The sequence below is a fragment of the Pinus tabuliformis genome, chromosome Q (assembly GCF_031772625.1).
Source record: "Pinus tabuliformis cultivar Carrire ecotype Pingquan chromosome Q, CPIR1, whole genome shotgun sequence".
NCBI classification, from domain to species: domain Eukaryota; kingdom Viridiplantae; phylum Streptophyta; class Pinopsida; order Pinales; family Pinaceae; genus Pinus; species Pinus tabuliformis.
In genome coordinates this window covers 224,231,540-224,375,718 of record NC_142296.1, presented here as the reverse complement: position 1 = coordinate 224,375,718, position 144,179 = coordinate 224,231,540, and the positions used below count along the sequence as shown (strand labels likewise).

The 144,179-nt window shown below is 38.9% G+C and overlaps 1 protein-coding gene across 4 annotated transcripts; it reads left to right on the top strand.

Moving 5' to 3' along the window:
* Nucleotides 1-32,219: 32,219 nt before the first annotated feature.
* On the top strand, nucleotides 32,220-88,975 carry LOC149219004 (28 kDa ribonucleoprotein, chloroplastic-like). 4 transcript variants are annotated; one of them, XM_089384218.1, is made up of 7 exons: nucleotides 32,220-32,797; nucleotides 33,086-33,187; nucleotides 33,297-33,581; nucleotides 34,238-34,288; nucleotides 87,978-88,092; nucleotides 88,225-88,263; nucleotides 88,779-88,975. In XM_089384218.1, the coding sequence occupies exons 1-6, from the start codon at nucleotides 32,309-32,311 to the stop codon at nucleotides 88,227-88,229; spliced, it is 1,047 nt and encodes a 348-aa protein (XP_089240344.1). In that variant the 5' UTR covers nucleotides 32,220-32,308; the 3' UTR covers nucleotides 88,230-88,263; nucleotides 88,779-88,975. The 4 variants fall into 4 exon arrangements, with proteins under 4 accessions (XP_089240344.1, XP_089240343.1, XP_089240345.1 ...); XM_089384217.1 differs by having other exon boundaries at nucleotides 87,978-88,099; XM_089384219.1 differs by lacking the exons at nucleotides 87,978-88,092; nucleotides 88,225-88,263 and having other exon boundaries at nucleotides 32,221-32,797.
* The last annotated feature ends 55,204 nt before the right edge of the window (nucleotides 88,976-144,179 follow it).

Genomic DNA, 144,179 nt, shown 5'->3' with positions numbered 1-144,179 from the left:
TGATTTAGAAACAAATTCTAAAATAAAAGCAACAACCAAGTAACTCAAGTGTGATACCCCTCTTTTCAAAAAAATTCATTCAAAGACAAACTTGCAAAAACTTAGAAATAACAAATCCCTTTTCTTTGCTCTCAAAAGCAATAATAATCTTCCAAGACCTAAGAAATAAGCCAACAACATCCAGAGATGGGTTATAAACTCAAAAAGAAGTTACTACACTGAGAACGAGACCTTACAAAGAAAATAAGATGAAATTTTTTACTTCGAGGAGATATACATTAGTGTTTCTTCAACAAGTAGCATACATAAGTGTTATAGCTCAAAAGCCAACCCTTAAGGTCTAAGAGAAGAAAAACAATATCTAATAATACACAAAAATCACAAGGAAAAAATGGAAACAGATACCTTTTTTATCGCAAGAATTGGTGTATGTTGGTGTAGCCAGCTTGAAATGAAGACTTCCCATAAGTCTTGGCTCCTACTCCCTTCTTTAATCCTACACATACAAACAAAAAAAAAAAAATCCCATCTCCCTGTAATAATAATATTAGTGCACGAACATTAAATCAATCATGAAATACACAATAGAGATACATGAAATATATATGGGACAAGCTTTTCATTACTCTTGAATCGATAATATACTCGAGTACATCGATGAGAACTCTTGCAACACCTACCTTGGTAAATATCCTAACCTATGTACTCACTGGTATTGTGACCTATTTGTACATGCTTATCTTAGAGAAATTCCTCCAACATTTCGGCATGCACTTTTGTTCCTCCCCTATGACTTATGGAGAGATTTGCTTATATATATTTTCCTTATGATTAGCCACACTGAACCTAGACATATTTTTACCATATCTTAGGTTATGATTAAACATGAACAAATCAATCATGACTTTATCAATATCCATTTAGAAGTTTCATTATGTTTCTCCATCTTAGTGGTAGAATGGAATTGTTAGGATTTGTTTCTCCTGAATACACTGATATGGAGCATTGCTAGGTTTTTTGTTTCTCCTTCAGAACTACATAAAATCGTTGAAGGCTCAAAAACCAATTTTAAGGAGTGTTCCACTAAGAACATGTTGACACACTAACTTGGCAAGTGTTGTTCTTCTTCTCTTAGACCTTACGGGGTGGCCTTTTAAGCCATAATAATATTCAATTGCTAAGAGAGAAAATAATGTATACATGAAAGTTTTTCTCAATAAAGGTACATATGTAAATCAACTATAATAAAATAACTTGAAAATAACTTAAATATGTATTCTAAAGAGTATGAAACTAATATAAAAGACTAAAAATAAATGAATTTAAGTTTCTCTCAATCAACAAGCAAGCAAAATAACCCTTGGAGAAAAACTTCACTTAATTTTCACTAGTGAAGTGGCTAATTCTATTGAAAGAAATATTATCCAATGGCTAGGGTTAAGGTCACACATAATGAAAGACTTATAAATAATGCGTTCAAACCAAATATAGAAATAGTGCATACATTTTTGTAACTAATTAGTTGGTTATTGGAGTAAATACATATATAACTAATGGTTCAAGGAGGTCATACATAGGAAGTCCTTATTTTGATGTCTTATTCCAAACTCCACTTAAAAACCTATAAAAACAAAAGAACATGCTACAAGTAAAAAAGATACAAGAAAATATCATGACTACCTTAACTAATTGAAACCAAACAATTAGTATCATACTAACTCTTCATAATTGAATATAATGAAATGCATTGGAAATATGTAGTTAGGGGAGGGAAATAAATGAGTTTTATGTTGATGTAAATGAATAATTATCAAATGAAAGATAATACTTGGTTCTATTCATCAGTACCAACCAGAATCAATACCTAAGTTCCTCCTCCTATTCAATTGAAGAAATGTTCCTCTCAATCCTTACGCAACACATGGAATGGAAGGGTTATTTTTCTCCTATGAAATATGGGAATAGATATGAATTAGAGAAAATAGGGTTTCCTAAAGTGGGAGTTTCCTTAAAATCTTAGGGATGATTTTTTTGCAAAGTCTAACACAAGTTTTCCAACATAAGGGTTCTTTTATTCTCCTCCAACCTAGGCTTGCTTTTATATTACTAGATGATGATTGAGGTAGTCGTTATAGCTCAAAAATTAACACCCTTGGGTTCACTAGTGAAGATGCAGAAATTTCTCTATGGAAGAGTTTAAAAAGCCATACTTTGTGACTTTAACGCTCCCCTCACACTAGTAGGCAAAATTGCTAGCTTCAACAACACTCCAAATGGCTTGGCAAGGAAAACTAGAAGTCCAACAATGCACCAGTTGCACTAAAAAAGGGAAAAAAGTGAGAATGTGAATGGATAAGCACAAATAGGGTCAAAGTTGATCACTATATATGGATAAGGATGAAATTACCATAAATGGTCAACAAAGTTTCTACGTTAAATGTGATCACTCCTCAAAGATATCTATAAAAGAGTTTTCATCCATATAACAAAGGGATAAAATTCTTGTATAATTAAGTTTTGTCGAAACTTAGACATAAGGGCTTCCTTGCAATAATCCATTATGATCAAGTTCATTTCAACAGTGAGTTGTTGTGAGAGGGATACCAAGGATACAAACTACAAAGGACCCATTACAATGGTATAATATAAACAATTGACATTTCCCCGACTAAATTGATGTCTCCTTGTTTGATTTATGTATATGAGTTTTATTTCAATTATGTGCTAATGCTAATAGGTACTACAAGGAGTTGGACTCGGTAAATTTATTTTCTTTGTATAATTTTATAGTGTAGGAAGACTAGGAGAAAATATCTTTGAAGGGCTTTCAAGTTGGATGCAACAAACATTTGCTTCTCTCAATAGAAGGTGCACCTTATTCCTACCCATTTATATTTCCTCTATTTTCATGTGCATGTGTGTGGATCTAATTGAGTATCAACCCTACTATCTAGAAAATCCCTATGTATTCTTGTTGGTGTAAAACAATATACTCTTGTAGATGAAATATCTCCATAAACAGAATTAGTGATTTCGTTGGAGAAGTCCTAGTGGGTCCTTTTCATATTTTTTTTTAGTGTTTAACAATATTTGTTTACTTGTATCACTCTTGTGCAGTCATTAGGAGTCATATAAAAACTTGTATTTGAAGCCCCTATGCCTAAAGACTCCAGATATAGGTTTTACCATTTCATTTCCCCTTTGCATTTCTAACCAAAGCATTGTTCATCCTAGAAACACCTTGGTTTTTCTTGTGACAAAGCATTGTTAGATCTTCATTGCTCAATTTATTTTGTGACTGGGCATTGAGACCTCCAATCAAAGCTTTTGATAGGGTTTACCCTACAAATTCTTCAGTTTCCTTATATGCTTTTGTGCCTAATTGTCGTTTCCCTTTAGATATGTATTGTTATGTCTTCTTTTCTATATAAAACCCTTAGATCTGCCTCAAATAGGTGGATTTGTCTTCCTTGTTAGGGTTTTGAATCCTATTGGTTTTTATTCCCAATAGAGACAATAGGGTTTAGATATCTCTCTACCACCATTATCTTATAACTCTTCACCTCTTTGTTTGCTTGTGAGTGTGAGTAAAATCATAGAATACTTTCTTAGAATGCATGCTTGCTTGTTATTAGGGTTTTGGTTTTAAGTGTGTTTTCCTTGTGTTTCCTTTAGTTTATTTGTGTTGTTTGATTTGTTTGTGATTCTCATTTGTGTTATATGTCTGAACAATAAACAAGAGGTTTGTAAGGACTATCTTCCTACTTGCATTTGAAAATATCTAACATTCCCATAAATAGGTTTCATTGAAAGACAAGAGATTACATGAGCATTTTATGCAAAACTTTCTTTGAACACAAGTAATCACACCATACAAGTTGCACACCATTTATCCTTGAATTGAAAAAAAAACATTAAAATTATTGATAACTAAAATCAATTTAACATCTTTTCTTTTCTCTAGTAGGACACCCAGAGTAGCTTACAATCTAGGGCCTTGGAATAGGTTGGTGAGGTAAACTCTCCAAGGCCACTAAAGCAAACATAGAATATAGAGCTAGGGAGAGGAAATCCATTTAAAATTTCATGTTGCCTGGGAGGCCCTTCTAACAGAAGGGTCAATCATGATGTCACACTAGAGCTAGTGGATTGACCTACCACAATTCACTTGGTCATGGTGGCGTTGGTCCGCGCGTGCTTGAGGGATCTCCTTAGGGATGCTTCAAGCTCGATAACCTATTTTTGCATGTAGATATGAATGATGATTGTTCCCCCAAGTCAAGTAGTTGTGCATGGTAACCTCACTGACCATAATATTAGGAGCCTTAAATGAGTCACGGTGAGGGGAACATCCTTAGTGTACCCATGGAAGAAGTTTATTAGTACTCACTCAATTATGTTGAAGGCTGCCCACACATAATTAAGGGTATTTGCACCAAGAATAAGAGCCATTAAGTAGGATGCCAGTGTAGCTATCCCAACCATATCTTCATAGTTGACTTGGGCATTGATTAACCAAGCTCCAACTATGGGAATATCCCTTTGATCTCTTGGTTTACATGCTTTCTCATTAGATTTGATAGGTGTGTGTTGTTTGGTTGTGTCTAGTGGCCTTAGTATATTTATTTTACACCTTCATATAGATATTTTCTGCCACCGTGGAAAATTTTATCTTGCATCGTTATCGTCACCTTGAGGGCCTTTCTCCCCATGAGGAGGGTCTTCTTACCTGTAGACATAAACTTAACCATTCCACCACCATAGGAACACCTTTTTCAAGGGTCACTTTGTGTGATACTCAAGGGATTGAATCTTTCATTCATAGAGTGGTTAACCAAAATCTTCCACCATATCCTCATTCCACTGTCACTCATACCTCATCACCCATATATTTAGCTGGAGGTGTAGACAATTATGGATCTTCTCACATTCCTTTCCCAAATTCCATTTCAAATAGTACCACTTCCATGAGAACTTAGTGCATCCACACCTATTGTTATTGATTGTCTCCCAAATGGTACATTGATCTAGAAAGTGTTGCTTATGATAACTTCATGTCTTTAGCCCAGTCCTTTGTTAACCATTATCAACTTCCTAATGGGTATGAAAATAGAACCCAACATATTAACTAACTTCCATCATGACACCTCCACCCACAATGTTTGATCATATTCATGAATGGAGAAGGAGACAAATCTTATTCCAAATCGAGTACCCTAATTATTTGTTGCATGAGTTATTTACCAGGTCCCTCTTTCCTAGGATTGTTCAAGATGTTGATAAGTTATAAACCCAAACCGAGGAACAAGCCATCATGTATGCCGATAATTCATACTTGATCTATTCTCAAGAAGGTATGCTATATGAGATCATTCCTAATGCTCCTCGGTCAGAAGCTGATGCATCAAATCACAATCTTAGAACCAATGTCAATGGTGTAGTAGGGTCCATTGACTAACTAGCCACTTAGATGGGTCAAATGAATATCTCTTCTAGTGCCCTGGCTACTAAGTCTACGACTCGACTCTTGGTTTTCTTAATCAAACCTATGAGTTGAAACATTTTTATTCCACATGTATGAAGAATCCTCGGCAACTAGGAGGTAAAAAGAAGAAAAATAAGTCTAATAAACCTTTGAATACTGCACAAGGGCACATCAAACCCAAGGGACCGTTGGGGTGGCACAAAAGAGAAAAAGAAAACGAATAATTTCTCTTACAAGATTTGTGGGGAAGACCACCTTACTCATGAACTTCCGCAAATGGATGAGATCCATTGGTATTTCTCACAACAACCCATTGCTTGTCAACCTATTATTTTGGCTGCTCCATTTTTGTTCCAACAACAACACATGGTTGTGAAGCCTCCACCTCCTCAACAAGGGGGAAGGGTAGTGGTGGGGGGGGGGGGGGGGTGGGGGTTGTTCTTCTCAAAATGACTCATCATCCGTGAAAAATATCTTAATGGTGGAACACCCCATAAACATCATGACTAGAGCGCATACCTATGAGAATCCTACGAGTGGTACTTCCACATCAGAACCTATGAATCCTACTTCGCTCGATGGTCTTCTTGACTTTGATAAACCATCATTGAACACTGTGTTTCTCCTCATAAAGTTGTACTTTGTAAGACTGTTCATAATCCTAATGCAAGGGTCGATCACAACTACATTATAATCTAAGCTCTATCCTAAGCCCTTGCTCCTATGTTTGCACTCATAGTTTGCAAAGTTTCCCAATGCAATGGAAGGAAATATTAACTATTATTGGTGGAGTGGATCCCTCATATTTGAATCTTATAACCTTCGATTCGTCCTCATGGAAATACCATATTCCACATCATTTGGACTTCCATATAATGGTCCATGTCTTTGGACTAGGTGTTCATCAAACAGTCTTGGACGAGGGGGCGTCTACCTATATCATGTCATCAAAGTGTTGAAACTATCTAATATCATTGACTTTATCTCCACCCAATCCTGCATTAAATGTCTTTGATACAAATACCTTGCAACCTCAAAGGGTTTTTCCTGAATTACCTATCAATATTGAGGGAAAAATGATCTAAATTGACGTTGAGGTCATCGATACATTATTAGACTCTAAATTCTTGCTTGAGCAAGGATGGTTTTATGCCATGACCACTATTTATTCATTCGTCTTTTGCATCATGGTGTTCCCCCCATCAAGGTAAAATAGTCATTATCAACTAGTTGACCTTTTACAAGCCTAACTTGTGTTTCCACAATAGTCATTCAATTCCATTTGTAGTAGATTCTTCTTCTACTACTGAAAGAATTTGAGCAGGGATGTTCAAAGACTCTTCATCAATGGGCACTCTTCTCTTGCTTCTTCCAAAACTATCGTAGTCAACCAACACTATTAGCATGACCACGTCCAAAACTTATGATTACAATGGGTTTGATGATCCTTGGATAATCCCTTCTCCTACATACATTGACATGTATGGTGATCAAATGCATTTTATCCCCGCTGAGTTGGCCTATCAATCTATTGAAATGGTGATTGTTGAACCTGAGCCAATTTCTTCCCATGATGTTGAACTTAATTCTTACTCCTCACTCGCATAGTCTATCAATATTTCAAGTTCCTATGAATTCCTTGATACTACGATGCAATCTAATGAAGCCATCTTGGAAACCATGATTATCTTTGATCCACCTTGGAAGAATCTCATCATCGATCATCTTTCCTCCCTTGTTTGTAACACTTGAATAATAACTTTCACAACCTCATTTAATCACAAAATGTCAACTAGGTGTGAGATCCCATCATGACACGTGATGTGTTTTCTAAAGGAATCTTTTCGAATATTTCACCTGTCATACCCATTTATATTTTTGGGAAACTTGGGGTCATGAAAAACATGATGATTTGATTAGATTTCACTCTGAATGAGATATCTACTTATAGCACTCTTTACAAATAATTTTGTGATGTTTTTGCTTCGTCCTATGAATAAATGTTTGGCATCAGCTTATAGAGCATGACATCATCTATTTGATTCCCTTGACAGAATGGGTTTCCAACATAGTTTTTGTAACCAAGAAACATGGTACTATTTATGTATGTGTTGACTATATAGATCTGAATCACACCTATCCAAGAGATAATGAATATGATAGGAATACTCTCCAGGAACCCTCCAAAGAGATCTATATAAAAATGTACTATGCCTAGATATCTAAGCTTGGTGCCCTGTACATATGTAATTAGTGTGCTTTTACTTTTTTATGCATGTGTCTCACATTTTGTTCTATCACTTACCATGTTTGGTACTCAGTTTGCATATGTTTGTATCCCCTTCTATCTACATAGGATATGTTGTATGTGCCAATCATAGTTCTTGGAACATTTATTCCACGTCCTAGGTACTCTTTTCACCCACTGAATAACTTTTGAGTTTAGGGGGCATCTTTCTAGGCCTTCCAATAACAACGTAGCAGAATATAGCGCTATCATTGAACTCTTACCTAAGGCCATAGCTCTAGGCATCCATAAGTTGGTGGTTAATATAGAATCTCATCTCATGTTATTATAATTGAATCGTGTCTATCATGTTTGACATATTATGTTATTTCCTTGTTATCTCAAGGTTTATTTCATTTGCATGAAAATTCATTTGATTATATCATTTATAAACGTGTCCCTAGGAGTTAAATGCATTGGTTGAGTCATTGGCTAACTATGTATTGGAATATAATATATCACATATTTAACACCAAGATAATTGAACATGCATGTACATAAAACACATGGGATAGAATGCATCACCATCAAGACATCCATAAGTACAAAACTGAAACCTTGCTATATGTCGAACTTAGTTTTCATGCATCATCCAAAACACATAAAATGGTAAAGTGCCAAAATTGGGCTCACAAGCCCAAGATCTTAAGGTCATAAATAATACACTAATGCCCCCAAAAATACCTTGAAGGGAGCATACATAGTCATATACAAGTATCCTACATCTAATTATCATCATAGTCTCTGTGTGCCTAGTGTAACAGATCCATCCTAGCCACCTGACAGAGAAGTTAACCATCCTACTCGACACATGTACAGTGTGATGTTTCATGTGCCATGTTGGGCATGGAATCCACCCAAGGCATGTTTTGGGGCCAAAGCCCATGTTTTGACCAAATCTTGTTGTAAAGCTCCGCGAATTGCGGGCATGGGGCGCGAAAGTATGATAGAGTCACAGGGTTTTCCACCCTAGTTTTGTAATGTAATGTCTGCTGGATAGACCTACCCATGGTTCGCGGACCATGGGATTGTATAAATAGAGTGAGGCTCTAAGTGTAAAAGGGGAGAAAAGAGGGAAGTAGGAAAAAGTCTAAGTGATTGAGTCACAAGTTGAAGTGTGCCTTTGGGTCGTAGAGTAGGAGAAGGCTGTGCAATTGAGTGCGCAAAGGCCTAATAGTCCATAGTTGAGTGTGCGGACCCCTGCAGCTGAGTGTGTAGGGCAAGTTGAGTATGTAACCAAGGAAGGAATTAATAAAGAGAAGTTTAGTCATAATTCTATGTATATGTTCTTGGGTTAATGCATGTTTGATATAATTTTCAAATATATTGTTTATTTATTGCGCGCACCTGTATGAATGGTTTACGTTGTTAAGTATAACTTAAAGCACACAAGTAGGCTAAGATAATCAAATAACATTGGAATACTAGTAAGGTCTTTGGTAATAACGCAGAGCACGACGTTCAACCCCTGGGTAGGGTTGTGCGAAGGCAATATATCAAGGTGCGAGGTACAGGAAAGTGCACGAAGAAACCTGCGGAGCGCGGCTTTCAACCCCTAGGTAGGGTTGTGCGAAGGCAGTATATCAAGTTGTGAGGTACGGGAAAGTGCGTGAAGCAACCTGCACACAAGGTCAAACCGCAGACCACTTGAACTCATCAGACATCTCCAGGGTGCGAAAACCTGGTTCTAGCACCCTCCCATACTACATCAAGTGAGACCTTAGTCTGCGCTCTACGGATTGTTGCCGAAATGGCCAGTAGTACTAGGATTTGTTTAGCTAAATTAACTCTGAACCTGGGTCAGGCCCTAATAAGACAACAAATGGTTCCGTTGCCGGGACCGGGATCTGCATAGAGATGTCTGATGTCGTATCACTGGAATCCGACAAAGAAAGGAATTGAAGAGTGGTTGGACAGAAAGATCCATGAGTTCGTGGCGCGGGAAAATAGGAATCCATGATTATCGAAGGAAGACTGGTTAGATTGCTACTTATACACGGAAATCCATGAAATTTTCTTTGCATCCTTCCCCTCTAAGTTGTACGAGCAAATTACGAAGCTAGCAGACAGTCAAGGAAGGTTTAGGCTCAACAAACCTATTGTGTGGACTCCAGAGTTGATGCGCAGACTGGAAGCATCGGAAGATAAGATCACACATGTTGTCGATCACTGGCTCGATCGAATTATAGGAGGATTTATCACCGAGTTCAAGGTAGATACTTCAGCCAGCTATAGTGAGGTGGAATGACGCTTCCTCAAAGGACCGTGAGTTAAGTACGCTAAATCTTTGAACACTTGGATTAAAATGCTACTGTGTGAAAAGCATGTTATGTGAATAAACTGATGTTTGGGGCTACGCGAAGTGGGAGGATCTATAGAAACAAAGGTAGCGCAGAACTAGAAACTAGCCCCTTGATTCAACCTCCACGAAAAAGCAAGGAAGAGCTCGCGAAGGTTCCACCAAGAAGTGCGATCAGTTTGACAAAGCAACAAATTCCATGCATACCACTCCCACCTACACCACCACCAGTTTCACCATCTTCACCCACACCACCTCTGCCACCACCACTATTCAATATGGCAAGTGCGATAAAGTTGTCGGTGTTCAAAGGAGTAGGAAATGAAGATCTAGACCAATTTTGGTTCGTGGTAAGGGCTGTATGGGAAGCGCAGGGAGTCACGGATGACAATATAAAGAAAGCAGAACTGGTTAGCGCTCTGCAGGATCGCGCACTGACTTGGTAAATTAAGAATTCCAATGACAATCTGAACGCAGAGATCGCAGATATCCAAGCTGTGTTAAACAAGGAATTTAGCAGGCTAAAATCAGAGACACAGTCGATCATTGGATTTAAGGAAATCGTGATGCTTCCAGGCGAGACCCCCGGGAGTTGGATCAGGGACTGAAGTGTACAATTCGTCAAGCCAATATGACCTTGACAGATGGGAAACGCCACGCATGGTTTGTAGCATCGTTAATGCCGCATCTAAGGAACGGGTTGTCACAGCAGAAGCTAACCACTCAGGCCAAGGCCTTGGAGATCATGATGAGACTGCACGAGACCCTGATATAAGATCTTAACCTGGGAGTTCAAGAGATCCATGCGCAATTGAAAAACTTGTGCCTTGAGATGTAGAGTTTGAAACAAGACTTTGCGCAAATGTAGAAGGGAGAACATGTGGATCCATTCCTCACGAAGCTGGAGGAAACCCATGATGAGTTGTCGATTATGGGGTATACTCCTTAGGATTCAGAGTTAGTGAGACTAGCTCTAAATTCTATCTTGGATGAATGGCAAGTCTTTGTCCATAGTATCTTAGGTAGAGTAGCATTGCCAAATTGGGACGAGATGTGGGCAGCTCTGAAACAAGAAGAGATGAGGAGAGACCTAGTCAAGGTCAAACTTGACAGAAGCAACAACGACAGTGGGTCGAAGTCCAAAGTAGAGGAGGAGGATAACGCAACCCTTGCATCAAAGGGACAATAGGGGCAAAAAATATGAAAGAAGGACACCTCTAAGGTGAAATGTGTTAGATGTGGTGAAATGGGCCACTATGCATCCTCGTGTCCTTTGAAGAAAATGGACAAGGATGAGAAGCATGATCCTAAGGTTGTAGCTGCAAATATTGAACAAGAAGAGGAGTTCGCCATGACAGCCAAGATACCTCCAAGAGGGAGGTGGGCTGATATAGAATTGTAGTTTAATAGAGCTACAGATGGGAGGGATCCTTGAGGAGCCCGTCTCTTGGATCATCACCTTGCTACAGGAGCCCATGATCAATAGTAGCAGGATGGAGGATTTTTCAGTTGATGCCATGGAGTGTTGATTCAACAGATGCAATAGTTAGTAGCACCAGAACATGAGCAATGCAGAGCAGAGAGGCAACAGTGCATGGAGGAACAATGCAGAGCTTCAGTAGCGCAGTGGCTTTAGAAGACAGTGTGGGACTAGCAGCAGTCAAGCTTTCATCACCGAGGTGTATCCACTGGATACTTGTCCAGTCTTGGGTGTTTTCAGTTGCTTCTCTCAACAACTGAATTGCAGTATGGATGCAGTGTTGGCAGTGGTAGTGCTAGCAGCATAGCAGATGTAACATTTGAGAGGAGTTGTAGCATTGGCAGTGGCAACAATACAGTAGCAGCAACATCGTAGTATTTGGTGGAGAGCATGTCAGACATTAGCATCGCAAAGGATGATGCTTCAGAGTCAGAGCTGTATGCAGTAGCAGTGTATTGCTAGAGCACATTCCTCGCTAATAGGGAGTGTTGATTTGGGGTAGCATTGGATATGCTCTAAGCCTCAAATTTTGCAGGGAGGCTTGGGAACATGTTTTCCAAAGAACCCAGAAAGTGTTTTGGGAAATCCACCCATAAGTGATTTTATTAAAATAATTAATATTTTTAATGGGGTTCCTAAGTCTAAACTTAGGAAAATTAAAATATTAATGGTTATTAATCTGATCATGGGTGAAGCTTCTAGAAAAAGACACGGATCAAGCCAAAAAGATTTGAGCCTTTGATTAAGATTTAATTCAGGCTGTTGGTTTCCCAATAGGAAGATATAAGAAGGGGCTTGAGGGTCATTTGGAAAACATATCAAGAGATCAAGGAAATCGATTTTCTAAAGTGAGAAGTTCTGAGGAGGAAAAACATTATATACCTAGGGGGGATAATATGGGTACAAAGGGAGGTGCCCAAGGGAATAATGTAATAATGGGATGGGCCATAGTAATAAAGAAGGTGGTTAACCCGCATCATGTAAGGTACCACAAGTAGTTAGTAATAATGTAATGGGCCCTTGGTATTAATTCGATGGTATGAGGGAACCATGGTAATAACCCATGGTATTGTATGTATGAGGCCTATATAGAGGCTAGAGACTCCACATGGAGAGATGTGAAGGAATATTGTATGAACAGGCATATGGCTTGTGGAGTGTTCTCCTTCCTTAAGGAGTGAATGTATGGTGTTGCCCTACCTTAAGGGTTTGATATTAATAAAGTGAAGCATTTCTATCTATTTCTATCTTATTATTTCTGGGTATATTTGTGTTCTCATATATTTTCAGATCAGATCTATAACAAGTGGTATCATAGCTATAACAAAAAATCGATTGAGGAGATTTCTTGCAGCAGAAGGGCAGTGAGAATCCGGAAGAAGGAATTTTCAGACAGTACGAGGCAGAGGTAGGATAGTAAGACGTCCAAAGGAAGGCTGACGTTGGCCCACACAATGTTGACATAGAGGCAGCGCAGTCCTTGAGGGGAAGTCGAGTTTTCTGCTAAGGGAAGTCGAGTTTCAGTTGACGGCAGTCGGGGTGTGAGTACGAGAGGTAGAAGATCGATTTTCTTAGCTAGTAGAGGATTTGGAAGAGGGGCAGTGTAATACCTAAGAGGGGTGACACAGAAACTACAGGGAGTGATGCAGCTTTGCGCAAAAGCCACATAGAGGGTGACGCAGAGCCTCCAGTTCAACAGGATCAATCATTGATTCTCCTTGTGACAGGGTGAGATCATTTCACATGTCTTTTGTTCAGTATTCTCTTTCTATTAGATTGCTAGTTGAACATCCTAGAATTGTACTCAATTTTTCTCCTGCATAATAATAAAACCCTCAGAGTTGCTGCACTGGTTTTCCCGCATTGGGTTTTTCCGGGGACTTTTGTCCAAAAATAATGGTGTCCTATGTGTTTATATTTTCCTTGCTCAGATTCTATGTTTCAGAATCATATTTAATTTGGTGTAGGTTGCTTCAATAATTTACTTCAATATTTTAAGAAGAAATCTGAAATAAGTTTGTAATGTAATTTACAATCTAGGTGAAGTAGATTCACTTGGTTGCAATAGGATTCTTTAGATTGTTAGATATAGGAACTTTCACATGGATTTTCATGATACAGTTCCAAATTTGCAGGGTTATTAGTAGCTATGTTTACAGTTATTTAGAAATAGGAAGAACACAGACTCTTAGGTTTACAAAGCATGGTTGGTTAGACTTATTATTTTTTGTTTTTGGATGGCATATTTTGCAATTAGGTGGCCAATAGATTTGGTTTCCCTCTGGGTAGGTTGAGACCACCTAACTCCCAGACATATGGATGTAACTTGCTTTATTTCGAAAATTAATAGAAAGGTACCACCAAGCTGTTACAGGGAAAAGTGTATACACAGAACTGCTTATCCCACTAAGGTGTGATAGCTACCTTAGAAACAAACAAAGCAAAGCTACTTTCATTTTTCCTTTATGAAGTATAGATGAGAGAAGAACAAAGAAGACCAACCTCTGTCTTGCGCTAATCTCCTAGTCCGATTCCTCTCTCCCTTGATAGTCTTTCGCTACTTGTTCCCTTGCATGCCCAGCTTCACAAAGTACCTGTAAGATCACAGTAGCATAGCACTATACAAGAACATGGATCTATAATCATAAACAATCTAGGATCAGATGTAAATTGACCATACGAATGCAGCAAACATGAATGACACAAGAGTATGGAGGAAAATTTGAATAGCTTTTATTGATAAAAAAGAAAGAGCCAAGGGGAGTTACAACCAGTTGTTCTGACCCAGCATCATCCTCTCAGCAAGGAAGCCCCTCTTCACCTCATACAAAGCTTAGATCACCCAACAATCTGATGTTGTCTCAAGAAACCAACAGCAATTCCTTACAATATGCAAAATTCCAGCCTATGGATCTCTGGGATGAGGGATCCATATATAGATATCTGTAAGGGAGATGAGTCAGCTTGTGATTTGATTAGTGTCTTCCCTCTTACAGTTCTTGCTTCCACTTGGAGATTGATGATCTCTTACTCATCCTTTGTCGAATTCAGAGAGGCAAGTGTCACAGGAGAAGTTTCTGGAAGTTTCCATGCCTCTCCACCTCGCGGAATGACACTGCCATTTGTCACTTCTCGCCCATCGCACCCCATAGAAGGGATTTTTGAAATGCAACACACCCACATAGTGTGTTTAGGTGAGATGCAACGCACTTTGCCTATGGAGCAGCTGAAATGATCCTATTTTGACCAATTCTGAGCAGTTTTTCATGGAGAACTTCTGGGAGAAGCTGTAATCAGTTGAACTTGTTCCTTTAGGGGTTAGAACAACACTTTTAGGGACTTAGGAGCCCTTGGTTTATGGACATTTCATGCTTGGGGTTGTAGTGCCCAAAAATGTCTATAACAGTTGCCCCCTAAAGCATGAGGTCGTTAATCTTTTGATGTCGGGTGAAATGCTTTATTATGAGGATCTAAAGTTCTTTCAAGCTGGGAGGAGACCTGTAATAAGATATAATACAATACATTATCTTCATAATATTTTCATGATCTAGCTGAGGTGGGCATTCCCATGCTCAGCTTTATAAATTCATTTTCATGTACATAGGGCAGACAATCGTCTGAGTGTAGACTAATGATTCTGGTAGAGCCATCATCCCTTTGATTGGATGATTATCTGTGCAGCAATGATGTACATTTGGTGTCTTTATTTCCCTGAATGTATATCGCAGCCCGGATGGATGAAACTAGATTCGGGGTCTTCAATCTCGTTCGATCTTCACTCGAAGTACAAGTCGATCCATGTGAGAGATGTTCTGGAGTCGAACATGGAAAGACATCGCCTGATTACCAGCCAATGATGTGAGTTGTTAACAGGTGCAAGAGGAATCACCGATAATGATAATGACCCTCAAGGTACTACAGTACAATTCACGTGGTGTGAATAAAGGACTTGGCATCGAACACCACGCAAAATCTTTCGGTCGAAGGTCATTGATGTAAACCTGTCGCCGGAAGTGAGAAACTTGCCATTGAGGCATGCAAGCTTCAAAGTACTGAATGGGGTGTTCCTAGATCGACTTATTGGATAATGAGCTGATGTCGACAAGAAGCGATCCGTCATAGGAGGGCCTTAATGAATCCCACATCAATGACACAGAACGGAGCAAATGATTTTAATGGAGGTGAAAATGATCTGGTGATATAAGGTTCAGGGTGGCGGTCATGAAAGAACAGAGTATGAATGTATTGTAGTGGGTGAGACACAGGTGAAATCTCTGAATGACTTCTCTTGAACATATCGGCGACACTGACATGATGGATTGGTAGCATTACCCCAAATGTGGATGGTGTGATGGGACCATGGCGATGTGACCGGTGAATGAAACAACCGAACCCGACTTGGATGCAGAGTGAAAGTGTCATGTTCAAGAGCGACTTGCTACCAACAAAGTTTCTTCAAGTTTTCTTCCCAATTTTTCCCCAGCCATTGCTGACCAGTACCTCTTTATTTTTGTCAAGCTTGAGGAGGATAACATATGCTTGTTCTATAATTTGCCCTTCGGGCAAACCCATCGCTATGTTTTAAGGAGCCTAGCGATAGTAAAACTCGTTCTCTTCTATAGACAAGTTTGTCGCTATTAAGTTTTAACGAGTTTAACGACAAAGATAACTCGGTCCTTTTCAATTTTAGAGAGTCTGAAAAGGAACGTAAAGGCAACTCCAAAATTCTTTTTTCGTCATCTAATCCCTTAAGTTTGAAAAAGTATAAAACAATACAGAAGGGATGAATTTTCGATCCTTTTAACGAGCTGAACAAAACAAGCGCTCGATATTTTTGTGTAATAATCCCTCAGGTCCAAAAAGATTAAAATCTAAAGGAGGGATAGCACTTCCGGTCCCTTTAACGAGCTGGAGAGGCCAATGGCTCGGCAATCTTTTCATATTTTACGAGTCAGTTGAAAAGAGCTTAAAGGAGACTCGTCTTTTGAGGAACGAGTGATAAAAATGGGTAGCAGCTGATTCCAGGTAAGGTTTGGAATGTTCCAATCACGGCAGTGTTACAAGGATGGCTATTGAGATCACTCTTCGCAGCTGTTCCTCAAAAGGGGTAAACAATCAAATGGAGGTGAATGATCGGCCAATACAAAGTGGAGGTGATGGTGAGAACACGACCAAGGCTTTTAAAGGCTGAAGTACTACATTCACGCTGGTTATTTACTGGGGAATAGTTCATTTTTTAATGAGCTTAAACGCGGGGGGAAACATTTGCTCATGGCTTATGTTTATTTTTTAACGAGCTTGAACTATGCGCTAAAATTGCTCGATTAATCCAGTCATATAATAAGAATGTCCCATTTAAAAACGACAATTTTTAGAGTTTTGCCCCACATCCTTTCTTTATGCAAGTTAGGAAACGACCAATCCTATGAGTTTAAAGGGTTAGAGGACCTACAAATTTAAAAAAAAAAAAAATAGTCGCTCTTCGCTTGCATGCCAAAAGGTTTGCATGCCCCCAGGTATAAAATAAAGTTTCAAGGCCACCTTTTGTTCAAACTGACAAAACATTTGTTTTATCAGGAAAGGTAATCCTCTTTCAGGTTACCAAAGATTGTTCCATTCACGGTGCAAACAAATCATTTCTTTGGCGATGTCTACCGAAAATAGACAAAGGTGAGTGGAGGAGGCTACTCCAATCACGTAACTTTGACAAGAGAATCTTATTCCAGAATAACTCCCCCTTCCAATCACGGACGGGAGTACAGACCAGTCATATATTTCTCGCGGAAACCTACCCTATACCCAAAGTTTTCCTGCCGAAGCAGACCAGGGTGCATGCCCCCTGGGTTTCAGTCATGTCTCCTGAATCACTCACGCTCATCAGGTGGACGGACTGGAGATTTATGGGACATTCCTTGTGTGAAAAGACCATTTAGGGATGGTATATGACTATTTGCTCTATATGATCCGGGAAATGAAAGTTGGTCTACGAGCTTGACCACTCTTCCTTCGTGCGAAAAACACATCACTCTAAAGAGTGATGAGACAATGGCTCCCATGAAATAAATATAGTCTCGTCCAAGGAGTAGATTATAATCCAGGGGTCCTTGAACTACCATTACGTTCATTTGAATGGTTTTCCCTCTCAATGTTATGGGCACATTGGGAAGGATCCCTAACGGTCGACTGGTTCCTTTGTCAAAGCCTGTTAGATTTCTCATCTCAGGCAAAAGCGATGGCGAACCAAGCGCTTTCCAAGCAGTCGAGGAAAGGATACTCACAGAAGCCCCTTCATCTATGATGGTACCAGTCATAACCATTCTATATATTTGAGCAATAATTCGGAATGGTACACTAGCCGGTAAACGGGGTTTTCCTAGTTGATTCCAGTCGAAGGATACAACTAGGTTGCTTGGAGGTGGGACCGAATAGACGGTCGGGCATGACTCTGACGAACTTCCCTCCTGCGGTAAAGGAATGGGTAAATTGCCCCCATGTTCATCGGAGTCTGTGCTTACGAAAAGAATTTGGACGGTGTCATCTTTATTCTCTTCTGTGATTGTATCATCTGAAGACGGAACCTCTGAAGGCAAGACCGGGTCAACTGCCGCCTCGACCTTTTGACTTTCGTCTGGTGTGGATTCAGATGGTTTTTCTTCGATGATAGAAACTTCGGCCGACCACCTGGGCGGGTCAGCCGGATTCTCAACTAGTGACGGACTCGGCAAGAGTTTTTTATATCCAGGAGGAAGTCGTAATGGTGAAACCGGACGATCATCCAAAACTCTTTTAGCCTCGTCTAAGAAGGGACAACAGTGGACGGCATGATCACCTTCGCACAGTTTACAAGGAAATCTGTATTTTCCTTTTTGTCCTGGGGCTTCACTTTCACTAGTTGACAGTGTGTTTTCAACATGATCATCAGAGGTTGATGACACCGGGTTGCGCAAACGAGGAGATCAGTCCCTTAAGATCAGAGGGATGCAAGGACAATCTCTATGATAGTGGTCTCCTTTGCAAATGACACATGGCAATTTAGGCCTGGTCGGTGCAGTGTGTGGATTTTCGCTAGACAACGCTTGGTTGCCCCCTTTCGCTTTTGGCTCCTTCTTCTTCTTCTCTTTCTTTCTTCTTCTCAGGTACTTGATTTTTGGCTTTACCAGCCCCATCAAGCGAAGAAGAAGGAGGAGAGGAAGAATTGGAGGAAGTAGAAGGTTGGTGGGTAACTCTGGATTCGTCTAGTTGCTGACTCGATTGTTCAGGAATTGTGGTGTTCTAAACGATAGAGGTTGAGAAGAGCCATACGGGCAAGCCGATTGTCAGTCCTGGAAGCGACAATGTGGCCATATGGGGTGCACCAACATCTCCCCAAGAGGAGAAGGGACTAGGATTTCCTCCAAGGGGAACTCCTTGGTTGGTGGACTCCATTTTCTCAACCTAAGATCAACGTAGGAAAGGGTGATGATTATTTCGTTTAAAATAAATTTTAGACGCTTTGACACAACTTGTTTTTTCAATTTTTAAGAGTCGAGAAAAAACAAAAGATGACTCTAGTCACCTTCGATTTTTAAGGAGCCTGAAGTGACAAGTGCTCAGATGGACCTTTTCCGTTAAGGAGTCTGAAAAGGAACGAAAGGGACTGCTCTAGAAATCTAGGTAGAGGGATTACCAAACCAATCGCAAAACTGCAGAATACTTTTTACGGTATGGCAGTCAATCTTCCCGAATGTTGTGTTCAGTTCATTGCGATCGATAGGGCAGTAGACACGGCTTCCTATGGATAAAGGATTAAGCCTATTGGGGTCTCCCAAAATATACTCGACGGTACGTGGGAGCACAAGTCTGTACTGGCACTTATCGTCTCAAAGTGGAGGAATCACCCAACCATCAGTGAGAACAACAGTTACCAGGCTTTACGATGCCGGAATACATCTCTAGCCTAGACTTATAAATGTTGTGCTTTAGGTTCCAAAGCGTTGTTAGATTCATTGAATTTATTTTATAGTTGATCTTGTTTCTGAAGTTTTCCTTTCGGGTTCACCACGAGATGTAGTATAATTCCTAAAATGAAATCTAAGATGATAAACAATCTTTTTATCTTCTTTGTGCAATGAAAATCCTAGCTACTAAGGAAAGAAAGACAGAATTCTTTCACAAAGAGCAAAGAGCACACTCTAAATGCACTTTCCTAAATCAAACCAATCAGACAGTCTAAATACAAATGCACATGCATGTATTTGTTTTCGGCTTTCTTAGTATGTGAATGGTAAAAAGAAAGCTAATGCACAAATCTGAATTACTTTTCAAGCAACAATTACTAACAAGTTTCTTTTCGAAATCAGAAATGGAGACAATCACAACACTTTACGATTTGGAAATGAATACTTGCTTTCGACACTAGAAAAATTACAAATTCAGACCAAATACAATAGTAGCAGGATAATCGACTATCTACAGCAACCAAACTCTTTCCTATGCCTAAAAACGACACTTGCGACACTTTCAAATCAAAGGACGACAGTACGATTACGTTACTTTTGCAAAGGAGAACTGAAAATGACCCAACAAACACACAAAAACATTTACAGTTCTTTTGTACAAAGGAGGCGGAATAACAGCAAAGAAAAGGAGTTTCAAACAGAGATATACTGATCACAGGCAACAAAATTCATGAATAGAACTTGAAAGAATGAACTATAGAAACCAAAACTGTACAATGCCTAGTCTGATCAGCGCACCTGTAACACAGGGAATTTGAAATGCAGCGCACCTACTACACTCGGGAAGTGCGCTGAATTTCAGATTCTCAGAACAGTACCTGCGCTGGGCTAGAGACGAGACTTTGCTTGGGTTCCGGGTCACAGTTTGCAGTTCAGTTCATGGGTTTTGGCCGAGCAAATGGTAATCATTAATGCAACAATCAGGGGTAGATCTAAGGAGGATCTAAGAGCTATCACAAAGGGCAATCAGAGAGTTCGTAAATCAGTTGTTTAATTTATAAACAAATCCTGGAGATTGACTGAAGCGGCATTTATCTACTTTGCATTTGCATAGCAAATGCAGTTCGAAAGCTACCTGGCTCGACTTCAGGCTTCGTCTGTAAGTTTATAAAATAGACAACAAGGAAGATAAACAAACAAACTAATTCGTCCCCAGCGGAGTCGCCATTTTGTTACAGGGAAAAGTGTCTACACAGAACTGCTTATCCCACTAAGGTGTGATAGCTACCTTAGAAACAAACAAAGCAAAGCTACTTTCGTTTTTCCTTTATGAAGTATAGATGAGAGAAGAACAAAGAAGACCAACCTCTGTCTTGCGCTAATCTCCTAGTCCGATTCCTCTCTCCCTTGATAGTATTTCGTTACTTGTTCCCTTGCATGCCCAGCTTCACAAAGTACCCGTAAGATCACAGTAGCATAGCACTATACAAGAACATGGATCTATAATCATAAACAATCTAGGATCAGATGTAAATTGACCATACAAATGCAGCAAACATGAATGACACAAGAGTGTGGAGGAAAACTTGAATAGCTTTTATTGATAAACAAGAAAGAGCCAAGGGGAGTTACAACCAGTTGTTCTGACCCAGCATCATCCTCTCAGCAAGGAAGCCCCTCTTCACCTCATACAAAGCTTAGCTCACCCAACAATCTGATGTTGTCTCAAGAAACCAACAACAATTCCTTACAATATGCAAAATTCCAACCTCTGGATCTCTGGGATGAGGGATCCATATATAGATATCTGTAAGGGAGATGAGTCAGCTTGTGATTTGATTAGTGTCTTCCCTCTGACAGTTCTTGCTTCCACTTGGAGATTGATGATCTCTTACTCATCCTTGGTCGAATTCAAAGAGACAAGTGTCATAGGAGAAGTTTCTGGAAGTTTCCATGCCTCTCCACCTCGCGGAATGACACTTCCATTTGTCACTTCTCGCCCATCGCACCCCATAGAAGGGCTTTTTGAAATGCAACGCACCCACACAGTGCGTTTAGGTGAGATGCAACGCACTTTGCCTATGGAGCAGCTGAAATGATCCTGTTTTGACCAATTCTGAGCAGTTTTTCATGGAGAACTTCTGGGAGAAGTTGTAATCAGTTGACCTTGTTCCTTTAGGGGTTAGAAAAACACTTTTAGGGACTTAGGAGCCCTTGGTTTATGGACATTTCATGCTTGGGGTTGTAGTGCCCAAAAATGTCTATAACACAAGCTTACAAAAAAAATGTATATATGTTTAACCTATTATGTTTAACCCATTATTCATCATTAAATAATAGTCCTAATGATGGATCCATGTTGGGATTTGAAACGTTGACAGAAAATGGTTTTTACTGTGGGTTCTTCGGTTACTAAGTTAGAAGTAAAGTTATAATTTAGTTAATTCATGACTTAACACACAAAACTGATAGATATCTAATAAACAATAGTTACATCAATACAAAATAGATTAGTATATATAAAGGGTTCCAACCCTTAAATCTGTTATGCGTAAGCTCACATAAGCTAAATTTCCTATATCAATTGAAAAGGCATAGATACTTTGAAACTATCTCCTTTGCTTACAAAATAACTTACATATTGTGTTGATTATTAGAAACATTGCCTTCATGATTTCAAAAGTGACTTTTCCTTCTTATGTGTTAGTCCTTTTTTGTTAATGAATTATTTCATTTTGTTACTAAACCTTTATCAAATCTCTTATTGCAACGAATAATCCCTAAGGTCTTTTTTCAATTTGTTTGCTTGTTTGAGTTGGGTCATACTTGACATTAGGGTTTGAACTTTTGTGTATGATTGATTGCTTGAGTTAGTTCATTTTGTTACTAAACTTTGCTAAGAACTCTTAAGGTGATGAATAAACCATATAATCTTTCTCATTGAAGAAATTTGGGTCATGGTACTTGTATTTAGTGTTTATTTTTTGTGTATGATTTATTGCTTTGTGTTGTTTACATGTTTATGCCATTAAATGTATTTGAAATAACATCTCTAAACTTGTTTTAGAGTAGTTAAATTAGCTTTGCTTCTTGTGAGTTAGTTCCTTATGATACTAGACATAACTAAAGTTCTTATGGCATGTAATATCCCCAATTTTGATTTTTCATTTGAGGGGATTAATGGAGTTTATTGGGGAGGTGCTAAATATATCACAATTTTGTAATCTCTGCATTGGAGACATTTACCTAGGGGGGATAGTATGGGGTACAGAGGGAGGTACCCAAGGGAATAATGTAATAATGGGATGGGCCATAGTAATAAATAAATTGGTTAACCCGTGTCATGTAAGGGACCACAAGTAGTTGCCCACGGGGCTTTGGATTGACGGTGAATGGGTGCGCTGTTAAGGCACTCCTTGCGATAGGTCACCAGTTCAAATCCTCGTGGGTACTTAGGTTAGTCTTAAACTAGAAAAGAAAAAAAAAAAAAAGGGACCACAAGTAGTTAGCAATAATGTAATAAGCCCATTGTATTAGATAGATGGTATTGAGGGAACCATGGTAATGACCCATGGTATTATATGTATTAGGCCTATATAGAGGCTAGAGACTCCCCATTAAGAGATGTGAAGGAATATTGTATGGACAAGCATATGGCTTGTGGAGTGTTCTCCTTCCTTAAGGAGTGATTGTACGGTGCTACCCTACCTTAAGGGTTCCAATCAATAAAGATGAATCATATCTATATTAGAATCTTGTTATTTCTTGGGTTTATTTCTATTATCATATATTTTTGGGTCAGATCTATTTCAAGTGATCTAATACAATGAGCTTATTACATTATTGCTAACTACTTGTGGTCCCTTACATGATATGGGTTAACCACTTTATTTATTACTATGGCCCATCCCATTATTACATTATTCCCTTGGGTACCTCCCTTTGTACCCCATACTATCCCCCCCTAGGTATACTACATGGGGCTTAGGAGAAATAGAAAAGTATAGCTCTAGTACAATGTGGGGGCCACAAGAGAAGGAAATTCGATCCAATGGAGCAATTCGCCTAGTGAGAAGAGAAAGAGAGAGGAAGGGGTGTGAATTAGTGGGAAGTGGAGACCACCAAGGGAGAAAGGGCCAACAATTATAAATAGAGCTTGGAGGCCTCCATTTAGTACTTTTGATCATTTGACAATTTAACATTAGTTCTCTTGAGATGCTTAGCCAAGACAACCGTGTTGTTTAGCATAAGGAATTCTTGAGCGGGAATTCCACCCTCATTCATGAGAACTTCGAGTGTCTCCTTAATGAGGCAATTGGAGAGCTCAGTTTAAAGTTTCCAATTGGGCACATTCACATTCATTTCCTTCAGTTGGAGCGAGTTTTCCTTGGACACAGGAGATAAATTTGTGGCTCTTGGGAGGGCCAGCGAAAAGGGAAATTTGGGCCATCCAAATAGTAGAGAATATGTCCACAAAGAGGGTTGGAGTTTCTTGTCGATTTGTAGGTATATTGGTGAGGCGTTTGGGAGAGCTAAGCTGCTCCAATTCTTAGTCTACACAAGGGCTCATTGGGCATTGTTGCGCAGTCACTTGGGCAAGGAGAATCTATGTTGTGGCTACGGAGGAATAAGGGAAAATTTGGGAGGAAGTAACCCAATGGGAAGGAGATTTTCTAGGAGATATTTGGAGCATTTTGTAGCATATTTCATCTACAACCAGCTAGAGGTCCACACACAAATTGGAGTCACTGAGGCACGTTGGACTTAGCCCAAACGCTTTCTAGGTTTTTGTGGGTTTTGTGAGATGAGGTTAGGATTAATTTTGTGGAATCTTCTTAGCACTCCCGAGGGCATAAATTCTAGTTCCACTCAGTAGTCAACAACAAAAATTACTAGAGGAGGATGCAGTTTATTATGGGACCATTTCCACCACTTGGGTCTGTGAGATTTTTTTAGGTTATTCTGGGTTCCTTGTGAGGAGGCTCCAATTAATTTCCTAGAATTTTATGAGTAGTTTAGATTCCCGAAACACCAATTCCTTTCTAGCAAGTAGTAGTAGAATTTACTGGGCCAGCGCAAAGACCTGGGAGAGTAGTTTCCAGCACTTGGACAACTCCATTTTCATCTAGGACTTAACTAGCTCGTTGTAACAAGCTCACGTTCCTCTTCTTCATTTATATGTACATTATTTTCTTAGCTAATAAATGGCTCAGCTCTTGGTACAATTTTTTGTGCAATTTGTCATTGTGTTGGTGTGTTAATTTTATGGTTACATGTTTATGCTTTATTTGTTGTTATCACTTAATATTTCCCACTAGAAATATTACAGCGCAGTGTACAAACCCCAAGGCCTTTCTCTATTTGCTTGCTCACCAAAATGAACTGGGTCTTACTTGTTTAACTTTTACGTATGCTTGATTGCTTTGTATTCTCTATTTCTTTGAAGATAATGTTTCTAATCCCATTTTGTGTAGGATGTTGCCCACCACATTGAATTGGTTGAATTGATTGAATGTTTGTTGATCACTCTATATGCACTGAACAAAGGGTTAGTGTTTTCTATCAACAAGAAGATTAATCCCCTTACAATTAATCAACTATTTTGATAACAAGAATTATTATTTGTATGAACACCTTATTAGTAGAAAAACCATGACATATTAAAGTTTTTTGTTTTTTGTTTTTATTTACTATCTCTTAGCTATTTTTTTTGTTTTTGTTTTTATTCATTACTCCCTAATGAAAGTTGATAGATTAATCTTTCTTTTAATCCAAATCTTTATCTTATGGTCACAAATGAAAGATGATCACATGTTCTAGTTGTGTTCTCCACATCAATGAATCAAATTCAAATATTAATTACCTTGCATCTCTAGATCCATGTTTACCTTTTCGCATTTACCTAATACAATTATGAAATTATCAAATAACAAATGACATCATGTAGATATGTAGGTTTATAAAAAAAAAGTCGACATGATCTTATAATACATATTTCTCCTCTACATCAACATATGAAATTTCAAATATTAATTATCTTGCATCTCTAGATCCATGTTTACCTTTTCACATTTACCTAATACAATTGTGAAAATATCATGCTAATTATTAAATAACAAATGACATCATGTAGATATGTAGGTTTATAGAACTAATGGTTGACATGATCTTATAAAACAGATTAAAGGAAACTGTATGACATCTTATGAAATGGATTATCCGAGAATCGTGATCTTATGAAATAGATTATTCTTTGATTTATTAATTATAATATTACCTAAAACAATTAATTATATCCTCATCATGTCCAATATATCACCCCGATCGGGGCGGGGAATTGAACCAGTGACTTCACATTAAGGATTGCCTTAACAGAGCACCCAATCACTATTTGTCCAAGACCGTGTGGACACCTAAAACAATTAATTTTAAAAGAAGGAAAATAATATTGATTATATATCAACCACATTAGCATTACTAATGTAATTGTGCTAGCTTATTTTTTTCCTATATAACCATATATAGAAAATAGTTTTGTTATTTATAAATATTAGCTAAAACAAAGCATTAATATACTAAATATAAAAAAACATCAAATATTTATATATAATATACCAAATATAACAAATACCCAAAAAATTGTATATTGTACCAAATAACAGGATATATTGTATCTGTTTGAGTACCAAAAAAATGTATAGCTTTTTTGCTTCTTCTTTTCTTTTCTTTTCTTCTTCTTCTTCTTCTTCTTCTTTTTTTTTTTTTTTTTTTTTTTTTTTTTTCAGAAAGAAAGAAAAGCAATATATTATATTGAGGCAATATATACATCATGTTATGTGGATAACAAAAAGAAGATCTCATGACATTGGTGACCACAACTGAGAACATATATGACATATAGCTGAGAGACATATAAAATGAGAACATTGAGCATCATATAGAATCATATGATGAAACGTATATCAACAATTTTGCCATAATGTGCTACTGATATGGATAGATGACAAAATGAAACCAAAAAGAACAAAAGGAGAGGAACCCATAGCCTCCGGCTGGAACAACCACCTGGAACTGACAGAGAAAGATCCTGGATACCCACAAAAACGAAGCTCTTTGCGCCAAACTTAACTCCAGCCTTTGACCTATCTCCAACTCTTTTTATTTTTTAATAATGTTTAATTTTTTTGGTTCACCTTTTATTTTATCATAATTACCTTTGTACAATTAAAAATGATGAGGGATCTGATGACTCGGTACAAAGTTCTAATTACATAGAGAACAAATAACAAAGCTCGAGTATCTTCAGAGTCCCCAGCTACAACTTCGACCGCAGTCTCTAAGCACTAGAAATTAGCTTGGTGATCAATCTTCTAAAGGATTCGAACCCCAACTTGATTAGAGTTGTCATTGCTTGGTATTCAAGCACAAAGCACATTCTAACGAACAATTCGTTGATTTTTTGACTGCAATAGTTTTTATTCTTTCAATTCTATAAATTGCCATCAGAGTTTTGTTTTGAACAACTCTATTGAACTATTACATAGAATGGTTGACGCAGGTCACAGATTCAAATTTTCAAGGGCTGTAGTCTCATGGTTTTTTAGATTCGTTCGTTAAAGAGTTCTCACGACTTGTTTTCAGACAAGTCTTAGCTTTTTGTTACATCTTAAAATGGAAAGCAAATCAATAGTAAATGTTAAAAATGGAAAAGAAATCTCAGGTTTTGTGGTAACAAATCATTTGGGTCAAGTCAAAATTGCTTCAACAGACAAAATAAGAAAGTGGATTTGGGTAAATGCAAAGTAATATTAGGGCATTTTAAGGCATAAGATTGCTCGCCTTAAATGGGAAAAAAGAAGAAGAAAACAGTTCCAGAGGAAGGAAATAAATAAGAGCAACAAAAATAAAGAAGATTCAACCATTTACAGTCCCACATCTACATCTCTTACTTGGTCATCAGATCTCTATGTCCAAGAATTGATGAAGGCCAGGACAAGGCTGGAGATTTTGGAAGCCAAAGAACATGAAAGGGACCACAAAATTTCAGAGACCACAATTGCAAATTGATGTTTAATGGAAGATAATAGAAATTTAAAAGAACATGTAACAATGTTACAAGAGGTTCTAAAGATAGGAAAACAAGAATGACAAAGCATGAAGACAGTGTGACAAACCATGAAAGAATCAATAACAACAAACAAGGATGTGATAATTTCTAAAGCAACTCAGGTAGATACACAAGTATCTCAGCAAACAAGCCTTTAGAAAGAGAAGACAAAAAAGAACAATATGAAAGAGAGTACAAAAGAAATCAAAGCTAGAGATGAAGACATTAATGGTTACATAAGGAGAGAGGAAAAAGAAGATGTTAGTGCTCGTAGAGCACATGAAAGAGAACACAAAGAAATAAAGGGTAGAAAAACAAACTTTATTTTCAAGGGAATAAGAGATTATGAGAAGATTGAAAGTACTCTCAATTTGACAAGAGACTTTCTCAAAGAGAAACTACATTGGAAAGGGCAAATTTGCCAAGAAAGGAGGGCAGGGAAGATATGTGAAGAGAGACTTCGACCCATAAAAGTCACCATGGTAAGCGTGCAAGACAAACACCATTTCTTGGGCAAAAAGGGACTCTTGAAAGGCTCACACTTCTTCCTAGATGGAGATTTAACCAACAAACATCAAGAGGAGAGAAGGGAAGAAGTGGAGAAAATTAGAGCAACAAGAAATGAAGGGAAAAGGGCATGGTTGTACAATGGTAAAGCAATTATTGTAGTGTTTGGGCATTAGGGAAAACAACGCAACAAACTGGCAGTGAAGAAAAAACAGAGAATTTGATAATAGGGAGGAAAACAACAAGATCAACATGGATGAGAAGGGGTGAAGACTCAAATTTGAGTCTTATGTGCCAAATTGTGTAGCAACCAAATCCCACCTAGGTCTACCTAAGTTTAGTTTGTTGGAATTGTAGAGGTTACCCTTGGAGGAGGGGATCTGGGTTAGGGCCTATTGCGGAAGGTAGATACATAATTTGTCTCACGAAAACTCATGAACATGATGGTTGCAAAACCTCTGTGTTTGACAGTTATTTGAAGTTAGTAGTTTAGAACAAGGTAGCAGAAAATGGCAAAGGGTATGGGGGATACTAGTTTCACTGAAATAAAAAGAAGGTTGTGACATTCAGTTAATGAAATAAGTTGCAAATAAACAATATTTATGGTTCAAAAAATTAGAGAATGAGAATCACCTAAGAATTGCAACATGCTATTTTTCCCCTCAAGTCTCAAAAACTTACAAAAGTAAGGGGCTAGACAACAAGGATCCGTTTGCAGCTTTAAAGAAAGATATTGTCGTGTACTCTTAGTAGGGAGAAGTTATTTTAGTGGAAGATTTCAATGCTAAAATAACAAATCATCAAGCTAGTATTCTTTGTTGCAAAGAGGATCGCAATCCTATTTGGCTCCACTGAAGAGGAGAATCCCCAATGGGTGAGGTGTTCAAAAGATGACAAAGTTAGCAATCATTTTGGACAGGAGTTGCTTACATTGTGTGGTGTTTTCAACTTAATTATTTGCAATGGTCTAGATAGATGGAAAAGGTTTGGGAACTTCAGTTGCAACACATACAATGGGGCAAGTGTCGTTGACTATGTGATTTATTCACAAAGCTTGATAGACAAGATAGATGAAGTAAAGATTGAAGAGCATATTTGGGACTTAAAATCAGACCATAACCCAATTTATATAAAGTTATCATGGTTAGAATAACGACATCATAAGAGGAAAACATAATGCTCTTGGCAATTACTATCAAGGGGCAAAATTCTTCTAACACAAGAAAATTGTACTATCTTCAAGGCAATGTTAGAAATATTAATTCAGAAGGAGAAAAATAGTTTCAAAAGCTTCAACAATCATGAGTTAACAAATATAATTCAAAGTGCACTTGAGAAGTGCAAAAGAGCCAAAAACAGGAAATAAGAATTAAATTGTTTTCGTGTAAATGTTTGGTTTGATGATGAATGCAAAATGGCAAGGGGAACCTTGAAAAACACAGGCAAGGAGAAGATGAATGTAAAGTTATATAAGCATACACTTAAAAGGAAAACAAATGAGTTCATGCAAACAAGGCGAGAAGAGTTAATATATCTAAGCAAGAATAACCCAAAGCTTTTATGGAAACAACTTCAACCAAGGAAGAAGCAAATTGAAAATAATATTACAACCAATCAATAGTTTGAATATGCAAGACAACTCTATGAGAAAGAATTAGAGGCGAAGCCTCCCCCCAGGATCAACACAACTACAAACCTCTTCACGTTACAAGAGGTGGAGATTGGAATTAAGAAGTTGAAAATAGGAAAGGCAAAGGACTTGGTTGAACTTCAAGCAGAGTATCTAAAATGGGGAATGAACACTCTTGCAACGCACATCATGTAAATATTCAACAACATCATTCAACAAGGATTCCCCAGAGACTGGACAACTAGCCTAACAATACATCTTTTTAAAAGTGGAGACATTAATAATCCTTCCAATTATATAGCCATTATGATCAATCCTTTGTTTGCAAATCTTTTCGGTAGCATGGTAGAAAATAGAATAAGTAAGTGGGCAGAAGTAAAAGAAAAGAAGGAAAGAGGACAAACGGGTCTTAGGCCGAAGCATTCTACGATGGATCATGGTATCACGTTGAGACACATTATTGAAAATGTTTGGGAGGAAAAAGAAGAAGTATTCTACTGCTTTGTTGACTTCAAAAAGGCATTTGACACAGTCCCTAGAGATAAGTTGTGGTGTAGAATGGAAGAACTTGAAATTCCTTTGCATTATTGAGCCGTTGTCCATAGACTTTATGAAGAGGTGAAAGTCAAAATTAGAACCTCAACATGTGTTTCAGAAGGCTTTAGAAGTGACATTGGTGTCAAGAAAGGTTGCCCTCTATCCCCTACTCTTTTTGGTTTATATATTGATAAACTAGAAGAGTGGCTAAATCTGCAAGGTGGAGATGATGTTTGGTTGGGGGAGTTTGTGATAAAGCTTCTTTTGTATGCTAATGATATTGTATTGATTTCTAAAGAGGCCCATGGATTGCAGATGCACCTATATGCCCTTGAGCATTTTTGTAGAGCAATGAGGATGCAAGTCAATACTAGCAAAACCACAATAATGATTTTATCTAATAAAAAGAAGCAAAGCCAACATACATTTTTATTTGAAGGCAACATTCTTGAAGAAGTAAATGAGTACAAGTACCTCGGATTGATTTCAACAACAAACTTAATTGGGAGGACTGTAGAAAGAAGATAATTTTAGGAGGGTGGAAAATATTATATGATTTTCAAAACAGATATAGAGAGGCAGAGTTATGGGATTCTAAAATGTTTGAAGTGCTTTTTGGACTCCTAGTTTGTCCAGTGATGTTATATGGGTGTGAATTGTGGGCTAGCAACACCCCCGTCCCAAAATGGAAACAAATTGAGAAAATCCAAAAATGCTTGATCATGAACAAGTTCAAAATAAAAACTTCGATATCTTATGAGATAATGTTGAGTGAAACAAGAGCAACTGCCATCAAAGCAATTGATATGATGCGACTCATAAGATAGCTAAAAAGAATTGAGCAAATGGGAGTAGGTAGATGGCCTAATGTTATCTTCAATGAAGACATGCGTGAAAGAAAGAAAACGTGGATGAGACAAAACTACACATGGATGCAAAAATTGAACATCTACCTCAATGTTTGTCCCACAAATAGCAATGAGCTAAAGAATTTTGTTATGGAGAAGTTTTGTAAAAGAGTATGGGGAAAAGAGTTGGGTAGAAAGAAGAAGTATTACATTGAGGTATTCAACCCTATGTGTAATTTACAACAAAAAGAGTACATTGGAGCTAGCATTCCGTGGTGGGCAAAGGTTCTTATTGCTCAATTAAGAACCAACTCACATCAACTTTGGTGTGAAACAAGATGATGGAAAAGGCCTAAAGAAGCTGAGGAAGAACATGTGTGTACATTTTGCAGGGCTGGGGCAATGGAATTGAAAAAACATTTCATTTTGGAATGTGATACATTCAAAGACATCAGATAAAGTTATGAGAATGTGTTAGCATCGGTTTTTTGACATTATGGTTTTAGTGAGGGGATTGTTGGAAGGTTGGGCCAACGCATCATCAATTTGAATAAGAAAATGATTAAATTGCAAAAAATAAAAAAAATAATAATCCAGTATACTAATTTAGATAAAGTTATGGGAATATATTAGCATTGGTTTTTTGACATTATCGTTTTAGTGAGGGGATTGTTGGAAGGTTAGGCCAACGCATCATCAATTTAAATAAGAAAATGATTGAATTAAAAAAAATAAAAAAATAATAGTAAACTATTTTTAATAGCAGTTGTCTATAACGCGACTTTTTGAAAGCCTTTCGGGCGGGTTTTTCCGGTCGAAATCGGCAGGAATTTATTGGAATCGCAAGTTTGATAGCTAGTTTCTGCACAATGAAAGCATCCCATGGGTTTTTAAGGGTGCTGAATCCAAATATGCAGTTAAAAAACCATTTTAACTGCAACAAATCAAGATTCAACCTCAATTTCTTCCGCCGGATTCCGTCACCAAAATCTCCAAAAAATCGCATTATAGACAACTCCTTTTTAATATCATCAACCTAATTAATCAAAACTTCTGAAATTGTTATTTTATTCTATAAAACTAAAACTAGATATATATCTTAGTCTCTTAAACAGGGCAGAGGAAGGAGAGACGAGGTTCGGGGTGTTTGAAAAGCAAGAAAAGGGACAATGAGCGTAAATTACGGTACAAATGACCTTATCCCTTTCCATTCGTACCAGAACTCTCTCCAGATATTTGTACCAGAACTCTCTCCAGAGTGACATCCCTGCTGATAAGATGGCAGCTTCTTCATGTTATTGTGCGCCAGTGAATACCCATCCCAATCGCAATCTGAATTACAGACTCAATTCTCTTCCTTCCTTGAGGATTCCATCTGTAAAAATATCAACGCTACCCCATTGTTCTGTCCAGCTGTCCCATCTCATCGCTAGCAGAAACGCGTTCAGAATCACAGCATTAACTCAAGAAGAAATTCAAACTACAGAGCAATCAGAACCCGAAGAAGAAGAAACAAATGCAGTGCAACAGCCCAAGGACAACACAGGGCAAAAACCAGAAAACGAAAAAGAGCCATCTTCCAACAGAACTAAACTCTATGTGGGCAATCTCCCTAGGAGCTGTGACAATGCATATCTTACTCATCTCTTTCAAAAGTTCGGAACTGTAGAGTCTGTAGAGGTAATTCTCATATATATATATATATATATATGTTTACTTGATGGCTATTTTCTTTTTAAGGGTTTTTAGAGACTGACCTAGTCAGGGGCTCTTTTTATAACGAAAGTTGAAAAGTGAATCTTGTTGAAAGATGCCGGGTTTTAAACTTTCTGTGGTTGAACATCTCGGTTTTAGTAGGATAGAATATTAAGAGGGATATAATTGCAATTTTTTTTTTCATATTTAATTTTTACCAGGATGGGCACCGAGGAAGTGTACACTGATTTCTAACCAACGTGTTGGCAACAGGTCGCCCGGAGTCAGGAAACCGGTGTAAGTCGAGGATTTGCTTTTGTCACAATGAGCACCGTTGTAGAAGCCAAGGCAGCCATTGAAAAACTGCAAGGCTCTGTAAGTGGCAATTTAGTTTTTGGATTGCTTTTCTTTTTTAAATCATATAGGCTTGCAGATGCATTTTAGAGATTGAATTCCAGTTGCTTGTTGTATTTTGAAAATGAAGGACTTGGGTGGACGTGATATGATTGTAAACTTTCCAGCAGCAGTGCTATCCAAGGGAAAGAAGGGTGAGGACGCATATGTTGAGACTCCATACCAATTGTATGTTGGTAACCTTGCCTGGTCAGTGAAGGAGGAGACCCTGAGAGATTTGTTTAGTGAAATTGGGAATGTCTTAGGTGCGAAAGTCGTTTATAATCGTAAAGATGGAGTGCCTCGTGCCTTTGGTTTTGTTTCTTTAGCCTCACAATCAGAAGTGGAGGCTGCCATTGCTTCATTGCACGGGAAGGTAATCGATCAGACTTTATTCTTTCATTAATTTTTATTTTTTTTGAAGTGCTTAGAGAAGCATGCCCCAACATGATCCAAAGAGTGGACTTCTTTCAGCGTAGGTGTTAAGTGTGAGAGGTATCTAATACTATATATTATGCCAAAATAACCCGGGACTTGCACGGGGCCCGATCCCCTTTGAAACTTAAACTCATGCTATATAGGTGGGGCAGACTACAGCCAGAAGGGAACACTTCGTCCACCTCATTAGTGAATCAATGGCCTGTTGGCACAGTTCTAGACTTTGACTTTTGTAGGTTGACAGGAGATGAATATATGATTCCACGCTACCAAATATTGCTCCTGTGAAGAGTCAAAAGTAATAAGAAAGATAATGAAATTATGGAAAAAGGCAACATGGTTTCAATAGTTCATTCATAACATTTACTGCATCCTGTAATAGGAAATATAGCTTACTGTTATCGTCTGCTTTCCATCATTATCTTCTGTCTGTGCTCCTTCGAAATTTTTAACATGCACTCTTTCAACTATTTAAAGTGGTTAGGCTGCTATTATGTAGAGGGACAATCTGCTTTGTCGAGCATTTTCAATTCATGATGCTAGTTGTGTCAACATGTTTCATTGAACTAAACTTCATGTTTTATGATGATGTAGGAGTTTCATGGACGAAATCTGGTGGTGAGACAAGTCAGAGCAACGAACAAAGTATTATCACATGTGCCTATTCCTAAAAAAAGTACTGCTTTTCATCAGACACTCTTTTTGTAAAGACTATATATTTAACTAGGATCTTGAGAAGATGGTGCATAGGATCATTTTATCCTTGTGATTGAAATTCACGGTTTAGTATTATACATGAGGCAAAAGGTCTGGTGTGTACTCTTTGTCGACTGCATTTATACCCTGAGAATTTTGCTTATCATATGTAGTGCAGAAGGCTTGGACTAGTAGTAGGCATTCATTTGCAACCAGAGGTAGTTACAATACTAAAACACAGCTGTTTTGAAAATATAATAGTTCTTGAGAGCAATGGCTGTGGCTTGTTGCATACCCTACCAAAATTCCTGCAAATACTTGTTTAAAAGCAACATATACCTTTCGAGAATCAAGACTTAATAATTGATTTTTTTTAAATTACATGTCATTGATGATAATTTTCATACTGGCATGCAAATTGATTATCACCTCTGCCTGTCAATCCAAAACATGATCACGGTTCAGGTTTGACGCTGCCGTTCATAAACATTTTATAAATAGGTCAAACCTTTTCACACCATCATTGAATGTTAGTCTGAAAGTGGAAGAGAAAGGATACTTATATAAGATGACCTTCAATGATACATGGAACCATAAGGCATAGCAGTCAAAATGGCAGAATTCAGCCATCAGTCTGCACTACCAAAAACAGAAGAAAGTATTTTACTCGCTCATAATTACCAAGTTGAACGATGAGAGAAGGAGCAAAACTGAAGGTGAACTCCAAACCTATGTCACACGGTTCGGGTTCGAATTCGAGTTCGGCAATGATTAAGTTTGATTTGAATTCGGAGTTTCCGATGAGGTTCGGCATTAAGTTCAACTATACATATTTTTCTATATATATATAATATAAAACTATCAAAAATCAAAATCCATCAATAAACAAATAGGAGTAAGAATTCTGATTAATAAACATACATAAATAACTTAATCATAGTAGCATCTAATTATCAATGGCATTAGTTAAATATAAACATACACCATAGTAGTTTGCAAATGTAATAAGAAATGGCATATTTTTCAATCTTCAAAATTTAAAGGAATTTCTATAATGTCAAATACTTGTAATTTCTGAAAAAATCACAAAATTAAAACAGAATCAAAATTTAAACATACAAATTACAATACAACTATATTGCAAAATCATGGAGAACATATTCAAATTTTGAAATTTAAAAAATGAAGTCAATAATGAAGTAGTGGTTCTATTGTGTTAAGTTTAGGTATGTTCTATGCTTAGAGAAATTTATTTCAATTTTCACAATTAGCTCAATATCTTTAGCAATCACATCAGCATTAAAGTAAACTGTAGATAGAACATAAACATAAATCGCAAAAGACAAGCCAAGGCAAGAGGACACAAGATGTGGTGCTAGCCAAGGAAAAACCCCAATGTGGGGAAACCCTTGATCAATTCTTCTTATATGTTCTTCAATAGTTCAGCAGAGAGAGAGAGAGAGATAGTACATTTACAACAGAAGTCAATACTTCGACTAATATATTATCTCTACATGAGATTAGTTGAAGACATGCTGCTTCAACTGATTCTCCAAGGTGACTCATTCACCTATCATGTGCTGCATCTTGTCCATATGCTACACCTCACCGTGTTGCACCATGCTGCACCCATCATCACAATACTGGACCTCATGCTGTTGTTGTCCCAGTGTATACCTAGTGCCATGACTGCACCATGTTATGCTCATGTGCTTGCTGCACCATTGCTGCTTTGTGTCCTAGCTGCATCAAGTACTATACTGCTGTCCCATACAACACTCTACTTGTAGTTGTCCATGCTTTACCATGCTACTGCTGTCCATGATTCTTCATGCTTGCAGCTGTCCCATGTTGCATCATGTTTTACCATGCATGCTATAATACCTCATCATTGCCATGCTGTCCCATTGCAGCACCTATGTCTAGCAATACTGATCATATGTATTGCTGCCCATTGTTGTTATGATTGTGTGTAGGTTAGGGCTACTACACAGTGAGGAGATGAGTCCTTTTAGGACTGCAGTTTATCTTGAAGAGCTTTCTCTCATGCCACACTGCCCTTTGAAGGTGTTGTCCACCCTTGACAGTCCTTGACACAACCTTAGCTGTGTGCTCTGGCTTGCAGCCTAGCACAACAGCTAGCTGTAGCACTCCGCCTTCCCAAATGATACCCAAACAACAACGTTTCTTTCCTCATGAACTCGGGCAAGCTGACAACACTTACCTGCACTCAAACGCATACATATACAACCCTGAATCTCTCCTCCTTGTGACTGCGGCTTCCCTGTCTTGCTGCTGTCCATGCCCACGTTGCTTCATGCTATGATAAGGTCCCTTCTGCTGTGGATGAAGTCCTTCTTATGCTGCGACTAAGGCCTTGACTCAGGGCTCCTCTTGACAACAGTTTAGGGCTTCCTCTTGACAGTGGTTTCGGGATCCCATTAGCTATGGATAAGGGCCTTCCTTTGCTGCGGTTAGAGCTCCCTTTGCTACGGATTAGAGCCTTCCCTTTGTTGCGGATTAGGGCTCCCTTTGTCGTGGATTAGAGCCTTCCCTTTGCTGCGGATTAGGGCTCCCTTTGTGGTGGATTAGAGCCTTTGCTTCACTGCGGATTAGGGCTCCCTTTGTTGTGCATTAGAACTCCAATTGACTGCAACTAGGGCTTCTTAGATCTGCGGCCAGATCTCCTCCAAGACTGCGGCTAGGGCTCTCCTAGATGACTGCGTCTAGGGCTCTTTTAGATGACCCTCTCCACTGCGTCTTCCTTGAGAGAAGACAAACCCAAAACAAGTGGAGGGAGGGAGATCATGAGAGTTGTGTTCTCAAATGATTCAAGGCACCTTTGTTTATAAAAAAACGTGGAGCACATGAGGGGTTTATTTGGTTATTGGCCGACCTTGACGAATTGTTCCATAACACAAATAAATTCATATCTCTATGAATACTTATCGGAATCGGATGATCTTTAGATCAATCATGCACCTCTCGATGAGAGGGATCTAAGAAAAATATCAGCTACCATTAATAAGATGACCCACATGGAGTTTGGCCCTAGTTGCAAATTTTAACATATTGGCATTGTTTCTAGCAATGTTTGAGGTCCCTATGAACTGAGCCATCAGCTAGGCTAATTGTTGTTGTCCTTGAGCTAACACCCGGGGTATTACTTGTTTCCTTTGAATCAACTGTTGTCCTTGTTGTTTCCCCTGCAATAACAAGTTACTCATTTCTTATTGTCCATGAATTATTGCATTCAGTAAGATAACAGGATCCTGTTCTCCTTGCTTGGTTCTATCTTCTGGAAGCATGCAAAACTCATACACACACAGCTGGCAGGATCCCCAACTCTAATATCATTGTGTTGTCCAAAGGAAAATTTTCCCTAGGGTTTGCTTCAAATAAATAGGGTTTCCAATAAAAATCATTCAATACTGAAACAAACAACACATTTAGTAGTACAGTATGACATGATCTACACCAATATCATTGTTCATTTAACAACATATAATGTGATGGTCCATCTAACACAATATTGTAGTTCAACCAATCAACAACAAGTTCAAAATTCAACAAAATGTAACCAATGAACAATTGTAGCCTATCTACCAATGATCTGAACTGTCTATACAAATCCGCAAACTGAAAGTAATACACAACTTGTTTCCTTGCAAGTTCTGACCAAAAATACAATTAACCTAGGATTACTGGACAAGCCGAATTTCCTTAGGATGTTGACCATCTGATAGAAAGGATGATCAAATTCCGCTCCAAGATCTATTGAATCCACCATCTAATTACCTCAGGAAGCTTCTTCAAAATCTGTCTCAGGAGGTTCTGGTCTTCCATAGGCTCTAAACAGTCCACCAAAAAACCTCAGGGAGATTCGATTGAAGGAATTTTGTTCATGCTCAGAACTCTCAGACTGTTTCAAAAGGATGTTGGTCTGTGTCAAGAGGACTTCGCATAAGTTCAATTGTAGAGGGGTTTTAGCCAACCTTAGAGAATTTGGGCTGTTGCCTTAGGGGATTTTCGGTTGCTTTAGAGGTTTCAACCTATTGATCTCAGAAGAATCTCAGTTGCCTTATGAGTTGATGGACACTTGACTAAACTGAGAGGGGGGGTGAATCAATTTAGTCCATTCATGGACATTAAAATTCTTTTCTTTTAACTGATTAACCGAAACATTAAGTGAGCAGCCTAGCAAATAATAACTAGCAGATTTAATATGTGAACAAGAAGTAATAAGTAAACCAAAACATCACATCAACACATAATAGCAACACATATGGACACCAGATATAAGTGGAAACCCATAAAGGGAGAAAACCATAGCTTTGTTATTGTTGTGATGCAAAGGCATGCTCTTACTCTTTTTTTCATATGATTTTATGTAGGCTCCAATCTATAGGAGGCTACTACTTTAATTTTTCTACAAGCTACAAGATGCAAGGAAGCTCCAACTCCCATAAGTTTTTTGTAAGGTACAACCCACAGGAGGCTCCTACCTCAACAGGCTCCAACTTGATCTTTATCAAGCCACAACTTGAAAGGAGACCACGATCCCCTCATACAAAATGAAAACAATACGCTGGTTTACCTAGTCTGCAACTTTGCATATCTCCATCTTTGATTCTGATTCTTCTTCTCCTTAAATATGCATCACATCTGCTCTATATGTGCCAGGTAACTAACGCATAACACCTCAATCAGCTCTCACCTTCTCTAACTCTCTAACTCCTCAACTCTCCAACCTTATACGAATTTATAAATGAACTTTGATGGCTGTAAGTATTCCACACACACAAATTTGAAATGACAAAACTTGTCTCTTTGCATTCTAAAGGTGTCTCTTCAATTCCAAGATTGTTTAAACTCTTGAATATTAAAATACATAAAAGTAATTTCATCATGTCCAAATGTGATGCATTCATATTCTAATAGCCTTGCACCACAATATTCCTCATGTCTTTGCTTTTGCCTTTGCCTTGCATCACAACTATTTTCTTGCTTTTACCTTTGCCTTGCATCTCACTCATCATATGCATACATGTTTACAATTAGCCACTACTCCATATGCACATAATTTGCCTCACTAATTAGCATCAATTAGCATATGTAAACACAAGCAGCCTTTAACCAACACCCTTCGCAGCATAACAAACATATGAAAGCAATTTTTAACAATATGTTCTCCAACAATACCTGCATCAACACAAGCAAGCCATCAACAATACATGTTCTACTGTGCATACATTAATTGTGCATATGCCATCATACTTTGTTGCTGCTTTATTCTGCAAAGCCATCAAAAGATAATAGACATGCCTTGTTGCACCTATTGTTCCTTTGCCATCACATGTTTGTATTGCATTCTCATCAAGCATCAACAACATGCAACTTAACCTCTTGCTGTCAAACATCATTGCAACATACCTACTTTGTTGCTCCTATTGTTCCTTTGCTACTCCTTTGCCATCTGATCTTTGTTACTTCTTTGCCTTGTTGTTGCTCCTTTGCCATCAATGACAACAATGCCATTAGGTGTGTCATCCTTCTGCCTCAGAGAAGTTTCGACTTGCTACAAAGAATCTGTCTAGACTTAAATGAGTTCAATTTGCCTTTACCTCAAATTTCTCCACCACGGAATTCATTGTCTTCAAATAGATGGTTTCCTTGTTTGCTAGAACAAAATAGAAAAGATAAAGACAAAAGTACTAACTACGGTGGAATCTTTCACCATCGAATTTAGTAGGAGAAATGGGGCCTTAAAACCCTCAAAGCCACAACTCAAGAAGATAGATGTATTTGATCCGCAATGTATGATGATTGATTTTATCTCAGCTCTTCTCTATTTATAGATTTCACTATGGGCTCCAAAATGTGAGGAGTTGTGGGTACAACCCCAATTTTGGGTTTTTTTGCCCTAGATGACCCAATTTTTGCACAATATTGCCCCAAAATTGGAAAAATTAGGTTTTTACTCCTTTATCAAGAATATAGCCTATGATGTTGGATAGGCTATTTCATCTTCCATTAGCCCATCAATTTGGAGAGGACATTATAGGCATAATTACTAAATGTGTTGTAATTTTCTTCTCCAAAATTAATACAAAATGTTTTTTCTATGAAAAACAAAATCAAGCAATAGACAAAATGACAATTTCAACTGCCTATATTAGAAAACCATCAAGCAGGTTATAGGATTTAGAGAAGTGTGGACACCTTCAATAGATACCAAAAATAAGGCAATTGCATAACAAATTTGAAATTAGGCAGAATAGTATGATTAACAACATTCTTATATTTATAGTTTGGAGCAATGTCACAAGGTTTGCTGAAATTGAACCTTGAGGTTCAAAATTCAGCGAACCCCCAAAAAAAATTCAGATTCATTTAGGTTCGTTGAACATGAAATCCAAACACGAAGGTCGAACTGATCGAATTCAAACCTAATCAAATTCGAACATCAAGTCCAACCTGATCGAATTTGAACCTCAAGTCGAACCTAAAGTCGAATTTGGTAAAGGAAATTGAGGTTTGTGCTTATGGATTATAACCTATGTCACACGGTTCGGGTTCGACAATGATTAAGTTCGATTCGAATTCGAATTTTCCGATGGGGTTCGGCATTAAGTTCGACTATACATATTTTTTAACATCTATATATATATATATATATACATATATATATATATATATATATATATATATATATATATATATATATATATGACATAAAATAATAGAGCGAGTACACTAACACTGAAGTTAGCTTGTGAAAATCTATCGACAACCATGGTAAATAAAGGCAAACCAGTGGCCACCGCATGAAACTAATTGGCGGGAAGCGAAACAAGAGAAAACCATGTGTTGCCCATGGTTTTTCTCATAAATCTTAAAACAACTGACAAAAACAACTTGAACTCTAACCTCGAACACCAAAAAAATTTAAAAAAATTATAAAATTCGCCTTCAGGTTCAAATTCGTTGAGGTTCAAATTTGAGGTTCGACTATGAGGTTTGCCGAACCTGAACAAATTTGAATTTTTTTTTGGGTTCCTCGAATTTTGAACCTCAAGGTTCAAATTTGGCGAACCCTGTGACATAGATTATAACTACTTGACATGATTGACTTCATTTTTTTAATTTCGAAATTTGAATATGTTCTCCATGATTTTGCAATATAGTTGTATTGTAATTTGTATGTTTAAATTTTGATTATGTTTAAATTTTGTGATTTTTTCAGAAATTACAAGTATTTGACATTATAGACATTCTTTTAAATTTTGAAGATTGAAAATATTGCCATTTCTTATTACATTTGCAAATTGCTATGGTGTATGTTTATATTTAACTAATGCCATTGATAATTAGACGCTACTATGCTTAAGTTATTTATGTATGTTTACTAATCAGAATTCTTACTCATATATGTTTATTGATTAATTTTGATTTTTGATAATTTTATATCATATCTATATATATCTATATATATAGAAAAATATGTATAGTTGAACTTAATGCCTAACCTCATCGACAACTCCGAATTCAAATCAAACTTAATCATTGCTGAACTCGAATTCGAACCCGAACTGTGACATAGGATATAAGAGAGCTAGGACATTCTTAGGGTACTCAAGGAAAACATGCATGCTGCCCATAACTGACAAAAGATGTACACAAGCCAACATCAAACATAACACGGTTTTGAGGTAGGAGACTTAGCCTTTTTGAGATTGTAGCCATATAGATGATCTACACTCAAGAAAAGCGGTGCAAAAAAACTAAAGCCAAGGTTTTATGGGCCTTACAAAGTTCTCTGAAGGATTGGCGAAGTGGCATATGAGTTGGAACTACCAAGACAAAGCATAATTCATAATGTTTTCCTTGTATCATGTCTCAAGAAGGCCGTTGAGTAGCAAGTCACTATTTCTATCGAATTGCCCCTGTTGGACGAAGAAGGGCAATTGGAGTTGATCCTAGAAGTAATCATGGTAGTACAAGAAAATAAACTAAGTGGCAGAGTAATTTCAAAATATCTTATTAGATGGAAGAATCATGGCTACTTGGAAGTAGGCAGCGGGAGTGGGGAGCGACGTTTTCAAAAGCTCCTGAGTTAGGAGCGATTTTGGGAGCGAATTTTATATAATATATATATATTTTGATGCATATATGTCAACAAAAGCATTTAAAATGATGAATTAGTGATAAAAAAACATAAAACATGGATTAAACCATATAACATCATTCATCTAGTAGTTATAATCTTCATCAACCACAAGTCCACAAATTACAAGTTCTCATTTATATAGCATGTAAGCGTCCACAAAACCAAAATAGCATCGAGTGCAATCCATCTCTAAACTGAAAATACGTCAACAAATAGACTCTATATGGCCTCTAACATCCAAAAAAATCATTCTACAACAAATACCTACATATCATCAAAATCATTTCCTCTCTTGGGATCTTTGTCATTAATATCTCTCTCTAAGCATTAACATAAGATAGAAAAAATGGAGCATGTCAAGTCATGATTTTGTTTGAGTAATGGGTACATTTTTAATAGGGTCATGATAGAGGAGTTCGACAACCAATGTCACTAACATCAAGGTACATAGAGGGAGGGCTTGGTGCTCTTGATTAAATACGAGTTCCATACTCTAGTATGTGACAAAATCCAATGGAAACATTACAATCTCCCCAATCCTGAAATCCTAAAAAACTGATAATTCCGCTGGATTTTGAGTGAGATCGAAAATTCTACTTTCTCCATATGAAATCCAATGAGGTCGGAACCACTCTCAAACCTCTTAAGTCATTTCATGGTAATGTTAAAAATTTAATTAAAATGATGAAAGTGAAAGATAAAGGAGAATGTCACTTTTACTTTAAGAACTTAATATTACTATGAATGGCATAATACTAGGTACATAAGCTTGAATATTAGGTTGCCCCACTCAAAAACTCTTGTTTCTTTGAAAAAAAATTGCATTTAGAACATCTTTGCGATTTTTTTTTGCAAAGAAAGCCAAGGAGTGAATTTTTTTTTGCGAGAGCGTGCTCTTGAAATTCACTCCCACTTGGAGGAGCGCGCTTCAGGAGAGGATTCGAGGGGGGGAGGGCTCCCCTGCAACGCTGGGAAGAATCTACTAGAAGAAGACACCACATGGGAGGGAGAACGAGTTTTACAACATCCCAATTTTCAATTGCTTGAGAGCAAGCAATTTTGGGAAGGGGGGAATGTAATGGCCTCTCCAAATTGATGGGATAATGCAGGACGAAATAACCTATCTGTCCTTGTAGGCTATAGTCTTGATAAAGGGGTAAAAACCTAAATTTTCCAATGTTGGGGCAACATTGTACAAAAGTTGGGTCAGCTGGTGCAAACAAACCCAAAATTGGGGGTTGCACCCACAACTCCTCACATTTTGTAGTCCATAGTGAAATCTATAAATAGAGAAGAGTTGAGATCAAATCAATCATCATCAATTGTGGATCAATTACATTTCTCTTCTCGAGTTGTGGCTTTGAGGGTTTTAAGACCTTGTTTCTCCTACTAATTTTGATTGTGAAAGATTCCACCCTAATTAGCAATTTTGTCTTTATCTTTTCTATTTGGCCTTGGCAAACTAAGAAACCATCTATTTGAAGACAACGAATTCTGTGGTGGAGAAATCTGAGGTAAAGGAAAATCAAACTCATCTAAGGCTACATGGAGTCTTTGTAGTAGGTTTATTACCCACCAAAAGTGGGCGATCCCATAGGAGAATTTTTCTCCTAATCATTGTTTTCTAGCCGACAGCCAACAACCCTTGACAACCACCTTGTAGCTAAATCAGTGTTGATAATATCGGTATCGGGAAAATATCGGCGAGGGTCCGGAAAATATCTTATCGGAAATATCGGCGAAAATATCGGCAAGCATAAAAAATGCATAATATATTCATTTTTTTTCAGATTTCTAAACATATAAAGCAATAACAACATGAACTAAACACATTGGCACATAAATATGAAGAAAACACTGATATATATGATGTCAAATAGAAATGATACATCAAACTTCAAAGGCGATACCAAATCCTGCTGATCCCTGATAGTGATAAATTGATAATTGTCCAATCAAGGACTCAAACAAAAATTAAAATAACATCACACATAGTGATAAATTGATAATTGTCCAATCAAGGACTCAAACAAAAATTAAAAGTCTAGAAATTAAGCATTTACAAGGCCGAAATCCTTATGTTAATGAGCAAGGTTCCGAGATCAAGTATTGAAGTCTGAAATCTATATTAAAATCTGAACAGTATCTCATTTCAGAAATCTGAGAACTTCAGGAGTCTGTACATTTTTATGGGTAATCAATTCAAGGAATAGAATATCTCATTATGGACTAAAAGAAGCCTTTTTCAAGCCCGCATAAAATTTACTTGTTGACTGATCAGGACCGAATTGTTTGAAAGCCTTATAAGCCTAGCTGAAAGGTCAAAAATTTGAAGCCACAGTCTCTTATGAAAAGGTACCAAGACTTCTGTTGAGAAAGGACAAAAATCTATGCACATATATCATATATGTATAAGAAATAGGCCTCAATAGTCACATAAAGCCGACCTGGAAGGACCATACAAAAACAAAGGTATGTGTAACTTGTTCATTTGTAAAGAACGTGATTCTTAGAAAATTAGTTGATTAACTCCTAGATAGTACATAATACATATGAAAAATCTCACTTGCTTCCGCTTGTCTAGGTCCCTAGGATTTGTAAATACTAATTTTCGATGGATCCAATGGAGTACAGGATCTCAGATACCTCTGAAATCTCGGTGGTGATTACAGTAAGTAATTACAAACTAGTAACAGTCGATTAAGATCTGTTCTGGTGAGTTGGTCATTGTAATATCCAAGGTGGTTTAGAATTTAGATATTGGTTGCCTAATATAAAATGAAACCTTAAGTGAAAATCTACATGAAAATATGGAAGCAGTCTTGTTGCTTGTGTCAAAGTGACATAACCCAGCTCAGAAAAGGAAGGCATAGAATAACTCAATCTCATAATTAATACAATGTAACCTTCTCACTGTCTCAGTGGTAAGTTGGTAACAGTCTCGAGTCTTGACATAGCTGTGACAATGAAGCTCTTGGTACAAGGAGAACACAGTCACAGTCTCGGTGAAAATCTCAGTGTAGGAAGAAAACATAGTTCTAGTCTCGGTGATGAAGATGATCTCAGGGATCCCACAGTAGCACACACAGTGAAAACATTAACAAAGTGACGGGAAAAGCAAAACACTATAACCATTTTATAACCCGATTAAACCTAACCCGCGATATTTACAGTCGTAGCGCGATATTTATGAAAATATCGCCGAAATTTCGGAAATCTCGCGAGAATTTAAAAACATGAAAATATCGCGCTATTTTCCAGCCGAAATTTCGTTTTCACCAAAATCGCGCGATATTTACGAATATCGCCGAAATATCGGCGATATTATCAACACTGAGCTAAATGATGTGCCATTTTATCTCTGCCACTTGCATCAACCATATGTTTCCTTGCCCATTTGTTAAGAGCACATGTTAGAAGGTGGGCAATCTGATCCAAAAGGTATGTTATTCATTATGCAATCGGGTGCTTATGCTTGTTTTTCATTTGGGCATTTGGCATGGATTATTGGGTGACTTGGAAAAAGGAAGGGTTTTGACCATGGTTTTGTTCCCTCACCTTAAATGGGGGGTTAATCTTCAATCCTAGTCTAGTGGGACCTCCCTTAATGACCCATGGCTTTAGGAAGGGCACTACTTGGGAAACCTTGATTGAGATAGCGTGGTCCCTTTTTCCCATTCTATACTATCACTTCCCTTCGTACATTGCAAGCCCTATACTCCACCTCCCATCTCTGGGTCCACTGGGTTCTATCACACCCCCTCCCCTTGTCCACATGTCTGGGTCGGGTCTGGAAACTTTTCCCTGGGAGGTTGATGCAGCGAAAATAAAAGTAAAATGCATATCAAGCATAAGCAAGAAACAAAAGAAAGAGAAGATTATAAAATGCAAAAGATGGTTGGGACATTAACAATAACACGTGGGCAAAAGCCAAGCATGAGCTCTACCCTTTATCATTATGGTCATTACCTGCTTCCTAGGGCCAATGTTGCCCTGCCACATTGTGGAAAGGAACCCTTGCATGTCCCAACTCCTGGTGGGTGATGAATTGCCCTACCACTAAGGGGGTAACCACTGCTACACATCATTCAAAGCATGCTCTCATTTCCTAGAGCTTCGAGCAGTAATGCAAAGAAAAATTAAGAAAAAACAAAAGGCAATAAGAGGGGTGGAAAACAAATGCTAGGGTATCTCATCCATCCATGATTGCTCCCCCTCACATTTGTACGCCCAGAATGTGGATTTCCTCATCATTGCTACCCCTTTAACCATGGAATATGGCCTTGAGACCCCTTTGCCCCAATCATTCCATCATTATTCACATGACACTTATTGATTGAAGGATGTACCAGGGACATGTCTTTACCCTTAGGCGTTGAGAACACCTAATAAGATCGTTCATTAGCCACTCCTACCTAGGGAGGTAACACTATTATGTGATCAAAGCCCCAAATTTGGTCAATTTGCTTGACTAACGAGCTTGGTCCACTTAGATGAACTAATGATTATTGTACCTAATGGTGAAGATGCAACACCGGATATTGTGCGTGATTGGCAGGTGGTTTTCTGTTAAAATTGGACAACTAGGTCCAAACTCCATGTTCTGATGCTCAGATTAAGAGGCTAATATTTTTGTTGGATTCCTCTTTCTGAGAGGTGTAAAATCCATATAAAAATAGTCTTAATCCGATGAGCAGAACTTATATTTTGAATTTATTATTCTTAATAAATTATATGTGCAAGGTCAGCCAGTTTTGTAATGTAGGCTCACATGCCCAACAGATGTGTCACACACCCTCATTGATGGATATATATACAGGAAAAGTTGGAGAGAATTTGAACACAACACAACTCACATCTTCCTCTCTCATCCTAAAAGTACGAGCTACCTGGAGGACGAATTTCAGCCACACGTGGGAAGGACGAAGAGGGTTTCTGCTGCTAGGGTTTCGCAGAAGTTTCAGGACAGCGTTGACTTTTGTAGAACTGACTTGGGTTGACTCATCTACTGGTTGGAGGGTTGTTGTGACACATGCTGGGCTGGCTGACCAAAGGAGACTTTGCTGGTTGAAGCATCCTGTTGACCGCCGAAACGAACACATACATTTTTCTTGTTTCTGATTTGTCTTCTGTAAGATCTGCTTATATGTTCTATCTGCATTTTGCTTATCTACTTGTATGATTGCTATGAGAAAAGTGAAATTGCTCTTAGCATAGAACATCTACAAAACTTTACATGGTATCAGAGCTGAGGTGAAGACAAACTCTATCTATAGCAATCATCATCGAAGAAAATGGATTCCTCTAAGCTGGAAGTCATCACTTGGAGTCATAAGCACAACCTCTTCATGTGTAGTCTCCTCCTCTCCACGTCTGGGTTTTTTGGTGAAGGAGAGAGACACCATGAATGATACGCTAGTCTTCAAGTGATGCCCTAGCTGCTGTACATTGCCCTAGCCGCAGAGATCTGAACGCAGTCAAGGGAGGCATTGTTACGCTGCACAAGAAGCCTTTATACGCTGCCTGTAGCAGCCTAAACGCAGACTTGTTCACGTAGTCAATGGAGGAAGAAGAGCCGCAGTCATCAAGCATAGAAGAATTCATAGGAGATCTGGCCGCAGTTGAAAGGAGACCTGTAGCTACCAAGCCAATACGCAGTGTGAAGGTTCACGTAGCCCTAAACTTCAGCCACGTCCCTAAACGCTGTAAAGGAGAAGACGTTATGTATGCACAGCACTATACGCTGTCATGATACGCATACGAAATTAAGGAAACTATACACACAACGTGGACATCTATACGCTCAGTTATGGACACTATACGCTGTCACCTTATACGCAGTCATGGACACTATACGTTGTCACCTTATACGCATACGCAGCAAGTCTATACGCTGTCACCTTATACGCAGTTATGGAAACTATACGTTGTCACCTTATACGCATACGCAACAAATCTATACGCTGTCATTATACGCAGCAATGGAGAATCTTTGCATAAGGGAGCCGCATCCGCAGCAAGGTATTGACTGCACCATGGTGCAGTCATGACACTCTCGGCATCCTGTAACGTTCGTTGATCTGGCAGCGTGGGATCTGGCAACATAGATCAGGAAGCGTGTATTAAATGATCTCGGCATAAGGACGCAGTCACCATGAATGAATACCCTCGACCTCCAACGATATACCTGTAGTTGATCTATTATAAAGCAGTTATACTACAGCATGGGATCCGTGTTAATGCCACGGAACTGTAGGTGACAGCGTGGTAAAATCCAACGTTGTCTATGAGAAGAAGCAGTCTTGACACCAGATCTTGGTGGTTCTTCTATAGATGTTTAAGTATATTGAATAACAGTATGAAGATAATCCAGTAACGTATCTATTGCAAACAGTGATCTGAATTACAAGAAGTGACAAGGGTAAGGATCTCGGTTGGATGAAAATCTCGAATGAAGGGACCGAGTTATCTCACACAACAGTCCTGAAATACAGTCTCGGTGAAATCTCAGTAAAGGATTTCGGTGCTATCTCAGGGACAAGGTCTTGTTACTATCTCAAGAAAAAGTCTCAGTGCTACCACAAAGGACAGTGACTTCAATTCGGTGTTGTAATTTCAGTTTCGGTGTTATTGCAGAAGGAGAGGTTCAGTGCCATTGTAGAGATAAACTCAGTGACCACAAGATTCGGTACTATTAGAGTGACCTCAGCTTGGTACCATCACATGACCACTATGAGAGGACGTTCTACTTCAACAACCTTAATGATGCATGAGATCAAGAGCAGCATGATGATGCATGATGCATATGCAGTGGTGCAGCTTGAGAACCTGATGTAGGATGATGATAGGTGAAGGAGTCACCTTGGAGGATCAGTTGAAGCAGAATGTCTTCAACTGATCTCATCGTTATATGAGATGATCTATGCTCAGATCTAGACAAGTCAAAGTGTTGACTTCTGTTGTAAATGTACACTCTCTCTCTTTCTCTGCTGCACTTTGAAGATAAAAGAAGAATTGATCAAGGGTTTCCCCACACAACTGATCTCATCCTTGGGGGGATGTTCTTACTATATGACATTTACTGATGACTTCTCTCGCAAAACCTGGATATACTTCTTGAAGAAGAAGGATGAGGCTTTCATGTGGTTCCGTACCTTCAAAGCCTCGGTGGAAAATATGACCGGAAAGAAGATCAAGATTTTGAGGACTGACAATGGCACTAAATATGAGTCAAATGAGTTCAAAGACTTTTGCAGAGAAGCTGGCATTAAGAGGGAGACTACCACTGCATATACTCCTGAGCAGAATGGTGTTGCTGAACGCAAGAATAGGACTATTGTGGAAGCTGCCCGTGACATGCTATGTGACCAGGGTCTTCCAAAGTTTCTGTGGGGAGAAGCTGCAAATACTGCTGTGTACATTCAAAACCGATGCCCTCATTCCGCTTTGGACTCCAAAACTCCCGAAGAGGTTTTCTCTGGTAAGAAACCTGATGTCTCACATTTTAGAATTTTTGGATGTCCTGTCTATTTTCATGTGCCGAAAGAAAAGAGAAGTAAGCTGGATGCTACTGGGAAGAAATGAATGTTTGTGGGCTACAGTGAGACTTCTAAGGCATATAGAGTCTATGTACCTGGTCAAAGGGAAGTAGAGATAAGCCATGATGTCACTTTTGACGAAGATGCTTCCCTGAAGAAAGTAGTAGATCTTCCTAGATCTGAAGAAAACCATGAAGAAAGACCTGGAAATCTGGAAGAACCCCAGGATGAGACTATGCCTGATGTTGAAGGGTCAATGGACCCTATTGATCCTTCCCCTTCTCTAGGAAAGAGGCCATCATGGCTCAGGGACACCCTCAAAGATGCTGAGGGTCATGCTGCCCCAAGGGGAACATTCCGAGAAAGCAAGAAGCCGTGTAGATACCAAGGGTATCTAGCTGCCATGAGTACTATTATACAATCTGAACCTGGATCTTTTGAGGAAGCCATCAAGCATCAAGTCTGGAAGGATGCTATGCATGAAGAATATGAGGCTATTATGAAGAATGATGTCTGGGATGTGGTCCCGAAACCGAAGGACAAATCTGTTGTCACCGCTAAATGGCTCTACAAGATTAAACATGGATCTGATGGGAGCGCTGAAAAGTTTAAGGCAAGATTTGTTGCCCATGGTTTCTCTCAAAAGGAAGGAATTGACTATGACGATATATTTGCACCTGTGGCTCGATATACCACCATCCGATCCATCATAGCCCTTGCTGCTACACAAGGATGGAGTCTTCATCAGATGGATGTCAAGACCGCTTTTCTGCATGGTGCAATAAAGGAAGAGGTGTATGTAGAACAACCTCTGGGATTTGAAGTTCAAGATCGAGACACTTATGTCTGTAGGTTGAAGAAAGCCCTCTATGGGTTAAAGCAAGCACCCAGAGCTTGGTATGAGAGGATGGATAGTTACTTGATGAAGCTGGGCTTCACTCGAAGCAATGCTGATCCAAACCTTTACTTTAAGGTTGAGGAAGGAAAGCCTCTCATTCTAGTGCTGTATGTGGATGACCTCTTCCTGACAGGTGATGACCCTCTCATTCATCAATGTAAGAGGGAGCTTGCTGCTGAGTTCGAGATGAAAGACCTAGGACTGATGCACTATTTCCTAGGCCTGGAGGTCTGGCAGAGACCTGGAGAGATTTTCCTTTCTCAAGGAAAGTATATTGTGAAGCTTTTGAAAAGATTTGGGATGGTGGACTGTAAGTCCGTGTCGACACCAATGGAACTCAACTTTAAGAAGTTGAGTGGCAGCGCTGCAGGGCCTATCTTGGCCAATCCTACTGAGTATCGTCAACTCATAGGAGCTTTGATGTTCTTAGTGAACACCCGTCCGGACATATGTTTTGCAGTGAATACTTTGAGTCAACAGATGGTTGAGCCTCATCATTTTCACTGGGTTGGTGCCAAGAATCTTTTGAGATATCTTCGGGGCACGATAAACCATGGGCTGAGATACACTGTCGGGAGTGTGATACTCCGGGGATATACTGATGCCGATTGGGCTGGCAGTGTGGTGGATCATAAGAGCACATCTGGATGCTGTTTCAATCTTGGTTCTGCTTCGATCTCATGGATGAGCAGGAAGCAGAAGTCGGTGGCTTTGAGCACCGCGGAGGCCGAATACATTGCTGCTAGTATGGCCTGTTGTGAAGCAGTTTGGTTGAGGAAGCTCTTTTGTGAGCTGTTCCAACATGTGCTAGATACCACTGTAATACTCTGTGATAATCAGAGTGGGATTCGTATGACTAAGAATCCTGTGTTCCACGACCGATCCAAGCATATTGATATCAGGTACCACTTTATCCGGGATATGGTACAGCGAGGCGCCGTAAGGCTCGATCATATAGGAACTGATGAGCAGGTCGCAGATATTCTCACTAAGCCCCTGGGGAAGGTCAAGTTCCTAACCTTCCGTGAGAGTCTTGGTGTCGTGGAAAGACCCTATGATGTGGGTCCTGTTGGACGATGAGCTCTGGGAGCTCTGGGGGGCTTTGGGGATAGCTTCTCGGAGCTATAAGCACTCATAATGCTTCTGCCCCACCCTTGTGATTATTGAGCTGGTTCGCCACTCATTTAATCTGTGCCCCGTATGCATCCTACCCATTGAGTTCAGGGCTCATGGGAAGTACCTCTCATTTGGCCAATGAGGTGTGGAAAAGCTAGAGACTATTAGCAAAGACTGATGGACGCATCAGAGATTGCCGTACTCTCTATCTAGGATGGCATGGTCCAACCACTTGATCTGGGATCAAGATTTGTGAGGTCTGGGACCTCTGGATTGATTATGTCAGTCGGGGAATGATGTCTTTGTGACTGACCCACTTCTGTTCTGAAATAAAGAAGCCAGCAAAGCAAGTTTCGGCGGGATGACTCACTATGTTAATTGCACTAATAGATGGAGTTCTCCCTAGTTGAGAGGGAGTGTTAAAATTGGACAACTAGGTCCAAACTCCATGTTCTGATGCTCAGATTAAGAGGCTAATATTTTTGTTGGATTCCTCTTTCTGAGAGGTGTAAAATCCATATAAAAATAGTCTTAATCCGATGAGCAGAACTTATATTTTGAATTTATTATTCTTAATAAATTATATGTGCAAGGTCAGCCAGTTTTGTAATGTAGGCTCACATGCCCAACAGATGTGTCACACACCCTCATTGATGGATATATATACAGGAAAAGTTGGAGAGAATTTGAACACAACACAACTCACATCTTCCTCTCTCATCCTAAAAGTACGAGCTACCTGGAGGACGAATTTCAGCCACACGTGGGAAGGACGAAGAGGGTTTCTGCTGCTAGGGTTTCGCAGAAGTTTCAGGACAGCGTTGACTTTTGTAGAACTGACTTGGGTTGACTCATCTATTGGTTGGAGGGTTGTTGTGACACATGCTGGGCTGGCTGACCAAAGGAGACTTTGCTGGTTGAAGCATCCTGTTGACCGCCGAAACGAACACATACATTTTTCTTGTTTCTGATTTGTCTTCTGTAAGATCTGCTTATATGTTCTATCTGCATTTTGCTTATCTACTTGTATGATTGCTGTGAGAAAAGTGAAATTGCTCTTAGCATAGAACATCTACAAAACTTTACATTTTCATTATGGGTTGGGCAACTTAATTGGGGCCCAAGTCCACCAGAGGATCATACTGACACCCACAGGTGCTGCGTTGAGAGCCATGGGTCCCCGGACACTCATAAAGCATCATTTACATTCATGGGCATTTTCAGCATCCACAGTGCTTGCACCTTGCCCAAAGTGTACACCCAAGGCGACAATGATATCCTAGCAACTTGATTTTAGATCATACGGCAAGTGAGATTAATGAGCACAACCAATTAGATTATTGAGATATATTAGTGATGGACCACTGCCTTAGAATTGAAAAATACTTTCACAACAAAGATTGATATGTCAAGTTACTGGATAGACAAACGTTGCGAGGATGATATGCAAGATTTATCCTAGATGAAATGCAAGATCTACTCTAAATGTGAGATGCAAGATCTTGGTTACTTTTAGTTACATGCCTAATCTGAATGAGAGCCTTCTCCTCAATTACTTTGAAGCTAGCCACAAACAAGGCTGTAGAGAGAAGTGTTGGGGAAGGAGGCTACGGTCTCATTAACGATACCTCCCCAGGACCTCTAACCACCCAAGTGCCTCCGTTCCTACAAGGGATTACCCACAAGAGAATTGCAAGGTCATCTGTGTTAACCGTGAATGGGGTTTTAACTTTTCAAATTGAATGAAGAAGGTGGCCCTAACTTTCTATCAACCAAGATTATGCTTGGAGATAAATTTTAATTATGCAATTCTACTCTAGGATGAGAATGCAAGAGATGAGCCAATTAGAGATGCTTTAATGAGATAACAATGAAAAATGATCCAATGACAATAAGATAAGATCACTTATAACCAGTGTGTCAAATATCACTTTGTCAATCAAGATCCAAATAGAGAAGCACCTTTATGAAACAATTATGGCTATGATAGCAAGATCTATTTATCACTTATGTGTGCTTATTAGAGTTTCTCTTTCACTTGTTAGATTACCAAGTTAGAGTAAGAGAAAATTACAAGATTGCAAGAGCACAACTACAAGTAATTTAATGAGATTGCTAATAGTGAGATTAATTAATGAAATGTAACAAAAGAGATTCAACCATGCAATGCGATTTGTAAAAGAGAAATACTTATGCAGATGAGATACAACTAGAGTCTAACCATGCACAATGAGAGAGAAGAAAGGTTAGTAACCAAACAAGGCTATCCTTGACAAGACAAGAGAGAAGCCAATGCCAATATTCAGTGTTTACCAAATACCTCAAATATGCTACTGTTAACAAAAGATTACACTGTTGTAGCTTATTTAACAATATGCAATAGTCCACTTAGATATCAATGCAAATATAGAAGAGCCAATGCACAATAGCAACCTAGATCTTAAAAGCACTTGTGCTAGATTATAAAAGTGTTACGACAACCTCAAATTAGACCTTTGCAATGATGCAATCAGCCAATCAGTCATCAATAAGCAAGATTAGTCACCAAGAATGCATTGAAACAAAAGCCAAAACACTTCAAATGATTCTTATGATTAGTATGTGTTGTTCTTAGGTGTTTTTAGGCTTTTGTGCTATGTGTTTCTCTTGTGATTAAGGTTTGCAATAAATGATTCAGTTTTGAAGCATATGGCAGTGAGCAAATATGTCAAAATGAGAAGGAGCTTTAAGGTCTTATAGGCTTGCGGCCAAGTCTCAAGAGATGATGTGCCAAGATGCAGCCCCAAATTGTAATGTTTGGCCTAGAAACAAGTGTCAAAACCCTTTCAATCCTTCACACTACTCCTGTAATCACAAAGGGTTAACAAAATAACCAAAATGCCACCATGAGATACCTTGAAAAGGCAACGAATAGGGCTAGAAAGGCCTGCGACTAGGCAAGAGAGGCAAGATTTGTGCTTGAAAGTGACCTATAGCCCAACAAAACCCTTACTCAGGCCTGCAACACAAATATTAGCCACAAATTTTCAATGTAAATCAATCTCAAGCCTGCAAACACAAGGAGATTAGTCAAAAAATTGATTGAGAAGCACTTGATCTGCCTCCAAATGACTGCAGCTAGGGTCTATTGACCCTTTAGGTCTGCGACCAAGTTAGATATGCTTCAAGACCCATGCAGCTAAGGCTTAGAGGCCTCTTTAGCCCCGTGGCTAGGGTTTTTAGGGTCTTTAAGGCCTGCTGTCAAGGTTCCAAGGCCCCAAACCCTAGCGACTACCTTGAGTAGGCTTGAAATTCAAACTTTGAGCCTTTAATCCCTTGTCAGTGAACTTGAAACAAGCAATCCGAATTAGTTTGAGTCACAAAAAATTATATGCAAACCCTCAAAAGATAAATTTTTGGATTTTGTTTTGATTTGCAATGGATACTAGCCCTCTAAGGGCTTACGACCTCCAAATATGGTTAAGCGTTGATGATCTAGAGGCTTGTAGTGATGGATCTAGGCTCCCTAGGGCTAGATCAAGGCCTAAAATCAAATTTATAAAATTCAAATTTGAAAAAATAAATCCCTCTAATTATTTACACAATAAAATGCAAAGGTTTGTGAAATAATTTACAAAGCTATTTACAATATTCACAAGTGGAAATTACAAGCTCTAAATAAGCAGATTTACTTTATTGCTCAATTCAATTTTGGAAAATAATTTTTAATATAGTGCCATGGCCAAGTTACTGCATACAAATCGTTAGATAAGCCTTTGGAAATTTAACACGATGGGCTTTTAAACCTCTTGTCTTGGGAGTTGGTTGGTCCAACCGAAGACTTCCCCTCACGCCCAAGATCTGAATATCAAATAATCTCTACACACTTGAAATGAAATTATTAGATCATAAGGGGCCAAATACACGTTAAAACCCTCAAGATCTAGAGATACCTACTAGATCGAGTGAGCTAGAACGCTTTTCTAGACCCAATACCTAACGCAAGATACCTGTGCAAATAGATAATCCAACTGTTGGCAAATGAAATAATAATTCAGAAATTATATTCAGTAGAGGATTAAAATGTAGAAAATCCTTGAAACCTTGCAACTACTAATGAGAGCAAACTGATCACAAAAGACACAAGGTTTCTATACCAAAAATTTGTGGAAAGAAAACAATGAATTGAAACACAATCACACATAGAACACAAAATATATTGTTGAAAAATGTAACTAGGTTCGGTCTTCATAATGAAATGTGTAATTTTGATTTTATGTAATTGATGTAAAGAAGAAAAGTAAAATTATTATTGTAATTCTTGTCTCATGGGTTTCATGAGCAAGGAATTTTATCTTTAGTAATGGCTCCCATTCTGAGCACTTGGGATTGGTCATAAAGTCAAATTGAGTCAATGTCATGTATGAAGGACCCTTCTTGTGCATGTTACATTTTTGTATGAATCATTCAATGTATAAGAAGGCCCTCCAAGACCAAGCAAAGACACCTCCTACATGTTAGCTCCAAGAAGAATAATAATATCTCTCAAATAGACATGTCGGCTTACCCACTCTCAAGTCGGCTTATTATGGAGCCTCCAACAACTATAAATAGGGCAGCTTGACCTCATTTTAGAGGCAGATTTTCGGTGAAGATAGAGTCTGAAATAGGAAGTGCGAAGGTCACTTGGAAGAAGCCTAATCATCAACGAAGAGAGAAGGAAGAAGAGCAAAGTTTTTGAGAGTGTTTTGGGACTGTTTTTGGGCTGATATTCACTACACGTGCGAAGGAGAAGACTATTATTGCTGCATAAAAGGCTGAAGTTTGTCTTGCTGTTCTAGAAGCCGATTCAAGAAGGATATAAGTCAGTTCATCTTGCCGAGTTGGAGGAGAAGATCATTTTGTCCAAGCGAAGAGGATTGACGGTTCAATTCACCATATATCTCTCTTGTTGGAAAATGTAACTAGGTTCGGTCTTTATTAATGTATTTGAGTCATCATGAAATGTACTTGTCAAAAGAATAAAGAAAATAATTTTTATTATTGTAACAATGACTTATTAAAGCATGGGTTTCATACTTGGGTCATCATTATATTAGTCAAAGTCTCCATTGTGGACTCCTAGGATTAATATTGAGTTTATAGAGTCATTGTATATTCAAAGAGACCCTTCCTGGGCTTTTGAATCATGTAAATATTTAGTATTGAGTCAAATATAATTTATGTATCCTCCACACCAAGTCGGCCTAAGGACATCAATTCGACTTCCCTTGAAGCCTATAAATAGAAGCAAGTCGAATTCATTTGGAGCATCTCATCTCAAGCTAGTTCGATATCTCTAAGGAAGCTGGAGAAGTGTGAAGTGGGTCTAAGGAAGCTAAAGGAAGTGCGAGTTGGGTGGAGTCTAAGGAGAAGAATAAAATCGAACTTTTGGTGCCTCTCTCTCTCTGTTTTGTGCCCTAGTTTGGAAGATCGAAGTCTTCCAGGTTTCGCTAATGCTGGAAGTTGCCTGATGTCGGAAGCTGCTACATAGTCGAAGTTGCTGGAAAAGAGGTTGAAGATTTGGGAGGCTGACTTGGTGTGGAGGGAAGATTTGGTCTTTGTCTAGGGTGAAGAGTCTCAAAGAATACTATTTTAAGGAAGAGAATTTTGATGACAAGCCCACTAAACTAGCTCATAATCAAAAGAATAAGCCTCTAAAGAGGTCTAATGATCAATAATACATGTTGTTGGGCCCTAGAAGAGGCCTAATGAAGTCCATAGGTGCCAAAATGTGAAATAGGACTCCCAAAAGTAGTGGACAAGGGGTTGGCCCCTTGTTCTCCAAATAGTAAACCTGTGGTGCTCTCCATGGCGTGGGGGGCACACAAGTGTCCTCATGGGTCTCCAAATAGATCAAATATGCTTGTAGACCATCTGCAAGGGCTCGGATGATGGTGTAACTGATGCCACATCATCGTACAGGGCTTGGGTCATCGACCAAGTGTATGATAAAACTGTGGGGCCGGATGGGCATGGTGAACCAGGTGCATCTTCCTCGTCCAATAGGTGAATCTCGAGCAATATCTGAATATCTCTGGGGATCCATGGAATGCTGTCTACTGCTGTGGAGGCCCATGGCTCTCTACACATACCCTACATATGCCAAGTAGCCCTCTGGAGGGTTAGGACCCCATATAGGGAGACCAAACCCAAAATGGAGACCATCTGCAACCTTGCATAAGATCCAATGCCTCCCCATACCTTCCAGCATATCAAGTCATTAAAGTAGTCAAGTAAAAAAATTACAAATGATGGAAAACAATTGGGCACTTCATAATGGCACACTCTTCCATAATGGGCTTTGGGATGTGCTAATGTGGCTTTGGGATGTGATAATGTCTCTAAGCCCCAAAGGAGGTTAACCAATCATCCTATTAGGTGGTTTCCGCTTCCAAAGGGAGTGATATGTCCATGGTACATCCTTCAAATGGTGGCAGCATGTGATACAATGATGGAACAGAGTAAAGGATGAAGGGGAACAACTTGTTGAAGAATCTAGGGCAATTAGAGTTAATGAGATTCTTCTAGTCATGATAACTATTTGTGAGGTGTTTTCAACTTTTTCTTATTATTCCAATCTTTACTTATTATTATTATAGTGTGTCTTCTTTAGTTCATCAAATAGCTACCAAAACAAAGAGACAAGAACACAAGATGTTGGCTTTCTGCCAGGGCCAAAACCTCTCACTCTTTGAGAGGAAACCACACAAAAATTCTTCTTATAGAGATTCCAATTGACAAATACCGAGTCCATGACCCTTGACCTGCTAGGCCACTCCAAGACCAAGACACCAATCCTCTTCTTACTGTTGAGATCATCATCATTATTACTATTTCACCGAGATCGTCATCATAGTACCACATTGGTCCTTAGTTGCACCATTGCCTACTTCATCATCATGTCAACGAGGTCTTTCTACTTGGATGTGAGTTGCACTGAGGACTTGATCATGACCTTGTCTTCATTAAGAACGAGACCATGATTGCTACCTCACTGAGATCTTGACTGTGTCTAAAATGTTGAGAATGTATAACTGTGAAGTCACCATCATGTCGAGATTGTCACTGTCTAGAATGTCAAGAATGTATGTGCTATAGTGGGATCCGAGTTCATTAAGATCAATAGTGAGGAGGAGATTGTGATTTATGGAGACTGTAATTACCTTGCACTAAGATTTGTGCCGAGGAGGAGAACCTGTAGTTACTTGCTGTCATTATCACTGAGATCACAGAGATGTCCGAGATCCTGTACCCCTCCGAAGTTCTGTACCTCTGTCCTCATCCGAAGTTGCAGAGAAGTTCGAGTTTTTGTGTTTCCTGTGGTGACCCCAGTGTGGTATTTATAGTTGTTTGACGTCCATAATTAGCTGACATGTCAGAGTGAACCGATGTGTCTCTATTTGCAAGCCGACATGACTTCTTTAGCTTATTTAATTCATTTGTAGGCCGACATGACTGTGTTTTACATCGTTTTGCTTGCTGCATTCTTCAAGAGGATTGTGCTTGTCTTGGAGGGTTGATCTAGACTCTAGGTTGACTCATATACATTACATATATGCTCAAGAAGAGCTCCTTGACTCTTTGACTTTCCTATAGGACTTCAACATGTGTTGGACCTATGTAATGAGCAAGAAACTCATTTTATAATTTTACAAAAGTACAAAGATCAAAATTACTTTTATGAAGACTAAACCTACTTATACTTTCTTCAACACTCCCTCTTAACTAGGGAGGTATTCATAATGGTACTTGATCATTCTCATTCTGAAGAATTTCTCATAAGAAGAATCGAATTAGTAATCCCATCTATATAGCATCATATCAACTAGCATTGTCACAGTGCAAGGCCTTGAATAACAACTCCATCTCTCCACGAGATCATGAGCTCCAATGCTGGCGAGACCAATGACTATAGACACCTTCATCATTGTCTCTCAAGATACATACCCACCCGGGTGTTCACTGGGTATGGCCTTCTAGGACTATTCTTATCTTGGGTTCTCAACTCTCAAAGAATATTGGTCCTCTTGCCTACTCTTATCTTGGATGCCCTACACATCCTCAAAGAGCATCAGATGCTAGATGATTACTCAATCCTCCATTCTTTCTTCCAAAGTGAAGCTAAAAATGCTGTGTCTATCTCTCCCTCTCAACTAGGGAAGATATGCCCATTTCGGTAAAGGAATGTACCCAAGTTCCCTCTGACCAGGAACTTGACCAAGCTCCCTCTCAATTAGGGACTTTTCAGATCTCCCTCTTGACTAGGGACTCTCCTTTTTCATCAACAACTTCTTCTTCGTGGGTCCTTCAGCTGCTTGATCAATTTCTTTCCTTGATGTCATGAAATTCAGTTGAGCTTCTTCCTTGTAGGGCATTAGCCATCCATCACTTTCCTTCTTGGTTTGTCATGTCATTCCTTTCTTCATGGAAAGTGGCCTTCTTGATACATATATGGAACCTTTTTCATATGGCTACTTCTTCCTCATCATGTTTCTTTCAGGAATTTCCATCCACCACATGAATGCTAGTTGTACTTGTACTTACAACTCTTGTTGCCAGTAGCCCTACATGAACTCATCCAGATATTATTCAAGAAATCAAAACATAACATTAAATCAAATTGTACCTTTCGAGATGGCTCTTCATCATGACATCTGTAGCTATCAACATCCTACATACATGTTGACACATCTCCCAAAGATATCCATTGTCAAGGGTCTCCATCTTTTTCAGACTTTCATCAGAGTCTTCATATCTTTTCAGGAGATTTCCTAGTCAAATCTTCTTGGTCTTTTGGATGTTGATTGCCTTCATCATGGTTGCATATCTCACAATCTCTTCCTTCCTCACACATTCCATTCACAGGAGCTTTCAATCAGAGTTTCTTAATTGTAGTCAACCACCTCATACTTCATATGAGGACATATTATGTTGATTTCATCTAGTGTGACTTCTACCTTCCTGCGTCCTTTTAAAGGAGGAGATTCTTTTTCTCTTGATCATGCTTCTTAAGATAGAAGTAATGATCCATGTTACTTGCAACCATATGTCATGACATTTTAATATTAAACACAAACATACATACCTTTTTTTACCTTTAGGCTTCTTTCAACAACTTTCTTGATTGAAAAGATCTTCAATCCCTTGATCTGCTTCATTTCTCTTGTCATCATACCATCATCTCATGAATTCCATAAGTTGGATTTCCTGATGAAACACTTGCTTCCTCTCTAGATTAGTGAACCCTCCGTTGAGGTTTCCATCAGAGAATATTAAGGATCTTGCATATCCCCATCTGGCAGATGTTTCCTTTTTGACTTTATGTATGATGAGCCTTGTCCTGGATGACTTCTTCCTTTCCTTTAATGTCTAATGGGGTTCCCAAGAGCTATAGCCTTCATATTTGATTGTCATGGATTTTGTCCTTCATGATTCCCATGGTGATGTCACGAGCTCTTGTTTCTAATGCTTCCATGATGCCACGATACATCTTATTATCATGGTCATATCTGTAACAAAAGATTTAGGAGCTTATGATAGGATCCTTTTGTGAGGGATATCATTTCAATCATAATAGAGATTTGTTACTCTCTCTTTCCTTGGCCCTTTTTCTTCGGCTTCCTCCATCTATCCGGTGATATGAGCTTCCATAATCTTTCCATAATCTTAGCTATACTATTCTGTCTTGTTTGAGGACCAAACTTTTCTTTCCTTTCTGCACATGTTTGAGTCCTTTATCCTTCAATACTTTTGTCATCAACTTGTCTTTCTCTATCTAGCATAGAGACCACAAATTGTTGAATGAGGCAACCTTCTTGTTCATGGACATTTGTTACCTTGCCTATCAGTTAGAACAATGGTGATTATCTTCATCTCCCAATTAAGATCTTATGAAGATATTCCTTCATTATTTGATACCTTCAATCAGGTCTAAGTGATATGACCTTCTTCATTGTATTTCAGAGAGTATATCTTCTAGCATTTCATATCTCTCTTTTATGTCACCTCTCCTGCTACATAGGGATGAGAGGACCTAGGACTGATTTCATATGACTTCTCTTCCGGGGACTATATCTATCCTCCTTTCTTATGCAAGGAATCTTGATGAGCCAACCGATTTATAGATCTCTTTGCAAACATGAAGTCATTTAACCGAACATGGTTATAGAATGAAAAGATACTTGACATGTGAAGATGAAATCTTCACCTTAATTGCTTTGATGATGGTTGAAGAAGATATATTAGAGCTTCTTCTTGGATGATCTTCTTTCAAATGAGAGAGCCTTTCAATAGAAAAGGTTGCTCCTTTTGATGAGGATGATTCGCTGCTTCCTCGAATGATCTTCTTCTAGGGCAAGGAGATGATCTTTTGAAGATGTCCATGTCTTATTGCCTTCAATATGCTTTGCCTTCTTTTGTAGTGTAGATCAGAATTGCTTCTAGGGTCATGAAATTCAGAAATGAGAACATGTGTTCCCTCATAGCAGTTCACACCCTTCAAAACTTCTGTTCTAGACCTGTTATCGTTTTGTTCTCTAAACGTGTTATCTGGATTCTGCACTTAATCTGCCTCATTAACAAAATGGAGTTACACCTAATGTACTTTTTCATTAGGCCTTGAGACACCTGTTATCATCGAGATCATGGTTGCAACTTTCTAGCTAAGTAATGAAGTCTGTGAGTGATATCTTTGAATTCAACATCTATGGTGAAGCTGCCCTTCTTGTCTATAAATAACAGGGCTGCAGTTACCAGCTTAAGACATGTAATTATGTGCTTGCAATTTTTTTCTATGTTTTCATTAAGTGTTGTCAGTGTAATACATTGAAATTTGAAATAAATACAAGAAGAGCACCTACAGCAGTGTGTTTATAAACTGTTTGATGAAATGTGCCACTGAAAACTCAGTTGCACATCATCTATGCAATAAATTGGTAATGGTAACAAATTACAATTCAAATTAGTGTTGATTCTTGTTCATTTTTTTTGCATTTTTAAATTTTTACAGCAGTTTGTTCATTTTTTTTACAGGTTGAGGTAACAGTGTTCATGGCTCAATCAAAAGCAGCAGTTAGGGGGCAAAGGAAGGGCAAGAATGTCATGGGTAGAGATGCCCTTCCTCCCCCAATATCATCAAAGTCTGCTGCAAGTAATGTTGAGGGAAGAGGACTTAAAGACAATGATAGATATTAAATATCCATTGTGGAAATATGTCACAAGAGAGGATGGGCCAAACAACAAGGGAAAGGGAGGAGGCAATATGCAATGGAAATGCAACTTTTGTAACATTTCTTTCAAAAGCACATATTACCGTGTGAAATCACATTTGTTGGCTATACCTGGTTGTGGGATTGGATCTTGTAGAGCTATTACTTCACAAAAGAGAAAAGAATTGGAAAAGGAGGCCAATGTTGGTATGGAACATGTGGCACTGGCTTCAAAATCAAAAACACCCAAGGGCCAGAATGAAGACCCCCTTCCATTTTTGAGGAAAGCCACCACCAAATTTCCATTTGAGAGTTCTACTTCTACTGGGGGACAAGCATTTAAAAGAAGATCACTTGGTCCAATGGACAGGATTTTCCAAAAAGAGAGACGGGAAGAGCTTGATCTCACCATTGCCTTCTTCTTCTATCAAAACTTCATATCATTTAATGTTGCACGTTCACCTTTATTTGTTGAGATGTGCCGAGCTCTAACTCAAGGGGCTCCAGCAGGGTATGTGCCTCCTGGGTCAGAGAAGCTGAGAACCACATTGTTGACGAAGGCAAAAAAAGAGGTGCAAAAAATGCTTGAGCCTATTATGGCATCATGGCCAACATCTGGGGTTAGCATTGTTTCTGATGGATGGACAGATCCAGCACGACACCCAATCATCAACTTCATGGTGTCTTCCTTGAATGGTCCAGTTTTCCTGAAAGCAGTGGATACACTTGGCGAATACAAGGATGCACAATTTATGGGTGAGTTATTTATTAAAGTTGTTGAAGATGTAGGTGTTGAATCTTGTGTGCAAATCATTACAGATAATGCACCTGTTTGCAAGGCGGCTGGCATGATTGTGGAAGCTAAATATCCACAAGTGTTTTGGACACCTTGCATTGTCCATTCATTGAACTTAGCACTGAAATCCATTGCTTCTGATGTGCTTTGGATTGGAAGCATTATTGAGGATGCAAGACATATCCATAACTTTGTGCAAAATCATACAAATGCCCTCACTATCTACAAGGAGTACAACAATTTATCATTGTTGAAGATTGCTGATACATGGTTTGCATCTTCATTCATGATGTTGAAGAGGTTGAGGGAGGTCAAGACTGCTCTTGGGTCCATGGTTATTTCTGAGTTTTGGTCTTTTTGGAGAAAGACAGATCAGGCAGCCTCTAAAAGAGTGAAGGACACAGTACTAGATGATGCTTGGTGGGAGAGGGTAGATCTAATTATTCGGATCATGGACCCTATCATCTCTTTGCTTCGAGTTGCAGATACAGACAAACCCATCCTAGGAGAGGTTTATGAGGGATGGGATTCCATGATTGAGTCTGTGAGGAGCATTATTCTATAGAGTGAGTGCCCCCAGTATGAGACATCACCAGAGGCCTTCTGCGATACCATACATGATATTCTTGTCCGCAGATGGGACAAGAATTGTACACCTTTACATTGTTTGGCTCACTCATTGAACCCCAAATACTACAGCCATGAGTGGCTGAATGGTGGACCTTCCCGCAGATTCCCTCCTCACATGGATGGTGAAATCTCACAGGGGAGTAAAGAGGCATTGAGGCGGATTTATTAGGATAGTGCATTGCTTGCTGAGGTGGAGGATGCCTTTGCAGAGTTTTCCACTGGCACTGGTCGATTTGGAGGTTATGATGTGATTAGAGACAGGGGGGTTAAGAAGCCCTATTCTTGGTGGGCAAATCATGGGGCAACAAGCCCTCCACTTCAGCAGTTAGCCATGAGGCTCCTATCCCAGGTGACTTCATCCTCTTGTTGCGAGAGGAATTGGAGCACATACGGGAATTTGCATAATGTGAAGAAGAGCAGGCTTGAGTAGTCCAGGGCAGAGACAATGGTGTATGTGCACACCAACCTTCGTCTTATTTACAGGCAGAGGGAAGAGTGGTTGAGGGGAAAGACAAAGATGTGGGATGTCTTTCCTGATGATATGGGTCTGGATACCACTGTTGAGTTGGCATTGGCCAACATGGATCTCAGTGATCCAGTGCTTGAGCCTGTTAGATTTGATGACTTAGAGGGGTCAACCTCCATACCAGCAGATGCAGAGGCGACTATGGATACAGGGGAGGAGGAGGATGTAGAGGAGAGCAGTGGGGACCATGATGATGGGGACAATGATGCTGATTGATGCCTTGAGGCTTGTATACCTATAGTTGTTTTATATTTTCTATTTCTATTTGCCATTGGCATTGCACCAACACTACCTATGTAACAGATTTTGATTTGATGACTTAATGAGAAAACTACAGTTGTCAGTGTGTTTATCTTACTATCTTGTAGTTGTAAGTTGTCTTTCAGTTATGAATTATGAATCATGATTTAAATTTTTAATAAATTTATCATTTATGTGACCAGTACCATTGACATTTATTTGAATTTTGTATGTACTATGCATGCTAATTAGTAATAGGCATAGCTATAGATGAAGAATCAAGATCTATGTTTGAAATCAATAAATTTGTATCATTAATTAAAATTTGTGTAAGAAATATGATAATATCTAATTTTTAATATATATATATATATATATTTAAATATATATATATTTTAATAAAATAATATATAATGTGTCCTAACGTGTCCTGTTCTGGGGGGTCAGTGTGTCCCGAATCCGACACCACGAATCCCGAACCCTACGTGTCCCGAATCCCCGTGTCAGGTGATTTAGTTGTAGACTAATCCTTCAATTTTGACAAAGCCCTTCAACTTGCTTTGATGCCCTTCTTGAAGTTGATCCTTGAATGTCTCTTTTTGCTGCCCTTCTTTTGACTTCAGCACCTTAGCTCTGATACCATGTTGAAGAATCTAAATTAGAGTAAATGAGATTCTTCTAGTCATGGTAAATATTTGTGAGGTGTTTTCAACTTTTTCATCTTATTCCAATCTTTACTTATTATTATTATTATAGTGTGTCTTCTTTAGTTCATCAAATAGCTATGAAAACAAAGAGACAAGAACACAAGATGTTGGCTTTTTGCTAGGGCCAAAACCTCTCCCTCTTTGAGAGGAAACCACACAAAAATTCTTCTTATAGAGATTCCAATTGACGAATATCGAGTCCATGACCCTTGACCTGCTAGGCCACTCGAAGACCAAGACACCAATCCTCTTCTCACTGTTGAGATCATCATCATCATTACTGCTTCACTGAGATCAACATCATAGTACCACAGAGGTCCTTAGTTGCACCATTGCCTACTTCATCATCATGTCAATGAGGTCTTTCTACTTGGATGTGAGCTGCACCGAGGACTTGATCATGACCTTGTCTTCATTAAGAACGAGACCATGATTGCTACCTCACTGAGATCTTGACTGTGTCTAGAATGCTGAGAATGTATAACTGTGAAGTCACCATCATGTCAAGATTGTGATTGTCTAGAATGCCGAGAATGTATGTGCTACAGTGGGATCCGAGTTCACCTTCATTACCGAAACTATGACTGTGATTTCATCCTTCATCGAGATCAGTACCGAGGAGGAGACTGTGATTTATGGAGACTGTAATTACCTTGCACTGAGATTTGTGCCGAGGAGGAGACTGTAATTGTCTTGCATTGATATATGTGTCGAGGAGGAGAATCTGTACTTGTTGTCATTATCACCGAGATCACAAAGATGTCCGAGATCCTGTACCCATCTGAAGTTCTGTACCTCTGTCCTCATCCGAAGTTGCAGAGAAGTTCGAGTTTCTGTGTTTCCTGTGGTGACCCCAGCGGGGTATTTATAGTTGTTTGTCCTCCATAATTAGCTGACATGTTAGAGTGAACTGATGTGTCTCTATTTGCAAGACGACATGACTTCTTTAGCTTATTTTTGTAGGCCGACATGATTGTGTTTTACATCGTTTTGCTTGCTGCATTCTACAAGAGGATTGTGTTTGTCTTGGAGGGCCGATCTAGACTCTAGGTTGACTCATATACATTACATATATGTTCAAGAAGAGCTCTTTGACTCTTTGACTTTCCTATAGCACTTCAACATGTGCTGGACCTATGTAATGAGCAAGAATCTCATTTTAAAATATTACTAAAATAATATCTCTTTTCTTTTACAAGTACAAAGATCAAAATTACATTTATGAAGATCAAACCTAGTCACTTTCTTTAACACAACTTGGGTTACATGCCATGGTACAAGGGTAGCCAATAAAAAGGGAAGCCCACACTTGGGTAAATGATGTGTAGGAGGGAGGAATCATGGTACATGAGTTAACTTGGCCTTGATTTTTCCACCCTTCTTTGTATGCCTTTTGCATTTTATGATTTTCTTTGGTTCACTGCTCAGGGCTCAAGGGAATGAGAGCATGATGTATAAAGTAAAGCAATGGATACCCCCCTTTTAAGGTGGGGCAGTTCATCGCCCACCAGGGGTTGGGACAATCATGGGTTCTTGAATGATAAAGGAGACTTATCTAGGGCCTCTAGGAACCAGGGTGATGGCCATGGAAGGGGTAGAGCTCATGTAATGGCTTTTGCCCACGTGCTAAATGTTTTTGTCCCGACCATATTTTGCATTTTGTGGTACAATTTCCTGTTGAATGTGGCCAATTATGCTTTTTCTTTCTTTTCAACCGCATCAACCTCCTGGGGCATTGTTACAGGCTCGACCCAAGATGTGGGCAAGGGGAGGGGGTGGCTGACCTTATGTGGATCCAGGAGAGGAATGTGGTCCCGAGTGGGAGAAGTGATGAAAAGGGTTATAATGAGCGGAAGGGGGTGATATATGTTAATTGGGGAGCGGGACCACGCATCCAAAATCAGGGTTTCCCAGGTAACCCAAAGGCCAGTTAAGGGGACAAGAGCACAAACCTAGTCGATTTTTTTGCCGAATCCCCCCATTATTGCATCTAACCTTAGTTTAGTTAAGTGCATTTCATATTAACACACTTTACTTTTCAAGCTATTTTACTTTATTTATATACTTGTCATGACGAAAATGTTTTGAATTGATTATCTCACTTGAGAAAGTAACATATTGTTCATTTTGCAAAGTGAAGTTTTAGCTTGTTTCATGTTACAAGTTATTTTATTTGCCTCTTTACATGCTCTAACATTGTGAATGATTATATTTTGAAAGCAATTTTTCTAACATCTTCTTGTTGATAGGGTTACTTGTGTTTCACTTTGAAACATTTCATTTTAAAGCAAGCGTTATTTATTTTAAAGCAATATTGAAGGCATTGGTCTTATATGGTCATCTTTGATTTATGTGTTGACGGTTATTGAAGTATATTTCATTTCATATTGCTTATCATATTTGCTCATAATGTCAAGTAATCCAAATTAACCTTGACATCTCCTATAAACCTCACATCACCTTTTTAACTTAGCTTTTCTTTTAGGGACCACCCCCCTTAGCTTGCTTAGGAGAGAGTGTAAATGGAGAGAGTTGGGAATATTTGACAACCCCATCTCTCAGTTTTTCCACCAATCACATGTTGTGGGGTTAAGGGCTTTTCTCACTAACTTAGGTGTATGTGACAGGTGACAACAACATGTCTTATATGCAACTTTCCAACTAGTAACACCTACAATGATCCACAAATAGCTAGTGTTAGATGCCTCTCCCCTTTTCTTTGGTTTGTACATTCATTGGTCTATCCTACTCATCCAATGAAGGTGGGTCATCTATTGTGAGGTACGCTAACCATTTTTGCAATGTTCCACCAAGACTCCGGTGCGGGGAGACGCACAGGGGGGACGTGTGGGAGTACCCTCAAATTTTAGGGAAATTTCGGGGGTGCGGGGAGTCGTCGAGGTATATATATATATATAATTCAAGTTCATATTCATTGTTCATTGTTCAATAATGAAAGCATAAAAATATTAAATAGACAATTGAAATTTGAATCATTGATCCATCCTCATCATTCATTTTGATACATACATCATTCATATGACATACTCAAGTGACAAGTCTCATTATTGAATTAATTATTATTCATACATACCATGAGATTCGAAAAACAAAAATAAAAGTCAATAATAAAATATTCAAATACATTGATCGATATCATTCATCATTCAATGGTTCATCATTCTACAATTTACATTGATTTAAAAACTAAATTCATCATTCATCATTCTACACAGCGTCAGGGACAGAGGGTTGACGGCAAAGGACTCAGGAGATCCGAGGATGCTGGGCTGCGGCTGAAACTTGAAAGTCGTGGTCAAAATTTTAAACAACAACGGCTGGAGCAACTGCCAACAACAAGCCTGCAAGGGGACGCAGCACGCTGTCTCGGCTCAGCGTCTCTCAACAGCAATGACTCGGCTCACCGTCCCTCAGCTCAGCGTCTCTCAGCCGCAGCGACTCATCGTTCAAGCAAACAGCGGGCTAGAGCAATGCAAGGCGACTGGCTCAGAGTCTTGGCTCAGCGGCGGTGGCAGGGAGGTTGGCTAGGCATGTTCACTATTCATGCTTTCAACTGTGCGTGGAAATGGTATTTCAGCGCTGCGTGGAAATGCCTCTGCATGGAAATGGAAATGACTTTGGGTTGAAATGAAATGAGCTTTTAACTTTAAGTTTTGCCTTTCATGAATTTTAGGTTTAGGCTTTTAAGTTTTAGTTATTTAGTTTTAATTTTAATTATTTTTTTTAGACTTTTAAGTTTTCGTTATTTAGTTTTAATTTTAGTTTAAAAAAAAAATTAATGGTTTTGATTTTTGAATTTTTTATTTTTAGTTTTTAATTTTTAAGTCTTATTAGACAAATTTAAAGGGGAACGCCCAGGCGCACCCTTTTTGGGGAGTCTAGACTCCCACACTGAAGGGGGACGTCCAAAAGCACCCTTTTTGGGGAGTCTTGGGGAGTCTAGACTCCCACATTGGGGAAACGCACCCCCTTGCATCTCCCCGAGACTCCCCAAAAAGGGTGCGTGGGGAAACGCATTCCCAAGAGACTCCCCGTCCCGGGTGCGTGGGGTGCGAGGGGTGCGTGCACCCGACCCTGGGGGACGCATCGCCGTGGAACACTGCATTTTTGCATTCAAGTGCTCTCATTTAATGAAGGCAGTCTAGTATGGATCATGTGTTGAAATTGGATTATAGACCACTATTGGTTGTATACTTGTTCCCTTATTTCACCTTGGTGGTTATCATTTTCCCCTAGTCCAATGTGACCTTACTTAGGGTCTATCCTTCACTGTCTAGGAGGGGCACAAATGGGAGGTTCTAATAATGATAGTTGTTGTCACTCACTGCATTGTGGGTTTCAATTGGTCAAGGTTGCCCAAGAGCAGTGAAGTTTGGAGCCACTTTCCTAGGCTACAAAAGATCTCAGAGCTTAATTAGACCCTCTCCATTGCCTAGTGCTCGGAAAGAGCTTTCCAACGGTATATAGAAGTCCAAGAATGGACTTCTGGATCAGAAGTTAGAGCATGTTGAAGATCACACTTGGAAAGCCTTGAAAACCAAGAAAATGACTAAGTATGAGGGCAAATATCACATATCTGGGGCCCTGTGGCAATCCCGCAATCCTGCATTATTGGCATACCGGCGGATCAAAGGGCTGCCACTCTAAAAACCTTGCGGGGGCGCGATTATGCGATGTAGTGTAACATCGCCGGGGGAGGCCGAAAAGAGTTAACAAAGGAAATGTGGAACAAAACCAAGGCCGGGCCGCCCCCTTTCTCTCTCCTCCATGTGGCATTAACGATCGGGAAGGGGCAATCCTGCATCCCGCGCCTCGACGACCCTGCAGTCCAGCATTTCGTGCCTCGGTGACCCTGCAGTCCCGCATCCCACGCCTCGGCGACCCTACAGTCCCGCAGTCATAGAAATTCCGCATCCTGCGGGGCCCCCGCAATACTTGATGGGCCATCCTTAAGGAATTGCGGGGGCAGGAGGGAATCGTCGATAAATTTGGGTCTTAGTGTTAAAGCGCCGGAGGGGCCGAAACTCATTAACAAAGGAAATGCCTGCGAAAACAGGGCTGGGCAGGCCTTTTTCTCTCTCCTACAGGGGGCCACGTGGCGACATATGATTGGTCCTCAGAGTTGATAGGGTAGTTGATGTTGTAAATGTCGTGGCAGTACGGAGGACACATGGCAGTACGGATGCTGACGTGGTAGATGACACCTGTCACTAAGTTTCAGCGTTTTTAGGGCTCTTATGGGGCCATTTCCGGGTGACACGTGTCATCACTCATAGGGTGACACGTGGCAACAATGACGTCATCCTGCATATTGGCGATCGCAACTGCTTAGGGGAGACACTTAAGGAAAAGTGCATTTAGCGCTGGGATGCGAGATTCCAAGTAACAAAGAAAAAGGACCCTAGATGCGATATTTCATAGGTCATATTTCATAAGGTTTTCATGTCCGGGATATTGGCCGATGCGATGTAAGGGGCTATTAAAGGCTTTTCAAGATTATAAAGGAAAAGGCCCTCGAGCACTAGTTGAAAGCCTTAACGCTTGAAGGGCTAAGCGCTTGGTTCGAGGCCCCGATCACATGAAGGAAGAAGGACAAAGGGGCTAAAAGCGCAAGGGCGTAAAGAGCAGTCAGGCTCGCCTGTTTCACGATGTTCCTGTGTTAAAAGCCCACGCTCAAAGGTTGTCCTTATTACATCATAATACACAACGCCAGGCTTCTCAAAGCTCTGGTAGTGTCTAGTAGAGTTTTAATGGGCAGATGGGTCGACAACTAAAGACTTAAATGGAGCATGGTGCAACAATGGAGCAGTACACAGGACTCAGGAAGATTAATGGCTCAGCATGGAGCCCCATCCCTCTTCACAGCCAAGGACCGCAAATACGGGCACTTACAGTTGACCCAACCCCTACTCCACAGAGGAAGGCCTTCGAGTAGTAAAAGCGGAAGTGATGGGAGCCAACTGAGTTGCACGAGAGGCCATACAGTGAGCCAACTACAACCTATAACAGAAGCTATTTTCGGGATGGGCACTAAGATAGTTTAATGCTTCTCTTTGACTGATATTTATTTTGATGTCCTCCAATCTGCTTTCCTTCCAAGGAGGCATTTAATTCTGTAATATTTTTGGGCCATAGAGCCATTTACGACTGATACAGCTAGTCGACCCGACAACAGAGACTAGGTCACAGATGTTTCACTGTAATGAATGTTCTTGCTCCCCTCTCCAGATAAATAGGGGAAGGCAAGACTTAGAGAAGGTTAAGAAATTCTATAGAAAACACTACATGCTATTTTAGGCTATATCTCTTTGTAACACAAATTTATCAGAATATCAAGGGAATGGTGGTGATTCCCTCTTCAAGAATTACAATATGTGTTCTCTCTGTTAAAACCCATTTTGTGTTCATATTTCTTCTCGGTATTCATGCAATTATAGTTGTTAGAAATATTTCAGGCTTCCTCATAGATTTATTTGTATTGATATGTGAATGCAAGTGCCTATAATTATATCATAGATTCACTTGTCTCAATACTGTTGATGCATATACTTGTGTGGACTATTGAAATCATATCTTTAAATCTGCAACACAAAATCATAACATTTAGCTCCTCCTTCATCCATTATTTATGCTTGTAACTCAAATAAGTATAGAAATCCTTAATGCCTCAAGCTCTATGTGTTAAGTGTAGAAGTCTTGAAGCCTTATGCTCTATGTGATGGGTTGCTCCTTCTCTTTGTCCTCTCTCATCTGCCTTGCAAAAGCTTATTAAGCTGTAAGCCCTTGAAATACTCGGCCTCCATTATTTTTATGCATATTTATGAGATCTGAACCTGTGAAGAAGTACTAGAAATCCATGTTTTATTTCTTTGGATAAATGAACCAACCCATTTCCTATAAATATATGTATCTATAGCACAGAAGTGATGTCTCTAGTTTCCTGTAAATCATTTGAGACACACAAATCTAGATGTGCCCAGGCACTAGTCTTGTAAGCAATCCAAGGCTGTCTCTGGGAGCTACAACATCTTTTGGCGCCATTTCCGGGGAGCTTATTGAAGGATTTTTTCCCCGGGATACGACAAATTGAGCACCCTTCGTGTAGGTGAGCGAAGTCTGTTCTGATTGCATTCATATCACCTTGGCGACTCCACACCCCCCTCATTATCATTCATAACCCTGGCTTTTAAAAGGCCTCATACTCGCTCAGATACATCCCAGCAGAAAGCCCCATTTGTATTTGACCTTGAAAAATTAATTTCCAAGAAAATCTGGAAAGAGAAAACTCCCCCTGACTGTGCTACCATCTCACCAGCCTTTGAAGTTCCCTCATCTAGTTCTTAGCCTGTTGCTACTCATTATTCAAGACTTACTCCTAAGGCCTTGACATACCCTCTTTCCCCTCCAAACACTGTGGTCTTGACCCCAGTTCCTCAAGCAAATTTTAATCCCCCTCCACTAATCTAGATGGCTCTTCTAGGATTTTTGCTAAATAAGTATGCACCTCTTGATCTACCTCAACCCTTAAGTGTCATGCCCCAAGATTACCTTAAGCTTCTGCCTAGATTCAATGGGGAAGATGACAACACAACACAGAGACACATAGAAACCTTCTGTGCCTTTGCTGAGAACCTGAATGTGGAACAACTGGATGTGGTCATGAGACTTTTTGTACAAAGTCTTGATGGAGAAGCCAGAAAGTGGTTCAAAGGCCTACCAAATGCCTCCATCACTACCTGGGAGGAGTTGGAAAATGCTTTCACCTAGAAATGGGGAGAAAAGAGGAATCATGAGTACCTCCTCACTGAGTTTAATGCCATAAGAAAAAGACCGAAGGAGGATACTTCAGAATTTATCAAAAGATTCAATAAGCAGTACAATAACCTGCCAACTAACATAAAGCCTCCTCCAGCTGCAACTCGTGTGGTTTTCTTGGGAGCCTTTGAGTCCAACGTTGGTTTTACCCTGAGAGAAAGGAAGTCTCTCACTCTGGACCAACTTTAGATCGATGCCCTCGAAGTAGAAGCAAATTTGGCCTCGATAGGGAAGTCAAGGGTAAAGCAAGAACCTATTGAACCCAAAAGAGGGAAAGAAGAGGCATCCTCCTCTGGTCAAGATAGAGAATCATCAGACCCGAAGTGGGATGATCTGGACAAACTCATTAGGAGTTTATCACAAAAGGTTGGAAAGCTTGAAATTGAGAACAAGAACCTCTCTAGATAGAATGCTCAAGTCAACAACCGGGGCTATAACCCGCAATATAGAAGGCCTCCATTGCAACTACTTCCAAGGGAAAGAAAGGAACAACTTGATCAGATCCCTCATCCCTTATACTTGGAAGATGGTCCTGACGAACAATCGTCGGATACACAGGAGATGCAGGGAAATATATATTCTGCTTTTGCCGAAGAAGAACATGAGAATATGGCTCACCAGGAGGCCAGTCATGATAGAGAAGCAGCAACAGATGAGGAAGATATGGATTATTATTGCAAACAGTTTGCAGAGTTCATGCAAACACAACCCCAATGTAAGTATAATCTAAGATCTTCAAAGAAGAGGTCAAGAGAATCAGAACAACAGGAAGAAACCGCTCCCCGAGTTATTCCTCCAGTACCAGACAAAGGGAAAGGCAAGCTAAATCCCGACCTTTCCAAGATGAAAGTCTCTGCAAGTGAGGCAAGCAATAGTGCAGAGGGACACATTGACAAGGAGGCACTTGCTCCGCTGAAAACTGCCAGTGGTAATGAAGAAGGAACAGAGCCCGGAGGTATAGAAAAAGCCCAACCTACATTCAATCTCCAGAAGGAGCTTGAAAAGGTAAAGATTCCTATCCCTGTGATTGAGCTTCTAAAGCAGCCTAATTATAAAGCTGAATCTCTCAATTCATGCATCCCTTTACCTCAGCACCAATCCATGATAGTTTAAACCTCCAAGAGGATAGGCTAATGGTTTTTTTTGGGCCGCATGTAGAAGAACCTGATCCTTCTACTGCACCTTTCTATGTGACTTTGGTGATCCATGATCTTTTATTACACAACTGCATGTTGGACTCCGGAGCCTCACACAACCTCATGCCACTAGCGGTAATGGAACAGTTGGGCTTGGAGATCACCAAACCATACAAGGACCTGTACTCCTACTCCAAGAGAGTCAAGTGCTTAGGGATGATAAAGGACCTGGTCATGAACCTAGCTCAGATCCTAGTGAAGAGTGTGGTAATGGACATAGTGGTGGCCAATATTCCTCCTCGGTTTGGAATGCTCTTATCAAGATCTTGGGGTTCCAAGGTGGGGGGCTCTATCAAGCTAGATCTGACTTATGCCATAATTCCCACTTTTGGAGGCGAGCAAAGGAGGCTATACAAAGAATCCAGGTTTGTGAAAACTGTGACCCCAGCTAAAGGCTCAGAAAACTCCCTAGCTCATGGAAAAGAAAGCAACCTCTCCTGTCTATTCTTAGAAGAAGATGAGGTCATCTTAGAGAAAGCATCAATACACCTAACAAGGCAGTTAGACCACCAACATACAAATGAAAATCAAGTGTGTAAATTATACTTTGACGGATCATCCAAGCCAGAGCTTGAGGCAACCAACAACGTGGCAGAACATGAAGTAGTGTTCCTTGGGCTATAGACAACAAGGAATGTGAATGTCAAATGCTTGGCTGTGCTTGGAGGCTCCAAGTTGATTATTAAGCAGATCAGACGATTTATAGAAGAAGGTAAGGAGCTCAGTAACTTGATTAGAAGGTTCATGGAGGAGATCAAAAGAGTTGAGCATCAATTACCAAGTTGGGAACACATATTAAAGTTTTTATCTGAAGATTTTATGAGGTACATGCTAGTTTTAATTGCTGAATTCCTAGAGAAAAATGGAATGAGGTCCAGTTCTAAAGGAAATGCTTGCGAAAACACGGACGGGCAGGCCTTTTTCTCTCTACTACAGGGGGCCACGTGGCGGCATAAGATTGGTCTTCAGAGTTGACAGGGTAGCTGACATCATAAATGACATGGCAGTACGAAGAATACATGGCAGTACAGATGCTGACGTGATAGATGACAAGTGTCACTCAATTTCAGTGTTTTCAGGGATCTTATGGGGCCATTTTCAGGTGACATGTGTCACCAGTACCACTCACAGGGTGACACGTGGCAACGATGACATCATCCTGCATATCGGCGATCGTAGTTGCCTAGGGGAGAAACTTAAGGAAAAGTGCATTCAGTGCTGGGATGCGGGATTCCGAGTAACAAAGAAAAAGGACCCCAGATGTGATATTTCATAGGTCATATTTCATAAGGTTTTTGCGTCCGGGATATCGGCCGATGTGGTGTAAGGGGCTATCAAAGGCTTTTCAAGATTATAAAGGAAAAGGCCCCCGAGCAGCAGTTGAAAGCCTTAGCGCTCGAAGGGCTAAGTGCTTGGTTCGAGCCCCCGATCACATGAAGGAAGAAGCACAAAGGGGCTGAAAGCGTAAGGGCTTAAAGGGTAGTCGGGCTCGCCTGTTTCACGGTGTTCCTGTGTTAAAATCCCATGCTCAAAGGTCGTCCTTATTACATCATAATACACGACACCAAGCTTTTCAAAGCTCCGGTAGTGTCTAGTAGAGTTTTAATGGGCAGATGGGCCGGCAGCTAAAGACTTAAATGGAGCATGGCACAACAATGGAGCAGTACACGAGACTCAGGAAGATTAATGGCTCAACATGGAGCCCCATCCCTCTACATAGCAAAGGACCGCAAATACAAGCACTTACAATTGACCCAACCCCTACTCCACAGAGGAAGGCCTTCGAGTAGTAAAAGCGGAAGTGATGGGAGCTAACTGAGCAACACGAGAGGCCATACAGTGAGCCAACTACAATCTGTAACAAAAGCTATTACTGGGATGGGCACTAAGACAGTTTAATGCTTCTCTTTGACTGATATTTATTTTGATGTCCTCCAATCTGCTTTCCTTCCAAGGAGGCATTTAATTCTGTAATATTTTTGGGCCACAAAGCCATTTATGACTGATACAGCTAGTCAACCTGACACTTGAGATTAGGCCAGAGATATTTTACTATAATGAATGTTCTTGCTCCCCTCTCTAGATAAATAGGGGAAGGCAAGACTTAGAAAAGGTTAAGAAATTCTATAGAAAACACTACATGCTATTTCAGACTGTATCTCTTTGTAACACAAATTTATCAGAATATCAAGGGAATGGTGGTGATTCCCTCTTCAAGAATTACAGTATGTGTTCTCTTTGTTAAAACCCATTTTGTGTTCATATTTCTTCTCTGTATTCATGCAATTATAGTTGCTAGAAATATTTCAAGCTTCCTCATAGATTTATTTGTATTGATATGTGAATGCAAGTGCCTGTAATTATATCACAGATTCACTTGTCTCAATACTGTTGATGCATATACCTGTGTGGACTATTGAAATCATATCTTTAAATCTGCAACACATGAATCATAGCATTCAACTCCTCCTTCATCCATTATTTCTGCTTGTAACTCAAATAAGTATAGAAATCCTTAATGCCTCAAGCTCTATGTGTTAAGTGTAGAAGTCTTGAAGCCTTATGCTCTATGTGATGGGTTGCTCCTTCTCTTTGTCCTCTCTCATCTGCCCTGCAAAAGCTTATTAAGCTGTAAGCCCTTGAAATACTCGGCCTCCATTATTTTTATGCATATTTATGAGATCTGAACCTGTGAAGAAGTACCGGGAATCCATGTTTTATTTCTTTGGATAAATGAATCAACCCATTTCCTATAAATATATGTATCTATAGCACAGAAGTGACATCTCCAGTTTCCTGTAAATGATTTGAGACACACAAATATAGATGTGCCCAGGCACTGGTCTTGTAAGCAATCCAAGGCTGTCTCCGGGAGCTACAATAGTAGTATTCCATGTTATTCATACTTAACACTTGTCATCATTCCCCTCATTTTGTTATTTCATCTTTTGATTGGCTGTTTCCAATCGCTCGTATTGATTCCTTGTTGATCTTGTCTTATGAGGTGTTGCAAATACTCAAGGTTGATGCAACTGTGAGAAAGGAAAAAGCATTAGCCAAATGTTAAAATGCAAAAGAATGGTAAGGAATGTAAAGCAATCATAAGCCAATTATAGCTTGAGCTCTACTTGCTCTTCTGTAGCCAGTCATCCCCAAGAGTATCCATGCATATCACACCTATCAAAGTAAAATGAACTCTCACAGAACGTCTTGACCCCAATGACATGATAGGTGCCCATCATTAAAGGGGGATTATATCATCATTTACAATCAATCATTGAAACTTGTTAAATAACCATATCAAGAAATAAAAAGGCAAGTATGGGGGCTTGGAAAAACAAAGGCAACAAAAGGTAACCCAAGCAACTAAGTGCTCTCTCTACAAAGGTGCTCATGAATAATGGTTCTACATAACCTAGTATAAGACTATGACACCTTTCATGAAAGAAACTCCAAGCCATGACAGCTATTAGTTGCACCTATCATTTGAAAGGGTTGGCCTAGGAAGCCTTCCTCCCTTTAAGGTTGGAAGCACCTAATAAGGTCATGTGATAACCCTCCCATACCTATAATCATAGGCTAGTAAGGCATTTGAAGATGATACTTATGTAAGCTACTTTGATGGCTTTGACATTGAATATGGTCCACCCTAATTCTGTTATGGTTCTTGCACCCATGATGTTGATCTCACTTTTCCCTCGAGGATTTGTTAGATGATTCTTCTAGGTGTAGCCAGGATTCCTTGAGGGATGATATGATGCTTCTCCAGTGCTTTATAAATGATGTCGAACTACTTTGATGATGATGCAGAGCACTTTGATAGAGGATGTTGGGCACCTTTTAATGAGCGTTGATTTGGCACAACTGATGAGACCCTCACTCAGCCTCAAGGCCTTGTATATTAGTGATGATGGCTTGGATGTTGCAGAGAGATCATGTGCACCTAGGAGATGACATGACACCTCCAGGTTGGCATTGTACCTTCTCGATGGATGTTTCTCTTCCCTTGATGATATTGATGATGATGATGACTTGGAACCCGTTTGGAGAGGATTTTACACCTTATAAAGTTATATCATATTGACATCATGCCCTAGCATGATGGCGACCTCAAAATGATGCATTTTGACGATGACATGGGATTTCTAGAGGACGATGTTGGTCTTGGGAAGGTTTTTCTTTGGTGATGAGGCACCATTTTGATGAGTTGACTTGAATTTTGGGATGGGACAAACCCCTTGGGTCATCCCTTATACCTTTTCATGGAGAGACATGCCTTTTTGAAGATGATGTCATCGTTGGAGGCTTTTATACTCAGTCACACGTGTTGGTTAATTGAGGCTTATTTTTATTTTATCACATCATTTTGGCTATCTTTGGTGGTCGGCTTGATAATCTATCCACCTTGTATCATGGATTATTTAATTTGAGGGGCTCTTAGAGCTAATTAGAGCTAAATCGACTTGGTTTCCCTAGTATAAATAGTGAAGTTGATTTGTCTATTGGATCATTGTCACACTTGAATCATAACTTCTCTTAATTAGTGATTCTTCTCTCTTGTGTGCTATAGAGGCCTAGTTGAGTGAATTCCTTCGGTGGATTTGTGACGTGATATGATCTTTTTTCATGGATGCTTAGGGTGGATCTTGGGTGTTGCATGGTGATGTAAGTTAGCTTATTTGTTTTATCTTGGTATTATGTTCCACACAATTAATGTTCTTGTGTTAAGTTAATTTATTTGGTATTTTCTTCATTGTCCCTTGTTGAGATAAAGCCTTCCTTCAAGCATTTGAGGAATAGAGATAGGTTTTTCTTTCCCTTATTCATCTAGAAAATTGAGAACCTAAATCTCAAACCCTAGGGCAAGTGATTGTTTTTGGTTCTTTCTATTTTTTACCATTAGAAACATCTTTATATTCCATATGAGGAATATACATGTTTCGGTCCTTGAGAGACTAGGCATACTTATCAACAAGGCTTGAAGCCATTACAACAAAGCTCATCATGTCACTTGTGGGAATTGAACTTGGATGGGGAGGATAACAATCATTTTTCCCAACCACCCGTGATAAAACCAATTGACATGGGTAAGTTTGTTTGTTTTCCCTAGTTTGTTTGGATTTAGAATCACTTCAAAGAAACCCTAGACTTGTTTCTATCCTAGACTCAATATGCCCTCGATTGAGAAGACACTAGTTTATCTCACTTGTGGTATTCTTCTAAAAGATAAAAAATGTTTTTATTTTATCTCATGGTAAACTAGAGTTAAATTACAGCCAAATATTATATTTTCAGCTTTTAATGACTTGTTGATGTATGCCCTATTGAAATATGGAACTAGGTTCGGTCTTCATAATGACAATGTAATCGTGAATTTATGTATTTAATGTAAAGAGAAAAATAAATCTATTATAGGTTTCATACTGAAAGGAAATTTATTTTATAGGTCAAGCATCCATTGGGTGCTTCTAGGGCTTGTCATTGGGTCTACAAGTCAATTGAGTCATTGTCATGTATGGAAGACCCTTTTGGGCATGTTACATATTGTAAAGAAAATTTATTTGAGTCAAAATTAGAGCCAATGACCCTCCAAGACCTTGTCATGGTGCTACAACAAGTTGACCTTCAAAAAGAAACAAGTTGGCCTACCTAGAGGGACAAGTCAGCCTATTAGGACACTCAAGAAAGACTATAAATAGGAGCATTAGGCCTCATTCAAAGATCAATTAATGAAAAAAACAAGAAGTTCGATAGAAGGAAGGAAGAGTGACCTAAAGGCAGTGAAGAGAAGGAAGACTTCAAGGAAGGAGAATCCAAATTTTAAAGACTGTTTTTAAGGCTGAAACTCCTCACATGTGCGAGAATTTTGGGTATCTTCTTGTGCAGCAGAAACAGAATTGCAGTAGCAGAAATTGCAGTCATAAATTGCAGGTCCGAAGTTGAGGTCGAAGAAGAGAGTTGCAAAGCTAATTTGACTTGGGTTGACTTTGCTAGAAGAAGTTTTTCAAAGAAGAAGTTTGACTTGGTCTTGGAGGGGTATTGGTCAAGAGTCATAGGTCTTGGAATCCGTCAATTGAAATTCTATAAAAAGAGGAGTTCTTGTGGGTTTCCCTCTCAAGAAGAGAGGTTTTGGCCTTGGCTGATAGCCTATATCTTGTGTCCTCTTGTCTCATTGTTATTTATTGTTTGGTAGCTGTTTGATGATAATAACACTAATTATAATCAAGTGAAAGGAGAAGCTAATCAAGTTAAGTAAAAATACATCACAAGCAGTTATCAAAAAAAGAGAAATCAGCTAATCTAGGTGCCCCCAGATTTCTCAACATGCCCTAGGGTTAGAGATTGTTTAAAAGTGCATTAGAAAATCAAAATTGATTTTTTTCATACATTTTCAGCCATTTTCTAGGGATGACGTCAGGGTTTTACTTGCTGCTATATACTTTGTTAACCATCAAAATTCGTTGTAACTTTGTTTTTAGTTTACTTCGTAATATAGCCTTCATTTTTCATAGTTTAATCACTATTTTCACGGCTAAATTTACTGCTGTTATAAACTAGTGTTTTGCTGCATTTTGCTGGTATAAAACCCTAGTATATAACAGCCTTGAGTATTTTCTTGGTTTGGTTTGTTTGGGAAACCTATTTGAGACTCTTTAGACCAACTCTAGCCTTTAGACTGACCCATAGCTCCCCTGAACCCAAATCTGGGATTTACTCCTTCATCTACCTAAAACCCTAACTTGCTATACTTTTATCCAGTGGAATTATGTTGTAGGATCCTTTGGGGCACTTAGCTTAAGGTCCTTTGGTTACTTGATCCATAAACCCTACTATGAAAGCCTCCCTTGTGTTAAATTGTGTCATTTACCAAAGAGAGGGGAGTAGTTGCTAAGGTGATAGTGGTGACACTCATGTGTCACACGTTGTCTAGATCACCTAATGAGACTTTGCACTAGGTGCTATATTTTTCTGTAACAGTGCCTACTCATCGTTAAAGTCGGGATAAATACAACAGGTGGCCTCCATGTCAGATTCACCTTAATGAAGCTAACAAATTCCTTGAAAGATATATCTCCTTTGGATATGTGCAAGATGGTCAATGGTTGTTATAACAACCTCCAAAAGTGGATCTAATATGGATTTCCTTGAAACATGTGGAACAAATTGGCCAGGGACTTGAATGCCCTTCTTAATAACTTTGTCTTTAAAACAACAAACTTCCCTAGATAAGGGAACTCTTATCCTCCTAAGTGCCATTATCTTAGTATCATGCTAAAGATGCTGGCACAAGGTTCCTCATCTGCGGAGTGCTCCCCTAGGCAACCACGTGATAACTTGTCTCTGAACATATCAAAATATTAACTTCCAACTTTCAACTAATGCATATAAGAGCATTAGGTCCACAATCTGATGCAAGGATCAGTATGAAATGCCACTAATTTTCCACAGAAGGTTGCTTTACAGGCTGTATTTATAGCCACACCAATCTGGAAAATTTCTTACAGAAAGTTCTCTTTTCCTCCAGATTTTTTTGGATGATGAAAACAGTCCAACGACCTATAACCATTACCTCTGCCGTAGCTGATCAAATGATGAAGATGCCTTTCGGCTGCCCTCAAAAGCAGTGCTTAATGTGAAGGGCATTCTCCCCATTGATTATGTCAGCCCTCTGTAATACAGTTCCTCCACAAACTGATACAATTCACTGTCAGAACTAGTGAATGATGCATTGATTCCATTTAGTAAACCCACGTCCTTGGAAAGGTTAAAAGCCTTTTGAAATTCTGTTAATGTCAAGGATAGATTATCCTTTACTCAGCCCAGTGAACAAATACTTCCAAATCTTCTTATTAATGAGATCTGCTTTCACTTATTCAGACTACGGTTAAAAATCTATGGCATGTCAGGCCTTTGATTGGGATCAGAAGGGTAAAGTTGTTAGCAGTGACATCATATTACAACCACATCAAGGAATTTTGCAGCCATCCAACCCAATGCTAGGACAAACATGGTGATAATTTCAACAGCAGGTTGTTCTCTTCAGTCCCAATGTCCTACTTTTGATGCGTTTGTCAGGCATTAACAGAATTATTGTTTTGTGATCTCCTTGAATCTGTGAGCAGACTGAAGAACTGTAGCAGCTCCTTGCACGAATTTGGCTTGAGATTGTATTTTGATCTTCTCCTTCCAGCCTTGTCACAATTCTTAGGCTTAAGAATACTGTGAAATGCATCATTCAAGTTAAATAAGTTTTTAGATAACTTGCTGAAAAAACAGGAATCTTCGCGTTCAACCAAGTTGATTTCCTTGCCTCTTCTCCTTAGTAGCCCAGAATGGTGAAAGTGGTCACCAATGTAATGGAATCACACCTTTATATTGTGGCAAAAACATGTTAAAATGTTAACCCCTTCATGCTAGGTACTGTCTGAATAATCCAGATTTGGCCCAAGGAAGATTTAGGCATGAAAACAGGCCTCAAAGAGTATTGACAGCTGGTTGTTTAAAGTGTTAGGACAGGGCTGAAATAAGTGTATTTATAGATCTACAATGGTTTGCTTATTGGCACCTAAAACAAGCCCGGAATATCTTCTCTTCGATACTTTGCTGAGGTGTAGCGACTGTAGGCAACAAACAAGATTGCCTGTTTTAATTGTGAGGCATGATGACTATAGCAAACATTTCTAATAACAGCAGCCTCACACAAGATGCATGATATCCAACTTGATCCTTGACCAAAAATTTACTTTCATATCCGCATTACTGGAAGTAATACCTTAAAATACCTATGCATTTTGAGGGGCAACAGGGTGCGCGTTGATTGCTTTAGGGCTAAGTTACTGGATCCGGCACTGGGGGGTCCAGGATCCACGAATCCGATTCAGATCCGGATCCCCTTGGATCTGTCCTAGAAACGGTGATGTGGCGGATCTTTATTTGCTGGAAATAGATCCCATGTTCAGGAAATGGATCTCGTGTTCAGGAAATGGATCTCGTGTTGAAATACAACCATGCCACAGATTTCAATTTAATTGCAATGCGTTTTTTAGTTTTAGGTTTTGTTTGGTGCTTAATTCGATGAAGTGGTCCCTGTTTTCATTATTATTTCAGACAGCAACAAAGCAACAGACAACGATTCGCCAGACATCCGAAAGCAACACGACCTCAATCAGATTTGTCGATGTCCATGAATTCGTCAACAATTTTAATTTTAAAATGTTTCCGTTAATTTTTTTAAAATCTCCATCCCCTATTCCACTAAAGTTCAAACCTAGAACCACTATACACTATGGGCTACAGTCTCTAAGGCTATTTTACCTTACATCGACCTTGCGACCAAGTAATGAGTGAAGAAATCCATCGTCAATAGAATGGCACCTATGCAAAGTGTTTTTGGACAACTCCTTCCTCAGATAGCCAAGCTCGCGGGCGACAAAACAAAAGAACGCGGGCGACAAAACAAAAGGACTCCAACCAGCAAGTGGAGTGCATAAGCACAGAACAAGCCCCATGTATTGAATGAATAATGCATTTTTTTCAAAACCCTTCCCCCTATATTTATTAATTAGAGTGATGCCTCAGATTCCATGTGTTCATTAGTAGATGGAGAGTGAGACTATCATGCATAATATCACATATCCCCCAATAAGTCCTGCATGGTAGGAAATAAAAGTATATCTAAATCAATCATTTCTCTTGTCGATCTGAGCGTGAAGCTTCGAGTATTTCAATTTGAATCAATCTCGCCTCTCATAGGTGCGACTGAATGAAGGATGCCAGTGAAATGTTGGAAGTCAATAATTGACGACCATGACAAGACGTTGTCTGTTTCGACTTTGGAAATGGTTTCCACCCCTGCCTTTGTCTTTGCCTACAGACACCTATTCACAATGTTGGCAGCAAAGTATTTACAAAACCCACTTAGGCCAAATTGATAGCCAAGCCACTATTATCAATTATGCCCTGAAAATAGAACTTTGGAAATGTTGTATGTTTTTAATTAAATTAATTTTTATGTATTTTAATTTTTAATTTATATGTATTTTAATTTTGTGTATTCATAATAGTTTGAATTTTGGATTTTCTCATATATGCAGTCACACACTATAGCCTACAACCTATAGAAATGGAACCATCACAATGGAGTGAAGGGGAAAACATTAAAATAGACCCAAAATCTCCTTTATTGCAGAATGTGGAGATTATTGGAAAAAATCCCGGAGTTGGTTCATATAAATGGAAGTGCAATGAATACCATGATATCAAAAATGCCTCATATACCAGAGTGAAGGCCCATCTGACTGGACAAACTAACATAGGGGTGCAAGTATGAACTGAGCCAAAAGATGCATATGGCAAACATGGCCAAGGTTTGAGTCTTGGAAAAATTAAATTCTACTCATCTTTGCAAGATGCTGCTGATAGGAAGCTTGCTAAGTGAAAACACCTTATACAGAGCTCTACAACTAAGCCTCCATTGCCATCCAGACCTGCTGCCATAACTAATAAAAGACCCACTCTAGGCCCTCTTGAAGTTGCGTTCAGTAATCAGGGTAGAGGCACAACCAATGAACATGTAGCTTGTTGCATCTATGCAAATGGGCTAACATTCAATTTGGTGCGTTCCCCTTATTGGCAACAAATGATAAAAGTGGTTAATGAAGTGCCAAAATGGTACAAAAGCTTTGGATATGAAAAGGTTTGCACTACTTTGTTGGCATCAGAGGGACAATCCGTGGATAGACAACTATAGTCAGTTCAGGATACATGGGAAGAAACAGGGGTGTACATCATATCTGATGGATGGAGAGACCAAAGAAATTGCCCGTTAATTGATGTTATTCAATAGCCCCCAAGGGGCAATGTTTTTGAAGATTGTTGATTGCGGTGGAATAAAGAAAGATGCATCTTTCATATCCACAATTTTTATTGATGCTATAGAAAGTGCGGGGCCACATAATGTTGTCCAAGTCATTACAGACAATGCACAGGTTTGTAGAGTAGCAGGTTTGATTGTGGAGTGTCAATATGATCACATCTTTTGGACTCCATGTGCAGTACATTCATTGAACCTTATGCTTGCCATGATTGGTGAGATTGAATGGATTAATGAAATATATGTAGCAGTGAAAGAAATCCAAATGTTCATAACCAATCATTCAATGTCCCAAGCGATATATTGAGGTTTGCAAAGTTGGAGCTATTGAAGATACTCTTTTTTAATCAATATTATTTGTATTGGAAATTCTTAATTTTAATTACAAATTTATATATGATTTCTCATTTGAGATTTGACTTTCTAAAACTTGTATGTTGCTGAAACCCATTTTGCTTCCCACTCTCTTGTCATAAAGAGACTTGTGGAGGTGAGACAAGCATTACAAGTAATGGTCATTGACCCTCTTTGGGAATCATGGAGGATTTCCACTTTTGATAGAGGGCAAAAAGTCAATTCCATCATTCTTGATGATGCATGGTGGGACAAGGTCCAATACCTTCTAAGATTTACTGAACCAATTCCGACTTTGATCAGGACATTTGACACAGATATACCTTGCTTGGGGGAAGTTTATGAAAACATTGATAGTATGTTGGAGAGAATAAGGAAAATTATCAAGCCAAGCGAAAATGACTCTTTTGAAACATTTTATTATGAAGTGAAGGACATAGTTACCAAAATGTTGGAACAAAATGACCACACCATTATACCTTTTGGCCTATGCATTGCACCCCACATATTATCATTCCAATTTTGTCTTTACCTGGTAGAACAACGCCAAAGAAGGATTCTAAAGTGGCACAAGGATATAAGACAACAATGAGGAAAATGTATAGAGATGTGGGAGTTGCAATGGAAGTACAATATAGAATTTGGAGAATTTGTACAATCTACTGGTAGCTTTTCAGATCCAGTAGCTATGGATGATCGATGACATCTTGATCCTATTACGTGGTGAGGTTTCCATGGTGGGATTAACATTCATCTTTCGAATCTAGCCACCAGGTTGTTATCACAGTTTGCTAGTTCTCATTAGTTGAGAGGAATTGGAGTACATACTACGTATGACTTCATCCATTCAGTGAAGTGAAACAAGCTGGTAGCGGCAAAGGCTGAGCATCTTGTGTATGTTCATTCCAACCTTCGTCTTCTATCACATGCTGAACCAAAGTATAAAAAGGGTCCAAGCAAGACATGGGATGTGGAGCCTGAGAACTTTGACCTGAACATGACACTGAATGCCATGGCTTACCTCAACCTACTTGAGGATATTTTTCCACCACCATTCCAACCTTCTGATGCAACTTCCTACATTCCAGGACTCCCATCATCTATTCATGATGTAGAGTTGCAATATGTAGGAGAAGAGAATGTAGATCCATTTGAGGATATGTAGTTAAAGCTACTGCACGTTATCATATTAGTAGAGTGATCTTGGATGAGACACTCATTTTTGTGCTTACTATTAGTTTTATAATTTATGATATTATCCTTTTTGTATGAGGGAGGATGCATTATTTCAATGTTTCAGTCTTCATATATATAATATATCTAATGATTTCAGTTCTAAATGTTGTGATTTATAAATAGATTTGATTTTTGAACTCTAAAAGTGTTTTTTAAATTTAAAAAAATATTATTATTAGAATAATATAATAATATTATTATATTATTATATATTATTATCTTTATGGTAACTTGGCTTTAGGGGTTGTGTTGGCCTAATGTATTACACTGGGATATTTACTTAATTCTTTGCAGGAATTTGTGGCAAGTGATGTTGAAGAGAATATTGCAAACCCTTCAACCATAAAGGAATATTGCATGACTGAGACAGTCAAGACCACCTTCATCGAAAGTCCATACATAATACAAAGTAATATGTAGGTAATCGCTTATAGTCAGTGAATAATTCAACAAACATAGAAATATGCTGGATATAATAGTCCTTTATGCTCATAAAGCAGGAAGATCTAGTGCCCTTCAATTTGTTAATTTCTCTTCACAGGCTGAAGTTGAGGCAGCAATTTCTGCTTTGGATGAGAAGGTAATTTCCATACTGCCACATTGTAAATTGTTTTGCCTCATATGGCCACTTGATCTCATGGACAGTTTAATAAAAGCTATATATGTATATCTATCTACTCATGAATAAATGGGCAATTTCTTTGCTTTAATCATGATAAGAAAAGAAATGCAAGCCCATTGTTGATAAACATGACAGTTTTGCATTTAAGATTGGTCAATGTCCAGATCTAATAGGAACACGGAAATAATTGCATGAAGGAGAAGGGAGAATAAAAATGAAGTTTTCAGTACCCTTCTCAAAAAGCATCTGAGAATTCTATGATAGACATTGTAACTGACATTTTCCCTCACCATTAGTTGGTTATTGCTTTCCACTGCTTCTCGTAGATCATTATACTGTGTCTTGTCATCTATGTAATGTAGCAATGCTTTTCTTTAGTTTCTGCCTACCCTTAAAAGTTTATGCAGTTCAGTTTCTAATACTTTATGTAAGTATATAGTTTGTATTTTGAGTTGAGCTCTTTTATTTTGTAGGAATTTTATGAAAGAATACTAGTAGTGAAAGATGCAAAGGTGAAGAGCCAAGTATGATCTTTTGCGAAAAGTTGAGGAAATGAGGATGTTCCATCATGGATGCGATCTTTATAGAGGCTGTAATTAAGCAGGACATGTACAAGATGGTATATTGCTCGGTTATTGTTTGTGACTGCAGTCTCTTCCTCAGGACTTTATCAAGCATGAGCAAAAGTATGGTCTGGTGAAAATCTACCTTTGCATTCCCTTTTCGCTGGTTACAGGAGTAGTACAGGAGCAAAATTTGATGGGTGTAAAGGTAAAATATTTTGTGTGGCTCTTTGCATACACACATCAGAGCTCTTGCAAGTTTGTGCATCGTCATTACAGTTTGTGCCTCCTATAAACTGTATTATATGTGCAAACCTTTCTTTTGCCAAGTAAGTTGTCATTAGTTGACTAATTTAATTTCTTGAATAGCATTGCTACAACACATTTGAGGCCAATGACTGTTCTTTTATCCGAATGGGATGTCGTACAAGAACTAAAACATTTAAATTATAAAGGTGGAGTCTTCTGAATACAAGTCTTTGTACTGGATGCTTCTTTTATCAAAGTTGGTTTGAATTTTCCTGGAGCTGGGATGTTATTGTCCCATTGAAATATCTTCTGAGTAGCAATTGCAATGAGGCAGGTTATATGTTTCAATTTTGAGTGGTTCAGAACTTTGTTGCTTTGTTTACTGAAGAAGTACAAACCTATATTAGATAGAGAATTGTGGCATTTATTACTACGTGATTGTAGTTCCAGTACTAATAAAATTTGTTGCCATGCAAACCATAACATAATCGGTTATATGTGAAAAACATAAAAAAGAGCCTTATGATTGAAATTTAGTAATCATCATGTCTGAGAACCTTACTCCACCATTTATGACCAGGGTGTACAAAGTTCTGTGCGATTTTCTTTTGCTACACTGGTCAATGCCAGGGATATTCATGTAAAATCACAGGTTATTTCAGTGGTAGACATAAATAGCGCCTTTGGAAGCATACTTTGCATCTCCTTCCACTGCAAAGAGGATATTAGACAGGAATATTCCCACAAAATCAAAAGTTAGTTCAGTAATTGACAGAAATGGCACCTTTAGTTAACATGATTTTACATGTCCTTTCTTTCGGAAGATTCTAATGTTTGAATGATCCTCTTCCCAGCCATACACCTCTCCCAGCAGTGTTGATCAGGATTCTGCTCTACAACTTTAGATCCACAAGAAAATTGCAGCTAAAGCACACGAGAAAGGCGACATTCCTAAAAGACAAATTTCTTATATTCAAGCTGAAATGTCTCAAATGATATAAATATTTTAATTTTCCTTATACCAGCAACCTGGGTAATTATTTCCTAGCAGATTCCTTGCTGTAAAATTTAATTATTATGCACATCTACTAAATGAAAAGCACTGTTGAGATTTTAACACAAACAAAAGATAACAACGGAAACAAATCAATACACTAATCTCATACACATGCACACATAGATTTCTGCCCTTCAAAATAGTTGTTCCTTTAATAATACTCTACAGCATACAATGATTCTCTTCTTATGATATTGGCCCTCTGAAGAAAAATACAAATACAACAAAACCTGGAAATCTAGCTGATTGAACCCTTTGCAGATCTGTCCTTGATCTTGTTTGGTTGATCTGGATTCTTCTCCCTTAGCCGCCCCTTTTACTCTTCCTTCAACTTTGCGCACTTGAATGAAAGTCCTTCATCCAATCACTTAGATCTCATTATGTCACCGTGTCTTGAGCTCAAAGATATGTCTTCTCTCTTAGCCTAGCCTTCTTTTTATAAGTTTGAGTTATTGATCGAATCTACAACCCTAATCTCCAAAGTGGTTGATGGTTAAGATTAGATCTCGACATCACTTGCAATGGTTGAGATTCATCTAATTCACCAATGCAAATATCCTTTGCATTTCATCAGATTAACTCACTTTAGCTTATTAATAATTAAAGTAATTGCTAAGGTTAAAGACCAATTAAGTGATGTCTGGATGTCTACACACTTAGAACTTTGGAAAAGTACTTCCCTGAGCTACAAACATCAAAACTCTTTCTTACCCAGGAAGGTATTTTCAGATTTTAGATTTCTGCGGTTGTTAGCTCGTTCCAATTGATTTTTTGGATCCATCGCATTCATGTTGATTTGGAGATTGATGTTTCGAACCCACAACTATGGTTCATCTTCATGAAAATCATATTTATTAATACATCCTTGAAAATCACATTTATTAATACATATTAATTTAATAATTTTATTAATAACATAATCACTCAATTTATATCATTTTCATAAAATTCTTTCTTAATAATTTTCATTGTTGGTCCATTTCTAAAAATCATGAAAATTCAACTGTTTTATGTTTACTAGGGTTTGATCGGTTTTCCTCATTCCTTTGGCCATTGAAATCAATAAAAATCCAAATAACGTCAATAGAGATGAAGGAAGGATCATAAGTGAAAATTGGATCCTGTTAACTTTAGGTATGTTCTATGCTTAGAGCAATTCACTTCAATTTTTCATATTAACCAAATGTCAATATTCAGATTAGTAATCACATCAGCATGATAGTAAAGAGCAGATAGAACATACACATAAACAGTAGAAGACAAGCCAAGACAAGAGGACACAAGATGTGGCACCAATTAGGGACAAACCCCAATGCAGGGAAACCCTTGATCAAGTCTTCTTATATTCTTCAATAGTTCAGCAGAGAGATAGAGATAGTACAAATATACAAAACTGATCTTTTTATGACAACATCAGTAAATCTATCATTATGCTAATGATGACTGTTCAAAGATGCGGCCCTGAATTCTCATGATAATCTTCAACCAATCACTAAGAGTGTTGAAGTAAATCCTTTGAGGAGATCATCAAACTAATGCAACATTCCTCTGATTGCTAGTTGCTCTTGCAATTATGGTTAGGGCACAATAGGCAACAATTAACCTTCCACGCTGTTAGCAAACTAGCTGTCCTAAGGACTCCTACAAGTTGCTCATCAAGCTGTCTCAACACATACAAGATACACTTGAGAATGTGTGCATTAGCTCATTGTTTTAGGGTAATTAGGCTGCTACAATTCTGCATTGGTTAGGGCAACCAACCACAGTCCCTAACAACCCTTAAACTAACCCATAATTGCTTCCTTTTACTGTGGTTGTCCTCCATTAGGGTGCTGCCGTCCACACTACTCTTTAAACGCAGTTTCAAGCTCAACGCACAAACCTGTCACCCCAAAAATGGTTGCGACATTCTCTTAATAGAACTGTTCACCCTTCAAAAAGGCTCTAAGATAGTCCTCTCACCTTCGGCCTTCAAGATCAAGACTGCGACCCTCAAGACAACACCTCGGCCTGCCCAAAACAACGTTCCATTCCTCGTCGTCCTGTCCTTTGCTTGCTGTGCGTATTAGGGTCTATTTGCTGCAGAATTAGGGCCTCCCTCTGGCTATGGTTTAGAGCCTCTTTAGCTGCGGATAAGAGCCTCTTAGATCTGCAGTTAGGTCTTCTTTTGTTGTTTCCTTAGCTGTGTCTTTAGGGCTCTTCTAGAATTGTGGCTAAGGCTTCTTTAGGACTGCGTATTAGGGTCTCCTCAATTGCTGCGGATCTAGCCTTACCCTTGCATGGATAGAAGCCTTCCTTTGTTGCGGATTAGGCATTCCATTTAGCTGTGTACGATGCCTCCTTTACTGCGGCCAGATCTCCTTCAACTGCGGCTAGGTGTCTCTCCCTTCAACTGCGACTAAGTGACCTTAGTTCACTGTGTCTAGGGCTCTCTTAGAAGACCCTTTCCACTATGTCCTCCTTGAGAGAGGTCAACCCAAACGAATGGAAAGGAGAGATCAAGAGAGATGAGTGTATGTCAAATGACTTGAGACCTCTTCTATTTATAATGCAACGTTGAGGTTGTGCTGGGGTAATTTGGTTGCTGGCCGACCTTGACAAATTGTCAAATAATACAAATAAATTCATATCTCCATAAATACATGTTGGAATCGGATGATCTTTTGATCAATCCTACACTTCTCAGAAAGAGGAATCTAAGAAAAATATCAGCTGCCATAAATAAGATGACCCACATGGAGTTTGGCCCTAGTTTTCCAATTTTAACACTCCCTCTCAACTAGGGAGAACTCCATCTGCTAATCCATATGCTGGTCTGTACTATCTCTGCCATCAATGCAGTGCCCTGCATTTCTCTGCTTTGTTGAACTACGAAGAAGAAGTGATCGAGAATGTATCTTACCATTCTCTACTGACCCGAATTCAGTCCCAAATAGAAAGTGTCTCATACCACTCTTATTGATCCGAAATCAGTTCCAAATAAAGAGAGTATCTCATAACACTCTTACTGATCCGAAAAACAAAGAGAGTGTCTCATACCACTCTTACTGACCCGAAGTCAGTTCCAATTGATCCTAGATCAATACTATCCTAACATAGGGAGTACGGTAGTACATGATGCGTCCATCGGTAGTACTATGGTCCCTATTCTCATTTCCCTACTCATTGGCCATATGAGAGGTACTTCCCATGAGTCCCAGACTGCATGGGTAGGATGTCTTAGCAGGAGAAGGATGAACCACTCATCCTACCTACATGTCGCCATGGGGTATCCTGGGGAAGGCTGGACCACTCACCCTGTACACAACAAATCACTAGGGGAAGGCTGAAGCACTCACCCTATGATTGTGTCTCAGCAGGAGAAGGATGAAACACTCATCCTACCTACATAGCAAACCACCAGGGGAAGGCTGAACCACTCACCCTATGGTTGCTCATCGCTCCAAGAAAGTAGCTGGTGCCTCCTAGAGCTCCCAGAGCTCGAAATCCATATCATACAGGGCCCTCAGGAGAGGGTCTCTCCACAACTCCTAATTGTTTTCGAAAAGTCAAGAATTTGACCTTTCCCAGGGGCTTCATCAGAATATAGGTGACCTGCTCATCAATCCCAATGTGATGTAGCCTTATTGCTCCTCATTGTACCATATCCCATATAAAGTGGTACCTGATGTCTATGTGTTAGGAGCGATCATGAAATACGAGATTATTTGATAATCAGATCCCACTCTGGTTGTCCCAGAGGGTCACGGTGGTATCCAACACGTGTCCAAACAACTCACTGAAGAGCTTCCCCAACCAAACAACTTCACACGAGGCCATACTCGCAACTATGTAACCGGCCTCCGCGATGCTCAAAGCAACCGACTTCTGCTTCATGCTCATCCAGGATATCGAAGCAGAACCCAAAGAGAAACAACACTGAAAAGTGCTTTTTGCGGTTCACCATACTCACTGCCCAATCAGTGTTGGAATAACCATCCAGCCTTACAACTCCAGCAATGTATCTTAGTCCATGAGTGATTGTGCCTCGAAGATATCTCAGAAGATTCTTGGCACCAATCCAATGCGAGCGATGAGGCTTAACCATATATTGGCTCAACATACTAACTGCAAAACATATATCTAGACGCGAGTTCACCAAGAACATCAATGCTCCTATGAGTTGACAAAACTCAGAGGCATTTCCCAATTCAGGACCGGCAACGCTACCACATAACTTCTTAGTTAAGCTCCATCAGGGTAGTCACCGACTTGCACTTCACCATTCCAAATTCGGAATCCAACTCCCTCTTACATTTGTAAATGTGAGGCTCTGTACCTGTCAGAAAGAGGTCGTCCATATAATGCACCAGTATGAGAGGTCTATCATCTACAACCTTAAGGCAAAGGTTTGGATCGACTTCACTCCTAGTGAATCTCAGCTTCATCAGATAGTTGTCAATCCTCTCATACCTAGCCCGGGGTGCTTGCTTTAAATCATAGAGAGCTTTCTTCAATCTACATACATGAGATTCCCGATCATGAATCTAAAACCCCTCGGGTTGTTCCACATCTGTGGTCTTGCTATTACATGAGGGGAATGGTCCCCTTGTAAGTTTTCCTTTGGTACATCTCAGACATGTACCTTCATGCTCTTCTTTGAATTCAAGCATCCCTGTCACCATCTATCTCATATCGGGTAGGGCCTTACAATGAAGATGGGCATACCTTTGGTGCCATAGTTCAGATTGTAGAGATGGGTCACAAGACATGGCCCCCAATGGATTTCCTGCAACTTGATACAAAGTGCCAACCCTGAACCTAAGAGTGAAAGCATCTTTAGAATTCCTTTTCCAAACACATACCTTTCCATCGATGAATGTCACCGTGTAACCTTTGTCTTCCATTGCCAAAATGGACACCAAGTTCTTCTTGAGATCAGGTACATAAAGAACTTCTTGTAAATGAATTGTTTTACACTGATTCAATTGAAGAGTAACATTCCCTACACCTTTTACGAGATAGGTGGCATCGTCTCCAAGAATAATCTCCAAGTTTGTCTCCTTTTCTATCAAATTAGAGAAGGTTCCTTGAATTTGGTGAAGTGCCTTGAAGCACCACTATCAATAAGCCAACTTCCCAAAGTGTCTAGAGGAGAGGTAGTGGAGAGGGCCAATATAAGGTAATACTCCTTTTGCTTATCAGAAACAACATTTGATTCTTCATGCTTGGAGTTCCTTGCTTTCTTGGATGGTTGACCTTGATGTCCTGCATTCCTTTTTCCTTTGCCATTGTACTTGCCATTCCTTCGATCATTGTTGTTGAAGTTTCCCTTGGAGTGATTGTAATCATCATCATGTGACGTGTCCCTTCTATTTGGACACTCCTTTGCATAGTGACCAAACTTATTTCAAGCAAAGCATCTGCCTTTTCTTCCTCCCTTAGATCTAGACTTTCCATGGAAATGACTTTTAGACCCTACATTATTTCTCCTTTTGGCATGAGCGGAGAAAGCAGTAGGGTTACCTCTATTAGAAGGCATTTCTTGCTCCACCATTCTGGTTTCTTCTTGAATGCTTCTCGACATCAATTCTTCAAACCCTAGTATTCGATCATATTGAGAATAGTGGTTCTAAATATATACCACTCAGGTGGAAGCCCTCCAAGAGTAGTGATAGTAAGTTCCTTGTCAGATTTCTCCAATCGATAGAAGATCTTTCTTGATCTCGGTGATCCTTAAGAAGTAGGATTGAATATCCTCGTCCTTGCCCTTTTTAATATCCTTCAACTTATTTTTGAAGAACAAAATTTGATTCGTATCACTAACCTTGAACATGCTTACCAATCTGTCATAGATCTCCTTGGAGATGTTTAGATTAGAGATGTAAGCCACCAGACACTTGTAAATGGAATCTTTGATAATCTTCTTCGCTTTGACTTCTCCCTTGGTGTACTTGTTCTTTGTAGCAGCGGGTGCATTTGATGGAGGCTTAGGGATTTTACCCTTCACATAATCCAACACTTCTTGTTTTTCCAATGTCAGATCAAGAGACATCTTCCATCCATGATAGTCAGACTTTTCACAGAGCTTATCTTCATCTGGGAAGTGGGATGAGGAACCCATTGAGCCTTCTGTCCTTGTCCAACTGTCTTTGGTGATTGCTCTTTCACTCTTGTTTGGGCTTTGTCTTCACCTCACCTCTGATACCATGTTAATTTTAGGTATGTTCTATGCTTAGAGCAATTTACTTCAATTTTTCATATTAGCCCAATGTCAATATTTAGATTAGCAATCACATAAGCATGATAGTAAAGTGCAGATAGAACATAAACATAAACATAAACATAAACAGTGGAAGACAAGCCAAGACAAGAGGACACAAGATGTGGCACTAGTTAGGGACAAACCCCAATGTGGGGAACCCTTGATCAATTCTTCTTATATTCTTCAATAGTTTAGTAGAGAGATAGAGATAGAAAAAATATACAAAACTGATCTTTTTATGACAGCAACAGTAAATCCATCATTCTAATAATGATGACTGTTCAAATATGCAGCCCTGAATTCTCATCACAGTCATCAACCAATCACTAAGAGTGCTGAAGTAAATCCTTTGAGGAGCTCATCAAACTAATGCAACATTCCTCTGATTGCTAGCTGCTCCTGCAATTTTGGTTAGGGCACAATAGGAAGCCATTAACCTTCCACGCTGTCAGCAAACTCGCTGTCCTAAGGACTCCTACAAGTTGCCCATCAAGCTGTCTCAACACATACAAGATACATTGCAGTGTGTGTGCATTAGCTCAGTGTTCTAGGGTAATTAGGCTGCTGCAAGTCTGGACTGGTTAGGGCACCCAACCACAGTCCCTAACAACCCTCAAACTAACCCATAATTGCTTCCTCTTGTTGCGGCTGTCCTCCAATAAGGTGCTGCCCTCCACGCTGCTCTTTAAGGGCAGTTTCAAGCCCAACGCACAAACCTGTGACCCCAAAAATGGCTGTGACATTCTCTTAACAAAAGTGTTCACCCTTCAACAAGGCTCTAAGATAGTCCTCTCACCCTCGGCCTTCAAGATCAGGACTGCAACACTCAAGACAACACCTTGTCTTGCCCAAAACAACCTTCCATTCCTCGCTGTCCTGTCCTTTGCTTGCTGTGCGTATTAGGGTATCTATGCTGCAGAATTGGGGTCTCCCTCTGGCTACGGATTAGAGCCTCTTTAGCTGCGGATAGGAGCCTCTTAGATCTATGGCTAGGTATTCTTTTGTTGTCTCCTTAGCTGTGTCTTTAAGGCTCTTCTAGAATTGCGACTAGGGCTTCTTTAGGACTGTGTATTAGGGTCTCTTCAATTGTTGCAGATCTAGCTTTTGCCTTGCACAGATAGAAGCCTTCCTTTGCTGTGGATTAGGCCTTCCATTTAGCTATGTATGAGGCCTCCTTTACTGCGGCTAGATATCCTTCAACTGCAGCTAGGTGTCTCTCCCTTCAACTGCGGCTAAGTGACCTTAGTTGATTGTGTCTAGGGTTCTCTTAGAAGACCCTTTCCACTACGTCCTCCTTGAGAGAGGACAACCCAAACGAGTGGAGAGGAGAGATCAAGAGAGATGAGTGTATGCCAAATGACTTGAGACCTCTTCTATTTATAATGCAACATTGACGTTGAGCCAACCTTGACAAATTGTCAAATAATACAAATAAATTCATATCTCCATAAATACATGTCGGAATCAGATGATCTTTAGATCAATCCTACACCTCTTAGAGAGAGGAATCCAAGAAAAATATCAGTTGTCATAAATAAGATGACCCACATGGAATTTGACCCTAGCTGCCAATTTTAACAGATCCCCACACTAACATCCAAATCCATATCTTCCCAAACCCCTAAACCAAAGTCTCATTTTTCATTAATTCTCTCCCTAGGTTTAATTAATGTATAATATTATTTTTACAAAATATATATCTAAATATTACTAAGATACTAATTATTTAATATTTTAATATTAAGAATATATTAATTATTCTTTAATTCTAAAAGAATACAGTGATAACTATTGTTAATATTTTAATATTAAGAATATATTAGCTATTCTTGAAATATAAAGAATACATTAAATATAACAACATATAAATTATTATTTTAAATAATATTTAACAATTATATTAATCCATTCTTGAAAATAATATTTATTAATACATATTAATTTAGTAATTTTATTAATAACATAATCACTCAATTTATATCATTTTCATAAAATTCTTTCTGAATAATTTTCATTGTTGGTCAATTTCTAAAAACTATGAAAATTTAACTATTTATTAGTTACTAGGGTTTAATCAGTTTTCCTCATTCCTTTGTATCTTGAAGAGGAAGGTACTTCTAGAAGAACCACCTGGAACCGGCTTCTCCCCCAGTCCTGGCACAATGTCCTATGCATCATCCTTCATCATGGCTTTCCTCCAAACCTCCTAGTCTACTGCCTATTTAATGATGTTACTCATCAGCGCCATGTAGTTCGAAAGCTTCTTTTGAGGCTTGCTCTCCCTCAGTGTGCTCCTAGGAGCCTCCACATACTCTTTAGTATCCCCCAATTTCTACGTAAAGCCCCTGAGTGACAGAACTGAAAAGAGCTACTGACCCCTCTCTACTTGAAGGATGATTCCCTGAATTGGAAGCCTCTGCATGTTACTCTCCCATCAAAGCCTCCTGCTCTTCATCCTTTATCATTGTTGATGATAACTCATGAGACTTCCTAGGTGCCAAATTCTCTAGGAACTTTTTTTTTCACGAGAAAAAAACTAACTACTTTTATTAGAAAACAAAATTCATTACATATTTCAAAATAAGAAATAGAACAAGAACCTCCATGATAGAAAGGCCCTATAACCGAAACCAAAATGCAACCCATATGGCCAAACATGAAAACACAAGGGCCAAAAATGAACCATATAAGACAGAACTCCCCTACAAACATACAAATCCATGAGCACCAAAAAGAGTGCTCGACAACATAAACATCCATGTCAGAAGACTAAATCGCAGACCATAGTGGCCCAAACCTGCCAAAGGGAAACCAAAACATCTTTGCTCACAACTATCTTCCTCTATGCTTGTGTGAAAATCATGTAAGCTTTTGAGGTCTCGCTATGCCCAACAAATATGCCCTTCTATCTTGAAGGCTTTAGCTTTGTCCTCTTCTCCACAAGGACATGGATGTATATTGGATAACCAAATATTCTCAAATGTCCTATCTCCAGCTTCACCCTTGTAAATGCCTCCTTAGGAGCCTTTTCCCCCAATATCTTGTGAAGAATTTTGTTTTGCACATACACTGTTGTGTTACACGCCTCTTCACAAAGAAATTTAGGCAAATCTTGGTCATGTAGCACAACCTTTGTAGAAGCGATGATGGACCGATTATTTCTCTCCGCAACCCCATTCTGCTAAGGGTTGTATGAGATTGTCATCTCTCTCTTGATCCCTGCCCCATTGCAAAAATCCTTGAAGTCATTGGAGGTGTAATGTCGCCTATGATCTGACCTCAAGACCTTAATCTTCATGAAAAAGATCCAAGTTTTCATGGAATAGTCATCAACAATACTGTGCTCCTTGTACTGATGCCACTAACATTGGTCCCTGTTACCTCTCAAACTAGCAGGGATCCTAGGAGGGGATCCTATAGAGCAACTACTAGGTCAAGGGGAAATAATGGAGAAATAGTCCATTGTCACCTCAGCAAAGTTTCCCTGCTCTTTACAGATTTTCACCGATGGAAGGAGACCCGCTATAAGAGGAATCACAAGGATGAGTAGATCAATGAATGGATGAAGGGTGATTCCTAGAGCCTATTTGCAAGAGAGACTCACTTATGTGGCTTACTTGCTTAAGGAACAAGGTGATGGGCTCTCTGGGAAGGGATAGGAGGATACTTAAGCCTAGGGTTTGAGAATATCTCTTAACAAGAGGTTGCCTAGGTCTAAGGATCCTTGTGCAGAAATGGCTTAGATGTAATCCTTGTAGAATATGAGTTACAAAGTTATGGGACCACAAAGAAGCCAAGTGGAGCCAAGCTAGGTCAAGGGTATGGAGTTGATCACTCAAAGAGGGGCTTGACCTAATTGGGGAGGAGAACATGATCAAAGGACTAAATTTCTTTTGAAATACAGATACAATGACCTAAGTGGGGACACTAACCCAAATCGACCTAGCGAAAGAGATGGTCTTGTGTCTAGGGCTTGCTATATCTTAGGATTCCATCGCCGGAATTGCTTGAAATTTGAAGGACTCCTTGAGCAAATTATAATGCAGTAGTGGATGAATTTTCAAGGTGTTTGGATGACTACAAAGAGATTCGTGTGATGCCCTTGGTGAACTTCTAGGATTAGGCCTAGAAATTGGAAAGTTGAAGAAAAGAGAGGTAAATTTGACCACCAATGGGATACGAGGATCAATGCCTTATTGTTTGGGCTTAATGGAGTCAAGATACACATAGATAATGAATTTTCGTGAGCTAAGGAGCTCTAATTGATCTTTTCTAGCCTCTCTAAGGGAAACTACTAGACCAATATGTTGCGAAATCTAGGGCATGAATAGTTAAAATATTTCTCTGCTTGATAGTTGCTTGTGATATACTTTTACTTCTTAGCTTATAGTATTTTCTTCATTATGTTATTATTGTGTTCTTTTCATCAATACAATTATCGATGCACAATAAAATACAAGTGACACAGTATGTAGGCTTGTCAGCCAGGGCCAAAACCTCTGACCTCTTGAGAGGAAAACTCGATCGAAATTCTTCTTCTAGATATTTAATTGATGAGTACCAAGACCATGACAAAGACCCTTGACTCTAGTATCCTCCCAAGAACCTTGTCACTAACCTTGATGCTCTGCCTCTTCCCTTTCTCGAATTTCTTCTTTAATTCGAACAACTCTCCTCGGTTTCTTCTAGAGAAACTTGGTCTCTATCCTTCACAATGCTCCTTCTTGGCTTCACCTAGAGAATCTCGGTCTCTAGGCTTTCATTGGTCTCCTTCTAGAAAATTTTGGTCTCTATCATGATCTCTATCTCGGTTACCCATAGAATCTCAGTCTCTTAGGTTTAACCTACATCAGAAACCCTAAACCTATTTTCTTTGACCTCCTTCTGCAACAATAGGTCCTTCCTTCGATCGTCTTGTGATGCCTTTTATTCCTTCTTCCTTTGTATATGAGAGAGTATATAAACCAAGATAAACACCAATTTTTTTTTTTCTTTGCTGACCTCAGAAGATTCCTTCCTTCGATATTCCTAGAAGAATACCTTCTTTGTTATACCTAGAAGAAACCACCTTTTCTATCTAAAGGAAAATCCACCTTCGCTATACCTTCTTCATACTTTTGCTACTAGACTCTATTTACACTTCTTCTTTATCGAATGCTTGTTGAGTTGCTTGCTTCTAAGTGAGGTCGAGTGAGGCTACTTATACCCATCAAATCATGACCCTTATGCCGACATGATGACAAGTAGTGAGGCTGACTTCTTCTAGCAAGTTCTTCCATCGTTGTATGCCGACTTGAAGAGGATAAGTTACAAGGTCTTGGAGGTTATTTTAAATAGACAAGTTTGACCTTTTATGAAGTGTAACATGACTTCATTACATGACAATGACTCTAACATTTTATGACCAGATGGAAAATAATTCCTAAATACTCTCAATGGGAGCCTTGACTCAAAAATAAAATCTCTTGCTCATGAAACTCGTGAAACAAGTAATACAATAACTTTATTTTTCTCTTTTACATCTCATTACATAAAATCATAATTACATGTCATTATGAAGACCGAACCTAGTTACACTTTTCAACACTGCCTCTTAACTAGGGAGGTATTCATAATGGTACTTGGACTTTCTCAATCTGAAGAATTTCTCATAAGAAGATTTCAGGTTGGTAACTCATTTGTATAACATCATATCAACCAACATTGTTACATAGCAAGACCTTGACTAATAGTTCCATCTCTTCACAAGGTCTGAGCTCAATGCTGGTGAGACCAATGACTTATAGACACTCAACATTGTCTCTCGGAACATCCCCTATCGGGGTACTCAAGGTGTGTTCCATGAGGACTATTCGTATCTTGGACTCCACAAGCCTCAAAGAATATCATTCCTCCACAACTACTCTTCTATTGGATGCCCTATTTCATCCTCAAAGAGTATCATATGCCAAATGATTACCCAATCCTCCATTCTGTCTTCCTAGGTGAAGCCCAGAATGACGTCTCTCTCTCTCTCTCTCTCTCTCAAATAGGGAGGACATATTCCAATAAAAGAATGTATTCATTCCTACAAAAGGAATGTACTTAAGCTCCCTCTTGGATTAGGAATTTCAAGTTTCTTCCAAGTAAGAAACTTCTTTTCAGGCTCCCTCTTAACTAGGGACCTCTAGAAAAATTCTTCATGTGGAGATCATGGAACAACCAACTGCTTGAAGAACTCCTCTCTTCTTCGATGTCATGAATTTCTTATTGTTGTGGAGTCTTCATCTTTTGGGGACTTCTTCATAGGGAACAATGTAGGTTTTAACCCCATACAGAAATTACCTGCATACGAATTCTAAAACACAGAAAATAAACAATGCGAGAGCATAACACATAAAACACATATACACAAAGATTTTCCCCTGGATCCCAAAACCGGGACTACTAGCTTGATTTTTTCATTATTTTCCTTTCAATGTTACAATACATATTTATACACGCTGAAGCATCCAATACCATGGACCGAAAAACTATCGTGTCCAAAACCATGGACTGAAAACCATCACGTCCAAAACCATGTGCGAAAAACATGCACAAAACCATATGTAGGTCCACCCAACCTAACATAGGGTCCAAAACCAAAATTTTCCGGGGCGCTACCGTGGACCCCATAGAGTGGGGTTACCTGCACCCCTTCTAACCCCCTATTTAACTACGTGGACCAGTCGTGGAAAGAATATAACACAACCCAACAACCTCCCACTTATTGTTTTCTTTCCACAGGGGGGCACAAGAGAGCTTAATCATTTATCCAGCCTTGCAACGCCCATTGTTTCTCTACACCAAGAGAAATTATCAGAGCTCACATATTTTGTCAATGCATCTGCAGTATTCCTCAAAGTGTCCACCTTTACCAACAACACCTTTTTGTCTTCTATCATATCCCTCACAAAGTGATACTGAACATCAATGCGCTTTGTCTTTGAATGATATGGAGGGTTCTTTGCTAAGAAAAATTCACTTTGGCTGTCACAGTCTATCCTTATAGCTCCTTGTACTAACCCCATACTTGAACACAATCTTTGCAACCAAACTGCTTCCCTCCTTGCATGAGTGGCTGCCATGTATTCTCCCTCTGTAGTTGATAGTGCCACTACAGATTGTTTCTTACTCATCCAACTGACTGCACCTCCAAATAGGTTAAACACATACCCACTTGTAGATTTTCTCTGATCCAGATCTCCAGCCCAGTCTGCATAAAAAAAGCCATGAATATCTAACACTCTGCCTAATCCTGGTCTTCCTTGGTAGCACAAACCATAATCACTAGTGCCACACAAATACTAGAAAACCCGCTTCGCTGTTGTCCAGTGCTCCTTCCTTGGTTTTGACATAACCCTGCTCAATACTCCCACTGCATGTGCAATGTCTAGTCTAGTACAGACCATCACATACATCAGGATATCGACTGCACTTGCATATGGAACACAGGACATGTCTTCTTCCTCTTCTTGTGTCTTGGGACACTGTTCAACAGATAACTTGACACCTACAGGAATATGAACCTTTACCAATTTACTATCCTGCATATTAAACCTTTGCAATATTGTCTCGACATACTGGTCAGCACCAGTATTACAGCAATAATGCTGCAACTCCTGGGTTTCCTACTTTACTCTTATCAACCCAGTGGTTCGTAACAAACTTGGAAGTGACGGTGCTGTATGCACAAGTACTAGTTCTTACTGCAGGTTGTCACTTGGTCAGCCGGTGCAAGATTACTAGGAGCTCAAGCCAACTTCTATGGATTCCAGAAGAAGCTCTATATGTGATGAAAGGAGAGAGACTACTCTACAGATGCCATTCTAATTGCAGAAAGAAGAAACTCTGAAATGTAAAGCAAAACTAGTAAATCCTAATTAACCAACTAATCCTACTTTTGTAGAAAGCACTATGAAAACCATGAAAATAAAGCCATTACCTACTCAAGGAAGTAAACAACATCTAACTAGACTATTTCTGGAAGTAAATGAGCAAAAAACATCTTTTTGGATTTTTAGATATTTTTATGTGGATTTGACATGCATGTCATTTATTGTTTGTGAATGTGGCAGAGAATAGGTGGCGTTGGAGAGTGGTTTCAGGACTTGAGAGGATGTACGATGGTGTGGATGAGTCCTCGGAGGTCTCAGGTGGCCTTTTGGAGACTTTTCCCACACTTGGACTTCAAAAGAAAGCCTACAACAAAATCTATAGGAGGACACAGGAAATCTACAGGCGGAAAACAATGTTCTATAGGAGGCCTACAGGAGGAGGCCGAGAGAAATTTTCACTATTTTGAAGGTGTGGGAGTGGGTGGAAAAGGTGGATGAAGGTTGGAATGAAGTGTTAGGGCACCTAGGGTCTACCAAGAATCATTAGGAGAGAGAAAGATGATTGGATTTGCTCAAGGAGAGAGGAAGAAATTCTATGGAAAATGCAGGAAACTAAGGCAGAATTGAGGGGAGACTTGGGCGACCTGTAGGGCATGGATTAGATGGAGGATGGGATGGATGATAGGCTGGCCTGCTTCTAGTAGAGATCTACTGCATAAACAACTGACAGTCAACCAATAAGATCAAGCAAACAATGAAATGAGTGCATCTATGAAAACAGAGTTTTGCATCAAAATAGTCTAAACTATGATCTATGGAAGGAAATGCTGAGAAATGCTGCAAGAAAGGAAAGCATGAAAGAAGACTGTTGTAGATGAAGAAATGAGCATGATGGAGAAGTTCGGAAGCAAAGAAAAACTAGACTATTAACCAAAAACACTGCAAACACTAGAAGTCCTATGAATGAGGAAAATCTGTGTTTTTGGGGCAGCAAGAGGGTCTTTGCCTCAAATCATGGTCCCAAAGGGAGGAAGAGAGGCCAAGACACTGTTTCTAGCCTTTTGAATCTTTTCTTTACCACTGCTTAACTTGCTATTGAAAGCACAAATGGAAGCAAACAACTAAATCACCAAAAGCAACCTATTCTTAACCATAAAAGAATTGCATCTAACAACAACCTAATCTACAAACTTAAATAAAACATACAAATACAAGTGAAGAGGAGCTTGGCTACTTGGATTGGACCCTAACCCAAGAGCTTTAGCCCTCTGAGGTAACTCAGTGCTAGCTCAAAAAGGATTCCATCTTTATTTCCAAAACAATAACAAGATTACATGGAACTATCAAAATAATAAGCTCGAAGTTGGAGCAGAGTTTACATAAGCAAAACTACAACAAAAATCCAACAAAAATCCGACCCTAGTGAGGCCCTAGGCCTCTTTACTTATACAAATGAAGCTACCAACAACTTCCTTAAAATCAGAGAGGCTTGGCTCCCAAAACTCAAGATAATCATCAGTCATCCTCCACTTGCTTGGCTGCCTTCTAGTGCATGACTTGGCTGCTTGTACTCCGAGCTGAATGAAGGGGAATTCGAAGTGAGGAGTAATAAATGAGGGGGATTTCCTCTTATAGGTTCTCTCCTTTGTCCACTTCGAGTTATTGCTGCCATTTATCCATTGGATCCTTGACTTTGACCTCAAAATTCATCAATAACCTCCATTAAACACATATTAGACCACATGGCATCATAACTAACTCAACTCACTCTATAAGCATAAATATAATCAGAAAATTATACAATAAGCTAAGAGAATGGTTGATTTGACTAGGTTAGGAGGTAAAATGAGCCCATATAATTACCCATTTATGAGGCTCATCATCACCCCTAGTGAAAGTGTTGCTCATCCTCTGAGCGATTTAGTCCATCTCCTCATATTTTATGGCGCTGGTGGCATCCCTAGCATCCCATGATTCTGATGTGGTCTCTCCTTCCTTGTCATAGAATCCTGCCTTCTTGTCTATCTCTTCCCACTGCTCCTGCTCTTCGTCTTCTCTTTTTCCTTCCAGTGTGCCTAGCAGCAATGGGGGACTCAATTTGAGGCCAATCCAATTGACCTTCAGCCTCTGCATGGAGCGCTTGTACATTGACACTCTCCTTAATGCCTCCTTCATCTTCATTGGGGAATGATATTCCTTGATCTTCAGACTGTGTGGTAAGGTGTTCCATCTCCTCATACAGGCATGCACACAGTCATCCCCAAGTAGCCTTTCCATATCCTCAAAGTGTGCAATGGCTTGTGCCTGATCACTTATATATCTAGGGGCAATCTGAGGATTATTGGCAAGCAGGTTATGTGTTCTGATGAGTGCCATGGGGTCTGATGGCTTAGCTCTGATCATTAATGGCTCATTCTTATCCTTTATCATCAACCTTCTTATTTCTGTTGCCCTTCACTCTTCATGGTTCATCCATGAGGCTATGGACATTAGTTACAGGTCCCCTAGCTTGGCATTGGGGTCCCACACATTCATGTCTATGAGGGCTATGTTATGTAGGTAGAATTCTTCCATCTTTGCCTTATCTTCTAATGTGCTTTGGTCACACAGGTCCATAAACTGCCTGTAATCTTGGAAAGGCATTGTGCCTCTTTGTGCCAAAGTCTTTATCTAAAATTGCAGCCATTGGTCCTTGAGATACATGCCATAGGATTTTGCTAGTGTTTTGCATTGCAATGCCTCCATCGACCAACTGGCCATGCATGTCAGTTGGGTCTCTTTCTCTTGCAGCTGCCTCCTTAGCAATTCATTTTCAGTTTCAAGGTGGTTTCTTGTAATTGTTTCTCTGTGTCTGATAACACTCAAATCTCTTCCCATTCCTTTGAGTTTGCTCTCCATATGGCCAATATCCGCAACTCCCTTGGATTTGGGTATTTGCATCCACCTGTGTGTTATTATTATTTCCTTCTCTAATTCAAAGAATAGTGGAATTGCAATTTTTTGTGGAATCATCCTTCCTCCCTCAAGAAGATTGTAGTAGGAACCAAGACTGCACTGGGGATCAGGTTCTTGTAGCTCTCCTCCTTTCCCTGTGGTTGTCCTTTTATCATTTTCTAAAGCTTTTGGGTTTCCTGTACTTTTGATAGTGTCTCCTGTAGAACTGTCTATGTCTCCTATAGGACTGTTTTTGGGTCCTGTAGTTCTACCTTTTATTTCCATGTGGGAGAACTAGGAGTACCCCTTTCATATGTGATAGGTGCCTTAGAAGGGGATTCCTTTCCTTGCGCAGAGGGTGAATCTTCAATTATAATTGGAACTTTTGAAGAAGGTTGGGTGTCGAGTCAATTTAACGTCTTAAATTGCTCTACATAAATTATCAATTCGGGTATTGTAAACTGATGAAGTGTAGTGCATTATATGTACTTAGTTAACCTTTTTCTTACTTTGTTGTTTTATAGTTTATGTTGTTTTTGGGCGTTTTGTTTCTTATGCTTAAGGAAATTAATCTAAGAAAGAAAAGTTATGCTTCTAGATGAAATCTCTAAATGTTAATGGACAACTAAATCTAATGACTTTTAATGTTAAAATCTAATTTCTAAATAAGGGAGAAAAGGAAATGAACATTAGATAAAAAGAAATCAAAACTTTGAATAATTAGATTAATCCAGGCTGGAAAAATGTCTATGAAATGAAAGCAAAAATGCTAATGCTAGTTTAAAACGACGCAAAAAGAACTATGATCTACTGCAGGCTCAAATACCATTGGGAACATTCAATATAGGAAGATGTCGAAATCATCTTCTTGAAATGACTTAAGCAATTGAGTATACAATAGATGTGATCTTAAGAAAGCATGGGAAATGAATCTATCACTGCTGCGTGAACAAACACCCAAATTCAGTCCAATTGGAAAATGGTAGAGCCACCTTCTTGAGACGATTCAGCGAGCTTAGGAAACATAGTCAATTATGCTCGTTTGAAATGGAAAGCAAATACAAAACATGTAAAGGAAAACTAATCTATTGTGTGCTTTAATGTTCCAAGCACCAATTGGAAAATAGGAGGACTATTTTGTTAAGCATAGATTACACAGTTAGATAGATCTACAATCAACTGGTCAAACACACTTGAATGAATTAAACTTGCATGAATGGAAAATATAAACTATTAAACTTGAAAAAAATCATAAAAAGAAAATGACATACTTGAATGAAATCAAAGCAAAATTATAAAATAAAATCTACTCTACCTTACATTCTAATATGCTCCATGACATCTCCTACTTCACATCTCCTTCCATGTTGGGAACCTCAAAGCTTTATTCAAATTCTTCAAAATTACAAAGTATAAAGTAATGACAAGTTGAGCTAACAAAGTTAACAAAGCTTCCAAATAAAGGAGAGAGATCTCCTATTTATACAAAAAGATGAGAAGTTATCTCATTAATGAGAGTCCATGAATCTCTCCCTATATCTCTAGAGTTATAATCAAAATAGGAAATGATAAGACACATGTCTTCTTAGAGTTTCAATACAAATAGGAAATGTGACACATATCCTCATGATCCCATGATCTTCTCCACTCAAATTCGAATTTGGCCTTAGGATGCCACATAAAGGTATTTTAGAAGCTTCCTTTTGACCTACACATGTCAACAATCTTATGCCACTTGTTAAGTATAAGCATATGCACATTATTTTCTAATTTTTAACCACAAATTCACTTAAAAATGCTAAGAATTAATAAAATTTGAAAAAACATAAATGTGATCCAATAATGATGAAAGTGAGATGAATGTAGTGACATGGTAGTGAAATAAAAGTGAAATGGAGGTGATATAATGGACATGATAGTGAAAGTGTAATGGAAGTGAATGACAATTTCAAGACTCAACATACCCCCCAACTAAAGCTATTGCATGCCCTCATGCAATATATATTACATTAATTCTTTTGATCATTGAGCTTTGGCTTAAATTTGCATGATATCATTTAATAACTTCATATTTCTGCAAAGTGTTTTACTTGAATTGCAACATGGTTGGTTTTTGTGTTACAACCATATTTTGTTGTTGCATTCAATTTTGATCTTTGAACTTTGTATAATGATAATTTGATTATTATTGCAAAGTATATCTTTATTGGATTGCATCATGGTTGGTTCTTGTGTGACAACCATGATTGTGTTTGTATCCAATTATCCTTTAAGCACTTTTGAAAAGCCATTGTATGCTCATAATAATAATGTAATAGTTAATATATTTTGGAAGTATGTGGGCTTCTGAATATGATATGAACATGGCAAGATATGAATATGAATGTATTACCCCCCCCCCCAACTGATGATATTGGCAATTTTATGAAATGAGGATGAGAAATGTTTTTCCAACAATTATCATTCTAGCTTTTTATGGAATTCTATGGTAGAAAGTTAGAAAATAACGTACCTTAACTTACCATTTGGAAATGGATGAGTTGTATGTGTAGTGGCTACAAAATTTTGATTATAATCTTCTTCAGGTGGCTGGAAAAAAAGACTCATGGATAAAAGAGTCAAAATGACTTTTTATTTCTTCTACTAAAACTTGCTGAATTTGTTGCTGAATGGTGCTGATCTGTTGCAGCTACATATATTTTATATCTGCTCCAAAATGTTGAAAATAATAGTCTTCAAAACTAATTGGCACAATTCCTGCTATGTGAATAGATGTTATGATGTCGAACATAGCAGGAAATTGTTGAATTAGTGGCCATTAATGGATGCCACTAGTCAACACGAGAACTCTCACCATTGATGACAATGAGAGTCAAGATGCCCAAACACATCTTGCTAGGTACGAATAAATTTGCCGATGTCGAGTCACCTAGAAGATTCGATGAACAAGGGACATTAATGTATTCCCATTGTTCGTCGGCATGAGGACTTGCCATTAAGGCATGCAAGCCTCAAGGTGTTTTTGCAAGGAATTTAGACTCAAAGGACTATGGACTCAATAATTTGCATTGAAGCAGGGTTTATTTGCGAAATGAAAATGATAGGAAAGGGAAAATGAAAATGGAAGATGGCAATGGAAAGTAATAATGGCAATGGGAAATAAGCATGTAACTGAGCCTCTTGCTTTTATTTGTGGGTTAGGAGTGGAAAAAAAGTAATGGAAAGTGTATGTGAATGTAAATGGAAAATATGAAGGGAAATGAGGTGAACAGTTTATTATGAAGTATGGATGTAATGGAGACAATAGTATCTGAAAGTTTTGCAAGTGCTTGGATCTGATTTTGCATTAGCATGTGCTCATGCATTGATGTTTCTTTTTTGTTGCTGATCATCCTCTTATGAAACAAATTGATCTCTAAGAGAGACACTATTCACTTGTAGTCATCTGTCCTTCCTCCTGGAACCTGCAAAAAAAACTAATACTTCTTCTGCAATGGAATGTAAGACTATCAAAAGGGAGAGGTGATCAATCTCTCTAGTTATGATATTTACACACAAAACTAAGAATTCGTACCAATGAAACAAGTTCACGAAGGAATACAAAAAGAATTTATATCTGCTTCAGAATTAGTGCCTCGAGATAACTGTTATATATTTTGAGAAATTTCTTCATTCTTGACTGTTTCAAACTCTGATGATGGATTTCTCATTGTGTAGATCTCGTCGATATCTTTCCAACAACACTTGAATTGTCGAAATCCGATTTTGTATGAGAAAGTTAGATTGATTTGAACAGTGAGGTTTCTCAGCTGCAGAATTGATGTTTAGCTGCAGAATGGCTTTCTAGCTGCAGAACGTGCACAATTTCTGTAGCTAAAAATCTTGAACAGAAAGTTAGCTATGCATTTTTCATCATCAGTCCAAAATTAATCAATACTTTCCAGAAAAGTGAGCAAATAATCTACTTTTTTTTTTTTTTTTTTATATCGTTAAAGGCTACGCTACTTCTATTATTTACATTAAAAACTGAGAACGATTACATTCAGGTTTACACATTGCGAGAGGCCTGGGTTGGCGCTCTTGCTCATCGAGCTTCATTGAGTCAATTACCCGCGCAGGGGCCTTCTTCCAGTGATTAAGCGCCCACGCAGGGGCCAAAAAGAGACCATTATCATTGTGCATTCTATGAAAACTGAAAGCCCATGCCATAGCAGAGGAGCTGTGAAGACTAAACCATACAAAACTTCCATTCCCACGCAGGGGCAGAAAAGAAACTTGTAGAAAAATCATCAGAGACCCACGCAGGGGACGGGACACACACTGAACATCGTAATTATCTGACCAAGCAAAAAGATTAACGCCATACATTAAGTATTGGTGGCAAGGTAAACAACAAACGAAAAAACCTGAGTACAAGCAGAGAGCTGGAGCTAGGTTGAGCTCGTGACTAGTCATCGGAGTCTTCCTCCGAGTCTTCTGGATAGATCCAGTATTCCCCTTCTGGTGGGGGTCCCCAGTCATATTTGGCTTTGCCCTTTGCTGGTCCTGGTTGCGAAGCTGGCAGAGCAGCTCCTGGCTCAGATTGTGCCCCAGCTTTGTCCTCAGCAGCTTTGGAGCTCTCTGCAAGCTGAATTGGGGCATGGGGTATCTCCATTGATTGAATTGGAGCCTGGGGTTGTTCCCCCTCGATTTATTTCGCCTCTTCCACAAATAAAACTGAAACATGAGCTTGAATGCTTGAATTACCTTGCACATTGCTAACAGAGAAAATCGCTGAGCCAAACGCCGGAAGTGGAGCAGCTTCTGGGTTCTGTGGCTTGGCTTCCATGAATTGCTGAGCTTGGATGGGGTTGGCTTCCTCCACCCTGTGACAAAGGCATCGGCAGCAACTCGACGAAGGATTGACAGGGGGCCTGAGGCACCTCTTCTTCCTGTGCCGCGTCGACTGAAGGGCCTTTGCCTTGGCGCCATAACTTCCCACTTACCAACACTTCCTGTCGCGGATTTTTCACTGCTCCAGAGAATCCGCAGGTGGCTCCGTGATCCCTCTCTGAGCCTTGAAACCCAAACCTCCACCTCCTCAGATCGAACTGACCAACATTCTCCATGTTCTGCAGATTTATGTAGCGGTGGTTTGCCTTGAAGCTGGTGCCCCATAACTTCCCTTTGCCTCTGCGATTAAGGCTCCTCGCAGACCATAAATGGTCGTCCCTTCGCTCTATAGCTCTCACGCTCGCTGGCCAGGGCGGCGTGGAGCATTTAAGGAGCGGATTAAACTCGAGCCCGCCCATGTACACCATGTGGCGTACTGCCTTCTCCAGACGTGGCACCCGCATCCGGGATTGATTCATTTTTTTTTAATAATTATTATTATTATTATTATTTTTTACCTGTGAACCTTTTGTTTTGTTTTTTATTTTTCTCCCTGAAGTCAGGCAGAACATACGGCGACATAGTGATAACACACACCTCTATTCCAGATCAAAACACATAAACCTATGATTGTGTTGTCACTATAATATGCATCAACACGAAAGACTTGTTTCTACGTGAAAATAAGTTCATGTACCCAACTGAAAACAGTGATGGCTTCTTCATTTTGAGACGATGAACCAAATCTATCAATACCGGAAGAAAAACTATGATAGAGTAAGGAGCTATAGGTCAGACACACAACAAATCAATACTCTATCAAATCTTGGGGACAAAGCAGTTTTCAGAATTTGCACAAGAGTACCAAAATTCCTTGATTTTAATAATATTTGCTGCACGACAGGAAACTAGTTGTTGCTATGCTTGTTCACATTACCAAATATAGTACACTAGGGTACCTCAACGATAAAGGCAGCCAAGAAATCAACTTTCTGATTAAGTTATTGGAAAATAAATTTTATGCAGCCAAGTACCAGGAAGAAAGTCCAAGACCGCCCATTTGATCCAGCTAAAGCTAGTATGGCATCTACCTGCGCAAGATGGATATCATTAAAAACATGAGCTTGCCCAGCATAGAATATTTTCGATTGACGACTAATGTTATACATTTTGGGCGAGCTAGATTGCTAGATTCTTGAACCCCATTCTCAGGCAAGTATTTTGAACTATCGACAGAAAGGCTTTGCCCTTTGTGTTTCTGGCAGCTGGTGCACTTGGACCAATCATTCACGAGTCTGAATCGAATTGGATTCTTAGATTTAACAAAATATCATGCCATATGGATTGAATGCCACAACATGAACCTCAAAGCTTTATTAAAATTCTTCAAAATTACGAAGTACAAAGTATTGACAAGTTGAGCTAACAAAGTTAACAAAGCTTCCAAATAAAGGAGAGAGATCTTCTATTTATACAAAAAGATGAGAAGTTATCTCATTAACGAGATTCCATGAATCTCTCTCTATATATCTAGAGTTATAATCAAAATAGGAAATGATAAGACACATGTATTTTTAGAGTTTCAATACAATTAGGAAATGTGACACATATCCTCATGATCCCATGATCTTCTCCACTCAAATTCGAATTTGTCCTTAGGATGCCACATAAAGGTATCTTAGAAGCTCCCTTTTGACCTACACTTGTCAACAATTTCACCTCACTTGTTAGGTATAAGCATATGCACATTATTTTATAATTTTTAACCACAAATTCACTTAAAAATGCTAAGAATTAATAAAGTTTGGAAAAACATAAATGTGACCCAATAATGATGAAAGTGAGATGAATGTAGTGACATGGTAGTGAAATGGAGGTGATATAATGGACATGATAGTGAAAGTGTAATGGAAGTGAATGACAATTTCAAGACCCAACATACCCCCAACTGAAGCTATTGCATGTCCTCATGCAATATATATTACATTAATTCTTTTGATCCTTGAGCTTTGGCTTAACTTTGCATGATATCATTTGATAACTTCACATTTCTGCAAAGTGTTTTACTTGAATTGCAACATGGTTGGTTCTTGTGTTACAACCATATTTTGTTGTTGCATTCAATTTTGATATTTGAAATTTGCATAATGATAATTTGATTATTGTTGCAAAGTATATTTTTATTGGATTGCATCATGGTTTGTTCTTGTGTGACAACCATGATTGTGTTTGTATCCAATTATCCTTTAAGCACTTTTGAGAAGCCATTGTATGCTCATAATAATAATGTAATAGTTAATATATTTTGGAAGTATGTGGGCTTCTGAATATGATATGAGCATGGTAAGATATGAATATGAATGAATTCCCCCCCAACTAATGGTATTGAAAATTTTATGAAATGAGGAAGAGAAATGTTTTTCCAACAATTATCATTCTAGCTTTTTATGGAATTCTATGGTAAAAAGTTAGAAAATGACGTAGCTTAACTTACCCTTTGGAAATGGATGAGTTGTATGTGTGGTGGCTACAAAATTCTGATCATAATCTTCTTCAAGTGGTTGGACAAAAAGAGTCATGGATAAAAGAGTAAAGATGACTTTTTATTGCTTCTACTAAAACTTGCTGAATCTACTGCTGAATGGTGCTGATCTGTTGCAGCTACATATCTTTTATATCTGCTCCAAAATGCTAAAAATAATAGTCTTCAAAATTCATTGGCATAATTCCTGTTATTTGAATAGATGTTCTGATGTCGAACATAGCAGGAAATTGTTGACTTAGTGGCCATTAATGGATGCCACTAGTCAACACGAGAACTCTCACCATTGATGACAATGAGAGTCAAGATGCCTAAGCACATCTTGTAAGGTACGAATAAGTTTTCCGATGTCGAGTCACCTAGAAGATCCAATGAACAAGGGACATTAATGTATTCCCATTGTTCGTCAGCATGATGACTTGCCATTAAGACATGCAAGCCTCAAGGTGTTTTTGCAAGGAATTTAGACTCAAAGGACTATGGAATCAATAATTTGCATTGAAGCAGGGTTTATTTGCGAAATGAATATGATAGGAAAGAAAAAATGAAAATGGAAGATGGCAATGGAAAGTAATAATGGCAATGGTAAATAAGAATGTAACTGAGCCTCTTGATTTTATTTGTGGGTTATGAGTGGACAAAAAGTAATGGAAAGTGTATGTAAATGTAAATGGAAAATATGAAGGGAAAGGAGGTGAATGGTTTATTATGAAGTATGGATGTAATGGAGACAATAGTATCTGATAGTTTTGCAAGTGGTTAGATCTAATTTTGCATTAGCATGTGCTCATGCATTGATGTTTCTTCTTTGTTGCTGATCATCCTCTTATGAAACAAATTAGTCTCTAAGAGAGACACTATTCACTTGTAGTCATCTGTCCTTCCTCCGGGAACCTACAAAAAAAACTAATACTTCTTCTACAATGGAATGTAAGACTATCAAAAGGGAGGTGATCAATCTCTCTAGTTATGATATTTACACACAAAACTAAGAATTCGTACTAATGAAACAAGTTCACGAAGGAAAACCAAAAGAATTTATACCTGCTTCGGAATTAGTGCCTCAAGTTAACTATTATATGTTTTGAGCAATTTCTTCATTCTTGACTGTTTTAAACTCTAATGATGGATTTCTCATTGTGTAGATCTCGTTGATATCTTTCCAACGACACTTGAATCGTCGAAATCCGATTTCATATGAGAAAGTTAGACTGATTTGAACAGTGAGGTTTCTCAGCTGCAGAATTGATGTTTAGCTGCGGAATGGCTTTTTAGCTGCAAAACGTGCATAGTTTCTGTAGCTAAAAATTTTGAACAGAAAGTTAGCTATGCATTTTTCAACATCAGTCCAAAATTAATCAATACCTTCCAGAAAAGTGAGCAAATAATCTACTTATTTTATGTTGGGTTGTGTTATATTCTTTCCACGTAGTTAACAGGGGGTTTGAGGGGCACCCATAACCCCATTTTATGGGGTCCGGGGCACCGCCCCGGAAAATTTTGGTTTTGGACCCTATGTTAGGTTAAGTGGACCCACCTATGGTTTTGTGCATGATTTTCGCACCTATTTTTTGGACGCAATGGTTTTCAGTCTATGGTATTGGATGTTTCGGCATGTATAAATATGTATTATAACATTGAGAGGAACATAATAAAAAATCAAGCTGGTAGTCCCGGTTTTGGGATCCAGGAGAAAATCTCTGTGTATATGTGTTTTATGTGTTCTGCTCTTGCATTATTTATTTTCTGTGTTTTAAAATTCGTATGTAGGTAATCTATGTGTAGAGCCTCTACTTTACACCTTATCATCCATCATTACCTACTGTTTTCATCACTTTCCTCTCTCTTTTGCCTCATTTTCCACCCAGATCATTACATTAGTTGTCATTAAACATGATCAAGTGAGCTTTGCTAATGGGTGACTGTTTTGTTTAGTTTTTGACATACTTACAGGCATTCCGCAGCCATCTGCTGATTCCGCAACCATCTGATGATCCCGCAGCCATTTTGTTGATCTCAAGGTTCCACGTGCTATTTTGCAGAACGAGCCACATGGGCATGTTGGAATATATGTGCTCGAGGTTCCTGTGCCATCAGTTCAGCCAGCCACGTCATCTGTACCTCCGGTCAAAGGGGGTCAAGTTACGGTCAAATAAAGGCAGCTTAACGTTGATGCGTAAGCTGTTTGGTCACGTCGGTGGAAAAGATGACTTGTCCGTGTTTTGTAAGCCGCGGGGAACATGATCTAATGCTGGATTCATTGCCCATAACGACTAGGACCTCCAGCTCGACCATGAAGCATATGATGTGTTCACTGCACCTTTAATACGCATGAATTTCAGTTTATTTTCTGTTTTATGCTTTACGCATTAGGCCATCTTGCAGATGCCTATAAATACTTGCGTCTGCGTACGCTTATGTTAACTTTTTAGCTGCTGTAGTTTATGAACTTGTGAGAATTTTAGCACTTTTCTGAACTCTGTTTTTATAGAGCTGTTCCAGCACTTTTGACTATGTATTTCTGCATATGAAGTAATGGAAACAGTGCTGTTTTGAAGTTTTAAAGCATCTGAGTTTATTGTGGGTTGTATGGATGGAGGGCCCCCGTTCATGACTGCCCTTGTATAAGTATTTCATGTTTATACTTCTGCAATTTCTTTATTTCACATACAACATTTCCTTTTCTTGAGTTAAGTACAGCTTGATTTCTTTTCATTGCTGCAGCCTTTATTTTCACTGATCAGATTTGCTTCTTTGCAAGTTTTCACCCGGGATTGAGTGTGTTGTATTTGCTTTAATATCTAATGGTAGTTGCAGTTGTCTTATTCGTAATGCTGCCCTTTTTACTCTGTTTTCTAGATTAGTTTTTAGCTTAGTTTTACAAGTTGGATGCTAACTAATTTATGCTCTCTTTATCATGAATGGTTTATCTTTCAAGAGAACAGAACACTAATTAATTGCAGCTTGTTTTTAAGTAGTCTTGGCTTGTGGCACTAATACTTTTTCCACTTGTTACACATAATCACATATGTAGGAAGCAGTATGATGGAAAAGGCTTAGTAGTGTCATAATTCGTCATTTAGAGTTTTTATCAATTCTTGGATTTGTTTTTAGCTACTTCCTAATCGTGTTTTACACAGTACTATGTGGTAGAAGCAGGGAGTTAGGAAGAGATAAACATTATCATCAGTCCTTGAAGTGATTTTCTTGTTTCTTTTATTTGCAGAAATATGGGTAGAGACTAATGCCATTAGAACGTGGTCATTTTCTTTAAAGTCATTTCAAGTTATTCATTTCTTTCAAGTTCTTTTCCTTTACAAATTCAGCAAGTAATTAGAAATCACTTTTCACACACTTGCACTCATCTGTCTATAATCATCACTCCATCTTAGGAAGATAAGTTAACCATAAACAACACCCCAAACGACAAAAGCTCTAAGAGGTTGCTTAAGTACATATAGTACAACTTCACTTCATCAGCTTACGAGCCCCGGGTTGACAATTAATGACATCAATTTAGGAACACTAAATTGACTAAACATTTTGGCGCCGTTGCCGGGGAAGTGAAATTAAGTAGCCATACTTAGATAAAAAAAAAAACATAAAAATTTCAAGGAAAGAGGTTAATAACCTATCCAAGTATGCTCTCCTCTTGCACTTCAAAGTGATCTGGAGGATCAGAAAGGAGAAAGTTATTGATTTAGTAGTTTCTTGAGTATGCTCTCTTCTTGCACCTAGAGTGAACTGGAAGATCAGAAAAAGAACTATTAACTTGACTTGAAGAAAAATAAAAAAATGACATGCATAGAGCTAGAGATTCTAGAGGACGGTTTTTAGCTAGAGCTCGAAGTTCAATTTTTACAAGTCCATCTGCTTCAAGGGATAGACAAGAGACACCCCCCTTATCTCCAACCGAAACTCCTAGTCCTAGAATTCCTGGAATTCAAGAGCCAAGAGTTGACTCTCCTACACCTTCTATTGAGTTTGAACCAGGAAGAGACTCTTCTCTTTCTCCTACAGGAAGACCAATTGTAATTGAGGAATTGGAATCATCTGAAGAAGAAGGAGAAATCTCTTCTCATTCACCTTTTGTAGAGGAACCAGAAGATTTTGAAATCCCTAGGAGAATCATCATGGCAGAGGAAGAAGGAGGAGGTAGAGGTAGAGGTAGAGGAGGAGGAGGAAATAACAATAACAATAATGGAGGTAGAGGTCCCATTGGAGGAGGAAATAGAAATGGGGATAATTCATTTGGGTTTCCCATTGTTAATGAGGATTCCCGAGCCACTATGAAAAACATATCACCATCTGTCCTCCCTAACTTCCATGGGTTAAGGACTGAGGACCCTGAAACATTCTTATTTGAGTTTGAAGTGGTGTGTCGAACTTATGACTACCTAGATGACTCTCAGAAACTCAAGTTGTTCCCTTCAACACTGAAGGATCAAGCCTTGAAATGGTTCATGGGGTTATTCACTCAATCCATTAGGACTTGGGATGAGATGAAACAAACATTTTTGGATAGGTATTTAGACTATTGCATGCCTACTAATCACAAGGACGAGGTTTTTAAGATGATACAAAAAGAAGATGAGAGTCTAGAAGATTTACTTGAAAGGTTTCAATATAACTTGAAAAGAGCAAAAATGAATACCTTAGATGAAGAGACCTTAAAAGCCCTCTTATTAAAAGCCATCAGGGATGAATGGATAAACATCTTAAACATGATGGGGAAAGGGGATATTTCTCAACTTTCTCTCAATGACATAGCAGAACTTTGTATCCATCTCTCAAGGGGCAAATCAAAAACTCAAAAAGGGCCTAGAGATCCTTCTCTCCTTAGGGCAAATAAATCTGCAACAGGATCAGTGAGTAGGGCTGAAATCGGCAGTATGCTTGATGAATTTAAAACTGACATCTTAGGGAGTCTTAGTGAACAACTTGATACCCTTAAGATTCACAATAAACAAAAAGCAGAAGCTGAGGCTTTGGCTATCTTTTGCCCGAAATGTAGAAAGAAACATGCTTTAAGGGAATGTCCCTTAGATGCACACGTTGTAGAAACATGTGTAATTTGCTCAGAAACTCATAAGACCAAGGATTGTCCCTCAATTCCTGGCCTCAAAGCAGTCTTTCAAGAGGATCCAGATACACTTGAATCTCTCTGTTTTATTGCAAGGAGACCTTGGCAAGGACAACAGAATCAAGGGTTTAACAACTCTATGAATTCTCAATCCCAACCAAGTTGGAATCCTTGGCAACAACCTTGGCCTCAACCTCAAAATGCTTTCCAAGCATGGATGCAAAGCATGCAAAATCCTTATGGGAGATTTGCTCAATTCTATCAATATCCTCCATCATTTCAGAATCAACAAGCTCCACAACTTCCAAACCAAGGTCAACAATTATCATTGCCATACCCTCAACAACAACAACCTCCTCCACAAAATCAAAATTCTCAATTAGCACTTCAATCCCAGCAGAAATCCAATCAACTTCCCTCTCAGCCATTACCAAATCCAAATAATAGGAACCCTCAAAATGCTTACGTGATGGAAGGTCAACCATTCCCTACCTATATGGTTGTTCCTCTCAATGAAGTACAACTTAGATCAGGTAGAATCTTAGATCAACCTTCTACAAGTGTTCAACAACCAAGCATTTTTGAGGAGGAATCTCTCAAAGTCAATAAAGGTTCTGAAGTATCACTTCAAAACCAAAATATCCAAAAAGAAAAAGAAAAAGAATCAACCTCTACAACTCCCATAGTTGAGCAACCTACACCTTTAGCTACACCTCCCTTTCCTGAAAGATTGCAAATTGACAAAGGGGCGGAAAAGCAGATATGGGTGCCTGACTATAACTTCCTAGATGAATTGAAGAATGTATGTATCAAGATCCCCTTGTTACAAGCCATTAAGGAAATTCCCATTCTGGCGAAGACAATAAAGGAGTTGAGTTTGAAGAAAACAATAAAAAGAACCAGAGATACTAAAAGGATACATCTAGTTGGAAAAATTGCAGACATAATGATGGGTAAGATTACCATGCAAAAGTATGTAGATCCCGGTAGCCCCATTGTCAAAACTCATATTAATGGGGTTGAAATCCCAAATACTCTGATTGACTTAGGAGCCGCGATCAACATCATGAGTAGACAGACCATGGATCAGTTAAAGCTTCCTAACCTTATCTTTACACCTACTTTGCTGCAACTTGCAGATAGATCAATCATTAAACCTGATGGTGTATTGGAAGATATTCCAGTCTCTATAGATTCTTGGGAATATCCCGTTGATTTTATGATTTTAACTCCCAAGAACAATCTAGGAGGACATCCTCTTATTTTAGGAAGACCTTGGCTGGCCACAACTGATGCTTTCATAAGCTGTAGGTCTGGAGACATGTATATATCAGATGGTAATTCCACCAAGAAGTTCAACTTGTATCCCCCAGCAAAAGCTATAACAGAAATAGGAGAAGATGAATGGGTAGAGGATGAAGATACTATTCAACCTATTCTAACCATCTCTGAGATCAGTGAGGATAGTCAAATTCTAAATACATTAGAAAATTTTGAAGTATCTTTAGAATATGACTCTGAACATTTTCAGATAGATGCAGACATTGAATATCTCTCCTCTAGACAAATGTCTCTCTTCTCAATGGACGAGTTTGGTAGTTCTACAGTTGAAATCCTCCCAGGAAAAACATTAAACATTAACAAAAACTTGGGAAGACCACAACAAGAAGAATTAACTAAACTGTTGCAAAAACATTCCACTGCCTTTGCATGGGAATACACTGACATGAAAGGAATCGATCCTAAGACTTGTATTCATCACATCTACATTGAAGAGAATAGCAGACCTATTAGGCAACCACAAAGAAGGATGAATCCAAACCTTAGGGAAATCGTGAAAGAAGAACTCCAGAAATTGCTCAAGGTAAACTTCATTTACCCCATTTCAGACAGCCAATGGGTTTCTCCCTTGGTTATAGTGCCCAAAAAGAACGGTAAATGGAGAGTTTGCATTGATTATCGAGAATTGAACAAGGCAACCTTAAAGGATCATTTTCCTTTACCTTTTATTGATCAGGTACTAGACACTTTAGCAGGTAAAAAGTATTTCTCATTCTTGGATGGTTTTAGTGGGTACAATCAAATTCAGGTAGCACCTGAAGATCAAGACAAAACCACATTTACTTGTCCTTGGGGAACTTTTGGCTACCGAGTACTCCCTTTTGGATTGTGCAATGCACCTGCTACATTTCAAAGGGCTGTATTAGGAATCTTTTTAGATCTGATTCATGATTGTGTAGAGGTATATATGGACGATTTCACAGTTTATGGTAATACATTTGAAGAAGCTTTGGAAAATTTGGAAAAAGTACTGGTAAGATGTAAGGAAACAAATCTTTCTTTAAGTCATGAAAAGTGTTTTATGATGTTTACTGAAGGGATTGTTTTAGGACATCATATTTCAGGAGATGGAATTAAGGTTGATAAATCCAAAGTTGAAGTCATCTCTAAGTTACCTGTTCCGAATTGCCAGAAGGATGTTAGAAGTTTTCTTGGGTTTACTGGGTATTACAGAAGATTTATTGAAAACTTCACTAGGATAGCATCTCCTCTTTTCAAATTGCTTACCAAAGACTGTGAGTTTAAATGGGATCCTGAGTGTCAATCTGCCTTTGAAGCTTTAAAGTCTAGAATATTTGAAGCACCCATCTTAAGGGGGCCAAATTGGAAACTCCCTTTCCACATCTCTACTGATGCTTCAGATACAGCTCTAGGAGCTGTTTTGGGACAAAAGGATTTGATCCCTTATGCCATTTATTACACAAGTAAGAATTTGACTCCTACTGAGTTAAATTATACGGTTACAGAAAAAGAGTTCTTAGCTGTGGTACATGCGATCAACAAGTTTAGACATTACATAACCGGCTATGAAACCTTTGTCCATACTGATCACTCTGCCATAAGATATTTAATGAACAAACCTGTCACTAATGGTAGAGTTACAAGATGGCTTTTACTCTTACAAGAATTCAACATTACTGTGTTAGATAGACCTGGAAAGCAAAACACAGTAGCTGATTTCTTGTCTAGAATCCAAAACACTAATGAGGATTCTCCAGTAGAAGATAAGTTTCCAGATGAATACTTGTTTGCAGTGACTACCAAGACTCCTTGGTATGTAGATATGGCTAATTATCTTGTTACAGGGAAGCTTCCTCTACACTTATTTCCTAATGAGAAAAGGAAAATCATTCGAGAGAGTTCACATTATTCTTGGATTTCTAATGAATTGTTCAAAACAGGGCCAGATTGTATAATCAGAAGGTGTGTTCGGGAAGATGAAATGCCTGACATCCTTAAGGCATGTCATGATGAACCATGCGGCGGACACTTTGCGGACAAGAGGACAGCCTATAAAATCCTTTCTCTAGGATATTATTGGCCTTCTCTCTTTAAAGATGCAAAGCAATATGTTAAAAGGTGTGACAGCTGCCAAAGAGTTGGGAAACCAACTCCTTCAAATGAAATACCTCTACAGCCTCAGGTATGCATCGAACCCTTTGAGAAATGGGCTCTAGATTTCGTTGGACCAATTAATCCACCATCAAAGCAAAAGAAGTATATACTGGTTTGTACTGATTATGTTACTAAGTGGGTAGAAGCAAAAGCATTGCCTTCTGCCACTGAAAATTCAATTGTTCAATTTATTTTTGAGGATATTTTCACTCGTTTTGGTGTCCCAAGGGAAATTGTGACAGATCAAGGCAGCGAGTTTACATCTAATTTGATGGAGAAGCTGATGGAGGAATATAAGATCAAGCACAGAACATCTACTCCCTACCATCCACAATCCAATGGTCAAGTGGAATCCACCAATAAAGTTCTTGAAGGCATTATCACCAAGACTGTTCATCTTCATAGAAAAGATTGGGCGGAAAGGCTCCCTGAAGCCTTATGGGCCTATAGGACTACATGGAAGAACACAACAGGACATTCTCCCTATGAACTTGTTTATGGGAAGGAAGTCCTGCTCCCCATTGAGTTCCAAATCAAGACCTTCAAGATGGCAGTCCAATTGGGAATGAGCCTCTCAGAAGCTCAAAGACACAGAATGGACTAGCTAAATGAGCTAGATGAAATAAGACAAGATGCAATTCTAAGGACCGATCTAGTTCAGCACCAAAGATCTAAATGGCATGATCGTCATATCAAGGAAAGAAAGTTTCAGAAAGGAGATTGGGCTCTATTGTTTGATTCAAAATTCAAAGACTTCAAAGGAAAGTTTCAAACTCATTGGCTTGGGCCATATGAGATTGATGAAGTCTTTAGCAATGGAGCAGTTCGAGTAAAAACTATTGATGAATTTCATACTCCTCTTATTGTGAATGGCCACCGCTTGAAAATCTACCAGAAGCCATTCTCAAAAGAAGAGTTTGTCAAATTGTTCAAAGAAGATTCTGCAATCAGGTTGGTGGAGAAGGATTCTTCTCCTCCATCAGCCTAATCTTTGGTTTTTGAAAAAAAAAAAAAAAAAAAAAAAAAAAAAGAAAAAAAAAGAAAAGAAAAAAAGAATAAATGTATGAGCCTGAAAACCAATCTCTGATTGGCAGTCTCATACAGAAAACCTGAGGTGAAAATCAGGGTCACCTGACACCTCATGTTTTCCAAAAAAAAAATCTCTTTCTCTCCTTATTTCATCTCATTTCATCATCACCACCATTTCACCCACCATTTCATTCATTTTCACTCCACCTCATTTTTTTTCATTCATCCATCCACTCACTACATTTCACTCCATCAATAAAGTCATTCTTTTTGACAACTAAAGTTATTTTGTGCAGCCGGAGGGTACTACTGCAGATTCCGCAGCCATCTGAAGATTCTGCAGCCATCTAACGATTCCGCAGCTCTCTGCACCTGCATTAAAAAAAAAAAAAAAACAGTCTGTTTGAAATTTCTTTACAGCTCAGTAGTCATCAATAATAAATGGAAAATAGTCATGCAACAGCCATAAATCAGTGAAGGGTTAGTGGCAAGTCATCAAAGGCAAATCTAAGCGAGAATCTGAGGTATGGTTTAAATCCTAAACTTACAGTTATTTCGTTATGCAAAGTTTTCTAGGTTATGTTTCTTGCCACTAAATGTAATGATTACCAGTCATGCGACCATATACCCACGTATCTCCCAAGTCTATGAGTCCTTGATTACCACGATTTTGAATTTCACTTGCGGCTGCTTCTTCCATTAAGATCTCGTACCTAAGTGACGTAGCCTAATGTACTACGTCTCTAATGACATTAACTCACGCAGCCAAGTGTAACTCCGAAAACGAAACCTAAGGACATAACCGTTTTCATTCATTATTCCATAACCCTTCTACCCTCTTACGCTCATATCATTTCACTTCCGCTGTTTCATTTCCACTCACACTGTTTCATTCCATTTACGCTGTGCTCACTACGCTGCTAGCATTCACCATACTCTGTTTTTTCCTCTCCGCTAATTCTAGTCACCAGTGGAGGTCTGTTACGGCCGTATCCAGAGCTAAAACCATAATCCACTGTGTTGAGGCCGTAAATCCACCAAGTCAAGGCCATTTTAAAGCCGTGTTCCAAAACAGAGCCGTGAATTGACTGTGTAAGGCCGTCTTGAAGCCGTGTCTTAAATAGAACAGAGCCGTAAGAGCTAATGGGGAAGCTCTTAAGGGCAGAACCAGAGGGTTCAAAGTTTCTGGAGGGTTATCCTCAGGTTAAAGAAGCATTGCAAAAGGCAAACTGGTTACAATGCGTCCAGAAGTTCAAAGGCTACCATAAGGAGGTTACGAAGGCCTTTGCACGGTCCTTCAGAGAAAAAGATAATCACGTGGAGATAGGGGATTTACAATTCACAGTCACTGAGAGCAGCATAGCACAAGCTACCTCACTTCCACAGACTGGAGAAAGGTGGTTTAAGAACCGGTCAGTTCAAGATCAGCAGTGGAAACAAATCTTAAAAAACCCAGGTATGGATACCAGCATCTTTACCAAAGGGATTCCTGTTTCTTATGTTAAGGAGGAGTGGACAACTTTACTCTTATTAGTGCAAAAAATTTTCACTTGTGAGGGAAGATTTGGGGTCTTATATGTTTATCATGCAAAGGTTATGATGCATTTTCTAGGAGATGATATTAACCTCCCATACTTTCTACTTTCAAGTCTTAAGAAAATGTGTGCAATTGTCCAAAGGAACCCTAGAAATATTGAAGCACATTTATATCATCACGTCTTATGAAATTGCTAGTTGAGGAACAATTGAAATAAAAAAGAGACACATGGGAGAGGTTTCTCATAAGAAATCATTTTCAAGAATTAGGAGAAACTTCTGGAGGGTCCCCTCAAGTACCAAAAAGAAGTAGAAGAAAAAGAGGAGAGGGGGTTAACCAAGAAACTACTGCCCAAACAGAAACTATTGTTCCTGATACCACTATTCCTGAAACAACTACCCAAGAGGAAACTGTTCAAGAACAATTTGATGAGGAAACTGATATAAAGCATCCTGAACAAGAAATTGATCCTGGATTTACTGAAGATGATAACCAAGCAGCCCAAGGAATTATCACTGAAACTCTTTCAGAACTTGCTCAGAAAAGAAAAGAAGGGAGGAAGAAACAAAAGCAAGATAAAGGTAAATCTGTAGTCCAAGAAACTTACCTCACTCCTGAGAATTCTAGTGAGGAAGACACTCAGCCCTTAGCTCAAAGAATGGCAAAACTTCATGAAACTGCCCTTTCCAAAAAGGAGGAAAAACAAAAGCAAAAAGTACCAAAAGAAAAACAGAGTACCACCTCTGTAAGAAGGAGCAGCAGATTACAAAACAGAAAAGTAGGGGCCACAAAGGGTAAACAGTCATTCTTCATTGACTTAAGCTCACCTCAAAAAGGTGCTACAAGTCCTGACTTGGAGAAAAGTCCTCCACACACTGAGCATATTGAGACTAGTCCTCCACGTGAGGAAAGTCCTTTTGAACATGAACTTGAGCATGAACACGGATCTGAATTTGATTATGAACCAAGTCCCAAAAAGTCACCTGAGGTTGACCCGGATCAGCAAAAAGTGTATAATTATCTGGAAACATTGGAGCAAGCAGTTGCTGGCCCAAGCAATGTTCAACCTTTAGAGCAACAAGTCCACTCCTTAAAACAGGAAATTTTTGAGATTGAGGTTCTAAATCGACATATCATGCAAGAAAATGAAAAGTTGAAAGAGCAAGCCAAATTGGATAAGATGATTCATGATAACACCATGTTACATTTGGGCCTGTGGCAAAGAAGTAAAAAAAAGTTAAGGAAGAAATGCAAAAGGCTAAACAGAGCCTTGATCAACCTAAAGTTCAGATGCTTAGTAAAGAAGCCAAGGGTCAATGTGTCTACACAGAGAAAGAAGAGGAGATTGGATGTCTTGGCAGAGGCATCACAGCAGGTTGATTGATCAGTGTTTTTGCATGAGGACATGCAATGCCCTCGTAGTGGGGGTATGTAGAGCCTCTACTTTACACCTTATCATCCATCATTACCTACTGTTTTCATCACTTTCCTCTCTCTTTTGCCTCATTTTCCACCCAGATCATTACATTAGTTGTCATTAAACATGATCAAGTGAGCTTTGCTAATGGGTGACTGTTTTGTTTAGTTTTTGACATACTTACAGGCATTCCGCAGCCATCTGCTGATTCCGCAGCCATCTGCTGATTCCGCAGCCATCTGATGATCCCGCAGCCATTTTGTTGATCTCAAGGTTCCACGTGCTATTTTGCAGAACGAGCCACATGGGCATGTTGGAATATATGTGCTCGAGGTTCCTGTGCCATCAGTTCAGCCAGCCACGTCATCTGTACCTCCGGTCAAAGGGGGTCAAGTTACGGTCAAATAAAGGCAGCTTAACGTTGATGCGTAAGCTGTTTGGTCACGTCGGTGGAAAAGATGACTTGTCCGTGTTTTGTAAGCCGTGGGGAACATGATCTAATACTGGATTCATTGCCCATAACGACCAGGACCTCCAGCTCGACCATGAAGCATATGATGTGTTCACTGCACCTTTAATACGCATGAATTTCAGTTTATTTTCTGTTTTATGCTTTACGCATTAGGCCATCTTGCAGATGCCTATAAATACTTGCGTCTGCGTACGCTTATGTTAACTTTTTAGCTGTTGTAGTTTATGAACTTGTGAGAATTTTAGCACTTTTCTGAACTCTGTTTTTATAGAGCTGTTCCAGCACTTTTGACTATGTATTTCTGCATATGAAGTAATGGAAACAGTGCTGTTTTGAAGTTTTAAAGCATCTGAGTTTTCTGTGGGTTGTATGGATGGAGGGCCCCCGTTCATGACTGCCCTTGTATAAGTATTTCATGTTTATACTTCTGCAATTTCTTTATTTCACATACATCATTTCCTTTTCTTGAGTTATGTACAGCTTGATTTCTTTTCATTGCTGCAGCCTTTATTTTCACTGATCAGATTTGCTTCTTTGCAGGTTTTCACCCGGGATTGAGTGTGTTGTATTTGCTTTAATATCTAATGGTAGTTGCAGTTGTCTTATTTGTAATGCTGCCCTTTTTACTCTGTTTTCTAGATTATTTTTTAGCTTAGTTTTACAAGTTGGATGCTAACTAATTTATGCTCTCTTTATCATGAATGGTTTATCTTTCAAGAGAACAAAACACTAATTAATTGCAGCTTGTTTTTAAGTAGTCTTGGCTTGTGGCACTAATACTTTTTCCACTTGTTACACATAATCACATATGTAGGAAGCAGTATGATGGAAAAGGTTTAGTAGTGTCATAATTCGTCATTTAGAGTTTTTATCAATTCTTGGATTTGTTTTTAGCTACTTCCTAATCGTGTTTTACACAGTACTATGTGGTAGAAGCAGGGAGTTAGGAAGAGATAACCATTATCATCAGTCCTTGAAGTGATTTTCTTGTTTCTTTTATTTGCAGCAATATGGGTAGAGACTAATGCCATTAGAACGTGGTCATTTGCTTTAAAGTCATTTCAAGTTATTCATTTCTTTCAAGTTCTTTTCCTTTACAAATTCAGCAAGTAATTAGAAATCACCAATCACACACTTTCACTCATCTAGAACTCACTTTTCACACACTTGCACTCATCTGTCTATAATCATCACTCCATCTTAGGAAGATAAGTTAACCATAAACAACACCCCAAACGACAAAAGCTCTAAGAGGTTGCTTAAGTACATATAGTACACCTTTACTTCATCAGCTTACGAGCCCCGGGTTGACAATTAATGACATCAATTTAGGAACACTAAATTGACTAAACATTATGTACGGGGTTAAAATCTACATTTGGTATCAGAGCAAATTTGGCTTCAAGGGGACACCTTTGTTGCTGAGGGGTTTCGCTCGGGCCTGTGGTAGACCCTGTTCAGTGGGAGATCTACGAGATCGATTCTGGTGGTGAAAGAAGATGACGAGTACTGGAAAGATATAGATCGAGAAATTTAATGGTCAGAGTTTTGAGTTGTGGAAACTCAAGATGGAGGATCTGTTGGTGGATAAAGGTCAGTGGATCGTGGTAGATCGAGTACTAAACCAATGGGAGTGTCTAATGAAGAATGGAAGAAGTTGGATCGGAAGGCAAAGAGCACAATATGATTATGTGTCTCAGATTCAGTATTACTGAATGTATCAGGGGAAGCTACAATAAAGGATTTGTGGGACAAGTTAGGGACTTTGTACCAATCTAAGTCTTTGGTGAATAAACTGTTCCTGTAGAAAAAACTGTATAACCTGAGGATGAAAGATGGAGACTCGGTGATAGAGCATCTGAACGCATTTAATACTGTGGTAAGTCAATGAGCATCTGTTTATGTTAAAATTTTAGACGAAGATAAATGCATCAGTTTGTTGTGTTCTCTACTAGATTCGTGGGATAGTATGGTTATTGTAATAGGTAGCAATGCAACTGCCTTGAAATTTGATGAAATAGTCTCAGCCTTGCTGACGGAGGAGATGAGATGGAAAAATATGGAGAGCCAAAATGGTGATGCCTTTTCTGTACCAGGACGACCCCATAATAGAAACAAAAATAAGTCATCGAGTGGGAGATCTAAATCTAGAGGGAGATCTAAATCTCCAGGAAAACATATAAAGGTGGTGTGCTAGAAATGCGGAATGGAAGGCCACTTCAAAAGGGACTGTAAATCTAAAGCTCCTGACAAAGGAAAGGGTCTGATGAGGCTCCTTCTGCAGAGGAGAAAACCACCTTAGATGAAGGGGGGATGTGTACTTGGCTTCTTCAAGTACACATGTAGATCATGAGGCATGGTTGATTGATTCAGGTGCATCTTTTCACTTCACTCCCCATAGAGAGTGGTTCTATGAGTATGAGAAATATGATGGTGGTGATGTCTTCTTGGGGGATGACAAGAAGACTAGAATCATTGGTCGTGGAAAAGTAAAGTTGAAGTTGCAAGGTGGAAGGGTTAGAACACTTCCGGGTGTTCTGCATATTCCTGCATTCGCTAGAAATCTGATTTCTATTAGTAAGCTGTATGATGCAGGTGTAAAAACAGTGTTCAAAAAAGATACCTGCAAGATGGTTCGAGGAGCACTAGTATTGATGCGGGGAGTTTGGATTGGAAATCTGTACAAGTTGCAAGGTAGCACTGTTTTTGATGGGTGCAACAGTTCTGTGGTTCCTGAAAGTGGAGCAGAAAATCTAGTGGTCTATGGAGAAAAGACCATGCCGTGGCATCAAAGGCTTGGACATATTGGAGAGAAGGGCCTTCGAATACTTCATGGTAAAGGTATGGTAGAAGGTATGAGTAATAGCTCTTGGGATTTTGATTTCTGTGAAAATTGTGTATAGGGGAAGCAGAATCGGGTGAGTTTCCCCTCTGGTGGCAAGAGGGCGAAACATATATTAGAGCTTGTGCACAGTGATGTGTTTGGACCTGTGAAGGTTCCATGACTGGGTAAGTCTGTGTAATATGTATCATTTATAGATGACTTCTCAAGGGATACATGGATATATTTCCTTAAGAAGAAATCTGAAGTCTTTGATAGGTTTAAAGAATTTAAGGCTCTAGTGGAAAGCCAGACATAGAAGAAGATAAAGGTGTTGAGGACAGATAATGGTGGAGAGTTTTGCAGTAAGGAATTTGAAGAATTCTGCAAGAAGTGTGGTATAACACGGCAGAAGACTACTCCATATACACCTCAGCAAAATGGAGTTGCAGAAAGAATGAACAAGACGTTGATGGAAAGGGCAAGAAGCATGCTCAGTGGTGCCGGGTTAGGACATGAATTCTGGGCAGAGGCGGTGGATACTGCATGTTACCTGGTCAACAAATCACCTTCATCAGCGTTGTAGGATAATACTTCACAAGAGGTATGCACTGGTAAGAAACCCACTCTTTCACATCTGAGGATATTTAGATGTGATGCATATGTACATATTCCAAAGGAGAAAAGAACAAAGTTGGATAGTAAATCTGAAAAGTGCATCTTTATTGGGTATAAGGATGGTTTAAAGGGTTATAAGCTTTGAAACCCAGTAACAAGGAAGGTTATGTACAACTGAGATGTGGTGTTCAGAGAGGTGAAAGATGTTATTAAACATGAAGTTCAACCAAAGGAACCTGAGAAGATAGAGTTTGAGCTAAAGTAGGAAGTATCAGACTCTACAACAGAGGAGGAATCAGAAGATGAAGAGCCATAAACTCCGGCTGTGAGAAGATCAGTTCGAGAAAGAAGGCAGCCATAAAGGTATAGTCCATCTGCTTTCTGTTCAAATTTTGCTTTGTCTGCCAGTAATGATGATCCAAGAACTGTGAAGGAAGCAGTGGATTCAGAGGATTTAAAACTCTGGAAAGAGGCCATGGTTGATGAGATGGCATCTTTGCACAAAAATGAGGCTTGGGATCTGGTGGAGTTGTCGGCTGGAAGGAAACCCATTGGCAACAAATGGGTATTAAAAAAGAAGACAAATGCAGACGGAAAAATGGAGAAATATAAAGCTCGGTTGGTAGCAAAAGGTTATTCCTAGGTGCCGGGAATTGATTTTGGTGATATTTTTTCTCCTATTGCCAAGGTAACTTCTATTAGATTACTTTTATCTGTTGCTACTGCTTTTGATTTTGAGGTAGAACTGATGGATGTAAAGACAACATTTCTTCACGGGGATTTGGAAGAGGAGATATACATGAAGCAACCTGAAGGCTTTGCGGTGAAGGGTAAGAAAGAACTGGTATGTAAGTTAAAGAAATCTCTATATGGGTTAGAACAATCACCAAGGATGTGGTATCAGAAATTTGATACATTTATACGAGGACTTGGCTTCACCAGAAGCAAAGCAGATCACTGTGTCTATTTTAAATTAATTGGTGACCGTGTTATTTTTCTGGTCTTGTATGTGGATGATATGTTGTTGGTTGGAAATGTCAAAGAATTTATCCAGGATTTGAAGACCCAGTTATCCTCCAACTTCGACATGAAAGATATTGGTGCTGCAAACTATATTTTGGGCATGGAAATTAAAAGAGATCGGGCAAAGAGGAAGCTCTGGTTAAATCAGAGGAAGTATGTCGAGACAATATTGCAGAGGTTTAATATGCAAGATAGTAAACCGGTGAAGGTTCCTATTCCTGTAGGTGTGAGGTTATCTACTGAACAGTGTCCCAAGACATAAGAAGAGGAAGAGGACATGTCCTGTGTTCCATATGCAAGTGCAGTTGGTAGCCTGATGTATGCAATGGTCTGTACTAGACCAGACATTGCACATGCAGTGGGAGTATTGAGCAAGTTTATGTCAAAACCAGGGAAGGAGCACTGGACAACAGTGAAGCGGGTTTTCAGGTATTTGCGTGGCACTAGTGATTATGGTTTGTGCTACCAAGGAAGACCAGGATTGGACAGAGTGTTGGATATTCATGGCTTTGTTGATGCAGACTGGGCTAGAGATCTGGATCAGAGAAGATTTACAAGGGGGTATGTGTTTAACCTATTTGGAGGTGCAGTTAGTTGGATGAGTAAGAAACAATATTTAGTGGCACTGTCAACTACAGAGGCAGAGTACATGGCAGCCACTCATGCAAGCAAGGAAGCAGTTTGGTTGTAGAGATTGTGTTCAAGTATGGGGTTAGTACAGGAATCTATAAGGATAGACTGTGACAGCCAACGTGCAATTTTCTTGGCAAAGAACCCCGCATATCATTCAAAGACAAAGCACATTGATGTTCAATATCACTTTGTGAGGGATATGATAGAAGACAAAAAGGTGTTGCTGGTAAAGGTGGACACTTTGAAGAATGGTGCAGATGCATTGACAAAATCTGTGAGCTTTGAGAAGTTCTCTTGGTGTAGAGAGACAATGGGTATTTCAGGGTTGGAAAAATGATTAAGCTCTCTTGTGACCCCCTGTGGAAAGAAAACAACAAGTGGGAGAATGGTGGGTTGTGTTATATTCTTTCCACGTAATTAACAGGGGGTTTGAGGGGCACTCGTAACCCCACTTTATGGGGTTCGGGGCAGCGTCCCGGAAAATTTTGGTTTTGCACCCTATGTTAGGTTGGGCGGACCCACCTATGGTTTTATGCATGATTTCGCACATGTTTTTTGGACGCGATGGTTTTCGGTCCATGGTATTGGATGCTTTGACATGTATAAATATGTATTATAACATTGAAAAGAACATAATGAAAAATCAAGCTGGTAGTCCCGATTTTGGGATCTAGGGGAAAATCTATGTGTATATGTGTTTTATGTGTTCTGCTCTCACATTATTTATTTTCTGTGTTTTAGAATTCGTATGCAGGTAATCTCTGTACGGGGTTAAAACCTACATTTTATTGATTTATTTATTTTTTAATTTTAATTTTTTTTTTTTACATGTGAACCTTTTGTTTTGTTTTTTATTTTATTCCCTGAAGTCAGGAAGAACATGCGGCGACATAGTGATAACACACACCTCTGTTCCAGATCAAAACACATAAATCTATGATTGTGTTGTCACTATAATATGCATCAACACGAAAGCCTTGTTTCTACGTGAAAATAAGTTCATGTACCCAACTGAAAACGGTGATGGCTTCTTCATTTTGAGACAATGAACCAAATCTATCAATACCGAAAGAAAAACTATGATAATGTAAGGAGCTATAGGTCAGACACACAACAAATCAATACTCTATGAAATCTTGAGGACAAAGCAGTTTTCAGAATTTGCACAAGAGTACCAAAATTCCTTGATTTTAATAATATTTGCTGCACGGCAGGAAACCAGTTGTTGCTATGCTTGTTTACATTACCAAATATAGTACACTGGGGTACCTCAACGGTAAAGGCAACCAAGACATCAACTTTCTGATTAAGTTATTGGAAAAGAAATTTTATGCAGCCAAGTACCAGGAAGAAAGTCCAAGACCGCCCATTTGATCCAGCTAAAGCTAGTATGGCATCTACCTTCGCAAGATGGATATCATTAAAAACATGAGCTTGCCCAACATAGAATATTGTCAACTAGCAACTGATGTTATACATTTCGGGCCAGCTGGAATGTTGGATTCTTGAACCCCATTCTCAGGCAAGTATTTTGAACTACCAACAGAAAGGCTTTGCCCACTTGTGTTTCTGGCAGCTGGTGCACTTGGACCAATCATTCATGAGTCTGAATCGAATTGGATTCTTAGATTTAACAAAATATCATGCCATATGGATTGAATGCCACAACATGATTAGTTTTTAAATTGAATTTTTCTTCCTGGAGCGTGCCGTGTTCAAACAGTGCTCTGTTCATTTAATGAAAATCGTTTTTTTTCTCACGCAGCATGCCAAATGGGGCTCCAAAGAACTGGAAAATTCTCCCAAACCGTTGCGAAATTCTCAAAACCATTTTTGGGTTATCTAATTGACCCCATTCCCGAAAAAACCCATGTTTTTGTTTTTCCTAATTTGCCTCAGTTTGCTCAGGAAATTCATTTTAAAATCAGGTGTTTAAAATGTTGCGTTTTCTGTCAATTACGTCTTCTGTAAAAAAATCAATTTCGAATTTGATTGCTGTCTGTCATGCCATTGAATTTTTATTTTATTTTATTTCAAATATTCTATCGCCCTTCACTGAATTCCCCTTTGAATTGTGTTTTAATGGAATTTGATTGCTGTTGCAGGGCCGAGCAATGTTGAAATAGATACATTTGTGTCACTGACAATAATACGGGCAGAGGTGTTTGTCCAATAACTCATGCAATAGACGGAAAGAAAGTCGAGACCAATTGGTTTCGGTTCAAAGAGTTCACTGATTGAAGATCTGACTGTCTAAAAAAAATTGAAACGAAGGTTCTCCTGGGAAATTCGTTCTTCACCATGCTCCAACTATTTACTTTCTCAAAAGAAGGAATGAGAGAAGAGGGAGGATGTATGTTGTGGTAAAATTTCTAGATCTTCTTTCTCCAATTCGATAATCTCAACCTAGAAGAATGGATCACGTGGCTGGATTTTGACTGAGAAATTGATGAATGATTGCTGCCTGAAGTAGATTGAGAGTTTGAAACAAATGCTACAATTGCAAACTGAATAACGTTTCAGGCTTGCTATTAAATTTTGAAATTGAAATTGGCTTGCAAGTATCTAAATTTGCATTTTCATCAAGAGTGCATTTCGGCCTTTTGCAAATGATGTATTTTTATTTGTTTTATTATGTGAAACGTGGATTAATTTTTTTTTAAGCATAAAAATTCTTTTTTTTTTTTTTTTTTTTCTGATCCTTCAGATTACACAGAGTGCAGGAGGAGAGCATACTTTAGAAATTATTAATTTTTTTTAGATGTAAGAAATAAGGTCTTCTAATTACACATCCCTGACAACGGTGCCAAAATGTCGAGTCGATTTAACGTCTTAAATTTCTCTACATAGATTATCAATCCATGTATCGTAAATTGATGAAGTGTAGTGCACTATTTGTGCTTAGTTAACCTTTTTCTTACTTCGTTGTTTTATAGTTTATGTTGTTTTTGGGGGTTTTGTTTCTTAGGATTAAGGAAATTAATTTAAGAAAGAAAAGTTATGCTTCTAGATGAAATCTCTAAATGTTAATGGACAACTAAATCTAATGAATTTTAATGTTAAGATATAATTTCTAAAGAACTTCGGAGAAAAGGAAATGAACATTAGATAAAAACAAATCAAAACTTTGAATAGTTAGATTAATCTAGGCTAACAAAATGTCTATGAAATGAAAGCAAAAATGATAATGCTAGTTTAAAACAATACAAAAACAACTATGATCTACTGTAGTCTCAAATACCATTAGGAACATTCAATATAGGAATATGTTGAAATCACCTTCTTGAAATGACTTATGCAATTGAGTATACAATAGATGTGCACTTAAGAAAGCATGGGAAATGAAATGAAAGCATGGGAAATGTTTTTTTCCTAATTTGCCTCAATTTGCTAAGGAAATTCGTTTTAAAATCATGTGTTTAAAATGCTGTGTTTTCTGTCAATTACGTCTTCTGTAAAAAAAAATCAATTTCGAATTTGATTGCTGTTTGTCATGCCATTGAATTTTTATTTTATTTTATTTCAAATATTCTATCACCCTTCACTGAATTCCCCTTTGAATTGTGTTTTAATGGAATTTGATAGCTGTTGCAGGGTCGAGCAATGTTGAAATAGATACATTTGTGTCACTGACAATAATACGGGCAGAGGTGTTTCTCCAATAACTCATGCAATAGACAGAAAGAAAGTCCGGACCAATTGGTTTCGGTTGAAAGAGTTCACTGATTGAAGATCCGACTGTCTAAAAAAAATTGAAACGAAGGTTCGCCTGGGAAATCCGTTCTTCACCATGCTCCAACTATTTACTTTCTCAAAAGGAGTGAGAGAAGAGGGAGGATGTATGTTGTGGTAAAATTTCTAGATCTTCTTTCTCCAATTCAATAATCTCAACATAGAAGAATGGATCACGTGGCTAAATTTTCACTGAGAAATTGATGAATGATTGCTGCCTAAAGTAGATTGAGAGTTTGAAACAAATGCTACAACTGCAAACTGAATAATGTTTCAGGCTTGCTATCAAATTTTGAAATTGAAATTGGTTTGGAAGTATCCAAATTTGCGTTTTCATTAGGAGTGCATTTTGGCCTTTTGCAAGTGATGTATTTTTATTTGTTTTATTATGTGAAATGTGGAATTTTTATTTTTATTTTTTAAACATAAAAATCCTTTTTCTGATCCTCCAGATCACACAGAGTGCAGGAGGAGAGCATACTCAAAAATTTATTAATTTTTTTAGATGTAATAAATAAGGTCTCCTAATTACACTTCCCCAGCAATGGCGCCAAAATGTAGAGTCAATTTAACGTCTTAAATTGCTCTACATAAATTATCAATCCGGGTATCGTAAATTGATGAAGTGCAGTGCATTATATGTGTTTAGTTAACCTTTTTCTTACTTCATTGTTTTATAGTTTATGTTGTTTTTGGGGTTTTTGTTTCTTATGCTTAAGGAAATTAATCTAAGAAAGAAAAGTTATGCTTCTAGATGAAATATCTAAATGTTAATGGACAACTAAATCTAATTACTTTTAATGTTAAAATCTAATTTCTAAAGAAGGGAGAAAAAGAAATGAACATTAGATAAAAACAAATCAAAACTTTGAATAGTTAGATTAATCCAGGCCGACAAAATGTCTATGAAATGAAAACAAAACGATAATTCTAGTTTAAAACAATACAAAAACAACTATGATGTACTGCAGGCTCAAATACCATTGGGAACATTCAATATAAGAAGATGTAAAAATCATCTTCTTGAAATGACTTAAGCAATTGAGTATACAATAGATGTGATCTTAAGAAATCATGGGAAATGAATTTATCACTACTGCGTGAACAAACACCCAAATTCAGTTCAATTGGAAAATGGTAGAGCGACCTTCTTGAGACAATTTAGCGAGCATAGGAAACACAGTCAGTTATGCTAATTTGAAATGGAAAGCAAATACAAAACATGTAAAGGAAAACTAATCTACTGTGTACTCTAATGCTCCAAGCACCAATTGGAAAATAGGAGGACTACTTTCTTGGACTATTTTGTTAAGCATAGATTACACAGTTAGATAGATGTACAATCAACTAGTCGAACACACATGCATGAATTAAACTTGCATGAATGGAAAATCTAAACTATTAAAATTGAAAACAATCATAAAAATAAAATGACATACTTGAATGAAATCAAAGAAAAATTAGAAAATAAAATCTACTCTACCTTACATTCTAATATGCTCCATGACATTTCCTACTTCACATCTCCTTCCATGTTGGGAACCTCAAAGCTTTATTCAAATTCTTCAAAATTACAAAGTACAAAGTAATGACAAGTTGAGCTAACAAAGTCAACAAAGCTTCCAAATAAAGGAGAGAGATCTCCTATTTATACAAAAAGATGAGAAGTTATCTCATTAATGAGAGTCCATAAATCTCTCCTTATATCTCTAGAGTTATAATCAAAATAGGAAATGATAAGACACATGTATTCTTAGAGTTTCAATACAAATAGGAAATGTGACACATATCCTCATGATCCCATGATATTCTCCACTCAAATTCGAATTTGGCCTTAGGATGCCACATAAAGGTCTTTTAGAAGCTTCTTTTTGACATACACATGTCAAAAATCTCATCTCACTTGTTAGGTATAAGCATATGCACATTATTTTCTAATTTTTAACCACAAATTCACTTAAAAATGTTAAGAATTAATAAAGTTTGTAAAAACATAAATGTGACCCAATAATGATGAAAGTGAGATGAATGTAGCGACATGGTAGTGAAATGGAGGTGATATAATGGACAAGATAGTGAAAGTGTAATAGAAGTGAATGACAATTTCAAGACCCAACACAGGGGTTTCCCTGTTTTGATTCTTGTGCTCTTCCTAGCCCTGAAATACATGGAGGCCTGCCTTTTCCTCTTCTGCTTTGGCTTGATGGGTGTACTGAGGGCAGTGAGAGCAGCTGCTGCCTCTCTTTCCAGAGTTTTAGGGGACACTTCTCCTTGTTCTATCTTTTCTGCCCCTTTTTCTCCTCCTTTTGTCTCTTTTTCTGTCTCTATTTGCTCTGTTTCTTCAACTTTTTCCTCCTCTATCTTAGTTTCTTCATTCTTCCCTTCTTGTTCTGGTAAGTCACCAGTTGCTTCACCTTCTCCCCCTTGCTGCTCTTCCTCCTCACTGCCAGTAGGACTGATATCATAGGTTAGGGTCTTTATGTCATCCTCAGCTGTCATGTTTCAGAAGATTTCCCATGCTATAGGGAGTGTAAATGTATGGAGGGCTTCTTCCACTAAAATTTTTATTAACCCATGGTGAGCTAGCTGCTCTGAATTTCCTGCTTGAACTTTAGTGCTGGAGTCAATGAGAGACTGCAGGGGGAAGTAGGGGATGCTGAGCTTCTGAGGGGCTGGAGTGTCCATGCCATACCTTAATTCGTGAAGGATTCTAAAGTGGTAACCATAGATAATGCTGTACCTCCCCTCACAGGAAATATATTTGATTATTTGGTAGCTGACCTCATCCCAAGGATATGGTATGCTAGCCCTTATAATGCCATTTTTATCATCTACAGGGGTTTCATTGTTCTGGAAGAAGTTTTTCTTAGAAGCTTGGCCAATTGGTTTCTCATTCTTACTCCAAGGCAATCCAAGAGGAAGGGTAGTGACCATACTGATAAATTTAGGGTTATATCCATGGAAAGACCTCTAAAGGTGACAATGGCATGTGTTCTGGTGTGAGGGACCGAAGAGTGGGCAAATTCTTGAGCAATTTCCTCATCAAACCCTCAGAATTTCTCAAAAAAGTTCATCCAATTTGCTCTTGTGAATATGTCCACTACTTGGGGATGTGCATGGAGCCTAGAGGAGTTGGTGGGCTCCTTCCTCATAAAACCTCCTGTCATTTTGTTTATGCTTCTTTGGGAAACCAAATGTGGAGAAGGAGACAACAATTTTTGAAGAAAAACAGAGAAACAGAGAGACTGTGTTTTTTTATTTAAGAAATAAGCAGGATTTTTTTATGTATTTCCTCCACCTAAAGGCTTGATTTCACCCTCAAATTTAAACCACTGCTTGCATATTTTGATATTCAATGGGGGTATGCATGGAACCTACCTCCTCAACCTGAGGATCATGATAAAACTTGTGTTTTCTTCCTTCAAAACAACTCACTGGCCTTCCTGTAGAAGACTGTTGTCCCTCCTGTAGAATTCCTATAGGTGCCCCTGTAGAACCTGTAAGTGTTCCTGTAGAAAACACCGAGATCAGGAATATGGGAGAGATCAATGGAGAATGATGGTTACGAGGCTGTGGGGGCACGAGGAGATTGCAAGAGTGGAGTTTCGAAGAGAAAATGAAGGAAAAGGTGGTGAGAGTGATCGAGGAGGAGTACTTATTGCCCTTTATGGATATTTCTGGTGATGGAGGGTGAGTTGGAAAAGTGTATGCTAGCCATATTTGGACCATTGGTCCCCACCTACCTTGTCATCATGGCCTTTTCCTCGTAATCATCCCTCATGATTACATTGGAATTCACACTTCCTCCACTACCTATCCTTGACATCTTTCTTGAGTTGACTGTGCGCACGTGTGGGTGACATCTTCAGATGAGACGAGTCAACTAGATGAAGGTGGCCAAGTTAACTGGCCACCTTTCCCTCGTTCAACCTCAACCATCTCGTTGCTATTGCATGCCTTCTAATTACAAAAATGCAAACAGAGGAGCAGGTTAGTTATTTACCTAAGATCTGAATGCATTTGCTGTGAGGTGATGTGGGTCTCTCTCTCTACTGCATGCCTTTGCTTCTTTTGATGCATGCTGTCTGCTTGCTAATGTGTGGTTGTGCCTTGTACAGGTTCTTCTCTGGCTGGATTTAAGCTTCAGGTGTCTTCTTCAACCTTCATATTTGCACCCTCTTGCAACTGATGCTGGATTTTAATAGGATCAGCTGCTATAGGAATTCCTACAGGAGCTCCTGTAGTTGCTTCTCCCCTTGAAACTTTAGCTTCTTCCTATGCTTGGAGCTGTGAGGATGATGCCAGAGATGTAGATAGAGATGGAGAGGTAATAGGTAGGCTTCAGGTGAGAGGGATAGTGTTGTTTCCTTTCTTATTTTTTTGTTCTTTTTTTTTTCTTTTCCTAAAAAACTGTTCTTTCTGTGGTTTTCTTGGACATGAAGAAGAATGATGCTTGGGATGTGATGTAGGCTTGGAAATGATGGCAAAGAGGTTTGAAGATTGCAAGAGGATTTATATATTTTTTTGTGAAGCTTCCTTGTCCCTCAAACTGCCTTTTATATCTATTTCTGGCTCTCTATAATTCCTACAGGAGACTCTTGTAGAAAACACAGTTTTTGAAAAAGAAGCACAGTGAGGTGAAAAAAAATGCCAAGAATGATGGAGAAAGGTGTGGGAAGGTAGGATAGGTGATGGTGTTGGTTTCAGGGTTCCCTTGGCACATTCTGCTGCTTCCTGTAGTCCTCTGCAAACCTGCAATGCAACTAAAAATTCATTTTTCTTTTTCTCTTTTTTTTTGTTTTTGTTTTTGTTTTTGAAAACAACTAGGGCGCCTTAGGAAGGTTTTCACCCTAATTTCCTGCCCTAGGCGCCTCCAAGGGAGGTTTTCACCCAGGGATTTTATTTTTCTCTCTTCTTTTTTGACATCACTGGGTTGCCTCAGAAGAGGTTTTCAACCCAATGATGGTACTCAAGCACCTCATGGAGGTTTTCACTTGAGTCCTTATTTTTTTTTTCTTTTTCTTCAGTGAGTGGGTGAAGTGGAGGCTAAGACATGCTCCACTACCATCACTGTCTTATTCAAATTTTCAATGAACTCTCGCTTGGAGAGTGGTTTCTTGTAGACTTTCAATTGATGTCCATTGACAAGCATGGGGATGGCTTCATCATCAATGGTTCAGATCAGAACTGAACCATTGCCATTGCATTTCTCCATAGTGTAGGGTTCCAGCCATCTTGTCCTTAGCTTGCCCTTGAAATATTTTTATCTTGAATCATAGAGTAGTGCCCAATCTCCCTCTTGGAATTGCTTCTCCTTAATATTTTTTTCATGCCATATCTTTCTTTGAAGATGAATTACCTATGTATGGAGAAGGGCCTGCATTCTGTGTTCATCCAATCCATTGAGTTGAAGTAATATTTCTTTCTGTGCATGGCTGAGGTCTAGGTCCAGCTGAGTTGCCATCCTCAGGGTATTGAATTCAAATTCTATTGACAGCAAAGCCTTCTTCCCATAGACCAGCTCATAGGGTGTGAACCCTGTAGTGGTCTTCCATGTTGTGTTGTAGGCCCAAGTGGCCTCAACTAATTTGTCTGCCCAATCTTTTCTGCTACTGCTCACTACCTTTGTCAGGATCCCTTCCAATGCTCTGTTAGTGACCTCCACCTGCCCATTGGCTTGTGGATGGTAAGGGGTCGAAGTCCTATGCTTGATTCTATGATGTGTGAGCAGGTCTTCAATCAAATTGGAAGTGAACTGACTACCTTGATCTGTGACCAACTCTCTTGGATACCCAAACTTGTAGAATATGTTTTCTCTAAAAAATTCAGCTACTCTTTCCTTTGTCGCTGCTTTGATTGCTTTTGTCTCTGCCCACTTTGTCAGGTAATCGGTGCACACAATGATGTATTGCTTCTGCTTTGAAGAAAGCTGATAGGCCCCACAAAGTCCATGCCCCACTTCTCAAATGGCTCAAAGGTCACTTGAGGTTGCATGGGAATTTCATCCTTTGGAGTAGGTTTCCCCATCCTCTGACACTGATCACACTGGATGGTATATCTCCTAACATCCTGATGAAGAGTGGGCCAGTAGTAGCCTGCTTGCAGTATCTTGAAGGCGATTCTTTTTTCTGCAAAATGACCTCCACAAGGCCCATCATGATAGGTTAGGAGGATGTCAAAAACTTCCTCCTCCCTGACACATCTTCTCAATATCTGATCTGGGTCGAGTTTGAAGAGATTGCCCCCAATCCAGGTGAAAGGGGCGCTTTTCATTACTATCTTTATTTTCTCTTTTGAGGATAGGTGTGGTGGGAACTATGATGAAACCAAGTAGTTTGCTATATCAGCAAACCATGGAGAGAGCACTGAGATAGCAAACAGATGTTCATCTGGCATTTGGTCATCCACCATTCCTTCTTCACCTGCAGGTTAATCTAGACAAAAAGTCAGCAACAACATTTTCTTTACCAGGTTTATCAATAATGGTAAAATCAAACTGTTGCAGTAAAAGCAACCATCTAATAATGCGAGCATTTACATTTGGTTTGTTCATTAAATATCTAATTGCAGCATGATCAATGTGCACAAAGGTTTGATAGCCTATGATATAATGTCTGAATTTGTTTAAGGAATGCACGATAGCTAGGAGTTCTTTCTTGTTCACTGTATAGTTTAACTTGGCCTTTGACAAGTTTTTTCTTATAAAGTATATGGCATAAGACAACTTTTCATCAATTTGTCCCAAGGCTACTCCTATTGCTTTGTTCAACGCATCCGTGTGAATGTGGAAAGGTAGGGTCCAGTTTGGGCCTCTCAGAATTGGGGCAATCGCGAGCTTGCTCTTCAAGGTGTCTAGGGCTTCTTGACAGTTTTCCAACCATATAAACTTAACATATTTACCTAAAAGGCCAAACAAAGGAGAGGCTAGCTTGCTGAAATATTTAATGAATCTCTGGTAATAACCAACTAAGCCTAGGAAACTTCTGACATCTCTCACTTTTTGAGGAGGTGGAACCCTTTGGATGATGGCAATTTTGTTGGGGTCCACCTGCAGTCCTTGTTGAGATATTGCATGACCTAACATGGTCCCTTCAGTCACAAAAAATTAACATTTTTCTGGACTGATGGATGGGTTCATCTCAAGACATTTGTCTAGAACGTTTCCTAGGTTAGATAAAGCTTCCTGAAAGTCAGAGCCATAAGGAGTAAAGTCATCCATGTATATCTCTACGGCATCATGAACTAATTCAGAGAATATACTCAGTACTGCTCTTTGGAAAGTGGATGGAGGGTTACAAAAACCGAAAGGAAGGACTCGATATGCAAAGGTACCCCAATGGCAAGTGAAAGTGGCCTTATCTTGGTCTTCCGGGTTGATTTGAGTTTGATTGTACCCGTTAAACCCATCTAGGAAAGAGAAAAACTTTTTCCCTGCCAGACCGTCTAACACTTGATCTATGAAAGGTAAAGGAAAATGGTCCTTTTTAGTGGCTTTGTTCAATTCCCGACAGTTGACACATATTCTCCACTTACCATTTTTCTTTGGCACTAGTACCAAAGGAGAGACCCATTCACTGTCAAAGATGGGATAGATGAATCCTGCATCAAGCAATTTCTGTAGTTCTTCCTTAACAATATCTTTAAGTGTTGGATTCATCCTCCTTTGAGGCTGTTTGCCTGGCTTGCAACCCTCCTTGATGTATATATGATGAGTACATACTGCAGAGTCCACTCCC

What these genes read in the sequence shown, in the direction of transcription:
- LOC149219004 (XM_089384217.1), top strand. Translation starts at nt 32,309, where the DNA reads ATGACCTTATCCCTTTCCATTCGTACCAGAACTCTCTCCAGATATTTG. An exon ending in TTGAAAAACTGCAAGGCTCT is followed by an intron (nt 33,188 to 33,296) that starts GTAAGTGGCAAT and finishes TTGAAAATGAAG; the next exon opens with GACTTGGGTGGACGTGATAT. An exon ending in TTTCTGCTTTGGATGAGAAG is followed by an intron (nt 88,264 to 88,778) that starts GTAATTTCCATA and finishes TTTATTTTGTAG; the next exon opens with GAATTTTATGAAAGAATACT.